The sequence below is a fragment of the Dendrobates tinctorius genome, unplaced genomic scaffold, assembly GCF_039654945.1.
Source record: "Dendrobates tinctorius isolate UK_male_01 unplaced genomic scaffold, ASM3965494v1 ptg000143l, whole genome shotgun sequence".
In the NCBI taxonomy this organism is placed as follows: domain Eukaryota; kingdom Metazoa; phylum Chordata; class Amphibia; order Anura; family Dendrobatidae; genus Dendrobates; species Dendrobates tinctorius.
In genome coordinates this window covers 2,560,616-2,704,794 of record NW_027361810.1, presented here as the reverse complement: position 1 = coordinate 2,704,794, position 144,179 = coordinate 2,560,616, and the positions used below count along the sequence as shown (strand labels likewise).

At 46.0% G+C, this 144,179-nt stretch overlaps 1 long non-coding RNA gene across 1 annotated transcript; it reads left to right on the top strand.

Annotated features, from left to right (window-relative positions):
* Positions 1 to 53,456: 53,456 nt before the first annotated feature.
* LOC141049151 (uncharacterized) lies at positions 53,457 to 131,375 on the top strand. Its single transcript, XR_012220265.1, has 3 exons — positions 53,457 to 53,554; positions 106,163 to 106,509; positions 131,103 to 131,375. It is a non-coding gene; the product is annotated as an uncharacterized lncRNA (long non-coding RNA).
* Positions 131,376 to 144,179: the final 12,804 nt, after the last annotated feature.

Below are 144,179 nucleotides of genomic sequence, written 5' to 3'. Positions count from 1 at the left end.
ATCACTGAGAATGCCTCCTATCCATCACCAGAGATCAGCGGTGACATCACTGAGAATGCCTCCTATCCATCACCAGAGATCAGAGGTGACATCACTGAGAATGCCTCCTATCCATCACTAGAGATCAGAGGTGACATCACTGAGAATGTCTCCTATCCATCACTAGAGAGCAGAGGTGACCTCACTGAGAATGCCTCCTATCCATCACCAGAGATCAGCTGTGACATCACTGAGAATGTCTCCTATCCATCACAAGAGATCAGCGGTGACATCACTGAGAATGTCTCCTATCCATCACTAGAGATCAGCGGTGACATCACTGAGAATGTCTCCTATCCATCACTAGAGATCAGCGGTGACATCACTGAGAATGTCTCCTATCCATCACTAGAGAGCAGAGGTGACATCACTGAGAATGTCTCCTATCCATTACCAGAGATCAGCGGTGACATCACTTAAAATGCCTCCTATCCATCACCAGAGATCAGCTGTGATATCACTGAGAATGCCTCCTATCCATCACCAGAGATCAGCGGTGACATCACTGAGAATGCCTCCTGTCCATCACTAGAGATCAGCGGTGACATCACTGAGAATGCCTCCTATCCATCACCAGAGATCAGAGGTGACATCACTGAGAATGCCTCCTATCCATCACCAGAGATCAGAGGTGACATCACTGAGAATGCCTCCTATCCATCACCAGAGATCAGCGGTGACATCACTGAGAATGCCTCCTATCCATCACCAGAGATCAGCGGTGACATCACTGAGAATGTCTCCTTTCCATCACTAGAGATCTGAGGTGACATCACTGAGAATGCCTCCTATCCATCACTAGAGATCAGCGGTGACATCACTGAGAATGCCTCCTATCCATCACTAGAGATCAGCGGTGACATCTCTGAGAATGCCTCCTATCCATCATTAGAGATCAGAGGTGACATCACTGAGAATGCCTCCTATCCATCACCAGAGATCAGAGGTGACATCACTGAGAATGTCTCCTATCCATCACCAGAGATCAGCGGTGACATCACTGAGAATGTCTCCTATCCATCACCAGAGATCAGAGGTGACATCACTGAGAATGTCTCCTATCCATCACCAGAGATCAGATTTGATATCACTGAGAATGTCTCCTATCCATCACCAGAGATCAGAGGTGACATCACTGAGAATGTCTCCTATCCATCACCAGAGATCAGAGGTGACATCACTGAGAATATCTCCTATCCATCACTAGAGATCAGCGGTGACATCACTGAGAATGCCTCCTATCCATCACCAGAGATCAGCGGTGACATCACTGAGAATGCCTCCTATCCATCACCAGAGATCAGAGGTGACATCACTGAGAATGCCTCCTATCCATCACTAGAGATCAGAGGTGACATCACTGAGAATGTCTCCTATCCATCACTAGAGAGCAGAGGTGACCTCACTGAGAATGCCTCCTATCCATCACCAGAGATCAGCTGTGACATCACTGAGAATGTCTCCTATCCATCACAAGAGATCAGCGGTGACATCACTGAGAATGTCTCCTATCCATCACTAGAGATCAGCGGTGACATCACTGAGAATGTCTCCTATCCATCACTAGAGATCAGCGGTGACATCACTGAGAATGTCTCCTATCCATCACTAGAGAGCAGAGGTGACATCACTGAGAATGTCTCCTATCCATTACCAGAGATCAGCGGTGACATCACTTAAAATGCCTCCTATCCATCACCAGAGATCAGCTGTGATATCACTGAGAATGCCTCCTATCCATCACCAGAGATCAGCGGTGACATCACTGAGAATGCCTCCTGTCCATCACTAGAGATCAGCGGTGACATCACTGAGAATGCCTCCTATCCATCACCAGAGATCAGAGGTGACATCACTGAGAATGCCTCCTATCCATCACCAGAGATCAGAGGTGACATCACTGAGAATGCCTCCTATCCATCACCAGAGATCAGCGGTGACATCACTGAGAATGCCTCCTATCCATCACCAGAGATCAGCGGTGACATCACTGAGAATGTCTCCTTTCCATCACTAGAGATCTGAGGTGACATCACTGAGAATGCCTCCTATCCATCACTAGAGATCAGCGGTGACATCACTGAGAATGCCTCCTATCCATCACTAGAGATCAGCGGTGACATCTCTGAGAATGCCTCCTATCCATCATTAGAGATCAGAGGTGACATCACTGAGAATGCCTCCTATCCATCACCAGAGATCAGCGGTGACATCACTGAGAATGTCTCCTATCCATCACTAGAGATCAGAGGTGACATCACTGAGAATGCCTCCTATCCATCACCAGAGATCAGCGGTGACATCACTGAGAATGCCTCCTATCCATCACTAGAGATCAGCGGTTACATCACTGAGAATGCCTCCTATCCATCACCAGAGATCAGAAGTGACATCACTGAGAATGTCTCCTATCCATCACAAGAGATCAGAGGTGACATCACTGAGAATGCCTCCTATCCATCACCAGAGATCAGCGGTGACATCACTGAGAATGTCTCCTATCCATCACTAGAGATCAGCGGTGACATCAATGAGAATGCCTCCTATCCATCACTAGAGATCAGAGGTGACATCACTGAGAATGTCTCCTATCCATCACTAGAGATCAGCGGTGACATCACTGAGAATGCCTCCTATCCATCACTAGAGATCAGCGGTGACATCACTGAGAATGTCTCCTATCCATCACCAGAGATCAGAGGTGACATCACTGAGAATGTCTCCTATCCATCACTAGAGATCAGAGGTGACATCACTGAGAATGTCTCCTATCCATCACTAGAGATCAGCGGTGACATCACTGAGAATGCCTCCTATCCATCACTAGAGATCAGCGGTGACATCACTGAGAATGTCTCCTATCCATCACCAGAGATCAGAGGTGACATCACTGAGAATGTCTCCTATCCATCACTAGAGATCAGAGGTGACATCACTGAGAATGTCTCCTATCCATCACTAGAGATCATAGGTGACATCACTGAGAATGTCTCCTATCCATCACTAGAGATCAGCGGTGACATCAATGAGAATGCCTCCTATCCATCACTAGAGATCAGAGGTGACATCACTGAGAATGTCTCCTATCCATCACTAGAGATCAGCGGTGACATCACTGAGAATGCCTCCTATCCATCACTAGAGATCAGCGGTGACATCACTGAGAATGTCTCCTATCCATCACCAGAGATCAGAGGTGACATCACTGAGAATGTCTCCTATCCATCACTAGAGATCAGAGGTGACATCACTGAGAATGTCTCCTATCCATCACTAGAGATCATAGGTGACATCACTGAGAATGTCTCCTATCCATCACTAGAGATCAGAGGTGACATCACTGAGAATGTCTCCTATCCATCACTAGAGATCATAGGTGACATCACTGAGAATGCCTCCTATCCATCACCAGAGATCTGTGGTGACATCACTGAGAATGCCTCCTATCCATCACCAGAGATCAGCGGTGACATCACTGAGAATGTCTCCTATCCATCACTAGAGATCATAGGTGACATCACTGAGAATGTCTCCTATCCATCACTAGAGATCAGAGGTGACATCACTGAGAATGTCTCCTATCCATCACTAGAGATCATAGGTGACATCACTGAGAATGCCTCCTATCCATCACCAGAGATCTGTGGTGACATCACTGAGAATGCCTCCTATCCATCACCAGAGATCTGTGGTGACATCACTGAGAATGCCTCCTATCCATCACCAGAGATCAGCGGTGACATCACTGAGAATGCCTCCTATCCATCACCAGAGATCAGCGGTGACATCACTGAGAATGTCTCCTATCCATCACTAGAGATCAGCAGTGACATCAATGAGAATGCCTCCTATCCATCACTAGAGATCAGAGGTGACATCACTGAGAATGTCTCCTATCCATCACTAGAGATCAGCGGTGACATCACTGAGAATGTCTCCTATCCATCACTAGAGATCATAGGTGACATCACTGAGAATGCCTCCTATCCATCACCAGAGATCTGTGGTGACATCACTGAGAATGCCTCCTATCCATCACCAGAGATCAGCGGTGACATCACTGAGAATGCCTCCTATCCATCACCAGAGATCAGCGGTGACATCACTGAGAATGTCTCCTATCCATCACCAGAGATCAGCGGTGACATCAATGAGAATGCCTCCTATCCATCACTAGAGATCAGAGGTGACATCACTGAGAATGTCTCCTATCCATCACTAGAGATCAGAGGTGACATCACTGAGAATGTCTCCTATCCATCACCAGAGATCAGTGGTGACATCACTGAGAATGTCTCCTATCCATCACCAGAGATCAGAGGTGACATCACTGAGAATGCCTCCTATCCATCACCAGAGATCAGAGGTGACATCACTGAGAATGCCTCCTATCCATCACTAGAGATCAGAGGTGACATCACTGAGAATGTCTCCTATCCATCACTAGAGATCAGAGGTGACATCACTGAGAATGCCTCCTAGCCATCACCAGAGATCAGAGGTGACATCACTGAGAATGTCTCCTATCCATCACTAGAGATCAGAGGTGACATCACTGAGAATGCCTCCTATCCATCACTAGAGATCAGCGGTGACATCACTGAGAATGCCTCCTATCCATCACCAGAGATCAGTGGTGACATCACTGAGAATGTCTCCTATCCATCACCAGAGATCAGTGGTGACATCACTGAGAATGCCTCCTATCCATCACTAGAGATCAGAGGTGACATCACTGAGAATGCCTCCTATCCATCACTAGAGATCAGCGGTGACATCACTGAGAATGCCTCCTATCCATCACCAGAGATCAGTGGTGACATCACTGAGAATGTCTCCTATCCATCACCAGAGATCAGCGGTGACATCACTGAGAATACCTCCTATCCATCACCAGAGATCAGCGGTGACATCACTGAGAATGCCTCCTATCCATCACTAGAGATCAGCGGTGACATCACTGAGAATGTCTCCTATCCATCACCAGAGATCAGCGGTGACATCACTGAGAATGTCTCCTATCCATCACCAGAGATCAGCGGTGACATCACTGAGAATGCCTCCTGTCCATCACTGTGTATTCTGCTCTTAGCTGCGGCACACGACTGAGCGCATTAATATATGTGAATATTGATAGATGGCTGCACTCCAGAAATCTCTGACAAAGGAGCTGAAGATTGACAAAGATTCATTATTAATGCCGCCTGCATCAACCTTTGAATTCACATAAGACATTATCGTGGTCTGTCGTCACCGCACCCGCGGATTACTCTCCCCACTAATTGTAGACATAACTTATAACACAATAATTAATATCTAAACACTTTCTCCACAGATAACGACCCCAGAAGATGTTCTGTTTCTGCAGCCCACACAATGCCGGAGGTCCTGCGGCCGATGTTGCGGTCATTCCGCAGGAGTTGCGATAGCAGCAGTGTGTGATTCCCAGTCTGCGGACCGTTCTCGCTCCCCGAGTCCCTTCTATCTGTCCAGTATTAAACCTCTTATCCCCAAATACTAATATCAATATAGCTTGTCCTTTTTACCTTCTTTTTGCTTAAATCCCACATAAAATATTAAAAAGAAAAAGGTTGTTTTATTTTACAAGCTCTTTTCCTACTTCACGGCGTAAAAACACAAAAGTCGCCTTATGCCCTGCATGAACGCAGCATTGAATCGTGCTGCGCATTAGCCGTGCCTCGCAGCCTCCACTCAGTCATAAATCTATACCTAACCTGATCCCGACATCTCACCCGATCCCCGGAGTAGCTGTAGCGGAAGAAGTCTAAGTATAAAAAATCAGCTCTTAGTAATGGTTGATGACCGTATTGACTCGTGCAGGACATTAGCCCTAGACTTAACCCTTGTAGTGCAAATGATTCAATAATGTTTCAATTAAAGGGATTGTGCACTACTAAGACAACCCCTTCTTAAACACCTCTCATGCTGGCGCCATTCCAGAGGTGTCGGCACTCACGGTCCCAGTGCTGTGATGCGGTGGAATTACACGTGATGCCATGGGCGCTGGGGTCACGTGTCACAACAGCTGCACAAGAGCCCCGGGGAGAGCGAGTGCCAACACTGTGGAATGGCGCCGGCCGGGAGGGGAGTATAAGCGTTATTATTTTATCCGGGCTGAATATTTAGTTTAAGAAAGGGTTGTCCCAGTAGTGGATTATCCCTTTTATGAGTCAGCCTGTCATCTTTGCCACTGTCTATGCAGAGCGCAGCAGTCAATACAACTTTATTATTGGACTCTGCATAGGAAGCAACTCAGATGACTAAGCTCTCCATTATACTGAGAGAGCAAAATATTCTTCGTACCGTGTTCACCAGCAGACAGACAATATTACAGACTAGCTGAAGAGCCCGGCGTTGCCCGGGCATAGTAACCAACTGTGCTTAGTTATAACAAATTATAATGATTATATTGCACATGAAAACATTTCACATCATATAGTCAACACTACAGATTTGCAACACAAATTAACTAAACGATTACCCAAGTATTGATAGTATTTTATTTTCAACTCATTCAAGATTTTTGGTTTTTCCTTTCGGTGCAAAGATGAACTGATTTTTGGCAGTTCCAACTCTTGAACAGATCACGTAAAGTTGACCATGAGAAAAGCAAGGAGATTGCAAATTGATCCCTACTACTTTCAAGGACTGTCCCTGAGCATTGTTAATGGACATTGCAAATAGCAGTTGAACTGGAAACTGGAGGCGTTTAAAATCAAAAAACAAATCAGATGGAATGAGTGGAATTCTTGGAATGAAAATGTCCTCTCCTTTGGCACATCCTGTTTCTGAGCTGTGTATCTAACCCTATCCTGTGTGATACTGTCTGCTGAGCCGTGTATCTAATCCTATCCTGTGTGATACTAACTGCTGAGCTGTGTATCTAATCCTATCCTGTGTGATACTGACTGCTGAGCCTGTATCTAATCCTCTCCTGTGTGATACTGTCTGCTGAGCCATGTATCTAATCCTATCCTGTGTGATACTGTCTGCTGAGCCGTGTATCTAATCCCCTCCTGTGTGATACTGACTGCTGAGCCGTGTATCTATTCCTATCCTGTGTGATACTAACTGCTGAGCTGTGTATCTAATCCTCTCCTGTGTGATACTGACTGCTGAGCCGTGTATCTATTCGTATCCTGTGTGATACTAACTGCTGAGCTGTGTATCTAAGCCTATCCTGTGTGATACTGACTGCTGAGCCTGTATCTAATCCTCTCCTGTGTGATACTGTCTGCTGAGCCATGTATGTAATCCTATCCTGTGTGATACTGTCTGCTGAGCCGTGTATCTAATTCCCTCCTGTGTGATACTGACTGCTGAGCCGTGTATCTATTCCTATCCTGTGTGATACTAACTGCTGAGCTGTGTATCTAATCCTCTCCTGTGTGATACTGACTGCTGAGCCGTGTATCTATTCCTATCCTGTGTGATACTAACTGCTGAGCTGTGTATCTAATCCTCTCCTGTGTGATACTGACTGCTGAGCCGTGTATCTATTCCTATCCTGTGTGATACTAACTGCTGAGCTGTGTATCTAATCCTCTCCTGTGTGATACTGACTGCTGAGCCGTGTATCTATTCGTATCCTGTGTGATACTAACTGCTGAGCTGTGTATCTAAGCCTATCCTGTGTGATACTGACTGCTGAGCCTGTATCTAATCCTCTCCTGTGTGATACTGTCTGCTGAGCCATGTATGTAATCCTATCCTGTGTGATACTGTCTGCTGAGCCGTGTATCTAATCCCCTCCTGTGTGATACTGACTGCTGAGCCGTGTATCTATTCCTATCCTGTGTGATACTAACTGCTGAGCTGTGTATCTAATCCTCTCCTGTGTGATACTGACTGCTGAGCCGTGTATCTATTCGTATCCTGTGTGATACTAACTGCTGAGCTGTGTATCTAAGCCTATCCTGTGTGATACTGACTGCTGAACAGTGTATGTAATCCTATCCTGTGTGATACCATCTGCTGAGCCGTGTATCTAACCCATTCCTGTGTGATACTGACTGCTGAGCCGTGTATCTAATCCTATCCTGTGCGATACTGCCTGCTGAGCCGTGTATCTAATCCTATCCTGTGTGATACTGACTGCTGAGCCGTGTATCTAATCCTATCCTGTGTGATACTGACTGCTGAGCCGTGTATCTAATCCTCTCCTGTGTGATACTGACTGCTGAGCAGTGTATGTAATCCTATCCTGTGTGATACTGACTGCTGAGCCGTGTATCTAATCCTATCCTGTGTGATCCTGACTGCTGAGCCGTGTACCTAATCCTATCGTGTGATACTGACTGCTGAGCCGTGTATCTAATCCTATCCTGTGTGATACTGACTGCTGAGCCGTGTATCTAATACTATTCTGTGTGATACTGACTGCTGAGCCGTGTATCTAATTCTCTCCTGTGTGATACTGTCTGCTGAGCTGTGTATCTAATCCTATCCTGTGTGATACTGACTGCAGAGCTATGTGTCTAATCCTCTCCTGTGTGATACTGACTGCTGAGCCATGTATCTAATCCTATCCTGTGTGATACTGACTGCTGAGCCATGTATCTAATCCTATCCTGTGTGATACTGGGCTCCCCCTGCAGTCTGTGTCAGAGGGTGGTCTGTGTTGGCACGGTAATAAATTGTGTTATTTCCAGCTTTACAGAAGGACGATAACACCATAGAAATGATAAGAATAATAGGCCAAATTGTTTGGTGAATTGGAATGCGCGGGGTTAAAATGTCGCCTTACAAAATAGCTTAGGACGCTCTTGGGGGTCCAGACGTGTGACTGTGCCAAATTTTGTGGCTGTAGCTGCGACGGTGCGGATGCCAATCCCGGACATACACACATACATACAGACATACATATACACATACATACACACTTAGAGCTTTATATATTAAACTGAGAGTCCTCAGAGGTTGACACATTCCTTGGTTAACGGAAAAGTTATTACTATACCTTCTCTGCCTCTAATCCCAGCTGCTGCAGAACATCAACAGACATCTCAGCTGCTGCACAACATCTACAGACACCTCAGCTGCTGCAGAACATCAACACACCTCAGCTGCTGCAGAACATCAACAGGCACCTCAGCTGCTGCACAACATCAACAGACACCTCAGCTGCTGCACAACATCAACAGACACCTCAGCTGCTGTAGAACATCATCAGACACCTCAGCTGCTGCAGAACATCAACAGGCACCTCAGCTGCTGCAGAACATCAACACACACCTCAGCTGCTGCACAACATCAACACACACCTCAGCTGCTGCACAACATCAACAGACACCTCAGCTGCTGTAGAACATCATCAGACACCTCAGCTGCTGCAGAACATCAACAGGCACCTCAGCTGCTGCAGAACATCAACACACACCTCAGCTGCTGCAGAACATCAACAGACACCTCAGCTGCTGCAGAGCAACAGACACCTCAGCTGCTGCAGAACATCAACACACACCTTTGCTGCTGCAGAACATCAACAGACCCCTCAGCTGCTGCAGAACATCATCACGCACCTCAGCTGCTGCAGAACATCAACAGACACCTCAGCTGCTGCAGAACATCAACAGACACCTCAGCTGCTGCAGAACATCAACACACCTCAGCTGCTGCTGCAGAACATCAACAGACATCTCAGCTGCTGCAGAACATCAACAGACACCTCAGCTGCTGCAGAACATCAACACACATCTCAGCTGCTGCAGAACATCAACACACTCCTTAGCTGCTGCAGAACATCAACACGCACCTCAGCTGCTGCAGAGCATCAACACGCACCTCAGCTGCTGCAGAACATCAACACACACCTCAGCTGCTACAGAACATCAACACACACCTCAGCTGCTGCAGAACATCAACAGACACCTCAGCTGCTACAGAATATCAACACACACCTCAGCTGCTGCAGAACATCAACACACACCTCAGCTGCTGCAGAACATCAACAGACACCTCAGCTGCTACAGAATATCAACACACACCTCAGCTGCTGCAGATCATCAACACACACCTCAGCTGCTGCAGAACATGAACACGCACCTCAGCTGGTGCAGTATATCATAATAAACAAATCAGCTGCTGCAGAACCTCATAATGCATCTCAGCTGCTGCAGAACTTCATAATACACCTCAGCTGCTGCAGAACCTCATAATAAATCTCAGCTGCTGCAGAACCTCATAATACACCTCAGCTGCTGCAGAACCTCATAATAAATCTCAGCTGCTGCAGAACCTCATAATACATCTCAGCTGCTGCTGAACCTCATAATACACCTCAGCTGCTGCAGAACCTCTTAATTCATATATGTATATAATGTTATTTTTGCCCTCCCTGCGCTTGTTCTGGGGGATCTCGCCTGAGGGATGAGGAGACTTTGTGTCTTATTTAGATAAGGATTAAGGCCTCAGGTAGAACATCCCCTGCTCAGGTCTGATGCCGCGATTCCCTTTGATGTCATTGGCTGCCTCCTTAGATTGTCATTTTTGCAGTCAGCAGGTTGAAGCGTCCATCAGTCGCCGTCAGTGTAGGAGACGAGCATTCTTTGATGTGGACTGCATTCTTTGGCCATTGTTGTTGGGTCGCTGCAGCTGGAATAATGGTGCGGTGCAGCTGCGGAGAGAACGGCTGTGAGCAGGCCGAGCTTCAGCAAAACAAACTTTTCAGAACGTGTTTTGCTTCTTCTTTCATGGAATAATCTGAGTCTAAATAGACGATAATTGCACATTGACTAAAAAGAGCCGCACATTCCCCGGATTTCTTGACCAAATAGATCCTACATTTACCTAGATGATTGACAGATGAGGACTTTGTGGGAAGTGCGACCCCGGCAGGGGCACATAATGTAGGAACAGAAACATCAGGTGCGCTCACCAATACAATGGAGGAATATCAGGCAGGAATGGGAGAGGGAAGCAAAACTGCACCCCATCCCTACCCCAAATCATAAAATGGCAATGCAGGGTCGCAGGCAGATAAGAGGTTAATGGAAAGCAAATGCCCCTTACATTGTGCTCAGTGGGTACTTGGCCTTCAGACTCCTGTCCCATCTCCCCCTAATCAGTGCTGAACTACTAGACCTGAGTGTGCTAAGTATGAGCGGTTACTATGAGGTTCTGAGCTGTGATAAGCATCACCCTAAATGAATATTCATATATGTCTGCCCTTTACATAGTCGAGGTACGACCACTGCTGAAGTAGTACAGACCACAGACCAGACCCACTAATTAAGTATAGCCCTCAGAGACTTACACAGCTGCTTGCACTTTCTTTTTTGCCCACATTTCTGAGAACCTTCACATCTACATTGCTAAATGTGTGCACTTACCTCACCCCAGTGCTGGATCCACAGCTACACTGTTCAGTACAGCTGTATTATGTCCTGTATGACAATGCTTTCTGGTGTTTACTTCACACAAGTGCAGGATTCACAGCTACAGGGAGCTCAGTACTGTTGTCTAATCTCTTCCATGACAATGCTTTTTAGTATTTTTTTATCCACATGTTGGCTTCGCAGATACACTTCTTAGCATTGCTGTTTAATATCCTTAATACTTCTGCTTGCTTTTTGTTTTAGTAAGGGTAAATTTTACCCAAGGGCTCACTATACAACTACAATATGTAATACTTCTTTTTAACCCTATAACTCCCCCCAAGCCTGTTTTCACCTTCATGACCAGGCCAAACTTTACAATTGTGAACAGTGTTACTAACTCTCGAATACATCAACGGATCCCACGGATTCTGAGACTGTTTTTGTGACATATTGTACATCATGATACTGGTAAAATTTCTTCGATATGACTTTTATTTGTGAAAAAAATGGAAATTTTGAAAAAAAATTAAAATTGTGCAATTTTCGCATTTTAATTTTTATGCCCTTAAGTCAGAGAGTTAATAAATAACATTTCCCACATGCCTACTTTACATCAGCACAAGTTTTGAAACTTTTTTTAGTAGGAAGTTACAAGGGTTAAAAGTTGACCAGCGATTTGTCATTTTTCCAACAAAATTTACAAAATTATTACAGTTGAAATTTCTTTAAGGTATCTATATGACAGAAAATACCCAAAAGTGACACCATTCTAAAAACTGCACCCCTCAAGGTGCTCAACACCACATTCAAGAAGTTTATTAATGCTTCACAGGAACATGGAAGAAAAAAATGAACATTTAACTTTTTTTTTTTTGAAAAATTTTGTTTTAGACCCAATTTTTTTATTTTCACAACAGGAAAAAATGAAAAAATGGACCACAAAATTGGTTGTGTAATTTCTCCTGAACATGCCAATACCCCATATGTGGGGAAAAAAACTGTTTTGGCACAGGGCAGGGCTACAAAGTGAAGAAGCGCCAACTGACTTTTTGAATGCAAAATTTGCTGGAATAATTAGCAGACACCATGTCGCATATGGAGAGCCTCCCATGTGTCTAAACAGTGGAAACTTTCCACAAATTAGACTATTTTGGAAACTAGACCCCTCAGAGAACTTATCTAGATGTGTGATGTGCATCTTGAACCACCAGGTGCTTCACAGAAGTCTATAACATTGAGCAGTGAAAATAAAAAAAAATCTAACTTTTACCACAAAAATGTTTCTAGCCCCACATTTTGCATTTTCACAAGGGTAACAGGAGAAATTGCACTTTGCAATTTGTTGTGCAATTTCCCCTGAGTATGTGGGGGAAAACTACAAATTGGGCGCATATCAGGAATAAGGAGAAGAGCGCCATTTGACTTTTTGAATGCAAAATTTGCTGGAATATTTTGTGGATGCCATGTTACATTTGAAAAGTCCCTGATGTGCCTAAGCAATGGAAATCCACCACAACTTACACCATTTTGGAAACTAGACCACTCAGGGAACTTATCTAGATGTGTTGTGAGCACTTTGAACTCTCAGGTGCTTCTTAGAAGTTTATAACATTGAGCTGTGAAAATAAAAAATTAAATTTTTCCCCAAAAAATGTTTTTTAGCCCCAAATTTTGCATTTCCATATTGGTAACTGGAGATATTGCATCATGATGTTTGTTGTGCAATTTCTCCTGAGTACGCCGATACTTAACATGTGGAGTAAAAATACTGTTTGAGTGCACAGCAGGGCTTGGAAGGAAAGCAGCGCCATTTGACTTTTTGAATGCAGAATTTGCTGGAATAATTAGTGGACCCCATGCCGCTACTGGAGAGCTTCTGATGTGCCTAAACAGTGCAATCCCCCCAAAAGTGACACCAGTTTGGATACTTATCTAGGTGTGTGGTGATCATCTTGAACCCCCAGGTGCTTGACAAAGGTTTATAACATAGAAAATAAAAAAAAATAAAAAAATTTTTTCCCACATAAATGTAATTTTAGCCCCATTTTTTTTATTTTCACAGAAGTAACAGGAGAAAATGGAACCCAAAATTTGTTGTACAATTTCTCCTGAGTACGCAGATACCTCATACGCTGCTCCTCATGCGGTATAAATGATTACACGACTTTATGCGATTACAGCGATACCAGATTCAGGTTTTTATGTTTGGCTGCTCTCACAAACTAAAAAATGTTTTTTTTTTGCAAAAACAAGTTTTTGCCAGCCATATTTTGAGAGCTATGATTTTTCCATATTTCTGACGGCAGAGGTATGTAACATCTTGAGTTGACGCTTTTATTGGTACCATTTTCGTGTACATGACTTTTTTTTATCTTTCTATTCTGATTTTTGGGAGGCAGAATTTTTTTTTAATGCCGTTCCATAAAATTGATAAGGCAGCTTTGTTCTTCGGGTCAGTATGATTACAATGATTCCCCATTTATACATTTTTTTAATGTGCTTTTACGCAATAAAAACTATTTTACAGAAAAAATAATAATGTTTGCATCACTTTATTCAGAGCTATACATTTTTTATGTTTCCGCTGAGTGAGCTGTATAGAGGCTTGTTTTTTTGCGGGAGAAGATGAAATTTTCAGGGGTACCATTTTTATTTACATTCTTTCGGATCGCGTTTTATTCCACTTTTTGTTTGGTGGTATGATGAAAAAGCATCATTTTTTGCCTCGTTTTTTTTCTATGGTGTTCAGTGATGGGGTTAGCTGGTGGGATATTTTTCTGCGCATGATCTAACTAACTTTCACTGCCTGGTGACCTGGATGTCGTCGACATCGGGTCACCATGGCAACGATCAAGCCCCCACAATGACGTTACGTGGGAGCCAACCGGAGCGCAGAGGGGGCTCCCGCCTTCTGTATGCCTGCTAAATGATGCGATTGCAGTATTTAGCGGGTTAAAGTGACGGGAGCGGTGCAACCCCTGCTCCTGCCGGGTGTCAACGGTCAGAATCAGCGGACACCCGGCAGTGATCACACGAGCACAGTCTGTGTGTGCGCAAAATTTCCATGACATCCAAGGTTGGCAAGTACCATACATGAAAGGTCATGAAGGGGTTAATGTATGTCACCCATGCTTCTGATTTCTAGGAAGCATTTATCGCATCCCAGAGCTGGATTTACAGCTACACTGCTCAGGGTCAAGGGTCACCTGTTAACCGGTGATTGCCTGGAAAAATGTGAGTGGTGGCCTGTGTAGTCAATGGCGTATCACCTGCTCCCCCGCCACCTGCAGGAGATCCCAACCTCTGGGAAAGTTCTGGAGATGCCACCTGAAAGAGGAGCAGTCGGCACCCACCGGACTGTGGAGGAACCTTTATTAGAAGTAGCCCCTCCACCATCAATAATGGAACTGCTGCTCAGTGTCTCAGGTTCCAGTGTTAGCCCCCTGCCAAATATGCCATGTGTCACCCGCTTAGACCCCATTGCTTGCCGCTCTACTGCCAGGTCCAAGCTGTCAGTTTGGGGGGGGGTCAGACCAGCACCTTGTGCCGCGGTGCAGACACTTTAGCTTTGCCCTTCTTTCGCTCACTCAGTGAAGTTGTCTCCAGTTTCGTGTTGACCTTCTCACAACCTTTGTCACAGGTAGGAGACACAACTCGCCATTGTAGTGGTGGAGATCAGTGGGTGACAGGTACCATCACCCATCCCCCTCTACCTAGAAGACAACACTGGAGCCACAGAGGATTTATTCTACAGATGCACAAAAATTGCACAAGTTCAATCAGGCTGCAGAGGTCGCTATTGTAACAGGGCCCCAACTCCTCAGGGGCCACAGACCTTCCTGCTAAATAGGAGATCAGCCATGACAGTGGTGTAACATGAAGATGCTGACCCCAATGCAAGATGTGCACCGGACGCCCCCCACCCATCGGGTCCTATTTCTACTCTTGTAAAGCAGCTGGGCGTGGTTGTGACTGCCCCTGAGCAGCCCGATAGCTACACCCCCGAGCAGCGCACAAAGCGACAGAGCATGATCCTGGCAGGAGGGGCGGAGGGGAGCGTGCAGGTTAACTCGGGAGCTTCAGTCATCACCTCACACAGAGACCTGTGTCATGGCGCTGCCGATACAGAAGAGTAACCGCCGCTGTACTGGAACACGAGGTTTAGAAGAAGAGCTTCCATATCTCCTACCATCACTGATGATCCATTCTTGCTGGTGGCTTCCAACTCTCCTCCATCATGTCAATCTTTGCTCGGCTATGAGTAGGAAACCACCTGCTTCAGGTCCAAATGCAAATGAAACAAAGTTATTTTGCATGAAATATTCAAATAAAGTAAAGAGGCAGAAAACAGAAATCCACAAGAGTTCTTCTCAGGTCGGCACAGATGTACATAGAGACATCTACATACAGGAGCTTCTCACTAAATTAGAATATCATCAAAAAGTGAATTTATCTCAGTTCCTCAATACAGACAGTGACTCTCCTCTATTCTCTAGAGTCATTACACACAGAGGGATCTATTCCACGTAAATAAATTAACTTGAAATAAATTATCTTTTTGATGCTGTTCTAATTTTCTGAGAAGCATCTGTATATAGAGACAATAGAAGCAGCAGCAGCAGCAGTGTCACAGTACAGGGTGCAAGCCCAATTCACCCCTCAGCCTGGCCCCCAATAGAGGATGTCCAAAAACAAGAAGCCTTTATTCCTGTACATCCAATAACAACGTTTCAGCTCCTCCTGGAACTTTTTCAAGTGAGGAGAACAGAAATGTCACTATGGGATATGCACTACTCGATGCACCTCATTATTTCACTTATAGGAGGAGTGATCATCGTTAAATATATATATATATACACAGTATATACACACTCCTCAACAACGAATAAAGAAAAGTCACAGAACTTCCAGAAGTTACTGGATGGATAGACATAACGACTGACAAATGAAGAAAAACCTCCAGTCCGGAGTCTGAGCGTCGTGCAGAAATCCCGGCCCCTCCGGCCTCGGCTGCTGTGACTGAGGTCATTAATGGTCGTCTGAGGAAGGATCTGCCGATGACTGGACAAATGATCAGGATCCGCTGCCGGCAGCTCCTGTGTAATCACCGATCAATGATGTCCCTGATGTGTTTGATGGAGACAAGTCAGGAGACCCTGCAGCAATGGGAGCAGGTTTAGGTCATGCAGGGCGCTTAGATTAATACAAGGAACCTGTGGCTTGGGGTTGTCATCACAGGACAGACCGGCGCAGGCAGCTCCTGCTCTCATTCTCCTAAGCCGATGATTTGCTGACATGATCGGTGAGAGCAGGGACGGACTGGGGATGAAATTCAGCCCTGGCATTTGGAATCTCACAGGCCCATGTTGTCCCCATCCCCAGCGCCAGATGGGATATATTGCTACTAATATTACCCTGGATGGAGAAAAGCAAGATTTACTACAAGACCAATATTTCTAATGATACCCGTGGCTGCTGGGGTAAGTGACGGAGTCAGCGACTTTCTGCTCCATCACAACTCTTAACAGTATGGGTGTCTTGACAACACTGATTCTGTTGACAATGTAGCAGACAAGGCGGCCCACGACCAGACAGGCCCTTCTGGCATTTGCCAGAATTGCCAGATGGCCAGTCCAGCCCTGGGTGACATACATTCTGCGGTTGGGGTCACTGTATCTTAAGCAGCAGGAACCTCTCTCCTGTCCTGATGATTGGTTACAATGTATCTAGGCAGGCTGATGTATGAGTCTGGAGTGCAGACTGTTTAGCTCAAGAATGGATACAATTGTAACAAAAGCACAGCTGTGGAAACACTTTGTACAAGTTGTCAGTAAACAATTACATTCCCATAGACAGCAAGCTCCTTAAATAAGAATAAAAGGAAATAATGGAGAATTAAGACACGCAGTGGCGGTTTAGTGTGACTGACATCTCATGGTGGTGTTATGCAGTGACAGATACTGCACTGTGGAGGAATGAGTAGCGTATTTATTACCTTCCACCTTGTAACTGAACCCAATGGCTGAGAACCTGAAGCCTCCGAGCGTTGCGTCACCCCCTGGCTGCGGCCCGATGACACCACAATGGTCACACTCTCTTTACACTGCAAAGCAACTGGAAAGAAAAAGTTACAAGACTCAAATCACATTTAAGTGACTCAAGTAGTTTGCAGGCGTCTCTTGGCACATACATTGGTTTCGCCCTGGCCCCGGGGCAGATCTACCCTATGTGATGTCTGAGTCCAAGACACTGCCCCCTGAGCTGTAAAGAGCAATACCCAAAAGTAATGCCTGTGATACATTGTAGCAGCAATCACCTGGGCAGCAGAAGAGGCTCCGTACTGGGCAGAAACGCTGCCCCCTACAGGACGAGTCAGAAAGCAATGAAGGGTGTAAAAAAGCACCCGTGGGACCTGTACCTAAACCTAAGGCCTCACGAAGCCTCGCTCCACTAGGAAAAGCTTACAATAATTTGTGTCTCTCTAATACATAAGCAGAATGCACAGTGCAGTTCCACAGTACAGAGATAAGGCACAGTGATGTCACAGTACAAGGGTAATGCACACAGTGATGTCACAGTACGGTGGTAGTGCACACAGTGATGTCACAGTACAGAGATAATACACACAGTGATGTCACAATACAGGGGTAATGCACACAGTGATGTCACAGTACGGTGGTAGTGCACACAGTGATGTCACAGTACAGAGATAATACACACAGTGATGTCACAATACAGGGGTAATGCACACAGTGATGTCACAGTACAGAGATAATACACACAGTGATGTCACAATACAGGGATAATACACACAGTGATGTCACAGTACAGAGATAAGGCACAGTGATGTCACAGTACAGGGGTAATACAACCTGTGATGTCACAGTACAGGGGTAATGCACACAGTGATGTCACAGTACAGAGATAATACACACAGTGATGTCACAATACAGGGATAATACACACAGTGATGTCACAGTACAGGGGTAATGCACACAGTGATGTCACAGTACAGAGATAATACACAGTGATGTCACAGTACAGGGATAATACACACAGTGATGTCACAGTACAGGGGTAATGCACACAGTGATGTCACAGTACAGAGATAAGGCACAGTGATGTCACAGTACAGGGGTAATACAACCAGTGATGTCACAGTACAGGGGTAGCGCACACAGTGATGTCACAGTACAGAGATAATACACACAGTGATGTCACAGTACAGGGATAATACACACAGTGATGTCACAGTACAGAGATAATACACACAGTGATGTCATAATACAGGGATAATACACACAGTGATGTCACAGTACAGGGGGTAATGCACACAGTGATGTTACAGTACAGAGATAATACACACAGTGATGTCACAGTACAGGGGTAATACAACCAGTGATGTCACAGTACAGGGGTAATGCACACAGTGATGTCACAGTACAGAGATAATACACACAGTGATGTCACAGTACAGGGATAATACACACAGTGATGTCACAGTACAGAGATAAGGCACAGTGATGTCACAGTACAGGGGTAATGCACACAGTGATGTCACAGTACAGAGATAATACACAGTGATGTCACAGCACAGGGATAATACACACAGTGATGTCACAGTACAGAGATAAGGCACAGTGATGTCACAGTACAGGGGTAATACAACCAGTGATGTCACAGTACAGGGGTAATGCACACAGTGATGTCACAGTGCGGAGATAATACACACAGGGATGTCACAGTACAGGGATAATACACACAGTGATGTAACAGTACAGGGATAATACACACAGTGATGTCATAGTACAGTGTTAATACACACAGGGATGTCACAGTACAGGGATAATACACACAGTGATGTCGCAGTACAGGGATAATACACACAGTGATGTCACAGTACAGGGGTAATGCACTCAGTGATGTCACAGTACAGAGATAATACACACAGTGATGTCACAGTACAGGGATAATACACACAGTGATGTCACAGTACAGAGGTAAGGCACAGTGATGTCACAGTACCGGGGTAATACAACCAGTGATGTCACAGTACAGGTGTAATGCACACAGTGATGTCACAGTACAGAGATAATACATACAGTGATGTCACAATACAGGGATAATACACACAGTGATGTCACAGTACAGAGATAAGGCACAGTGATGTCACAGTACAGAGATAAGGCACAGTGATGTCACAGTACAGGGGTAATACAACCAGTGATGTTACAGTACAGGGGTAATGCACACAGTGATGTCACAGTACAGAGATAATACACACAGTGATGTCACAGTACAGGGATAATACACATAGTGATGTCACAGTACAGGGATAATACACAGTAATGTCACAGTACAGGGATAATACAACCAGTGATGTCACAGTACAGGGGTAATGCACACAGTGATGTCACAGTACAGAGATAATACACACAGTGATGTCACAGTACAGGGGTAATACACACAGTGATGTCATAGTACAGGGGTAATACACACAGTGATGTCACAGTACAGAGATAATACACACAGTAATGTCACAGTACAGGGATAATACACATAGTGATGTCACAGTACAGGGATAATACACACAGTGAAGTCACAGTACAGGGATAATACTCACAGTGATGTCAAAGTACTGGGATAATACACACAGTAATGTCACAGTACAGGGATAATACAACCAGTGATGTCACAGTACAGGGGTAATGCACACAGTGATGTCACAGTACAGGGATAATACACACAGTGAAGTCACAGTACAGAGATAAGGCACAGTGATGTCATAGTACAGGGGTAATACACAGTGTATGTTGAATGAGGGCGATCCAAGTTCCAGCACCTCGGGGAGGTTGTGGTGGAGTTGGACCAGCCTTCCTCTGTACCATTTGCACAGCCGTCCTCTCTTTTCGCTCACATACTTACACCTGCTGTGAACTTACTGTGATCGTAAAGTTTTCAATAAATCTAATAGATAAGCAAATGTAACTGAAGATTTGTGTCATTGAAGGAGGTGACTGATGCGTCCGCTCCTCTGGGTATGTGCACGCAGCGTCGCCCTCTTTTCTCCGGAACGATGAGCTGAACATGTTGTGACAGTCACTTCAACAAGAGATATTTATTTGATAATGCAGCCGCACAAAGCGCGATGGCAGAATGGGCCGATATGTGACAATAGCGCCTTTATGATCCAGCAATGTGTTTGTAATGCACTCAGAGTAAATTGAGGGTGCAGCTCTGAACTGCCGCTGTATTGTGCGGGGACAAAGGGCTCGATGAATGATCCTGCCCCATACACATCTGTCCTCCATACTCATGTGATACACTATACACATGTTATACACGCCGACCCACCCACCACATACAACATGCACAAAGAGCAGGGCATTTACTTACTGATCCACCAGATCACCAGGGATACTGTTTAGTAATCCATTAGATTACCAGGGATTATTATTTACTGATCCACATGATCACCAGTGAAATTACTTATTAACTCAAAAGATCACCAGAGTTATTTACTGACACGATAAGATCACCTGGAATATTATTTGCAACATATTAACCAACTAGATTACCAATGATTAGTATTTACTGACCCACAAGATCAGCTGTGATAATATTTACTCAGAGTATCCATTGTTTACATTTTTATTTTATAGATCAATGATTCACATTAAAATAAACACGTGTGTAATGTATCATGTCATAGTAATCTTTCTCCTCCTGTTCTCATATTTCATTCTCAAAAATGTTAATTAATGGGGAAAATCTGTATTCAGTGAATACAGTTAATTACGTTACTGAGGTAGAAGATGACAGCTGGTGCTGATAAGAGTCTATGTAGTGAGGAGGGAGGAGCTAGATACAGAGCTCCTCCCCCTCCTCCTTCACCTTCCCAGCGACATAGAATCTTATCAGCACCAACCGCCGTCTCCTCTCAGTAATGTAATAATCTGTCTTCACTGAATACAGATTTTACCCCAGAACTGAGAATTTGGAAAATGAAATATCAGACCAGGAGGAGAAGAAGACGATTTCCCTTTAGGATTTGTTACAAAGTTTCCTATTTTCATTCGAACTATTGATTTCTGAAATAAAAATGAAAACGACGATGACTTTTTCCCCATGAGAACATCAGGGATGTTATTTACTATTCCACAAGGTCAGTAGGGATATCATTCACTAACCTACATGGTAACTGCTATATAGTTTACTGGCCCTCTGCCTCACAAGGGCTATGATTTATTGAACTCCTAGAATACCAGAAATTAATATTTACTGACCTGAAAAATCACACAGAATGTAATGTAAAAAAATCCATTAGATCACTTGGAATATTATTTACTAATCTACATTATAATTTTTGTTACTGATGCACAAGATCACCAGGAATCTCACGTACTCACCCACTACATCGTCCAGGGATACTTTTTACAGATCTCTTCGATCACCAGAGACATTATATACTGCTCCACAAGATCTCCAAGGATAGTATGTACTAATCCACAAGATCACTTGATGTATAATTATTTTTCTTAGTCACAGATCACCTGGGACACTATATACTGACCCATATGATCTCCAGGGATATTATTTACTAACCAGTAAGATTTCAAACAATAACACTTATTAACCCACCATATCATCTCATATATAACCTACTAGATCACCAGAATTATCATCTATTAACCCACAGCTGACCAGTGCTATCATTCATTAACTTACCATATCTCTGAGGATTTTAGTACTTATTCCAGTGGACCACAAAGTATGCTACTTTTATTAATAACAGCCAGGGATATCATAATGCAGACCACCAGGGATGACATAGTACAGACCACCAGGCACATCATAGTACAGACCACCAGGGACGACATAGTACAGACCACCAGAGACATCATAGCACAAACCACCAGGGACGACATAGTACAGACCACCAGGCACATCATAGTACAGACCACCAGGGACGACATAGTACAGACCACCAGAGACATCATAGCACAAACCACCAGGAACAGCATTGTGACCTCATAGTACAGACCATCAGGGACGTCATAGTACAGACCACCAGGGACGTCATAGCACAAACCACCAGGAACAGCATTGTGGCCTCATAGTACAGACCACCAGGGACGTCATAGTACAGACCACCAGGGACGTCATAGCACAAACCACCAGGAACTGCATTGTGGCCTCATAGTACAGACCACCAGGGACGTCATAGTACAGACCGCCAGAGATATCATAGTACAGACCTGTCATGGTTTGAACAGGGTTCTTGCCCTGCACTCACAGGGTTAAGTGTTCGTGGCCTCTTTCTGGATCTGGGAGGGGTATTTATACTCACTCTTTACCAGGGTTCTCTGTCAGCTATACTGCTCTTCTGGTGTGTCTGACCCCTGGTGTGCGTGGATACTGCATTGCTTGTTTGATTCCCGTGAATGACCTGGTCAGTCCCCTCACTCTGTACTCCGTCTCTCGCTTTGGTACTATCGTCTTCTCTGGTTCTGACCTCCTGGCTTGGCTATCGTTACTCCGCTACTGTTTGCCCCTATTGTACCGTCTATTGCCCGTTCTAGTTTTCTGATCTATTGCTACGTCCTGACTATTCGCTGTGTCTAACCCTTTGGTACTGTCCTGCTATCTCGTGTATTGACCCCGGCTTGATCTGGTTTCTGTCTCTGTCTATGCCCCTTGGTAACTTGTCCTGTAGTTACCTTTCTAGGAGTTTCCCTGCAGCTCCTAGCTCTGTGGAGCTTAGGTCACGCCCCCAGCAGTCACGTGCTTCAGGTCCGGGAGCATGCGTCGTCACCGCTGCTGCCCCGCTCCACAGGTATCTTTGAGCACTGTTTTTGTACTCAGGACACCTGCACTGGCTCAGTGAGCAAGTCCAGTGCGGGGCTCCTGACATTATAGCTGACCATTTCAGTTTTTTTTTTCCTCTGAAGAAAAAAAAAAAGTGTTATCCTCATGGATCCCATACAAGCTTTGGCTGATCAGGTCAAGCACCTGAACCAAATGTTCCACAAACTTAATGTGGAACAGCGCACAATGGCCCAGACCCAGCAACAGTTGGTGGATACTGTGCAGGGGGCTGTCGCTGCAGGGGCTCCTAGTGCTGGGGATAGAGATGTGTCATTGGCATCCCCCGAATCTCCGGTCAAATTGCCAGACCCTTTCTCAGGGGATAAAAGGGAGTTCAGGTCGTTCAGAGAAGGATGCAAGCTTTTTTTTTCACTGAGGCCCCGCTCCTCCGTGGATGAGTTCCAGAGGGTGGGGGTCATCATTTCCCTACTTCGGTGGGCTCCACAGGCATGGGCTTTCTCTCTCTCTTCCTCTGCTCCTGAATGTATGTCTGTGAATTTGTTCTTTGAGGCTCTGGGGAACATTTATGATGAGCCTGATAGAGTGCGTCTGGCAGAGGATATGGTGATGAGTGTGACACAGGGGACGCACTCTGCTGAATGGTTCTGCTTCGAGTCCAGACGCTGGGCAGCGGAGGCCTCCTGGGATGATGCTACCCTCCGGGGTTTGTCCTGTAGAGGCCTGTCCGAACGTTTGAAAGATGCCATAGCCCTTCATCCTCCACCGGATTCTTTGGAGGGCGCTATGATCCAGGCTGTCCGCATGGACCGTAGGCTGCGGGCAAGAAGGGTCATGCTGCAGGAGACCCCTTTATTCTCCAATCTGAGAGACTCTGCATCTAGTCCTGAGCCCATGGAGGATGGTGCCAAGTCATTGAAGCAAAAAGAGTGGAGACACCGTAGAAACAACCAATTGTGCTTTTACTGCAGATCCGCTGGACATTGGAGAAGGAACTGTCCTTCTTGCCCTTCAGTGAGGCCGTCAGGAAAACGGCTGAGTCTGGGTAACAATCGAGGAGGTTGCCCAGACTCCCAGGTACCCTTTTCCTCACTTACTAAAATTCTGCTTCCGGTGGAACTGGAACTTACAGGCGGTCCGGTTGGGACTACCGCCTTTGTTGACTGTGGTTCTTCTATTAATCTGATTGATGCCAAAGTTGTGACTTTTCATAAGATAGGGACAGTCAGGTTAAAAGATCCTGTTAAAATCGTGGCAATTGATTCTTCTCCTATCACCCAGGAGGGAATTTGTTTCATGACTGATACCTTTTCTCTGAAAGTGGGTTCCACTCACGTGGAAAAATTAAGGTGTTTTGTTACAGTATAAATAATCTGCCGGCTGGACTGATACTGGGTATGCCTTGGCTTCAACGTCACAATCCTGCTATTGACTGGGTCACGGGGGAGATTATTCAGTGGGGTTGTATGACTAACGGTCTAGGTTGTAACTTGACAACTCTTGTCACCCCAGTAAAATCTGTGTCAGTGTCGTCTGTCGATCTGGAAGGTATTCTGGAGTACCTGAAAGATTTTGAAGACGTATTTTCTGAAAGTGAGGCTGAGGTGCTACCACCACATAGACCCTTTGATTGTGCCATTAATCTAGTCCCAGGAGCCAAGTTACCCAAGGCTCGCCTGTTCAATTTGTCCGGGCCCGAACGTCTAGCCATGAAGGAGTACATTACCGATAGTCTCCGCAAAGGGCATATTAGGCCTTCTGTTTCACCTGTGGCAGCGGGCTTCTTTTTTATTAAGAAAAAAGATGGTGGTTTGCGGCCGTGCCTCGACTTTCGGGTATTAAACAAAATTACTGTGAAAAATACATACCCTCTCCCCCTAATTCCTGATCTATGTAACAAACTCACCAGGGCCAAGTGGTTCTCTAAACTGGATTTACGTGGGGCATACAACCTTATGAGTCCAGGAAGGGGACGAATGGAAAACAGCATTCCTGACGACTGAAGGGCTGTTCGAAAACTTGGTTATGCCCTTTGGTCTCACCAACACTCCTGCTGTTTTTCAGAATTTTATTAATGCAATTTTCTCTGATTTAATTGGTCGTTTTGTGGTTATCTATTTGGATGACATGCTGGTGTACTCGGTGGACAGTCAATCTCACTTGCACCATTTGCGGATGGTTCTCCTGAGACTGAGGGAGAATCATTTGAATGCCAAGTTGGAAAAATGCTCATTTTTCATGCAAGAAGTATCCTTTCTGGGGCTGATTGTGTCAGGGGAGGGGTTCCGCATGGATCCTAAGAAGGTCCAGGCTGTTACGGAGTGGGTGCAGCCTCATGACTTGAAAGGGTTGCAGCGATTTTTGGGCTTTGCCAACTTTTATAGGAAATTTATTAAGGGCTTCTCGCAGGTGGTAAAGCCTCTAACGGACCTCACTCTCAAGGGAGCTGATGTAAGAAATTGGTCTGTAGCTGCAAAAAATTCTTTCAAGACATTAAAAAGTGCTTTTCTTCTGCCCCTGTATTGGTACAACCCGACCCGTCAAGACCTTTTGTCGTGGAGGTTGACGCCTCGGAAGTAGGGGTGGGGGCTGTATTGTCTCAGGGCCCTCCTACCCTTACTAATCTGAGGCCTTGCTCCTTCTTCTCTAAAAAATTTTCCTCTGCCGAGAGAAATTATGATGTCGGCAATAGAGAGTTGTTGGCGGTAAAGTCGGCTTTTGAAGAATGGAGGCATTTCCTGGAGGGGGCTGTTGATCCCATTACAGTCATCACTGATCACAAAAATTTGGCCTATATCGAGTCTGCCAAGAGATTGACCCCCAGACAGGCTCGGTGGGCGCTTTTTTTTTTCTCGATTTCAGTTTACCATCACATTCCGCCCGGGATCTAAAAACATCAAGGCTGATGCCTTATCCCGAAGCTTTGATTCGGTGTCCCCTCCAGAACCTCCCTCCTCCATTCTTCAGCCAGGAGTAGTGGTGGCCGAAATCTCATCTGAGTTACAGAGAGGGATTTTGGAGGCCCAGGCTTGGGCTCCTGGTGGTAAACCCCCGGGTAAATTGTATGTACCGGAACGTTTCCGTCTCGGACTTATGCAGGAATTTCACGATTCTGTGTTGAGTGCTCATCCTGGGATTGCAGCTACCCAAGGGGCAATTGCGAGGGATTTCTGGTGGCCCTCTATGGTAACAGATATTTAAAAGTTTGTGACTGCATGTGGGGTGTGCGCTCGTTCTAAAAGTTCTCAGGTCCGGCCGGCCGGGGAATTGGTGCCTTTGCCAATTCCGGATAGACCATGGACACATTTGTCCATGGATTTTATCACGAATCTTCCTCCTTCCAGGGGCAACTCGGTGATTTGGGTGGTGGTGGATAGGTTTTCAAAACAAGCTCACTTTGTACCTCTCTCCACGTTACCATCTGCTGAAACCCTGGCCCGCTTATTTATGCAGCATATAATTTGGTTGCATGGAGTGCCTATGAATGTGGTGTCAGACAGAGGGGTACAGTTTGTAGCCAGGTTCTGGAGGGCTTTTTGCAAAAAGCTGGGGATTTCGTTGTCCTACTCCTCTGCCTACCACCCAGAGTCTAATGGACAGACGGAGCGCACGAACCAATCATTGGAGCAGATTCTGAGATGCTTGGCCTCTTCCAGGCAGGAGGACTGATGTGAGGTATTGCCCATGGCAGAGTTTGCATTCAACGGTCGTGTGAGTCAATCTACTGGGAAGTCTCCCTTTCAGGTCAACTATGGGTTTAACCCACATTTTGGAGAGTTTTCCCGCATGGATTCTGGTTGTCCTGGAGCTGAGGATGTGACACAACGTCTTAGTATTCTTTGGAGGGAGGTTCAGAGGAATATTTCCAAGGCCCAGGAAAACTATAAGCGGTTTGCTGACAGGAGGAGGGGCCCAGGTCCAGCATTTGCAGTAGGGGAGAAGGTGTGGCTATCCACCCGCAATATCAAGCTTAAGATACTATCTATAAAGCTGGGCCCCAAGTTTATTGGCCCATACAAAGTTGTGGAGGTTGTTAACCCAGTAGCCTACCGACTGCAGCTGCCCACCTCCTTTAAAATTTCTGATGTCTTCCACAGGTCCCTGTTAAAGCCTGTGGCGACGGTGAGAGAGGATCCCTCATCAAATGCTCCGCCAGTGCTGGTAGAGGGGCAGCTGGAGTATGAAGTAGGGCGCATTGTTGACTCCTGGTGGGTGTGCCGGAGACTCCAGTATCTGATACACTGGAAGGAGTACTCTCTGGAGGATCGGTCATGGGTTCCGGCCAGTTCGGTGCATGCCGATCGTCTGGTGCGGGCTTTCCACGCCAGATACCCAGACAAGCCTGGGGGTCCAGTGGCCCCCCGTTAAGAGGGGGGTACTGTCATGGTTTGAACAGGGTTCTTGCCCTGCACTCACAGGGTTAAGTGTTCGTGGCCTCTTTCTGGTTCTAGGAGGGGTATTTATACTCACTCTTTACCAGGGTTCTCTGTCAGCTATACTGTTGTTCTGGTGTGTCTGACCCCTGGTGTGCGTGTATTCTGCGTTGCTTGTTTGCTTCCCGTGTATGACCCGGCCTGTTCCCTCACTCTGTACTCCGTCTCTTGCTTTGGTACTATTGTCTTCTCCGGTTCTGACCTCCTGGCTTGGCTATCGTTACTCCGTTACAGTTTGTCCCTATTGTACAGTCTATTGCCCATTCTGGTTTTCTGACCTATTGCTACGTCCTGACTATCCATTCTGTCTAACCCTTTGGTACTGTATTGCTATCTCATGCTTTGACCCCGGCTTGATCTGGTTACCGCCCCTGTCTATGCCCCTTGGTAACATTGTCCTGTAGTTACCTTTCTAGGAGTTTCCCTGCAGCTCCTAGATCTGTGGAGCTTAGGTCACGCCCCCAGCAGTCACGTGCTTCAGGTCACCGCTGCTGCCCTGCTCCACAGGTATCTTTGAGCACTGTTTTTGTACTCAGGACATGCGCACTGTCTCAGTGAGCAAGTGCAGTGCGGGGCTCTTGACAAGACCATCAGGGATGTCATAGTACAGACCACCAGGGACATCATAGTACAGACCACCAGGGACGTCATAAACACAAACCACCAGGAACAGCATTGTGACCTCATAGTACAGACCACCAGGGACGTCATAGTACAGACCGCCAGAGATATCGTAGTACAGACCACCAAGAATGTCATAGTATAGACCAACAGGGACGTCATACATTTTGTCTAATGAATCAGGAGAATCTGCCCGAAAACCATCTCCTGGAGATTTACTCATCTCTGGTAAACATCAGGACAGAGGTTTTCTTCTAGGAACATTTAATTTTTCTAATGTCAAGTATTTGGGGCTAAAATTAATTTTGCTATTGGATTTAATCTATTAGACTTTAATAGACGTTTAGCTGCGTTGCACTTTCATCTTTGATGTGATCATAAATAAGCTTAGAAGAGCTCAGAAAAAGAGATCACAGAGATACAAACTCTCCTGTCAGCACAAGACTGAGCCGGAATAACAAAGTCAGACTGCGGAGTGGCGCTCAGACCAAAGGACGGTGCTGATCAGACTATGGAGCGGCGCTCAGACCAAAAGATGGTGCTGATCAGGCTGTGGAGCGGCGCTCAGGCCAGAGGATGGTGCCTATCAGACCGCGGAGCGGTGCTCAGACCGAAGGACGGTGCTGATCAAACTGCGGAGCGGCACTCAGACCGGAGGACGGTGCTGATCAGACTGCGGAGTGGCGCTCAGACAGAAGGACAGGGCTGATCAGATTGCGGATTGGGGCTCAGACCGGAGGACGGTGCTGATCAGATTACGGAGCGGCGCTCAGGCCAGAGGATGGTGCTGATTAGACTGCGGCGCGGTGCTCAGGTTGGAGGACGGTGCTGATCAGACTGTGGAGTGGTGCTCAGACCAGAGGCTAGTGCTGATCAGACTGTGGAGTGGCGCTCAGACCGGAGGATAGTGCTGATCAGACTGCGGAGTGGCGCTCAGGCCGATCCGTAATCCGCGCAGCGCAGGGAACAACGAATGTTTCAGCCATTGACGTCATTTCATGTGTGAAGTTTTCGTCCTGACAAGGAAATAATCAGAGACTGAACTCGGGGAGATCTCAGTTGTTCGGGACCAGTGACCCTTCTCAGCTCTGCGGTTCTCGCGCAATGACGGCGCCATTGTCCCCGCGTGCCCTGGCGATGCGCGGAGTGCCCGGCACTTCTCATTTCTCAGGACCAGGTTAATCCACATTTTTCGCAGCCTGGGTTCTTTCAGAACAAGGGGCTGATTAAAATATCCTTCCTTCATCATGGAGCCCTTGAATGGCGCCCACAGAAAAGGGGCTCAATAAGCTGCTGCGGTGGGATCATGGCCCATTGTCAGCTCAGGACACATACTCTCAGGCCGCGGCTCCATCGTGGCTTTATCCTCCTTCTGCTTCGATTTTCCCAATACAAAGTTCACGGAAGCAACAATGGAGTTCTGCTGAATGGAAATCTCTGCATTGTCTGAAGGGAAAAAACACTAAAACGTTTAGATAAATCCACAGAGGCCTGAATGTGCAGAGCAGCTCTACACCGCATGGGTCCACACACACAGCTCTGCACAGCGCGGGTCCACACACACAGCTCTGCACCGCGTGGGTCCACACACACAGTTCTGCACAGCGCGGGTCCACACACACAGCTCTGCACCGCGCGGGTCCACACACACAGCCCTGCACCGCGCGGGTCCACACACACAGCCCTGCACCGCGTGGGTCCACACACACAGCTCTGCACCGCGTGGGTACATACACACACCTCTGAACCGCGCGGGTTCACACACACAGCTCTGCACCGCATGGATCCACACACACAGCTCTGCACAGTGCGGGTCCACACACACAGCCCTGCACCGCGCGGGTCCACACACACAGCCCTGCACCGCGCGGGTCCACACACACAGCTCTGCTCCGCATGGGTCCATACACACAGCTCTGCACCGCGCGGGTCCACACACACAGCTCTGCACCGCGCGGGTCCACACACACAGCCCTGCACCGCGCGGGTCCACACACACAGCTCTGCTGCGCATGGGTCCACACACAGCTCTGCACCGCGCGGGTCCACACACACAGCTCTGCACCGTGCGGGTCCACACACACAGCCCTGCACCGCGTGGGTCCACACACACAGCTCTGCTCCGCATGGGTCCACACACACAGCTCTACACTGCGTGGGTCCACACACACAGCCCTGCACCGTGTGGGTCCACACACACAGCTCTGCACCACGTGGGTCCACACACACAGCTCTGCACCGCGCGGGTCCACACACATAGCTCTGCACCCCATGGGTCCACACACACAGCTCTGCATCGCGTAGGTCCACACACACAGCTCTGCACCGAGCGGGTCCACACACAGCTCTGCACCGAGCGGGTCCACACACAGCTCTGCACCGAGCGGGTCCACACACAGCTCTGCACCGCATGGGTCCACACACAGCTCTGCACTGCACGGGTCCACAGACACAGCTCTGATACTAACTGCTGAGCTGTGTATCTGATCCTATCCTGTGTGATACTGACTGCTGAGCCGTGTATCTAATCCTATCCTGCGTGATACTGACTGCTGAGCCATGTATCTAATCCTATCGTGCGTGATACTGTCTGCTGCGCCGTGTATCTAATCCTATCCTGTGTGATACTGACTGCTGAACTGTGTATCTAATCCTATCCTGTGTGATACTGTCTGCTGAGCCGTGTATCTAATCCTATCCTGTGTGATACTGTCTGCTGAGCCGTGTATCTAATCCTCTCCTGTGTGATACTGACTGCTGAACTGTGTATCTAATCCTATCCTGTGTGATACTGACTGCTGAGCTGTGTATCTAATCCTCTCATGTGTGATACTGACTGCTGAGCCGTGTATCTGATCCTCTCCTGTGTGATACTGTCTGCTGAGCCGTGTATCTAATCCTATCCTGCATGATACTGTCTGCTGCGCCGTGTACCTAATCCTATCCTATGTGATACTGTGCTGAGCCATTTATCTAATCCTCTCCTGTGTGATACTGACTGCTGAGCCGTGTATCTAATCCTCTCCTGTGTGATACTGAATGCTGAGCCATGTATCTAATCCTATCCTGTGTGATAGTGACTGCTGAGCCGTGTATCTAATCCTATCCTGTGTGATCCTGACTGCTGAGCCGTGTATCTAATCCTCTCCTGTGTGATAGTGACTGCTGAGCCATGTATCTAATCCTATCCTGTGTGATACTGACTGCTGAGCCGTGTATCTGATCCTCTCCTGTGTGATACTGACTGCTGAGCCATGTATCTAATCCTATCCTGTGTGATACTGACTGCTGAGCCGTGTATCTAATCCTCTCCTGCGTGATTCTGTCTACTGAGCCGTGTATCTAATCCTATCCTACGTGATACTGTCTGCTGCGCCATGTACCTAATCATATCCTGTGTGATACTTACTGCTGAGCCGTGTATCTAATCTTATCCTGTGTGATACTGTCTGCTGAGCTGTGTACCTAATCCTATCCTGTATGATACTGACTGCTGAGCCGTGTATCTAATCCTCTCCTGTGTGATACTGACTCCTGAGCCGTGTATCTAATCCTCTCCTGTGTGATACTGACTGCTGAGCCATGTATCTAATCCTATCCTGTGTGATAGTGACTGCTGATCCGTGTATCTAATCCTATCCTGTGTGATACTGACTGCTGAGCCATGTATCTAATCCTCTCCTGTGTGATACTGACTGCTGAGCCGTGTATCTAATCCTCTCCTGTGTGATACTGACTGCTGAGCCATGTATCTAATCCTATCCTGTGTGATAGTGACTGCTGAGCCGTGTATCTAATCCTATCCTGTGTGATACTGACTGCTGAGCCGTGTATCTAATCCTCTCCTGTGTGATACTGACTGCTGAGCCATGTATCTAATCCTATCCTGTGTGATACTGACTGCTGAGCCGTGTATCTAATCCTCTCCTGTGTGATACTGACTGCTGAGCCATGTATCTAATCCTATCCTGTGTGATACTGACTGCTGAGCCGTGTATCTAATCCTCTCCTGCGTGATTCTGTCTGCTGAGCCGTGTATCTAATCCTATCCTGTGTGATACTGACTGCTGAGCCGTGTATCTAATCCTCTCCTGTGTGATACTGACTGCTGAGCCGTGTATCTAATCCTATCCTGTGTGATACTGACTGCTGAGCCGTGTATCTATTCCTATCCTGTGTGATACTGACTGCTGAGCCATGTATCTAATCCTATCCTGTGTGATACTGTCTGCTGAGCCGTGTATCTGATCCTCTCCTGTGTGATACTGTCTGCTGAGTCGTGTATCTAATCCTATCCTGTGTGATACTGACTGCTGAGCCGTGTATCTAATCCTCTCCTGTGTGATACTGACTGCTGAGCCGTGTATCTAATCCTCTCCTGTGTGATACTGACTGCTGAGCCGTGTATCTAATCCTATCAAGTGTGATACTGACTGCTGAGCCATGTATCTAATCCTCTCCTGCGTGATACTGACTGCTGAACCGTGTATCTAAGGCTCTCCTGTGTGGTACTGACTGCTGAGCCATGTATCTAATCCTATCCTGTGTGATACTGACTGCTGAGCCGTGTATCTCTTCCTCTCCTGTGTGGTACTGACTGCTGAGCCATGTATCTAATCCTTTCCTGTGTGATACTGACTGCTGAGCCATGTATCTAATCCTCTCCTGTGTGATACTGACTGCTGAGCCGTGTATCTACTCCTATCCTGTGTGATACTGACTGCTGAGCCGTGTATCTAATCTGCTCCTGTGTGATACTGACTGCTGAGCTGTGTATCTAATCCCATCACGTGTGATACTGACTGCTGAGACGTGTATCTAATCCTCTCCTGTGTGATACTGACTGCTGAGCCGTGTATCTAATCCTCTCCTGTGTGGTACTGACTGCTGAGCCGTGTATCTAATCCTCTCCTGTGTGGTACTGACTGCTGAGCCGTGTATCTAATCCTCTCCTGTGTGATACTGACTGCTGAGCCGTGCATCTAATCCTATCCTGTGTGATACTGACTGCTGAGCCGTGTATCTAATCCTTTCCTGTGTGATACTGACTGCTGAGCTGTGTATCTAATCCCATCCCGTGTGATACTGACTGCTGAGACGTGTATCTAATCCTCTCCTGTGTGATACTGACTGCTGAGCCGTGTATCTAATCCTCTCCTGTGTGGTACTGACTGCTGAGCCGTGTATCTAATCCTCTCCTGTGTGGTACTGACTGCTGAGCCGTGTATCTAATCCTCTCCTGTGTGATACTGACTGCTGAGCTGTGTATCTAATCCTATCCCGTGTGATACTGACTGTTGAGCTGTGTATCTAATCCTATACCGTGTGATACTGACTGTTGAGCCTTGTATCTAATCCTCTCCTGTGTGATACTGACTGCTGAGCCGTGTATCTAATCCTCTCCTGTGTGATACTGACTGCTGAGCCGTGTATCTAATCCTCTCCTGTGTGATACTGACTGCTGAGCCGTGTATCTAATCCTATCCTGTGTGATACTGACTGCTGAGCTGTGTATCTAATCCTATCCTGTGTGATACTGACTGCTGGGATGTGTATCTAATCCTATCCTGTGTGATACTGACTGCTGTGTGATACTGACTGCTGAGCTGGGTATCTAATCCTTTCCTGTGTGATACTGACTGCTGAGATGTGTATCTAATCCTCTCCTGTGTGATACTGACTGGTGAGCCGTGTATCTAATCCTCTCCTGTGTGATACTGACTGCTGAGCCGTGTATCTAATCCTCTCCTGTGTGATACTGACTGCTGAGCCGTGTATCTAATCCTATCCTGTGTGACACTGACTGCTGGACTGTGTATCTAATCCTCTCCTGTGTGATATTGACTGATGAGCCGTGTATCTAATCCACTCCTGTGTGATACTGACTGCTGAGCCGTGTATCTAATCCTATCCTGTGTGATAGTGACTGCTGAGCCGTGTATCTAATCCTATCCTGTGTGATACTGACTTCTGAGCCGTGTATCTAATCCTATCCTGTGTGATACTGACTGCTGAGCCGTGTATCTAATCCTATCCTGTGTGATACTGACTGCTGAGCCATGTATCTAATCCTACCCTGTGTGATACTGTCTGCTGAGCCGTGTATCTAATCCTCTCCTGTGTGATACTGACTGCTGAGCCGTGTATCTAATCCTATCCTGTGTGATACTGACTGCTGAGCCGTGTATCTAATCCTATCCTGTGTGATACTGACTTCTGAGCCGTGTATCTAATCCTATCCTATGTGATACTGACTGCTGAGCCGTGTATCTAATCCTATCCTGTGTGATACTGACTGCTGAGCCGTGTATCTAATCCTATCCTGTGTGATACTGACTGCTGAGCCATGTATCTAATCCTACCCTGTGTGATACTGTCTGCTGAGCCGTGTATCTAATCCTCTCCTGTGTGATACTGACTGCTGAGCCGTGTGTCTAATCCTCTCCTGTGTGATACTGACTGCTGAGCTGGGTATCTAATCCTTTCCTGTGTGATACTGACTGCTGAGATGTGTATCTAATCCTCTCCTGTGTGATACTGACTGCTGAGCCGTGTATCTAATCCTATCCTGTGTGATACTGACTGCTGAGCCGTGTATTTAATCCTATCCTGTGTGATACTGACTGCTGAGCCGTGTATCTAATCCTCTCCTGTGTGATACTGACTGCTGAGCTGGGTATCTAATCCTTTCCTGTGTGATACTGACTGCTGAGCCGTGTATCTAATCCTCTCCTGTGTGATACTGACTGCTGAGCTGGGTATCTAATCCTTTCCTGTGTGATACTGACTGCTGAGATGTGTATCTAATCCTCTACTGTGTGATACTGACTGCTGAGCCGTGTATCTAATCCTCTCCTGTGTGATACTGACTGCTGAGCCGTGTATCTAATCCTCTCCTGTGTGGTACTGACTGCTGAGCCGTGTATCTAATCCTCTCCTGTGTGGTACTGACTGCTGAGCCGTGTATCTAATCCTATCCTGTGTGATACTGACTGCTGAGCCGTGTATCTAATCCTCTCCTGTGTGATACTGACTGCTGAGCTGTGTATCTAATCCTATCCTGTGTGATACTGACTGTTGAGCTGTGTATCTAATCCTATCCCGTGTGATACTGACTGTTGAGCCTTGTATCTAATCCTCTCCTGTGTGATACTGACTGCTGAGCCGTGTATCTAATCCTCTCCTGTGTGATACTGACTGCTGAGCCGTGTATCTAATCCTCTCCTGTGTGATACTGACTGCTGAGCCGTGTATCTAATCCTATCCTGTGTGATACTGACTGCTGAGCTGTGTATCTAATCCTGTCCTGTGTGATACTGACTGCTGGGATGTGTATCTAATCCTATCCTGTGTGATACTGACTGCTGTGTGATACTGACTGCTGAGCTGGGTATCTAATCCTTTCCTGTGTGATACTGACTGCTGAAATGTGTATCTAATCCTCTCCTGTGTGATACTGACTGGTGAGCCGTGTATCTAATCCTCTCCTGTGTGATACCGACTGCTGAGGCGTGTATCTAATCCTCTCCTGTGTGATACTGACTGCTGAGCCGTGTATCTAATCCTATCCTGTGTGACACTGACTGCTGGACTGTGTATCTAATCCTCTCCTGTGTGATATTGACTGATGAGCCGTGTATCTAATCCACTCCTGTGTGATACTGACTGCTGAGCCGTGTATCTAATCCTATCCTGTGTGATACTGACTGCTGAGCCGTGTATCTAATCCTATCCTATGTGATACTGACTTCTGAGCCGTGTATCTAATCCTATCCTATGTGATACTGACTGCTGAGCCGTGTATCTAATCCTATCCTGTGTGATACTGACTGCTGAGCCGTGTATCTAATCCTATCCTGTGTGATACTGACTGCTGAGCCATGTATCTAATCCTACCCTGTGTGATACTGTCTGCTGAGCCGTGTATCTAATCCTCTCCTGTGTGATACTGACTGCTGAGCTGTGTATCTAATCCTCTCCTGTGTGATACTGACTGCTGAGCTGGGTATCTAATCCTTTCCTGTGTGATACTGACTGCTGAGATGTTTATCTAATCCTCTCCTGTGTGATACTGACTGCTGAGCCGTGTATCTAATCCTATCCTGTGTGACACTGACTGCTGGACTGTGTATCTAATCCTCTCCTGTGTGATATTGACTGATGAGCCGTGTATCTAATCCACTCCTGTGTGATACTGACTGCTGAGCCGTGTATCTAATCCTATCCTGTGTGATAGTGACTGCTGAGCCGTGTATCTAATCCTATCCTGTGTGATACTGACTGCTGAGCCGTGTATCTAATCCTCTCCTGTGTGATACTGACTGCTGAGCTGGGTATCTAATCCTTTCCTGTGTGATACTGACTGCTGAGATGTTTATCTAATCCTCTCCTGTGTGATACTGACTGCTGAGCCGTGTATCTAATCCTATCCTGTGTGACACTGACTGCTGGACTGTGTATCTAATCCTCTCCTGTGTGATATTGACTGATGAGCCGTGTATCTAATCCACTCCTGTGTGATACTGACTGCTGAGCCGTGTATCTAATCCTATCCTGTGTGATACTGACTTCTGAGCCGTGTATCTAATCCTATCCTGTGTGATACTGACTGCTGAGCCGTGTATCTAATCCTATCCTGTGTGATACTGACTGCTGAGCCATGTATCTAATCCTACCCTGTGTGATACTGTCTGCTGAGCCGTGTATCTAATCCTCTCCTGTGTGATACTGACTGCTGAGCCGTGTATCTAATCCTATCCTGTGTGATACTGACTGCTGAGCCGTGTATCTAATCCTATCCTGTGTGATACTGACTTCTGAGCCGTGTATCTAATCCTATCCTATGTGATACTGACTGCTGAGCCGTGTATCTAATCCTATCCTGTATGATACTGACTGCTGAGCCGTGTATCTAATCCTATCCTGTGTGATACTGACTGCTGAGCCATGTATCTAATCCTACCCTGTGTGATACTGTCTGCTGAGCCGTGTATCTAATCCTCTCCTGTGTGATACTGACTGCTGAGCCGTGTGTCTAATCCTCTCCTGTGTGATACTGACTGCTGAGCTGGGTATCTAATCCTTTCCTGTGTGATACTGACTGCTGAGATGTGTATCTAATCCTCTCCTGTGTGATACTGACTGCTGAGCCGTGTATCTAATCCTATCCTGTGTGATACTGACTGCTGAGCCGTGTATTTAATCCTATCCTGTGTGATACTGACTGCTGAGCCGTGTATCTAATCCTCTCCTGTGTGATACTGACTGCTGAGCTGGGTATCTAATCCTTTCCTGTGTGATACTGACTGCTGAGCCGTGTATCTAATCCTCTCCTGTGTGATACTCACTGCTGAGCTGGGTATCTAATCCTTTCCTGTGTGATACTGACTGCTGAGATGTGTATCTAATCCTCTACTGTGTGATACTGACTGCTGAGCCGTGTATCTAATCCTCTCCTGTGTGATACTGACTGCTGAGCCGTGTATCTAATCCTCTCCTGTGTGGTACTGACTGCTGAGCCGTGTATCTAATCCTCTCCTGTGTGGTACTGACTGCTGAGCCGTGTATCTAATCCTATCCTGTGTGATACTGACTGCTGAGCCGTGTATCTAATCCTCTCCTGTGTGATACTGACTGCTGAGCTGTGTATCTAATCCTATCCCGTGTGATACTGACTGTTGAGCTGTGTATCTAATCCTATCCCGTGTGATACTGACTGTTGAGCCTTGTATCTAATCCTCTCCTGTGTGATACTGACTGCTGAGCCGTGTATCTAATCCTCTCCTGTGTGATACTGACTGCTGAGCCGTGTATCTAATCCTCTCCTGTGTGATACTGACTGCTGAGCCGTGTATCTAATCCTATCCTGTGTGATACTGACTGCTGAGCTGTGTATCTAATCCTGTCCTGTGTGATACTGACTGCTGGGATGTGTATCTAATCCTATCCTGTGTGATACTGACTGCTGTGTGATACTGACTGCTGAGCTGGGTATCTAATCCTTTCCTGTGTGATACTGACTGCTGAGATGTGTATCTAATCCTCTCCTGTGTGATACTGACTGGTGAGCCGTGTATCTAATCCTCTCCTGTGTGATACTGACTGCTGAGCCGTGTATCTAATACTCTCCTGTGTGATACTGACTGCTGAGCCGTGTATCTAATCCTATCCTGTGTGACACTGACTGCTGGACTGTGTATCTAATCCTCTCCTGTGTGATATTGACTGATGAGCCGTGTATCTAATCCACTCCTGTGTGATACTGACTGCTGAGCCGTGTATCTAATCCTATCCTGTGTGATACTGACTGCTGAGCCGTGTATCTAATCCTATCCTATGTGATACTGACTTCTGAGCCGTGTATCTAATCCTATCCTATGTGATACTGACTGCTGAGCCGTGTATCTAATCCTATCCTGTGTGATACTGACTGCTGAGCCGTGTATCTAATCCTATCCTGTGTGATACTGACTGCTGAGCCATGTATCTAATCCTGCCCTGTGTGATACTGTCTGCTGAGCCGTGTATCTAATCCTCTCCTGTGTGATACTGACTGCTGAGCCGTGTATCTAATCCTCTCCTGTGTGATACTGACTGCTGAGCTGGGTATCTAATCCTTTCCTGTGTGATACTGACTGCTGAGATGTTTATCTAATCCTCTCCTGTGTGATACTGACTGCTGAGCCGTGTATCTAATCCTATCCTGTGTGACACTGACTGCTGGACTGTGTATCTAATCCTCTCCTGTGTGATATTGACTGATGAGCCGTGTATCTAATCCACTCCTGTGTGATACTGACTGCCTAGCCGTGTATCTAATCCTATCCTGTGTGATACTGACTGCTGAGCCGTGTATCTAATCCTATCCTGTGTGATACTGACTTCTGAGCCGTGTATCTAATCCTATCCTATGTGATACTGACTGCTGAGCCGTGTATCTAATCCTATCCTGTGTGATACTGACTGCTGAGCCGTGTATCTAATCCTATCCTGTGTGATACTGACTGCTGAGCCATGTATCTAATCCTACCCTGTGTGATACTGTCTGCTGAGCCGTGTATCTAATCCTCTCCTGTGTGATACTGACTGCTGAGCCGTGTATCTAATCCTCTCCTGTGTGATACTGACTGCTGAGCCATGTATCTAATCCTATCCTGTGTGATAGTGACTGCTGAGCCGTGTATCTAATCCTATCCTGTGTGATACTGACTGCTGAGCCGTGTATCTAATCCTCTCCTGTGTGATACTGACTGCTGATCCATGTATCTAATCCTATCCTGTGTGATACTGACTGCTGAGCCGTGTATCTAATCCTCTCCTGTGTGATACTGACTGCTGAGCCATATATCTAATCCTATCCTGTGTGATACTGTCTGCTGAGCCGTGTATCTGATCCTCTCCTGTGTGATACTGTCTGCTGAGTCGTGTATCTAATCCTATCCTGTGTGATACTGACTGCTGAGCCGTGTATCTAATCCTCTCCTGTGTGATACTGACTGCTGAGCCGTGTATCTAATCCTCTCCTGTGTGATACTGACTGCTGAGCCGTGTATCTAATCCTATCAAGTGTGATACTGACTGCTGAGCCATGTATCTAATCCTCTCCTGCGTGATACTGACTGCTGAACCGTGTATCTAATCCTCTCCTGTGTGGTACTGACTGCTGAGCCATGTATCTAATCCTATCCTGTGTGATACTGACTGCTGAGCCATGTATCTAATCCTCTCCTGTGTGATACTGACTGCTGAGCCGTGTATCTACTCCTATCCTGTGTGATACTGACTGCTGAGCCGTGTATCTAATCTGCTCCTGTGTGATACTGACTGCTGAGCTGTGTATCTAATCCCATCCCGTGTGATACTGACTGCTGAGACTTGTATCTAATCCTCTCCTGTGTGATACTGACTGCTGAGCCGTGTATCTAATCCTCTCCTGTGTGGTACTGACTGCTGAGCCGTGTATCTAATCCTCTCCTGTGTGGTACTGACTGCTGAGCCGTGTATCTAATCCTCTCCTGTGTGATACTGACTGCTGAGCCGTGCATCTAATCCTATCCTGTGTGATACTGACTGCTGAGCCGTGTATCTAATCCTCTCCTGTGTGATACTGACTGCTGAGCTGTGTATCTAATCCCATCCCGTGTGATACTAACTGCTGAGACGTGTATCTAATCCTCTCCTGTGCGATACTGACTGCTGAGCCGTGTATCTAATCCTCTCCTGTGTGGTACTGACTGCTGAGCCGTGTATCTAATCCTCTCCTGTGTGGTACTGACTGCTGAGCCGTGTATCTAATCCTCTCCTGTGTGATACTGACTGCTGAGCTGTGTATGTAATCCTATCCCGTGTGATACTGACTGTTGAGCTGTGTATCTAATCCTATCCCGTGTGATACTGACTGTTGAGCCTTGTATCTAATCCTCTCCTGTGTGATACTGACTGCTGAGCCGTGTATCTAATCCTCTCCTGTGTGATACTGACTGCTGAGCCGTGTATCTAATCCTCTCCTGTGTGATACTGACTGCTGAGCCGTGTATCTAATCCTATCCTGTGTGATACTGACTGCTGAGCTGTGTATCTAATCCTATCCTGTGTGATACTGACTGCTGGGATGTGTATCTAATCCTCTCCTGTGTGATACTGACTGCTGAGCTGGGTATCTAATCCTTTCCTGTGTGATACTGACTGCTGAGATGTGTATCTAATCCTCTCCTGTGTGATACTGACTGGTGAGCCGTGTATCTAATCCTCTCCTGTGTGATACTGACTGCTGAGCCGTGTATCTAATCCTCTCCTGTGTGATACTGACTGCTGAGCCGTGTATCTAATCCTATCCTGTGTGACACTGACTGCTGGACTGTGTATCTAATCCTCTCCTGTGTGATATTGACTGATGAGCCGTGTATCTAATCCACTCCTGTGTGATACTGACTGCTGAGCCGTGTATCTAATCCTATCCTGTGTGATAGTGACTGCTGAGCCGTGTATCTAATCCTATCCTGTGTGATACTGACTTCTGAGCCGTGTATCTAATCCTATCCTGTGTGATACTGACTGCTGAGCCGTGTATCTAATCCTATCCTGTGTGATACTGACTGCTGAGCCATGTATCTAATCCTACCCTGTGTGATACTGTCTGCTGAGCCGTGTATCTAATCCTCTCCTGTGTGATACTGACTGCTGAGCCGTGTATCTAATCCTATCCTGTGTGATACTGACTGCTGAGCCGTGTATCTAATCCTATCCTGTGTGATACTGACTTCTGAGCCGTGTATCTAATCCTATCCTATGTGATACTGACTGCTGAGCCGTGTATCTAATCCTATCCTGTGTGATACTGACTGCTGAGCCGTGTATCTAATCCTATCCTGTGTGATACTGACTGCTGAGCCATGTATCTAATCCTGCCCTGTGTGATACTGTCTGCTGAGCCGTGTATCTAATCCTCTCCTGTGTGATACTGACTGCTGAGCCGTGTATCTAATCCTCTCCTGTGTGATACTGACTGCTGAGCTGGGTATCTAATCCTTTCCTGTGTGATACTGACTGCTGAGATGTTTATCTAATCCTCTCCTGTGTGATACTGACTGCTGAGCCGTGTATATAATCCTATCCTGTGTGACACTGACTGCTGGACTGTGTATCTAATCCTCTCCTGTGTGATATTGACTGATGAGCCGTGTATCTAATCCACTCCTGTGTGATACTGACTGCCTAGCCGTGTATCTAATCCTATCCTGTGTGATACTGACTGCTGAGCCGTGTATCTAATCCTATCCTGTGTGATACTGACTTCTGAGCCGTGTATCTAATCCTATCCTATGTGATACTGACTGCTGAGCCGTGTATCTAATCCTATCCTGTGTGATACTGACTGCTGAGCCGTGTATCTAATCCTATCCTGTGTGATACTGACTGCTGAGCCATGTATCTAATCCTACCCTGTGTGATACTGTCTGCTGAGCCGTGTATCTAATCCTCTCCTGTGTGATACTGACTGCTGAGCCGTGTATCTAATCCTCTCCTGTGTGATACTGACTGCTGAGCCATGTATCTAATCCTATCCTGTGTGATAGTGACTGCTGAGCCGTGTATCTAATCCTATCCTGTGTGATACTGACTGCTGAGCCGTGTATCTAATCCTCTCCTGTGTGATACTGACTGCTGATCCATGTATCTAATCCTATCCTGTGTGATACTGACTGCTGAGCCGTGTATCTAATCCTCTCCTGTGTGATACTGACTGCTGAGCCATGTATCTAATCCTATCCTGTGTGATACTGTCTGCTGAGCCGTGTATCTGATCCTCTCCTGTGTGATACTGTCTGCTGAGTCGTGTATCTAATCCTATCCTGTGTGATACTGACTGCTGAGCCGTGTATCTAATCCTCTCCTGTGTGATACTGACTGCTGAGCCGTGTATCTAATCCTCTCCTGTGTGATACTGACTGCTGAGCCGTGTATCTAATCCTATCAAGTGTGATACTGACTGCTGAGCCATGTATCTAATCCTCTCCTGCGTGATACTGACTGCTGAACCGTGTATCTAATCCTCTCCTGTGTGGTACTGACTGCTGAGCCATGTATCTAATCCTATCCTGTGTGATACTGACTGCTGAGCCGTGTATCTCTTCCTCTCCTGTGTGGTACTGACTGCTGAGCCATGTATCTAATCCTATCCTGTGTGATACTGACTGCTGAGCCATGTATCTAATCCTCTCCTGTGTGATACTGACTGCTGAGCCGTGTATCTACTCCTATCCTGTGTGATACTGACTGCTGAGCCGTGTATCTAATCTGCTCCTGTGTGATACTGACTGCTGAGCTGTGTATCTAATCCCATCCCGTGTGATACTGACTGCTGAGACTTGTATCTAATCCTCTCCTGTGTGATACTGACTGCTGAGCCGTGTATCTAATCCTCTCCTGTGTGGTACTGACTGCTGAGCCGTGTATCTAATCCTCTCCTGTGTGGTACTGACTGCTGAGCCGTGTATCTAATCCTCTCCTGTGTGATACTGACTGCTGAGCCGTGCATCTAATCCTATCCTGTGTGATACTGACTGCTGAGCCGTGTATCTAATCCTCTCCTGTGTGATACTGACTGCTGAGCTGTGTATCTAATCCCATCCCGTGTGATACTAACTGCTGAGACGTGTATCTAATCCTCTCCTGTGTGATACTGACTGCTGAGCCGTGTATCTAATCCTCTCCTGTGTGGTACTGACTGCTGAGCCGTGTATCTAATCCTCTCCTGTGTGGTACTGACTGCTGAGCCGTGTATCTAATCCTCTCCTGTGTGATACTGACTGCTGAGCTGTGTATGTAATCCTATCCCGTGTGATACTGACTGTTGAGCTGTGTATCTAATCCTATCCCGTGTGATACTGACTGTTGAGCCTTGTATCTAATCCTCTCCTGTGTGATACTGACTGCTGAGCCGTGTATCTAATCCTCTCCTGTGTGATACTGACTGCTGAGCCGTGTATCTAATCCTCTCCTGTGTGATACTGACTGCTGAGCCGTGTATCTAATCCTATCCTGTGTGATACTGACTGCTGAGCTGTGTATCTAATCCTATCCTGTGTGATACTGACTGCTGGGATGTGTATCTAATCCTCTCCTGTGTGATACTGACTGCTGAGCTGGGTATCTAATCCTTTCCTGTGTGATACTGACTGCTGAGATGTGTATCTAATCCTCTCCTGTGTGATACTGACTGGTGAGCCGTGTATCTAATCCTCTCCTGTGTGATACTGACTGCTGAGCCGTGTATCTAATCCTCTCCTGTGTGATACTGACTGCTGAGCCGTGTATCTAATCCTATCCTGTGTGACACTGACTGCTGGACTGTGTATCTAATCCTCTCCTGTGTGATATTGACTGATGAGCCGTGTATCTAATCCACTCCTGTGTGATACTGACTGCTGAGCCGTGTATCTAATCCTATCCTGTGTGATAGTGACTGCTGAGCCGTGTATCTAATCCTATCCTGTGTGATACTGACTTCTGAGCCGTGTATCTAATCCTATCCTGTGTGATACTGACTGCTGAGCCGTGTATCTAATCCTATCCTGTGTGATACTGACTGCTGAGCCATGTATCTAATCCTACCCTGTGTGATACTGTCTGCTGAGCCGTGTATCTAATCCTCTCCTGTGTGATACTGACTGCTGAGCCGTGTATCTAATCCTATCCTGTGTGATACTGACTGCTGAGCCGTGTATCTAATCCTATCCTGTGTGATACTGACTTCTGAGCCGTGTATCTAATCCTATCCTATGTGATACTGACTGCTGAGCCGTGTATCTAATCCTATCCTTTGTGATACTGACTGCTGAGCCGTGTATCTAATCCTATCCTGTGTGATACTGACTGCTGAGCCATGTATCTAATCCTACCCTGTGTGATACTGTCTGCTGAGCCGTGTATCTAATCCTCTCCTGTGTGATACTGACTGCTGAGCCGTGTGTCTAATCCTCTCCTGTGTGATACTGACTGCTGAGCTGGGTATCTAATCCTTTCCTGTGTGATACTGACTGCTGAGATGTGTATCTAATCCTCTCCTGTGTGATACTGACTGCTGAGCCGTGTATCTAATCCTATCCTGTGTGATACTGACTGCTGAGCCGTGTATTTAATCCTATCCTGTGTGATACTGACTGCTGAGCCGTGTATCTAATCCTCTCCTGTGTGATACTGACTGCTGAGCTGGGTATCTAATCCTTTCCTGTGTGATACTGACTGCTGAGATGTGTATCTAATCCTCTCCTGTGTGATACTGACTGCTGAGCCGTGTATCTAATCCTATCCTGTGTGATACTGACTGCTGAGCCGTGTATCTAATCCTGTCCTGTGTGATACTGACTGCTGAGCCGTGTAGCTAATCCTCTCCTGTGTGATACTGACTGCTGAGCCGTGTATCTAATCCTATCCTGTGTGATACTGACTGCTGAGCCGTGTATCTATTCTTATCCTGTGTGATACTGACTGCTGAGCCGTGCATCTAATCCTATCCTGTGTGATACTGACTGCTGAGCCGTGAATCTAATCCTATCCTGTGTGATACTGACTGCTGAGCCGTGCATCTAATCCTATCCTGTGTGATACTGACTGCTGAGCCGTGTATCTAATCCTATCCTGTGTGATACTGACTGCTGAGCCGTGCATCTAATCCTATCCTGTGTGATACTGACTGCTGAGCCGTGTATCTAATCCTATCCTGTGTGATACTGACTGCTGAGCCGTGTATCTAATCCTATCCTGTGTGATACTGACTGCTGAGCCGTGAATCTAATCCTATCCTGTGTGATACTGACTGCTGAGCCGTGTATCTAATCCTCTCCTGTGTGATACTGACTGCTGAGCTGTGTATCTAATCCTCTCCTGTGTGATACTGACTGCTGAGCCGTGTATCTAATCCTATCCTGTGTGATACTGACTGCTGAGCTGTGTATCTAATCCTCTCCTGTGTGATACTGACTGCTGAGCCGTGTATCTAATCCTCTCCTGTGTGATACTGACTGCTGAGCTGTGTATCTAATCCTCTCCTGTGTGATACTGACTGCTGAGCCGTGAATCTAATCCTATCCTGTGTGATACTGACTGCTGAGCCGTGTATCTAATCCTCTCCTGTGTGATACTGACTGCTGAGCCGTGTATCTATTCCTCTCATGTGTGATACTGACTGCTGAGCTGGGTATCTAATCCTTTCCTGTGTGATACTGACTGCTGAGATGTGTATCTAATCCTCTCCTGTGTGATACTGACTGCTGAGCCATGTATCTAATCCTATCCTGTGTGATACTGACTGCTGAGCCGTGTATCTAATCCTATCCTGTGTGATACTGACTGCTGAGCCGTGAATCTAATCCTATCCTGTGTGATACTGACTGCTGAGCCGTGTATCTAATCCTCTCCTGTGTGATACTGACTGCTGAGCTGTGTATCTAATCCTCTCCTGTGTGATACTGACTGCTGAGCCGTGTATCTAATCCTATCCTGTGTGATACTGACTGCTGAGCCGTGTATCTATTCCTCTCATGTGTGATACTGACTGCTGAGCTGGGTATCTAATCCTTTCCTGTGTGATACTGACTGCTGAGATGTGTATCTAATCCTCTACTGTGTGATACTGACTGCTGAGCCGTGTATCTAATCCTCTCCTGTGTGATACTGACTGCTGAGCCATGTATCTAATCCTATCCTGTGTGATACTGACTGCTGAGCCGTGTATCTAATCCTCTCCTGTGTGGTGCTGTCTGCGGTCGCCTACTTGCTGACGGTCTCCACACATCAGATTGTTCCGGGTTTTTTCTCCATGTTGTATAAAGAAACATGTGACTTTGCGGATCTTCCTTCTGTGACACTTTGTAGCGGTGTGAGCCGTTATCGGGGCAGAGTCAGGCCATGGGGGAACATCGGACGGTTATCATTGTGAGAAAATGTGCGCTGGCCGCGGCTCAGCCCCGGATCTGTCTATAAGCGGAGGGAAAACTCGGACGCATCAGACTAAACAAACCCCAAGATGACAGGTTGTTGCTTTCCTCCAAGGTTGCAGATAGCGACACCAGCAGCCGTCACCTCCGGAATCTACCGCGGGATCTCACCCACATCGGATCCATGATGGATAGAAACTGTTAGGCTGTGTGCACACGCCGCAGATTAGGTGCGGATTCATCCGCGCGGATTTTGTAAAATCCGCAGGTCAAAATCAAAATACCTGCGGATTGCTCTGCGGTTTTGCCCTGCGGTTTTTCATCTCCTCAATGGAGGAGATGGCAAACCGCAGGGGAATCCGCAGAAAGAATTGACATGTCAATTCTTTCTGCGGATTGAAAACCGCAGATAATCCGCGCGGAAAATTCCGCACCGTCTGCATTATGGTTTTTGATTCCCATAGGGAATCATTGTACTGTACACCGCAGCAAAAACTGCAGCGTGTGCACACAGCCTTAGACCCCCGATAGGACAGCCAATCCGCCTGATGCGTGTGGCGGAAAGTTCTAGATCTTCATAAGGGATTGTCCCAACACCGTGTCCAGATCCCGATTATCCCTCGTCTCAGGCCATGTGCACACTCAGCTGTTCTGGTCCGTGTCAGAAACCACCTGAAAAAAATCGCTCAAAAACAATTAGCGAATTCGTCATTTTAATGGTAAATCGACATTGTTTTTTTTTCTACCTTGTTTTCTGGGAAAAGAAAGAAATGCAGTCACTGTTAGGAAGCAAATCCTGGCGGATAATTCTCCAAAGCCGACCAATCAGAGCGCTGCAAATAATGAAAAAAAAGACCCTTCAGGGAAAAACTATTGAAAAACTTTTCTACAAAGAAAAATCCTCCAAAAATTGAAAGTTTCCTGAAGAAGTTCATCACAACATGATGCCATGCTGCAGCGCCTCGCCTGGCCAATGTGAGCGGCTGCAGCCTCTCGGACCCCCAGCAATCTGGGGAATGAGAGCGAGAGGTCCAGACTGACTGCAGGATCAGGCAGCACGGGGGTTATTTGTGGTACGGTCTCATGAAGGTCCCTACAGAGGAGCTGCGTACAGAAAACGGTAGATTTTGACTCAAGATTGAGATGGATGAAAATGTCCGTTCAGGTGACGGAGCCCCAGATCTCCAGATGCCGGTATCAGTTACATACAGTATTCAGGAATCTGCCTGTTTAACCCCTGTAGTGCCATGGGGGGTTACAATGTATCATTAGCGCAATACAGTGAAATATTCACAAAGTTTATCGCAGTCCATAAAGCTTTATCATAGCCAGCGACTCTCCGCCGCGCGGTTATACGGCTCCTCCTCTGAGTCCCATAACGGAACCTCACTTCTTCCTGCCGTGTCTGTATTCAGCTTTTACTGCCGTTCCTTCATTTACAAGGTGTGAAGTCTCTTTCAAAAGTCACATTTATCGCACCTTTCGGCTTTAATTTGAAGGAGGCGAAAGCTTTTAAAACGCGTTTCTGCTGCTGTGAAATTATTGCCTTTGTGCTGCAGTCATTGCCTGTAGCGTAACATGTGTCCTGGAGATTATACAGAGGAGAGGAGGGGTTGTAGTCTCAGGCCACGTGAAGCCCCTGAGCAGCGATAAGTCATCCTCAGACCTCCTAATAGACAACCCTACAGCCGCGTATCCGAGCCATCAGCCATTCTAACACGTCTGCCCAGGCTGCCACCATGCTTCTTGTGTTATCATTCCAAGTGGACTAGCCGTCGTAGCTTAATGGGATTTATCACCACAATTTCAACAGTTTTTGAGTTCAGCTCCAGAAAGGAAACTATGCTATAAATATAAATCTCTAAATAATCGCTAAAATCTCAACACAGCATATAAAGCAGATAAAGTCTGAAACTACTGAATTAGGGAAAAAGAAAAGATTACAAAACTATAAAACTTTAAAGGGGTTTTCTGCTCTTTTTTTAACGTCAATATCCCGAGTATGTCACACCAACCTGGAAGCGTATTGTGAATCGCAGATCCATTTAGCCTGTGTATTTGGATCCCATATTAAATGAATTTGGTTTCCTTTGGTGCTGAAGAGGTTAATGACCTTTTCTATGCTGGTCAGAAACTTGCAGCTCCATTTCAGCTGCTTCTGATCTGGTTGTTACCTCTTCCTATACAACCTGGTCAGACCCTCTCTGTCCTGCCAGTGAAAGCTTTGTTTACTTGCTCTGTGCTGAATAGAAGTTCATTGTTGCTATCGGAGATTCGTTCTCCTGTGCTGTGTAGTAGTAGTTGAAGTTTGCAGCTGGAGTTGTGGTCTGTAGTTTGCTTTTGTACATTTGTGTTTATCTCCTGCTCCCTTTTCCTATTTAGTTTATTCCTCCCCGTCCCTATCCTCCTCCCTATTGTTGGTTGGTGCTTTTATGTGATAGAGGTTTTCTCTTATGCCTGTTTTGTCTTTGTGTCTGGTTTACCTTTCATTTCTGTCCCATGCCTCATGGGGTGGCAGAGGGGACAGATTAGTTTTTACAGGATCCTAGTAAGGTCAGAGACTTAGGCCTCTCTACCTTTAAGAGTACCACAGGACAGGGATAATTAGGGTCGCAGATCCAGGAACAGTTTGAGGCCCCTCTCACTTACTGAAGATGGTAACAGCATGACATTTTCACTGGCCAAAGCATTTTGTATCTTGGTATGAATCATATTGTAGTCCTTGCCAAGCAATCGCAGGGTCTGTCGCCTGAAGTGTCAGACCTGCAGTCTAGGGTCTCTCTGCAGCAGACTGTTGGTCGGGCAGGCAGTCAGGCTGAACTGGAACCTAAGATGGCCCTCCCAGATAGGCTTTCTGGGGAAGTGATACATTTAATAATAATAATAATAATAATCTTTATTTATATAGCGCCAACATATTCCGCAGCGCTTTACAGTTTAACAGTTTCAAAACACAAGTCATAAGTAACAACGCTAACAATACAATAATTAAAGCAAAATAAGACGAAATAAGACGACCCTGCTCGTGAGAGCGTACAATCTACAATGAGGTGAGGGAGATGCAGAGTACAGGTGTGTATTTACAATGGTGTATTTACAATGAAGGTCCAGCCATCTTGCAGGAGTGAAGGATGGATGGAGATAGTGAATGGGCTACGCACGCACACTTACACAGAGAATGACTTTGATTAGTGAATGTGATAGGCCGCTCTGAACAGGTGTGTTTTGAGGGAGCGCCTAAAACTATGCAAATTGTGGATAGTCCTGATTTCTTGGGGTGGAGCATTCCAGAGGATAGGAGCAGCACGGGAGAAGTCTTGGAGTCGGGAGTGGGAGACATTTATGGTGTTCCGTGAAGCCTGCAGGCAGTGAGGAGCAATGGATTGGGATTGCTATTTCTCTCCTTCGAGGAGAATCCTCAATTCTTGGCCTTCTCATTCCCGTCAAACTTGCTGTCTCTCCGGTCGGTAAACTCCAGCAGGGAGACCGGCCGGCACGTAAGCACCAGCAGGGGGACCGACTGGTTCGTAAGCTCCAGCAGGGAGACCGGCCGGCACGTAAGGTCCAGCAGGGAGACCGGCCGGCACATAAGCTCCAGCAGGGGGACTGGCTGGTTCGTAAGCTCCAGCAGGGAGACCGACCGGCCGGCACGTAAGCTCCAGCAGGGAGACCGGCCGGCATGTAAGCTCCAGCAGGGGGACTGGCTGGTTCGTAAGCTCCAGCAGGGAGACCGGCCGGCACGTAAGCTCCAGCAGGGAGACCAACCGGCATGTAAGCTCCAGCAGGGAGACCGGCCGGCACGTAAGCTCCAGCAGGGGGACTGGCTGGTTCGTAAGCTCCAGCAGGGAGACCGACCGGCACGTAAGCTGCAGTATCTCAGTTTTTCTTTCCCGCAGCAGTGGTTATTGTTATGAAAACCGAGAAAAAAATCCATCCTCTTGGATAGTGGGGCGGGAACCAATATGGTGGATGCTCAGCTCAGACGGGACCTTGGTCTTCCCTGTAGTACTCTGGTGAAGCCCATCCCCATATTTGCAATTGACTCTGCGTCAGGGAAATTTTACGCTAGTGAAAGGCGTGAACCTTTGGGTAGGGACTCTTCACAGGGAGATCTTCTCTTCTTATATCTTGGAAGCCTCCATACTCCTATTGTGCTGGGTCGTCCCTGGTTGACTAAACATAATCTGGACATAGACTGGTTGACCAGAGAGATAATTAGGTGGAGTGACATTTGCAAAAATAATTGCCTCGGTGCTACAATCTCTAGTGTCTCCACTAAAATCATTCTTTCTTTCCTGTCCGATTTTTAGGACGTGTTCTCTGAAAAGCAGTGTCAAGAACTGCGTCCCCATCGTGTGTATGACTGTCCTGGGATTAAGAACGTCAGAGCTGATGCTTTGTCTCGGAGCTTCCCTGTGGGTGGGAGTACTGATGATGATGCTGTCCCTATTTTACAAGAAGGGGTGGTCGTCTCCGCAGTGTGTTCTGAACTTGTGGGTGAGGTATTGAAGGCTCAGGAGGGACGCCCCTGCTGGTCTTTCTGGGAAATTGTACCTGTTCATCTGCGTCTTAAAATTTTGAGGGCACATCATGCCTCGGCTCTCATTGGTCACCCAGGTGGTAAGGCGACCTTGGACTTCCTTTCTCATCGTTTTTGGTGGTCAAGGTTGTGTAAGCATGTAGTTGACTTTGTGACCTCTTGTAGTGTCTGTGCGCGTTCTTAGACCCCCCCCCATACTCGTCCATCTGGGGGTCTTTTGCCATTGACCATTCATAAGAGACCTTGAATTCATTTATCCATAGATGTCAATACGGATCTTCCTTCCTCCTCTGGTAAGACAGTTATCTAAGTTGTGGTTGATAGGTTATTAGTAATAATAAAATGGTGCACTTTATTGCTTTACCTCTTCTCCCTAAAACCAAGACACTGGCTCAGGTGTCACTGACCCAATTTGCATCTAAATTTTGGAGGGCGCTTTGTTCTGGTCTAGGGATGCATCTATCCTCTTCTTCAGCGTTCCAGCCTCAATCTATTGGCCAGAATGGACGCATAAACCAGGTCTGGAGATCAACCTTAGATGATTTGTGTCAGATAACCAGGAGGATTGGTCTTTTCTACCATTAGCTGAGTTGGCATTAAACAATCGTCGTAGTGAGTCCACTAGCAAGTTGCCATTTTTTGGCGGATATGGCTTCCATCCACAATCCCATAAAGATGAGTCTTCAGAGGTTCTTGGGGAGGAACGATTGTCTTCTTCGCTCTCATCGGTATAGGAAGGGGTTCAAAATAATTTAAAGATCTTGGAGGACAAATATAAATGTATGGCTGATAATAAACGATTGTCAGGTCCAGACCTGGGGGGGAATCAGCATGGCTGTCCACCAAAAATATTAAACTGAAGGTTCCTTCTTGGAGATTAGGTCCTAGGTTTATTGGTCTTTACAAGGTGGTCACCGTAATCAACCCTGTAGCTTTTCGTCTCAAGCCTCCTCCAACTTTCAAGATCCATAATGTTTTCCATGTTGCGTCTGTGGAACCGTCACCTTGACCACCACCACCGGTTATTGTTGATGGCAATTTAGACTTTCAGATAGCGAAAATAATCGATTCCCGTAAGGTTCGCCGCTCTGTACAGTACTTGGTACATTAGAAAGGATATGGTCCGGAGGAGAGGATGTGGGTGCTGGCATCTGAGGTTAATGCCGGTAGGTTGGTACGGTCCTTTCATTTGGCCCATCCGGATAAACCCAGCCCTGAGGATCCTGGGGCCCCTTGTAGGATGGGGGAGCATTGTCATGAGTGTGACACACCAACCTGGAAGATCTGGGGGTAGAAGACCACTGCATATTGTGAATCGCAGATCTTCCTGTGTGTTTGAATCCCATATTAAATTAATTTGGTTTCCTTTGGTGCTGAAGAGGTTAACAACCCTTTCTATGCTGGTCAGAAACTGGCAGCTCCATTTCAGCTGCTTCTGATCTGGTCATTAACTCTTCCTATAAAACCTGGCCAGACCCTCTCTGCCCTGACGGTGAAAGCTTTGCTTCCTTGCTCTGCTCTTAGGGCATGCTGTGCTGAATAGGAGACCATAGTTGCTATTGGAGATTCGTCTTTGTAACGGGCTGGGTGGTGGAACCACTATGCCAAAGCGCAAGGAAGACCTGGAGGGGGGTGACTGGGAGCCTCACCCAATCTGACCACAGTCACGCAGCAGCTAATGACTCCACGGTCCGTGGAGAGACAAGGGAAGTGGTCCAGGTGCTACTCCACGACTGACCTTGAGTAGATGGCGGCTGACCCCTAGGAGTGTATAGCTGGAATGGCCCAGGGAAATGTCCAACAGATGCAGGCAGGCAGAGAAGATGACAGGAACCGCAGGTGCAGACAGGACAGTCTAACGGAGACATGAGCACTGGCGGGTGCAGCTGGCTCTGCTGCCGTTGAGGTGAGCACTGGCGGGTGCAGCTGGCTCTGCTGCCGTTGAGGTGAGCACTGGCGGGTGCAGCTGGCTCTGCTGCCGTTGAGGTGAGCACTGGCGGGTGCAGCTGGCTCAACTACCATTGAAAGAAGCACTGGGGGGTGCAGCAAACTGAGATGCTAGAACAGGAACCTGAGAACAGACAAGCCCGTTAGGAACAATCTCACAACATTGCACTGGCACCTCAATGTTGGAGGAGGCGGTTTAAATAGTAAGAGACCTCCAGCTATTGGCTGGGGACACTTTAGAGGAACGCACGCTGCCCCATTAAGAAAGAGGAAGTGTGCACACGCTCTAAGCACAGTGCCTAGAGACCTGCTAGGAGTGCGTGCACCCCGGGCAGCAGCAGACCTGGAAGGAGCAGGAGGGGAGCCTTGGCGGTGAGTACGCTGATGTCTCTGCAGGGAGAGAGGGACTGCAGGCAGAAATGCGGGTGCTACAGTCTTCCTGTGCTGTGTAGTAGTGGTTAAAGTTTGGAGTTGGAGTTGTGGATTGTATTTGCTGTTGTATGTTTGTCCTGAAGTAGAAGGCGAGCACCATCACAATAGTCCACACATCCGAACCATCATATGTGTATAAAAGAGACGCAGCCGGCAATACAACTGTTTTACCCTTAGGTGCACATTCATGGAAAATAAGCTAATCCACAGAGCAAAAAATAGTAGAAAAGAGCGGCACTCACCGGGTAGTGTAGTCAAGGCTTTGTTGTAAAAGCATATCAGCGGGAGAACGGGTGCAAAAAGGAGATAGCAATGACGATCGTTTCGCGCTGCAAAGCCGGAACCTGTGGAAGCGCCTTTGCAGCGCGAAACGATCGTCGTTGCTATCTCCTTTTTGCACCCGTTCTCCCGCTGATATGCTTTTACAATAAAGGCTTGACTACACTACCCAGTGAGTGCCGTTCTTTTCTACTATTTTTTGCTATGTTGTATGTTTGTGTTTATCTCCTGCTCCCTTTTCCCATTTAGTTTATTCCTCCCAGTCCCTATCCTCCTCCCTATTGTTGGTTAATGCTTTTGTATGATAGTGGTTTTCTGTAATCCCTGTTTTTTCTTTGTGCCTGGCTTACCTTTTATTTCTGTCCCCGAGTCCATGGGGTGGGGGAGGGGACAGGGTTTTGACAGGAGCATAGTGAGGTCAGAGACTCAGGCCTCTCCACCTTTAAGAGTACCCCCGGGACAGGGATAGTTAGCATCCCAGCTCCAAGGACAGTTTGAGGCCCTTCTTCCTTACCATCACATCATGACAGTTAAGAATGGGAAGCAATAAAAAAAAAGAAATAACCTGCCATCCTTCCCATTGTAATCCTGTCCCTCTCTGCACTGGAGGTAGATGGCCACAGTCCACAGAGCCAGGACATCACATCGCCTTACACTGTGTAGTGGCCGGTCTCGGTACTGCAGCTCAGCTTCCATCCACTTCCAGACGAGGACAGGGATGAAAGTCGCGCGGTCTCAAACTGTCACTCTTCCGGAGATTAACAGCCCCGACCGCCACTGTTGATGTTGACTCTCAGTTGCCAAGTTACATGTTTGCCACCAAGAAAATAGGAGAGAAAGGAACACAAGGGATCAGGAGATAAGCCGAACGTGCCGAGACTTGATCCACCCATTGTGGTGAACACACAAGCCCAAGTATTGATAACCGTAATTTTACACCTCCATGGCCCTTGAACACAGCAATTAGGAGCTGGCCGGGACTGTCAGTGGCCGGGACTGTCAGCCCGTATTTGTCCATGGCCGCGACGAGCAGCGGATCTGCTGGGGATGTAGTACAGGTGGCGGCTCCATCGTCCTCCGGTCAATGTAGATTCGTCATTGCCAAGCCTCAGGCGACTTTCTTCTAGACTTCATGTTTCAATTCTTCAAAGTTTTCATCTTCTCTGCTTCCTGTCAGTGAATAGAACCACCTTTTACATTCAGAACCTGCTCCGAGGGTTTGTTACAATGTATCAGTGAAGAAAATCAGCTCTATGAGCTAAATGTATACAGTAAGCTCCTCAGCGCCCCCTAGTAGTGATGGCAGGCAGATCGTTTTACATAAATGTATGTCTGCAGGGGATCCGGAGCTCTGTATCAGTCCAAAAGGAAAGAAAAAGCTTGAAGGATATGCACCAAGCTTGAAAGTTACCATCTCTCGATAGGCTAGAGGATAATCTCTTGATCACTGGGGTCTGACCACTAGGACCCTCACTGATCCCGAGAACAGGGCTCTGAAGAATATAGTCTGAATGGAGCGGATATTCTCAGGATCGGTGCAGGTCACAGCAATCAGACCCCAATATTCTATGAAAAGGGGATAATAGCCAAACTTAAGTGGGAAGTCTCTGATAAAGCTCCCCATGTCCTACTGTGATGCGCTGTCATTTTTCAGCCATGTATGACTTTCTGCAGTGACGTCGCGCTACCTGACTGCCGCTTGCTGAGTCCTGCCTGTTTGTAATGTTCACACTGTCAGGATTCCATACTGTTTGCAAAATGCTTATGAGCGATCCGGTGATGACGGCTCTGGAAGAAAACATGCCGGCGGCGCACATTGCGAAATCACTGCAGAGATTCATACCTGGCCTGGAAAACCTTCTGTGAAATTTGCACTAAGGGAAGTTTTTTCCTAATAACTAAAAGCCAAAAACATATAGAAACAATAAAGTTTTCTGTGCTGTCAGTAATGTTCACCAGGAATCCTGCACCCCGGCCAACTTACCCCCTGCCTGCGTGAATGGTTCAATGTTCCCTATCGTTACTAGGGTTCGTCGGAGGAGCCATCAGCGCCGGGAATGTGACCGTGGACAGGACATTGTGGCAATGCTGGATACAATGTCTGCACCGCTGCATTATCTCTGCTACTTTTCCCAGTGAGAAATTCTCTTTCTTTGGGAATATTGTAAATTGTAACATTTTATCCTGTTGCTTTCATCGAGTTTCCTTAATGTATCGATTTAGGAAATAGATAATGGAGGGAACTGGAGAGTATAGGACACAATGCTGCATTCAGCAGATAAAGGGATGTAAGGTCCAATCCATGCATATGTGTAACACATCACACACTACTGATCCGTGAGATTTGTAAGACAGTTCTGTGCAAAAGTTTAATGGAGGTGGAAAAAATGCTGCAAAGTAAGAAGCTTTCATACATAGAAATGTTAATGCTTTATTTTATCAAGTAGCAAAATGCAAAGTAAATGAAGAAAATAGTCTAAATCCCATCAGAATTGGAAGAGGCTTCTGCCACATCGCCAACATCCCGCAGATTACAGAAAAAGCAAGAGAAAAGCAGAAGAAGCTGCACACGGGTCATCGACCACTCCAAAGCTTTGGACAGTACTGAACATGACAAGTTGTGGAAGTGACTGGAAGAAATGGGGACAACACTGCACCTAGTCCATCTTATAAGGTCACTACCAAAATCAAGAAGCCACAGTAACAACGGCACATGGAGACAAGGTTCGATATTGGTAATGGCTCCCGACAAGGCTGTATTCTGTCACCTGCAGCCTTCAACATATATGAAGAAAAGGTCCTGAGGCATCCAGGCCTGGATGAGAGAAACGTCGGAGTGAAGATCGGTGGAAGAAATATCAACAAGCCACAATATGCCGATGACACAACCCTGCTGGCAAAGAACAAGAAGGATTTGGAGAAGCTTATTCTATGGGTTAAGATCATGACAACATCAAAAATGGCTAACACCAATATCAAGGTCGATAACGAGGAGATCAAAGTGGTCGACGATTACATATTCCATGGCTCCAAGATCAACGGCAGTGATGATGACTGCACACCTGAAGTGGACGGGATGTGATGGTCGGCAAAAATAAGGTCTGGAAGAGGAGAGACAGCATCCTCGTACCAAACCCAATTATCTTCCCAATAGCAACATACGGACGCGAGACCTGCGCACTCAAGATGGCGGACTGCGAGAAAATTGATGCATCTGAACTTTGGTGCTAGCAGAGACTTCTATCTACAGATTCCATAGACAGCGAGAATTGCCAACAAAGATTTCTCGGACGAAGTCTCACCAAAACTATCTCTGGAAGCTAAAATAACCAAGCTTATGTCAGCCACATTATGTGGATTTAGTCTTTGGAGAAAGACGTCATGATTGGATCAATCAATGGCAGAAGAAGTGGATGGCCAAGAAATGGCTAGATCAACACCGTCAAGAGTAACATGAACTAAAAGAAGCAACTAGGGGTAGAACTGCGCGGCGAGCAATGATCCATAGAATGACTGAGAGTCGTACGCGACTGAGCGGATATGAGAAGACCCATCAATATTTGTGACCACCGGTCGCCTTCATCACTTCTTGTACATACACTCAAAGTATTAAAATTTCTATTTTTAAAGAATTTATCCACAACTGCCTAAATCTTTTTCACAGTTCTATACATTTACATACAGTAACCAGTGAGACCGGGTGTGTCAGGTGTGACAGACAGTCATCTTGGATCCGTCTGTAGAAGGTCTTTACATTTAGCTCAAGCACCGTCTTGATTTTTGCATCTCTATTATGGAGCAACATCCTTCTCCCTCTAGGACCAAACAGTTACCTCCTCCTTCTGCTGCTAATCACACACCTGTGCTGAAGGTTTAAATACATTCAATTGCTGCAGCATGGTGCAGGTGTTAGCTCATACTTGTATCTGTTTTAGTTGGAAGTTCTAGCAGTCAGTGTCTTTCCTGAGGACCCTTGGAGGATTGCTGGCGTGACATCTCGGTTGTCTTCTTAAGCTAAGTGTTTTCCCCCCAACCCATCTTCCCTCTCTGTTTTTATTTTTTAATGGGGACTGACTAGTGCACACCCCATCCCCTCCATATGTAGGGCCTAGGGTCGCTAGGGTCAGGCAGGGGTTAGGTTCCTGCTTAGCGATAGGTGCAGAACCTATATAAGGACGGTTAGGGCAGACAGGGTGATCTTAGATCTGCCTAGGGGGTCTCCACCCCCTTCTTCCCTAATGTTTGGGCTCCCCCTTCCCTATTCCTGTTGTTGTGCACTTACTTATCCTTCACCCAGCCTGACACCCGGATACAGTTATCTACTGTTCGGAGAAGTCTGTCCAGAAGTCGTCTTCATGGAAGAATAGAAGCCAAAAACAAAATCTTCTACATGGAAATAATGGGAAATGACTGAACTCTACACCAAAACATCGGAGCTGGGGGCAGATGATGTCCGCACGACTCCGGACTGAGGGGTAAAATGTGGAATATTCGGCTGTAACAGAAGCAGATTGTTCCTGAAGGGTCGGAGAGCGGCACAATAATGAGGGTCTGCAGGAGCAGTGACACAAAGTGAAGGGTCCAGTGTTATGAGTTCATTTTCCCCTTCACCATTGAGGTCTGATGAACTCCCTCTTCTGGTGAAGGAAGGTAGTGAGGCTGATTACCAAGCACCTGAGCTGGGAGAGGATGACTGGGCGACGGGGATCTCTGACTGGATATAAGGCAGCCGACTCCCTTCTGCCTCGCTGGTGATTTCTCTGTGGAATTCTAGGAGACCAGTCTGATTCCTGCTCCTCAAAAGCTACGTTTTCTGCTTTGCCTTTTTGCATTTGTGTTTTGGTTTTAGTTTGCCTTGCTTTTCTGGATTCTGCCATTCCCTGCTGGGGTGAGCTGAATTCCTTTTTGTCGGTTTGCTCTGTCTTCAGAAAATACCTGAGTACTGACATAGTCTTTTTGAAGCCTAGCGTCTTCAGGGCCTTTTTCCCTGTCAGTCTGTTGGCTCTTACTTTGATAGTGTTTTTCGCGGATTGCAGACAGCAGCCTTCCTATCCTGTCCTATCTAGTTAGTTTGGGCCCCATCATTTGCTCAGCCTATCTTTCTATCTGCGTGAGTGTTTTGATTCCGTTATGAATGAGTCACCGTAGGAGGCAAAAACAGAAATGCTAGCTAAGTCCAGAAAACCAGAGAAGTTGGCAGCTATCGGATTGCAGACCCCTGAACCCTATCAACAATAGCTAGCAGTAGCCGTGGGGGGTTCCTACGATGCCCTAGACCCCTCGATCACAGCCGGAGAACTGCCTAGCCTAAAGACAGAAAGGGAAATCTAAACTGCCCCAGAGCAGACCCCAAAGCAATAGGCAGCCTCCAAGATATAATGACGGTGAAGCAAGATGAAAAAACACTCACACAGATAGAAAGATAGGCTGAGCAAATGATGGGGCCCAAGCTAACTAGATAGGACAGGATAGGAAGGCTGCTGTCTGCAATCCGCGAAAAACCCTATCAAAATAAGAGCCAACAGACTGACAGGGAAAAAGGCCCTGAAGACGCTAGGCTTCAAAAAGACTATGTCAGTACTCAGGTATTTTCTGAAGACAGAGCAAACCGACAAAAAGGAATTCAGCTCACCCCAGCAGGGAATGGCAGAATCCAGAAAAGCAAGGCAAACTAAAACCAAAACACAAATGCAAAAAGGCAAAGCAGAAAACTTAGCTTTTGAGGAGCAGGAATCAGACTGGTCTCCTAGAATTCCACAGAGAAATCACCAGCGAGGCAGAAGGGAGTCAGCTGCCTTATATCCAGTCAGAGATCCCCGTCGTCCAGTCATCCTCTCCCAGCACAGGTGCTTGGTAATCAGCCTCACTACCTTCCTTCACCAGAAGAGGGAGTTCTTCAGACCTCAATGGTGAAGGGGAAAATGAACTCATAACAGTCCAGCAAGCTGAGGGCTGCATTACAGCAAATGGAGTTGTGGATTTGGACAGGAATAATGGTGTCCTGAATGCCGAAAAAACTCATCATGTGACCACCGTCTAATTACCTTCAAATTTATTCTGCAGCCGGACAACAACCCCAAACATCCAGCCAATGTCATTAAGAGCAGTAGTCCTGGGGGTGATGATCCGACATCGATCTCCCATCATCCCTTCTGTCTGGTGATCACATGAAGGATCCGCACAAGCCTCATACACAGGAGATCTGGGGGCAGTGATACAAGATGTCAGTGTCAGGATCCTGTCAGCGCCGGCGTGCAGCCTCCGCTGAGCAGGGACTCACCCGCACTGTAGGGGGGCCCGGGGTCAGGTACAGCCGGAAAGTACCGATACACAGGACCTGTGGATGCTGAAGTTTAGCAAGCAGTCACAGGACCTACGGTCATGTGACTGCAAGGGGGCAGGGCTTAGCATCCTCCTTTCAGAGATGGCAGGACACTATACAGAAATACTCAAGAGTCAGGCAAAACGGAGGTCATACACAGAGATAGCAGTAAAGTACCAGGGATGAGACAGAGCGGATAGTCAGGGCCAAGCAGAAGTCAAAACCAAACAGACATAGAAGGTACCAAACAGAATCCAAAGCAATATCCAGAGAACAGACCGAGTCATACACAGAGAATCAAGTAACCAGAACACAGCACAAACACACTCAGGGGTCACCACACAATGCCAAGGGCGAAGGTATAACTGACGGGGGATAGGAGCGTCCTGAGGCTATAAGAAGCCTCTCCAGAAACAGGGAGAGGCCACAATCATAGCCCCAGGTGTGCAGGTAAGCCTGCACTGGGATCACAACCTTTAACCCCAGAAACGCCAGTCATCAGCACTGGTCCCAGACATTAACCCCACGTGTGCGAGTCAAACCCGCACTGAGATCATGACAATCAGGAGCAACCGCCTGCCGAGACCCTCCATAACCAGTGTACGACGAGAAGAAGTGATGGAGGCGATGGGCTGTCACCAGATACTGATGATGACAAATTTTTGTGATCAGTGATCACCGTAACCGGGTGACTGGCCCCCTCCAAAAAGTGCCTCCATTCTTCAAACGCCAATTTGACCGCAAGAAGCTCTCTTTTGCCTACGTTGTAATTTCTTTCCGCAGCAGAGAACTTCTTGGAAAAGAAAGCACATGGCCTGAGGTTGGTTAGCGTGGCAGGCCCTTGGGACAACACCGCCCCCACCCCCACCTCAGAGGCGTCCACTTCCACGACGAATGGTTTGGACGGATCTGGCTGTACTAACACGGGAGCAGACATAAAGCTTCTTTTCAGGGTCGCAAAGGCCTCTTTTGCGAGCGAGGACCAGTTTCTCACATCCGCACCTTTACAAGTAAGATCTGTGAGTGGTTTGACCACCTGTGAAAACCCCCGGATAAATTTGCGGTAATTGGCGAACCCCAAGAAGCGCTGAAGACCCTTAAGGTCTCGGGGTTGCACCCAATCCGCAATGGCCTGCACCTTCTTGGGGTCCATGCGAAAACCCTCACAGGACACAATTAACCCCAAAAATGACAATTCTTGAACACAAAAAACACATTTCTCCAATTTGGCATACAGATGATTTTCCCTCAGTCTTTGGAGAACGGTTCGTACATGATTCAGATGAGATTGACTGTCGGGAGAGTATATCAGAATATCGTCTAAGTAAATGACAACAAAACAACCAATGAGATCCGAGAATACCACGTTGATGAAATTCTGAAATATGGCGGGGGCGTTGGTAAGACCAAACGGCATGACTAAATTTTCAAACAGTCCCTCGGTCGTGAGGAACGTGGTTTCAAACTAAAGAGTTTGCACCCCTCCATGAAGACCCTGAACTCCTTTTTGTTCCCAGAAAAGAAGTCAGGCAGTTTAACAGGTGGTTCTGGGGACACCAGAACAACATCACTCGCCCCAGCCCCCAGAGACCCAGCAGCTAAAGCCCCCCGCACTGTCTCAGAAACCTGCTGCTGAGAACGAGCCAGAGCTTGCTGCTCCAGAGATAAAGCCTGAAACATCTGACTCAGATTTTTCATTTGCTCAGCAAGAGATTGTATGGGATCCATATTTCTCAGCAGAGAAAGAAAAAAACCCCCCAAAAAACTTAACGGTCAGTTATAATGTCAGGATCCTTTCAGCGCCAGCGTGCAGCCTCCGCTGAGCAGGGGACTCACCCGCACTGTAGGGGGGCCCGGGGTCAGGTTCAGCCGGAAAGTACAGATACACAGGACCTGTGGACGCTGAAATTTAGCAAGCAGTGAAGGACCTACAGTCATGTGACTGCAAGGGGGCGGGGCTTAGCATCCTGCTTAGTGAGATGGCAGGACACTATACAGAAATACTCAGAGTCAGGCAAAACGGAGGTCATACACAGAGATAGCAGTAAAGCACCAGGGATGAGACAGAGCGGATAGTCAGGGCCAAGTAGAAGTCAAAACCAAACAGACATAGGAGGTACCAAGCAGAATCCAAAGCGATATCCAGAGAACAGACCGAGTCATACACAGAGAATCAAGCAACCAGAACACAGCACAAACACACTCAGGGGTCACCACACAATGCCAAGGGCGAAAGTATAACTGACAGGGATGGGAGCGTCCTGAGGCTATAAGAAGCCTCCCCCAGAACCAGGGAGAGGCCACAATCATAGCCCCAGGTGTGCAGGTAAGAGCCTGCATCAGGATCACAACCTTTAACCCCAGAAATGCCAGTCATCGGCACTGGTTCCAGACATTAACCCCACGAGTGCGAGTCAAACCTGCACTAAGATCATGACAATCAGGAGCAACCGCCTGCCGAGACCCTCCATAAACAGTGTACGACGAGAAGAAGTGATGGAGGTGACGGGCTGTCACTAGATACTGATAGTGGAGGCGACGGGCTGTCACCAGATACTGATGATGGAGGCGACGGGAAGTCACCAGATACTGTTGATGGAGGTGACGGGCGGTCACCAGATACTGATGATGAAGGCAACGGGTGGTCACCAGATACTGATGATGGAGGGGACAGGCGGTCACCAGATACTGATGATGGAGGTGACGGGCGGTCACCAGATACTGATGATGAAGGCAACGGGCGGTCACCAGATACTGATGATGGAGGTGACGGGCGGTCACCAGATACTGATGATGGAGGTGACGGGCGGTCACCAGATACTGATGATGGAGGTAACGGGTGGTCACCAGATAATAATGATGGAGGAGACAGGTGGTCACCAGATACTGATTGTGGAGGTGACGGGCGGTCACCAGATACTGATGATGGAGGTGACATATTTGATGTATCAGCCCCACAGTTTGTCCTAGCAAAGATTACAAAAGGGGTAAAACTAACAAGACCCTGTATAATATGTCCCATGGGAGCAAATACTATTGGTGCATCCAGCTCCACAGCACTAAGTAAAAGGAACAGTTGCAGGATTTGGGAATGTTTAGTTTGCAGAAGAGAAGACTGAGAGGAGACTTAATAGCTGTCTACAAATATCTCAAGGGCTGTCACATTGTAGAAGGATCAACTTTATTCTCATTTGCACAAGGAAAGACTAGAAGTAATGGGATGAAACTGAATGGGAGGAGACACAGATTGGATATTAGAAAAAACTTTTTGACAGTTAGAGTGATCAATGAGTGGAACAGGCTGCCACGAGAAGTGGTGAGATCTCTTCAATAGAAGTCTTCAGAGGCTGGACAGACATCTGTCTGAGAAGCTTTAGTGACTCCTGCATTGAGCAGGGGTTGGACACGAGGACCACGGAGGTCCCTTCAAACTCCAAAATTCTAGGTTTCTATGATAAGTATCTTTCGTCACAGACACAGACGGCTGCATTATAATGAGCGATTAAATAGCAAAAGGTGCAGAGACTGTTCTTGCACAGGAATTTATTCTGGCTGTGTTTACACCTGATATATTCAGATAACAAATTTTCAAGATATTGGAGAGGTTATCCTGTATTATACCCTAGAGCTGCACTCACTATTCTGCTGGTGCAGTCACTGTGTACATGCATTACTGATCCTGAGTTACATCCCGTATTATACTCCAGAGCTGCACTCACTATTCTGCTGGTGCAGTCACTGTGTACATACATTACTGATCCTGAGTTACATCCTGTATTATACTCAAGAGCTGCACTCACTATTCTGCTGGTGCAGTCACTGTGTACATACATGACATTACTGATCCTGAGTTACATCCTGTATTATACTCCAGAGCTGCACTCACTATTCTGCTGGTGCAGTCACTGTGTACATACATGACATTACTGATCCTGAGTTACATCCTGTATTATACTCCAGAGCTGCACTCACTGTTCTGCTGGTGCAGTCACTGTGTACACACATTACATTACTGATCCTGAGTTACATCCTGTATTATACTCAAGAGCTGCACTCACTATTCTGCTGGTGCAGTCACTGTGTACATACATTACATTACTTATCCTGAGTTACATCCTGTAGCTCTTTTTTATTATAAAAGTATCAAAACACAATACATAACAGACTACATAATACAAAACACAATACATAGCAGACAAACAATGCTCCCGACATAAATATTTGTGCAAACCTTGCAATTTTACCTGATCCCCCAGGCTTTCCAGCCTAGAGGGCCCCAGCAGGATCCCTCCACCCCTATACAACTTGAAATAAAGAAACCCCTATGTAACACATTCATCCCCTACGCACACCCTTTCACACTCCATTCGCGCTTTGCACCCATACCTATATACAAGTAATAAAGAAAAAAAACCATATTCCGCCCCTTCTGCCTTAAAAAAACCATAGCCACTTATACTGGCAAAACCCCAGCACCAGCCTAACACCTCTACGAAAATTTTTTTTTTTTTTTTTTTTTTTTTTTAAATTTTAATAATTTTTTTTCCTTTTTTTTTTTTTTTTTAAATTTTAATAATTTTTTTTTCCTTTTTTTTTTTTTTTTTTTTTAATTTATCATCCCCCCACCACACCCAAGGTCCAAAAGTCCATGGCCCATTACACGAAACACACAAGGTCCATCAATGTTCATGGCCTATCACATCTATCTCTTGGCAAAAACAGTTTATGCTCCAAGAGGAAAACCCTCACCCGGCTCCACCCAAAACCTATGCTATTTACCACGTGGTCCATTCTTCTTTTCCTTTCCACGATTTGTCCATCCACTTTCCCTTCAGATAAAGGTCCTCTTTTCCCATTCTCACCCCCCATTCACCCCCCTCCCAACCTCACTACACCCTCCCATGCACTCCTAACTAAAACAAAAGAAAGTATGTATGTATAATACACAAAAATACAAATATACAATATATATCTACATATACACCACATAACATTATTACCATATTTGTTTTGGCTTGCCACCACACACTTTCCTTTGCAGACCCAAGATCAGTGCCTGCAAGCCCAATATCCATTAATGCTCTATGTTTCCAAAACAAAAGTCTAGAGTGGCAAGCTTTAGCCCACCATCAGGAAAAGGAGTTCTCGAGGCCCCGTCCCTCACTAACTCATTCACCCTGTCCCTCAACAACTAAGACTGTCCCTGCTTCTGTCCCTAAAGAAACTGTCCCTATCTGTCCCTTCCTGTCCCTACTCCACCTAACTTAATATAACTAACTTTCTATCTGTCCCTCAGTGCCTGTCCCTCCCTGTCCCTATCTGCCCCTACTTCTGTCCCTAGCACACCCAGTGAAACTTATGCTATCCCTACCCTCATTCACACGGAGCTAGCTCTCCCTTGAGTGCGTTTTTAAAAGGAGAGGCCTCTCCAAAGCCAAGAGGCCTTCCTCACACCCAACCTTTCGAACTCCAAAGAACGGACCTTCACCAGGTCACCCAAGATGTTTCCTACCACCTCATCCCTTGGGAGGGTTTTTTTCCGCGTCGAAACTAGGCACCGTGCATTCCAAGTGTAGAACCTAACCACTACACTGACTAGAAATAAAGTGCACGGGTCCCGGCCACCCAGGGATCTGAACGCTCCATAGGCCCACTCAGCGTAGGAGAGGGACGCCAGCCGCGGCCAACGTATGGAAGCACCCACCCTGTTGTACACCTCTGCATTAAAGGGACACTGAAGCAGGAAGTGCTCCATGCTTTCCAGCACGTCGCCACACTCCTCACGGGGACAACCCCGATCATCGGATTTCCTGCACTTCAGGTTATCCTTTACATACAGCCTCCCGTGGAAGCAACGCCAGGTCAAGTCCCAAAACTTCATGGGGATCCGCTTAGAATTTAAAAGCCCCAGCCCGACCTCCAGATCCCGGCCTGGGCAATCCTTAAGGGCCAGGGGCTTCTGGAAATGGGTCAACAGGACCCTCCTGTCAAGGCATTGCCTCGACATGGTCCTGATTTCCCACATTCCCAGACCCCACCGGCGGATCACCTTCAGAACCGGGGTAGCGTAAGCCGGGAGATGCCCATGAGGTGTGCGTAGGTCCTTCACCTGCCCTCCTGTCTCCCATTCCTGGAAGAAAGGCCAAAGCCAACCCTTGCAGGAGACTACCCACGGAGGAGCCCTCTCTAGCCAGAGGTTGGAGATGTTAGTCTTAAGAAAGGTGTTTACTAGAAACACCACCGGGTTTACCATACCCAACCCGCCTAGTCTCCTCGTACGGTATGTAACCTCCCTCTTGATTAGGTTAAGCCTATTCCCCCATAACAATTGGAAGAACAGGCTATAGACCCGTGTCCAGAGAGGTTCCGGCAAGATGCACACAATGCCCAGGTATATTAATAAAGGTAGCAGAAAGCCTTTAGCCAGGGCAACCCTTTCCCTCAGGGTTAAAGACCAACCCTTCCATTGGTCCACCTTTTGGGCAGCGATCTTAAGTCTGCCCTCCCAATTTTGCTGGGGGTAATCCCCGGGGCCAAATTCGATGCCTAGAATTTTGGCGGTGGCCTGGGGCCCTGGAAGGGTGTCCGGGAGATCAAACCTGGGATCTCCCCCTCCCAGCCAGAGACTTTCACACTTATCCCGGTTGATCATGGACCCGGATGCCTCCGAGTAGCGCACTACCTCCGACATGACCCAATCCGCCTCCCTTCTCGAGGACACGAAAAGGGAAACATCATCGGCATACGCCACCACCCTCAGAGAGGACCCAGAGCCCGCCTGGTCCATCCCGACTCCCGCCAACGGTCCACGATCTACCCTCCTTAGGAAGGGATCGATCGCGAACACGTATAAAAGCGGGCTCAGCGGACAGCCCTGACGGACCCCAGAACCCACCTCAAAAGGGCGACCTGACCAACCGTTCACCAGCGGAAAAGTCTCAGCCCCTTGGTACAAGATCTCTAACCATTTTACAAACCTCCCAGGCAGACCATACCTCAAAAGGACGGACCAGAGGTACTCGTGGTTGACCCGGTCAAAGGCTTTCGCTTGATCTAATGACAGCAAGTACCCCCTCCAGTGACCTGCCCTACCCTGCTCCACTGCCTCTCGGACACCGAGCACAGCACTAAAAGTACTGCGGCCCGGAACAGAGCAATGCTGGGCCCCTGAAAGGAGCCGGGGTGCAAACTTCACCAGCCGATTAAACAGCACCTTGGCCAGAACCTTCCGGTCCGTATCGAGAAGCGCTATGGGACGCCAATTCTCGATACGGGACGGATCCTTACCCTTTGACAGAATAATGAGGGCTGACTTCCTCATTGAGTCGGGAAGAGTGCCCGAGGAGAGACACTCATTAAATACCCCTGTCAAGAGGGGGACCAAGGAGTCCCTAAAAGTCTTATAGAACTCGGATGTTAAGCCATCCGGACCTGGCGATTTCTTGGGCCGAAGCCCATCAATGGCCAGTCTCACTTCCTCTTCCCTGATTTCCTCTGCCAAAACACCAAGAGAGGGATCACCCCCTGGCTTAGGGACGGTTTCAGCCAGGAAAGCCGACATCCTGTCCCGATCCAGATCCTTCTTTTCCAAGAGGTGTGAGTAGAAGGATCTGACCACCTCCAGGATCCCTGATTTGGATCTGTTCAGGGACCCCGTACTGTCGATCAGTCCTGTCACCATCTTACAATTCACTGACATCTTACAGTTTCTGTAAGGGTCGGGTGAGCGGTACTTCCCGAAGTCCCTCTCAAAAACTAAAGATGTGTGTCTATCATACTGACACCTCTTGAGCAAAGATTTCACTCTGGAGATTTCCTCACGGTCACCTCCAGTCGAGACAAGCTGCTCGAGTTTCCTCCCCAGGGCCTGGTACAAGCGGTGCCTGTTCAGACTCCTGAGGCTCGAGAGCTGACGGAAGAACCCCGCCACCCGCTTTTTGAAGATCTCCCACCACTCTGACTTACTACTACAGAGATCCAACAGCGGTACCTGGCTCTGAAGAAAGTCCTCGAAGGATTGTCTCACCTCCGCTTCTTCCAGCAGGGACGAATTGAGCTTCCACAGCCCTCTTCCCATCCGATGAGTCTCTGCAACATTCAGAGAAAAGAAAATTAGACAGTGATCGGAGAACTCCACCTCAACGGCGGACACAGCAGAAAAGATGGCGTCCTCCTTCAAAAAAAACCTGTCTATTCTAGACCTACAGCTACCCCTATGGTAGGTGAAACCTCCGTGACCTGGGGTGTGCCGGATGTGGACATCCACCAGGCGAGCTTCGCTGGCTATGCTATTCAACGCGACGCTATCATAAGCCAGGCGATCTCCGGGACCCCCCCGGTCACGGGACCTCGTAATGGTGTTGAAGTCCCCACCGAAGACCACCTGCCGGCTCGTAAAAAGAAAGGGCTTGATCCTCAGGAAGAGACATTTGCGGTCCCACTTGGACTGCGGGCCGTAGATGTTGATGAGCCGGAGCTCTTGTCCCCTCATGAAGACATCTAGGATCAGGCACCTCCCCATTTCCAACTCAGTAACCCGTCGGCATTCAACAGCTGCAGTCTTAAAAAGGACTGCCACCCCGCTATACGGCTCGGCCGCAAGAGACCAGTATGAGGGCCCGCACCTCCACTACCTCCGTGCTTTATAGATGGCCCCCATGTCTGTTAGTCTGGTCTCTTGCAAGAATAAAATTTCTGCCTCAATCCGGGAGAAAAAATCAAAGGCCGTGAAACGAGCCGCATCTGACTTTATGCTGGCAACATTAATAGATGCCAGCGTCAACGGGGCGAGTTCCGCCATCATGGGTGATCAAGTTGGATGGCCAACTTCTTACCACTGCTATCACCTCCACCTGGGGAGGGGTCGGACACCTTCCTTTTCAGGGAAGCTCCCGTTGTGTCCATCCCACCCCCCCCGGTGTCCTCGCCCCCGGGTTCCAGGTCTGTCCCCCCCCCAGGAGGAACACTGCCCCCTGAGGGACGGACCCCACCATCCCCCGAAGGACCCTCCGGTGGTACCCCCGGCCCAGCATCCTCGTCTTGCGGCCCATCATCCGAGCCTCCGAGGACGCTGAACCGGCTGGAGAGATCAATCAGAGGGGGGTCAGCGGGCCCTTCCGTGCGCACCCTGGTGGTCGGGGGCGGGGGAGATTTTGAAGGCTTGCCAGCCTTCTTCCCCCCCGATTTGTTACGATTGGCACGTTTACTTTTGCCACCCGCTGCTGTAGGCTGCTCCTGGACCTCCTCATCAACACTTTCATACTGTGAGGACCCGTCCGAGTCAGCCGCTTTATCCTCCCTCTCCATCCTCCTGATCTCCTCTCTCACCACACTCTCCCTCAGGACCTCAGAGGCTTTTGCCACGGGCCTGGAGGGAGGAGCAGGTATCGACCCGGTTGCCCGAGACTTCACCTGCCCCCCACCCCCATGGCGTTTTTCTTGCCTCCGCACATACGCGGGGCCCCTCACCTTGGCATTGCCCTTCCTCACCGGTCCCTCAGCCCCTTCCCCTCCGCCACCACCTGCCACAGCTGCAGGAGCGCCGCCAGAGGTTTCTCCCTCACGGACTCCTCCCGCCGGGCCTGCAGCGGCATTAGAAAAGGAGCGAGGGCAGCAGCTGAGAGGGTGACCTAGGTCACCACACAAGTGACACCGAATGTCTTTACACGAGGCGGCCAGATGACCTACCCCACCACACAAGGCACATTTCTGTACCTTGCAGCTAGCGCTGAAGTGATTGGGGTCGCCGCACTTGTGGCAGACCTTCGGTTGCCCCTGGTAGAAGACCAGGATCCTGTCCCTTCCCAGGAACGCCGAGGAAGGGATGTGGGTGACCGTGCCGCCGGAAACCTTCAGTTTAACCATGAAGGTCCAGCCCCCCGACCAGATGCCGAATTCGTCCCTGTTCTTTTTGGGGACCTCGGTGACTTCCCCGTAACGGGAAAGCCACGTCATAATGTCCACGCCGGCAAGTGACTCGTTACAAGTGACCACGGTCACTCGCTTGACGGAATTTTGGCGAGACACCGCTTGCGCAACGAAGTCTCGCCATCCGGGCTCTTCCCGCACCAGCTCATAGTTAGACCAGAAGAGCTCAAGCCCCTCTGGCCGCACAAAGCTGACGTCGAAGAAGCGGGACGCCGAAGGATGTATCAGGGCAAAGATGTCATTCGCCCCGAAGCCCATCTTAAGGAGGAGCTCCACCACTTGGCTCCTAGGTGGACAAGCTTCACTGCCCCCCCACCTAAGACGGACCACATTCCTCCTTTGCGGCCCCTGCCCGGCTGTGGGGAGAGACCAAACAGTCCCTCCCTCCCTTTGGTTTTGGAAGGCAGCAAGGCCGTGTCTCTCTATCCAGAAAGACAAGTCCACTGTCCTCCCCTCTACCACTATCGACCTTTCTCCTTTTTTGAGGGCCTCCAGGAAACGGTGGTGCAAAGCGCCGTCCCTGGAGCCCGGAGGCGAGGAGACCCCCCCAGGACCACCCCGAGGACCACCCCGACCCCCAGCCGCGGCCCCCGCATAACTATGTTGGGGTCTTGCGGCCAGGGGGGCAGACGGGCCAGCCCTCCCACCACTACCACCACTTGTGCCAGCACCCTCATTCGTCCTCCCACTCACTCTCCCATTCACTCTTTTATTATTTACATTCACCCCAGCATTCACTCCAGCACACTCACCCACATTCACAGTAGCACTCACTCCTTCATCCATGTCACTCATATCACCATTCACTTCAGCAAACATCTCCTCAAATATGTCCACTCCACTTTCGTACTCACTCTCACTTGCACAATTGGTGAACATAGCAACATTATTTACATTATTTACATTTCCCGAACCAGTGCAGTTCCTCTCTTTGCCTGCTGGGGGCCCTGAGCTCTCTTGCTGGGAGCTACTCCAGCTCCTGTCCAGGAGCGCTGCTGCCCCTTTAAATGCCTCAGTGCAGATGACATCATGCACCCTGCCCTGGCTGGGCCTAGGAGCAACAGCAGCTCCTGGTTTCAGCTCCATTTTTTTTCCTTTTTCTAAGGTTTCCTTGCTCTGGGCAGGGACGGCCACTGGCACCGCTCCCTGCCCTGCACTTTTCTTCACCCCCGCCGCCGGCTTGCCAGGGAGCGCCAGAGTCCCCGAACCCTCAGATGAAGGTAGGTGGGCCGGGGACCCCGACAACTCCCCGCCAGCTTTTGGGGGCAGCACATCATTACTTGGAAGGGTGGGCGGGACAGAGGGCAGTGGGCCCGCAGCGGCCACGCCCCCCCGCCGGTCGCAGCCACCCCAGGCAGAGCCGCGGCCCCCTGCGAGGCCACGGCCCCCCCGGGTGACGCGAGCACAGCGGGCGGAGCCGCGACCGCTGAGGCCACGCCCCCCCCGCCAGTCACAGCCACCACGGGCAGAGCAGCGACCCCTTGCGAGGCCACGCCCCCCCCGGGCGATGCAGACGCAGCGGGTGGGACGACGGCCGAGGAGGACATGCCCCCCCCGCACGCCACAGCCTTTGCAGGCCGGGCAACACTCGGGGAGGCCACGCCCCCCTCACGGACCACCGCTGCCACCCCATGCCCACCACTTGAGACAGGCAAGGCCGGCCACTCCCCCTCGTCGCCCAGCGGCGGCGGAGCCCCCTGCACGGACCCCTTTTTGGGTCGACGTGCCGGAGACCCCGCTCTCACCACAGGCGCCGACATGGGAGCGACCAGCACTTTGCACCGCCTCAGCTGCTGCTTGATGTTCTGTTCGCCCTTCCTAGGCTTCTGGACCCCCACTAGCGATCCAGACTTAGCGGAGCCGTACGTGGGGGGTCCAGAAGCCCCAGCACTCGCCGCCGGAGGTGCGGCCCTGGCTGTACCAACTTTACCTGGTGCCAGGCCAGCCTCCCCTGCCACCGAGGGCTGAGCCTGGACACCACCACCAACACCACAACCAGCACCGACCTCCATGTCGCTGCCCTGGTCTGAACTGTCACCAGATGCGACAGTCAGGTCACAACAGTCATCTCTCTCCCCGCTCCCTCGCTGCGGACCCACCACAGGGCCCGAGCCGGGGTGGGTAGCGGGTTCCACACAGCGGGACAGAGGGGCCCCGGGAAGAGGAGCAAAAACCAGTTGTTCCTCCACGCCTTCAGAGGCCTTACGCCTGCGCCTCCTGTTTCTCCTCTTCCCGGTTGCCTCATCCTCCGGGCAGACTTCATACCCAAACAACAGCGTGCCAAACCGTGCTGGGGATTCAGTCTGCCGTACTTGTTTAAGGATGAGGCAGCCCCCCTCAGAACTACTCCCGCTCCCTCCATCCTCCCCCTCGCTCCCGCTTTCCTCCGCGTTACTGGAGTCCAGCGGGAGGGCCACCTGCTCGGGGGCTATCCCGCTGCATGTTACCTGACTCACGCTGGTGTCCGCCAGGTCTTCAGGTGGAGGTGGCCCGGATGTGGTGTGGGCGCCATCTTGCTCTTCCTCCTCCTCGCTTTCCTCCACCTGGATGGGGACTCCTGACCCCCCAGGAGACCCACCGGCCATGGCCCTGAACCGGTCCTCGTTTTGAAGCTTTTCCTGGAAGGGGCCGCTGCCGGCCATAATGGTACTTCGCCGGTCCTCCAGGGCCCGAATCTCCCCTTTCAGCCGCTTGACCGTGGCGGTGACCTCCGCTCTCTTTGAGGCAGGGAGCCTGTTTTTACTGATGACCCGGGCTCCCTCCAACTCCCCCCGGAGTCTCCTGAGCTGCTTGCCGGCCTCCTCGTACTCGGAGAGGTGGGCATGAATGCGGGAGGCGTAGGTGGTAGCTGGCTCTCCCGCAACCTTGGAGCCCCAGATGTTAAGGGGGGGCCCTGCCTCACCTCTGCCGGCTGCTGCACCTCCGGGGGAAGGGCCCGCCACAGCCTTCACTTCGGGGGTCCCGGACCCTGGAGCCTTGCGGCCCCCTGGGGTCCGCTTTTTCCCCATCCCTGGGACTGGCTGACTGTGCCTTGGGCCTCCTGGTGGTGGATGAGGCCCCCCACCCCCAGCTGGCTTGCCGGAGGGTGGGAGCCAGGGGCACAGCCCCGGCGCTCAGTCCCAGGTAGAGTCCTCTTTCCTGGGAAGGGGGCAGATGGAAAGTCCTTGCAGGAAAAAAAAACCTCCCTTCCCAGGAGCTTAGCAAAAGCCCAACCTGCAGAGCTCAGCCCAGACGCTCCTCCTCTTCCTGGGCGTGCCCAGAGCTGCACTCAGTATGCTGCTGGTGCAGTCACTGTGTACATACATGACATTACTGATCCTGAGTTACATCCTGTATTATACTCCAGAGCTGCACTCACTATTCTGCTGGTGCAGTCAATGTGTACACACATTACATTACTGATCCTGAGTTACATCCTGTATTATACTCCAGAGCTGCACTCACTATTCTGCTGGTGCAGTCACTGTGTACATACATGACATTACTGATCCTGAGTTACATCCTGTATTATACTCCAGAGCTGCACTCACTGTTCTGCTGGTGCAGTCACTGTGTACACACATTACATTACTGATCCTGAGTTACATTCTGTATTATACTCAAGAGCTGCACTCACTATTCTGCTGGTGCAGTCACTGTGTACATACATTACATTACTTATCCTGAGTTACATCCTGTATTATACTCAAGAGCTGCACTCACTATTCTGCTGGTGCAGTCACTGTGTACATACATTACATTACTTATCCTGAGTTACATCCTAGAATCCTAGAATCGTAGAGTTGGAAGGGACCTCCTGGGCCATCTGGTCCAACCCCCTGCTCAAAGCAGGATTCGCTAAATCATCCCAGACAGATGTCTGTCCAGCCTCTGTTTGAAGACTTCCAATGAAGGAGAACTCACCACTCACTGGCAGCTTGTTCCACTCATTGATCACTCTGTCAAAAAGTTTTTTCTAATATCTAATCTGTGTCTCCTCCCATTCAGTTTCATCCCATTGCTTCTAGTCTTTCCTTGTGCAAATGAGAATAATGATGATCCCTCTACACTGTGACAGCCCTTGAGATATTTGTAGACAGCTATTAAGTCTCCTCTCAGTCTTCTCTTCTGCAAGCTAAACAATCCCAAATCCTGCAACCTTTCCTCATAAGACAGGGTTTGCAGACCGGTCACCATTCTGGACGCTCTTTTCTGAACTTGCTCCAGTTTGTTGATGTCTTTTTTAAAATGTGGCGCCCAAAACTGGACACAGTATTCCAGATGAGGTCCTGTATTATACTCCAGAGCTGCACTCACTATTCTGCTGGTGCAGTCACTGTGTACATACATGACATTACTGATCCTGAGTTACATCCTGTATTATACTCCAGGGCTGCACTCACTATTCTGCTGGTGCAGTCACTGTGTACATACATGACATTACTGATCCTGAGTTACATCCTGTATTATACTCCAGAGCTGCACTCACTATTCTGCTGGTGCAGTCACTGTGTACATACATTACATTACTGATCCTGAGTTACATCCTGTATTATACTCCAGGGCTGCACTCACTATTCTGCTGGTGCAGTCACTGTGTACATACATGACATTACTGATCCTGAGTTACATCCTGTATTATACTCCAGACCTGCACTCACTATTCTGCTGGTGCAGTCACTGTGTACATAATGTACATTACATTACTGATCCTGAGTTACATCCTGTATTATACTCCAGAGCTGCACTCACTATTCTGCTGGTGCAGTCACTGTGTACATAATGTACATTACATTACTGATCCTATATCCAAGAAGTATCATTTGTCCTTGCGGAGAATGACATGCTAAGCATGTCGAGGTAAGGAGACTTAAAGCCGCAATGCTCCTCTGGGAAATATGCTAATTATGCAAATTGTCTCTTCAGAGAGGAAGAAGACTAGAACTCTTGGATATCGGTCAGACGCCTCTCTCACAGCCAAACCAGATCTCCCACTTTGCACTGATGAGGGGCAGTACCCCGAAACACAGTGTCTGCAAATGGAGATTCTGGCTTGGCTTTTATCCTAAGTCATGCAACTAGGCTCGTTAAAGGGTCAACATTGACTTTTAGGATTGCTACCTCCAATAGGTGGCACTAGAGTTCTAGTCCTCTTTCTCTCTGAAGAGACAATTTGCATAATTAGCATTACTGATCCTGAGTTACATCCTGTATTATACTCCAGAGCTGCACTCACTATTCTGCTGGTGCAGTCACTGTGTACATACATTACATTACTGATCCTGAGGTTCATCCTGTATTATACTCCAGAGCTGCACTCACTATTCTGCTGGTGCAGTCACTGTGTACATACATTACATTACTGATCCTGAGGTTCATCCTGTATTATACTCCAGAGCTGCACTCACTATTCTGATGGTGCACTCACTGTGTACATACATTACATTACTGATCCTGAGGTTCATCCTGTATTATACTCCAGAGCTGCACTCACTATTCTGCTGCTGCACTCGCTGTGTACATACATTACATTACTGATCCTGACTTACATCCCTTGTATTATACTCCAGAGCTGCACTCACTATTCTGCTGGTGCAGTCACTGTGTACATACATTACATTACTGATCCTGAGTTACATCCTGTATTATACTCCAGAGCTGCACTCACTATTCTGCTGGTGCAGTCACTGTGTACATACATTACATTACTGATCCTGAGTTACATCCTGTATTATACTCCAGAGCTGCACTCACTATTCTGCTGGTGCAGTCACTGTGTACATACATTACATTACTGATCCTGAGTTACCTCCTGTATTATACTCCAGAGCTGCACTCACTATTCTGCTGGTGCAGTCACTGTATACATACATTACATTACTGATCCTGAGTTACATCCTGTATTATACTCCAGAGCTGCACTCACTATTCTGCTGGTGCAGTCACTGTGTACATACATTACATTACTGATCCTCAGTTACCTCCTGTATTATACTCCAGAGCTGCAATCACTATTCTGCTGGTACAGTCACTGTGTACATACATTACATTAGTGATCCTGAGTTACATCCTGTATTATACTCCAGAGCTGCACTCACTATTCTGCTGGTGCAGTCACTGTGTACATACATTACATTACTGATCCTGAGTTACCTCCTGTATTATACTCCAGAGCTGCACTCACTATTCTGCTGGTGCAGTCACTGTATACATGCATTACATTACTGATCCTCAGTTTCCTCCTGTATTATACTCCAGAGCTGCACTCACTATTCTGCTGGTGCAGTCACTGTGTACATACATTACATTACTGATCCTGAGTTACATCCTGTATTATACTCCAGAGCTGCACTCACTATTCTGCTGGTGCAGTCACTGTGTACATACATTACTGATCCTGAGTTACATCCTGTATTATACTCCAGAGCTGCACTCACTATTCTGCTGGTGAAGTCCTATTGTACTTAGCAGGATCTATCATTGTCATCTCGTTATTAATGGAATATTCTATCATTTATGACTGGTTGGGGTCTGACCACTGACCCTGATCGTTTCGGCCATTCACTGTCCCCCTGCGCAGCGGCAGGGAAGCGCCACTACCTTCAATCAGTTCGCCACCCCTTTATTATATGTGACCAACATTAAAGGGTTCAGTTTCTCTACCTCTTCTGATACCGGTCAGATGACAGTTCTCCGTCTTTGCGCAGACGGTACCCAATGGCCGACAGATCTGGATGGATGGGGATGTAATACTTTTGGGAAATCTCCCGTATTTGATAGAAGCTCTGGATTCTGAGCCACCGGGGACGGGAAAGGGCAAAGCAGGACACGCATTGATATTCTGCCCGCAACGTCTATTTTGTTTGTTTTTTCCTCGCCGGCCTCGCTCTACGTTTACTGTTTCACCAGGGGAGGCCGCGGCCATTTTCTCAATGAATGTAACAAGTTTACTTAATAGAAATGAAACCAGCTGAGGCTTTTGTTCATTAACATAAGAAAAACCTCTAAACGTTCAATAAAGATTTGTTCTGATTTGCGCTGATTGTAAAGGAAAAAAAAAACGCGACATTGGAGCTGTGGCCCCCGGCGGCCCCTCCTGCCCTCGCTGCCATCCAGAGAATGGGGCCTCGCAGCTGACGCGCTCAATGCTTTTATGTTACCGGGGGAAGTCCTGTGTGCACTGTATTCTAATACCGCCTGAAGCGGTGCCCAGTCCTCAGTGCTGAAAGGATTGGGGTTTGGCAAGAACACCGTGTACAGTAGCAACACTTCAATGGAAGGACACGGCTTGTCCTCAGCCTCGCACAAAGCCTCGCCATCTCCAGCGCTCACAGCCCAGGTCGCTCCTCCACCGGCTATTTACAGTAACAACTTATTTTTACTTTTCGGAAACAAAGAAAAAAATAGCTGAGTTCTCATAGACAAGAGCCCTTCTCTCGCTTCGTTCCAATTAAAGCGGGGACGTCTCAATGGCATCAATGTTATGGGTGCATAAGAGGGGGGCACGGCCAAATGAACGTCAATGGTGGAACCTCCAGCCTGGAAACACCCAGCTTGTCCTCCCTTCTCTGGTCCTGACCTTCTCATGACGTCTCCTTAACCAAATTAAGAGAAGCTGTTGGATCTAACAACTGAAAGAACCAAAAAAAAACTAAGATACCATTGACGAGATTTCTGGGGGATAGTACAAGTCTAGAGGGGCTGGCACTGCCAATGTCAACTGAGGCCATTTCCTTGGCTATTCGGGTCTGATGTCTACATTAAGGCCGGGGTCCCGCTAGTGTGTCACATCGGATGATATATGCTAATGACCCTCGGCTCCGCTGCAAGTGTGATCCGAGTGCCGGTGCTCCGCGCTCCGTTATCTCGCACAGAGAGGGTCGCAGCACAGCTGTGGAGGAGACGGAGAAAGCAATTTCTCCATCATCTCTGCTGCTGGCGTCGGCGGGAATCGCACTGCACTTGGGTGCTATCTGAGTACAGGGCGATGTTTCACACGCACCCATAGAATTACAGTCATATGTAAAAGTTTGGGCACCCCTATTAATGTTAACATTTTTTCTTTACAACAATTTTGGTTTTTGCAACAGCTATTTCAGTTTCATATATCTAATAACTGATGGACTCAGTTATATTTCTGGATTCAAATGAGGTTTATTGTACTAACAGAAAATGTGCAATCTGCATTTTAACAAAATTTGACCGGTGCAAAAGTATGGGCACCTCAACATAAAAGTGACATTAATATTTCGTAGATCCTCCTTTTGCAAAAATAACAGCCTCTAGTTATTTATATATGAGTTCCTGGATCCTGGATGAAGGTATTTGTGACCATTCCTGTTTACAAAACAATTCCAGTTCAGTTAAGTTTAATGGTCGCCGAGCATGGACAGCCCGCTTCAAATAATCCCACAGATGTTCAATGATATTCAGGTCTGGGGACTGGGATGGCCATTCCAGAACATTGTAATTGTTCCTCTGCATGAATGCCTGAGTAGATTTGGAACGGTGCTTAGGATCATTGTCTTGCTGAAATATCCATCCCCTGCGTAACTTCAACTTCGTCACTGATTCTTGCACATTATTGTCAAGAATCTGCTGATACTGAGTTGAATCCATGCGACCCTCAACTTTAACAAGATTCCCGGTGCCGGCATTGGCCACACAACCCCAAAGCATGATGGAACCTCCTCCAAATTTTACTGTGGGTAGCAAGTGTTTTTCTTGGAATGCTGTGTTTTTTAGCCTCCATGCATAACGCCTTTTTGTATGACCAAACAACTCAATCTTTGTTTCATCAGTCCATAGGACCTTCTTCCAAAATGTAACTGGCTTGTCCAAATGTGCTTTTGCATACCTCAGGCGACTCGGTTTGTGGCGTGCTTGCAGAAACGGCTTCTTTCGCATCACTCTCCCATACAGCTTCTCCTTGTGCAAAGTGCGCTGTATTGTTGACCGATGCACAGTGACACCATCTGCAGCAAGATGAGGCTGCAGGTCTTTGGAGGTGGTCAGTGGATTGTCCTTGACTGTTCTCACCATTCTTCTTCTCTGCCTTTCTGATAGTTTTCTTGGCCTGCCACTTCTGGGCTTAACAAGAACTGTACCTGTGTTCTTCCATTTCCTTACTATGTTCCTCACAGTGGAAACTGACAGGTTAAATCTCTGAGACAACTTTTTGTATCCTTCCCCTGAAAAGCTATGTTGAATAATCTTTGCTTTCAGATCATTTGAGAGTTGTTTTGAGGAGCCCATGATGCCACTCTTCATAGGAGAATCTAATAGGAGAACTACTTGCAAGTGGCCACCTTAAATACCTTTTCTCATGATTTGATACACCTGGCTATGAAGTTCAAAGCTCAATGAGGATACAAAACCAATTTAGTGCTTCAGGAAGTCAGTAAAAAGTAGTTAGGAGTGTTCAAATCAAGAAAATGCTAAGGGTGCCCATACTTTTGCAGCGGTCAAATTTTGCTTAAATGCAGATTGCACATTTTCTGTTAGTACAATAAACCTCATTTGAATCCAGAAATATAACTGAGTCCATCAGTTATTAGATATATGAAACTGAAATAGCTGTTGCAAAAACCAAAATTGTTATAAAGAAAAAAGGTTAACATTAATAGGGGTGCCCAAACTTTAACATATGACTGTATATGGGTGCGTGTGACCCAAATTCTGCATGCTGCATTTTTTTCCATCCAATTGCAATTTGATTGGAGCAGGGGAAAAAAACACAATTGAGAACAAAAACGTGGGATTAAATTGGTACAAATGCAATCCGATTTTTAATCAGAATGCACAAGTCCGCTTTAACCCCAGCAGGATTGAGCCCTAACTTAGATATTAAGAGTATAAAGACCCAACTACCCTCTTACAACCAAGAAGTTTCCAAAAACAAGACGATGGGCAGCCATCATGGCAGAGCAGATGGTACTGCAGCCAGGGATCCAGGCCAACAAGGCGTTGCATTGAAGAACCCCAGCATTCCACAGAGATACAATGTATCAGCTAGGACAAGAGCAATCAATCCTGCACCTGCTTAGAACTTGCTTCTTTCCATCAGACTTTAAATATTGTGAGTACAAATTTTATCAAGAAGCTATTGGGGGTCCGTCCCATCGGCCACTGCGTTTATAACACTATTGCCATGAGTGTTGATTGCTGGTCCAGCCGGCATCCCTCCCGACTCCTCCATACATAGCTGCAGTCAGCGCGTCCAAGCGCCCATGTTCTGTAAAGAGGACTGCAGCCAGAATCCTCTAATGGCGGCTTATCTCCTTGGGAAGACAGAAATCAGTGGTTCAAAATCTGACATGATGGATCCTTCTCTCCCCTGACATTATGTGTTGGGGGTTAGTCGGGAGGCCCCCATACACATGTCAGCCGATCCCACCAATATTGGCAGGTTTGGATGACATTAATTTACTGTGTATCGGTGCAGTATGAAACAATAATAACCAAAACACATTGTCTGATGGCCCCATGGTCCTGACTATTATTACATATTATTTTAAATCTGATGGAAATTTAGCAGATGCAAGTTTTATGCAAGCTCCGGACTACATTGGACTTAGCCTTTTTAACCTGACTATTCCCTGCAAGCCAGCAATAAAGCAGTTAACAAAGTATAGGGTAAGATTGTTAGTTTCATTTATCATATAGAAACCCAACATTGCAATGAGATACATGGTATCACAGACCCCCCATTCTTCCAGAAATACATTTTGTCATACAGAACTCCCATGAGTCATAGAAATGCAATATAGCATATAAATATGATATTTATACATTATATTCTATAGAACCTTTCAATATTCCACAGAGATATATTATATCACATAGAAATATGCAGTATTCCAGAAATACATTAGGTCATAGAGAATTCTCATAGAACCCTCCAATATTCCAGATAAATACATCATATAGAGACTCCCAATATTCCAGAAAGATACTGCGACGTTGAGTCACTTCTCACAGCCAAGCCATGAGATAGGATAGTCAAGGAGTCCGAGATCAAAAGCCAGGAGGGTACATCATAAATAGAAGGAAGAGACAAAGGCATAGTCAGGTAACATTCCGAGGTCAGAATACCAGGAGGACAGTGGATCAGAGCAGAAGGGGTTAAAAATACGGATGGTCAGAAAGAGGTCCAACGTCAGGCAACAAAAGATTAACATACCTAACGCAAGACACAGAGAGACAAACCATACAGTAGCTGAATATACGTCTGACCGAGTCCTGGGAGTGCTCTAACTGGGAGAGTGAAATCCACGGTTAGTCTCTTGTCCAAATTCTAGGCTAGAGGAGTCTTGTCAAGGGCAAAAATTTCAATGTGTCTTTCTAAACTAACTGTCCCTAACCACAACTTCAAAACCAGTCCCAAATCAATAAAGTTAGCAGCAGACCCACAGTCAATGAACGCCAAAGTTGATAGCACCTAGTTCTCGAAGGATAACACTGTATTTATCAGTACTTTTTCAGAGGAAGAAAAAGGTGCCTGGGAGTCTGAGTGACCTCCTCGGCTGTCACCCAGACTCAGATGTTCTACTAATGGTCTGCTAGCATGAGAGTGAGTTGGGACAGAGTCCAAGATTTTTCTTTAGAATAATGGGAATCTAATTAGAACTAAGTCAAGTGACTTCCCATATAAATGTATCAAGTAGTTAACAAAACTGCAGAAGACTAAATAACTCATATCGAATTCTAAAAAATATGCATGAAAAAATATTCCATCCTCAGATGATCAACGAATAAAGCATAAAATATAGCAATATAAAATGATCCAGCATCTCCCTCACCCTGACGCGCATTGTGCCTCCTGCTTCTTCTGGAGGCGTGATGCAAGAAGCATGAGGCACAATGCGCGTCGGGGTGAGGGGGACGCCACTCTATCCAGGTCATCTGTTCCTGCGCTCCTGCAGTTAAGTTGCACAGTTGCTATACCATTCATAAAGACTTCATCTATTTCTTAGGGATATGTACTGTGGACTATTCAAGCTATAGAGGTTGTTATTATGGCTGTGCTAGTTCCCTTTAGAGTCTAAGGGCTCATATTATCAAACTAATATTAACATCCCCAGTTCCATTTTGATACTTTTGTATATTATACCAGTAGCAGTTTACCTGGATCATTTTATATTGCTATATTTTATGCTTTGTTCATCTGAGAATGAAATGTTTTTTCATGCATATTTTTCTAATTAGCCTCCCATTATTTTGAATGTTGCATCTTCATTAACTTAGCTATTTATTTCTCTTTACCCTGGATACAGTGGTGTCCCCTGGACTAGGTACTCTGCGATTTTTGAATTATATTTTAAAATAATTTCTAATAAAGATTTGTTGCATTTTATGTGATGATTCTCTCCTTTACTCCATATGAGCATTTTTCATTGGAGTATGGGTTTATTCCCCATAACTCTGTAGACTGTAAGACCAGGGCTGTGGAGTCGGTAAGCCAAACCTGCGACTCCGACTCCTCAATTTCCCTTACACCGACTCCACGACTCCGACTCCCACATATATTGCTTATATTTAAGTGAAAAATGTATTGTAGTACAATGTGAACATCAGACATTTAATCATTTCTATGATCCAATAATCAAGATATTTAGATAGAACATAATATCTATTTATTGGAATACAACTTTAGAACACAAAAAACTGTAATAAATTGTAAATATGTAATACACTGTATACATGTATACGGTACAGACCAAAGTTTGGACACACCTTCTCATTCAAAGAGTTTGTTTTTTATTTTCATGACTATGAAAATTGTAGATTCATTCTGAAGGCATCAAAACAATGAATTAACACATGTGGAATTATATAATTAAAGTGTTAAACAACTGAAAATATGTCTTATATTCTAGATTCTTCAAAGTAGCCACCTTTTGCTTTGATTACTGCTTTGCACACTCTTGGCATTCTCTTGATGAGCTTCAAGAGGTAGTCACCGGAAATGGTCTTCCAACAGTCTTGATGGAGTTTCCAGAGATGCTTAGCACTTGTTGGCCCTTTTGCCTTCACTCTGCGGTCCAGCTCACCCCAAACCATCTCGATTGGGTTCAGGTCTGGTGACTGTGGAGGCCAGGTCATATGGCGTAGCACCCCATCACTCTCCTTCTTGGTCAGATAGCCCTTACACAGCCTGGAGGTGTGTTTGGGGCCATTGTCCTGTTGAAAAATAAATGATGGTCCAACTAAACACAAACCGGATGGAATAGCATGCCGCTGCAAGATGCTGTGGTAGCCATGCTGGTTCAGCATGCCTTTAATTTTGAATAAATCCCCAACAGTGTCACCAGCAAAGCACCCGCACACCATCACACCTCCTCCTCCATGCTTCACGGTGGGAACCAGGCATGTAGAGTCCATCCTTTCACCTTTTCTGCGTCGCACAAAGACACGGTGGTTGGAACCAAAGATCTCAAATTTGGATTCATCAGACCAAAGCACAGATTTCCACTGGTCTAATGTCCATTCCTTGTGTTCTTTAGCCCAAACAAGTCTCTTCTGCTTGTGGCCTGTCCTTAGCAGTGGTTTCCTAGCAGCTATTTTACCATGAAGGCCTGCTGCACAAAGTCTCCTCTTCACAGTTGTTGTAGAGATGTGTCTGCTGCTAGAACTCTGTGTGGCATTGACCTGGTCTCTAATCTGAGCTGCTGTTAACCTGCGATTTCTGAGGCTGGTGACTCGGATGAACTTATCCTCCGCAGCAGAGGTGACTCTTGGTCTTCCTTTCCTGGGGCGGTCTCATGTGAGCCAGTTTCTTTGTAGCGCTTGATGGTTTTTGCCAATGCACTTGGGGACACTTTCAAAGTTTTCCCAATTTTTCGGACTGACTAACCTTCATTTCTTAAAGTAATGATGGCCACTTGTTTTTCTTTACTCAGCTGCTTTTTTCTTGCCATAATACAAATTCTAACAGTCTATTCAGTAGGACTATCAGCTGTGTATCCACCAGACTTCTGCACAACACAACTGATGGTCCCAACCCCATTTATAAGGCAAGAAATCCCACTTATTAAACCTGACAGGGCCCACCTGTGAAGTGAAGACCATTTCCGGTGACTACCTCTTGAAGCTCATCAAGAGAATGCCAAGAGTGTGCAAAGCAGAAATCAAAGCAAAAGGTGGCTACTATGAAGAACCTAGAATATAAGACATACAGTATTTTCAGTTGTTTCACACTTTTTTGTTAATTATTTAATTCCACATGTGTTAATTCATAGTTTTGATGCCTTCAGAGTGAATCTACAATTTTCATAGTCATGAAAATAAAGAAAACGCTTTGATTGAGAAGGTGTGTCTAAACTTTTGGACTGTACTGTGATACACACACACACACACACACACACACACACACTATGACTTATCTCGGCTAAGATAAAGCCTAGATCCTCAGGCTACATTCACACTATGGGCGTAGCCAGGATCAAACCTGGGGGAGGGGGGCAGAATCTCATACTGTTCTGCAGAATTTCATACTGCATACCTCAGCTGCTGCAGAACCTCATACTTCACACCCCTACACTTGAAAATAAAGCCTGCACCTTAAGAAGATGTGGTGATGAATGCAGTCTATTTATTCCAACTATCAGTTGATGTTGCTGTTACTGAAGACGGGCAATGCCTGTCCTGGGCGTCCTTTTGGGCAGCTATGAGGTGTCCCTGACTGGTGCTAAAAAAAAGGAGTGTTAGTCTGTGTGCTATCCGGCTTTCATTCTTTTTGGTACAGATATGATATGGATAGACAGATATGGATAAATGGATATATAGAAAGAGCAGATTTCTAATCTGCTTTTGCTAATGAAAACATTATCTATGAGCTCAAAAACCTTTCAGGTGATGCAGTTTTTTAAAAAGATGATCGGCTTTTGCAACTGAAAACGTATCCTCAAAAAACGCAGGAAAAACGCTGTGTGTGTGAATGTAGCCTTAGATCAGGAATAGACCAGCCATTTATAGGGCATTTCATAACTTTCCCAAATTCCTATGAAAAAATATTCAGCACATTCAGCATTGAATTACTGTACCCAATTTATTATATATTTTAGGAGTTGGAGTCGGTCCATTTTATACCGACTCCAACTCCGACTCCACCAAAATGAGCACCGACTCCGACTCCACAGCCCTGTGTAAGACCCCAAGGGCCGGGTCCTCTTCCCTCTGTACCTGTTATTGTTAGTTTGCTTACCATATTTTATATTTGTATTTTGTATGCAACCCCTTCTCATGGAATGAATGGTGCTCTATAAATAAATAAATAATAACAGAACCCCTCATTATTCCAGAGAGATGTATTGTATCCTATAGAAACCCCCCACAATTCAAATTAGATACATTGTATCCTATAAAATCCCCCCCAACATTCCAGTGTTACATTGTATCATCTAGAAACTTGCAATATTGCAGTCAGACACAATGTATCATATATTAGATGTAATATTAATGTAGGAAAAGTGTTAAAACATTTCAAACAGTTTTACTGCAAAATTCTGACGAAAACGGTTTGATGAATCAGGTTCAAAGTTCTGGGGAAAAAAAAAAAAACCTTTAGGTCTGAGCATTTATTATACAAGTTATTGGATGCTGCCTTTGACCTTGATTTGTTTCTTAGCTCAAGGTCAAGTCAACTGAAGAAACCTTGAAGTCAGAATGAAGATTTATCAGTGTAGCTGAGGATGGGAGCACTTGGCCTTATACACAGGCACAAGTAAAGCGTCACCCACCTCCAATCATCAATCATCCTCAGAAAATGTGAAGCAGCAGGTTACATCCCAATACTAGAAAGTGACGGACCCAAGAGCTAATGCTCAGACAAATAGAGATTGATGGTTTCCATGATTAAGCTAAAGGTGCAATAATTGTCTCAAGGGCAACTCAGCGCAGGAAGCTCCATCTATTATGGGGGTTTGTCGACTGAGACTCATTCTTACATGGCTGTTACAGGAGCTACAGACAAGGAGCTATCTCCTGGTCACTTTATCATTTATTTGTAGGTTTCCTCTAATTCCACATGTTCTATGGAGCATTAGAGTTGTCAAATATTTTTTGGCTCATTAGTAAGACATCTCAGAAACAGAGCAACACCACAAGCATCAGCAGAGAAAGCGAACCAGAAAATACTGTCACTATATGGCGTGTTTGGGAGAGCAGTCGTGGAAAGAACCTGCTGATCATAAAGCTTCATGCAGTCCACGTTGCGATCTCTGCTTCAGTCTGTGCACTGAAACATAGATTCTGAGGCTTTACAGAATTGTGGGTTTGATACAAGAGTTTCTGGTCTGGACAATCCTGCGTGTGTTAAATACACACATTTCTCTTGTATAGTGTCGTCGGCCTACAGCAGCGTGTCAGTCCGGAGCCCAGAAGATGATTTTCTGGACTGGATACTATTGGATACAACTGTGTGAAGTCAAGAGGGGTTTTAGGCTGTGTAAGTAATCAATAATGTCTCCACTCACTAGCAGCAGACATAGATCTGGAAATGTTGATGAATCTTTTGGATCCTCTGATAGGTTTGACCTTTGGTGTCATGCAGATTAAAGTTACTTCTATGCCAGGGTGGGTTATAAAACTTGAAGTGCACACAAAATACTTTCACATTGCTAAAATATGAAACCTGCAAAAAACTTGTATTGCGGATTGTAAAAAGAATCCATAATATATATATTTCATGTTTTATTCACATCATAAACTGAGCAAAACTTGTAATCAGAAAGAACCGTATCATTGTTTCTTAATGATGGAATGTGGAGTCCCACGATGGGGTCAGGAGCAAGATCAGGAACAGGAGCAGAGACTAGAGCCGGATCAGGAGCAGTGTCAGGAGCAAGAACAAGTACAAAAGAAAGATAAAAAAGTAAAAGCACAGACACGGGCTGGAGCAGAGCAGTGTCAGGAGGAAGAACAGAATCAAGAGCAGGATCAGGAGCAAGAGCAGGAACAAGAGCAGGATCAGGAACAAAAGCAGGATCAGGAACAAGAGCAGGATCAGGAACAAGAGCAGGATCAGGAACAAAAGCAGGATCAGGAACAAGAGCAGGATCAGGAGCAAGAGCAGTATCAGGAGCAAGAGCAGAACCAAGAGCAGGAGCAGAGCAGTGTCAGGAGGAAGAACAGAACCAAGAGCAGGAGCAGAGCAGTGTCAGGAGGAAGAGCAGAAGCAAGAGCAGGATCAGGAGCAAGAGCAGTATCAGGAGCAAGAAAAGAACCAAGAGCAGGAGCAGAGCAGTGTCAGGAGGAAGAACAGAATCAAGAGCAGGATCAGGAGAAAGAGCAGAAAAAAAAGCAAGAATTGGAGCTTAAAGGAGGAATAGAGCATGAGCAGGGACAAGAGCTGAAGTAAAGAAGTATCAGAATCAAAAGCAGAAACAATAGCAGGATCAGGAAAAAGAGCAGGAAAAAAGCTAGAACAGTAGAAGGAGCAGTGTCAGGTGCAAGAGCAAGAACTTAAGTAAGAATAAGAGCATGAGCAGGGACAAGATCTGGAGTAGAGAAGTTTCAGGACCAATAGCAGAACCAAGAGCAGGAAGAGGAAGGTCAGATCTCCTCAGACACATTCATTTCATGGAAATAATTTACAGGAGACTCAGGCCAAGATTTTGAGGAACCAAAGATCCACAGAAGGAGGACACAACTAGAGGAGGGAATCTGTGACATCATATCTTATTGGAGCTGGGTATCTAATCTTCTTCTGTGTGATACTTTCTGCTGAGCCGTGTATCTAATCCTCTCCTGTGTGATACTGACTGCTGAGCCCTGTATCTAATCCTATCCTGTGTGATACTGACTTCTGAGCCGTGTATCTAATCCTCTCCTGTATGATACTGTCTGCTGAGCCCTGTATCTAATCCTCTCCTGTGTGATACTTTCTGCTGAGCTGTGTATCTAATCCTATCCTGTGTGATACTGTTTGCTGAGCCATGTATCTAATCCTCTCCTGTGTGATACAGATTGCTGAGCCGTGTATCTAATCCTCTCCTGTGTGATACTGACTGCTGAGCCGTGTATCTAATCCTATCCTGTGTGATACTGACTGCTGAGCCGTGTATCTAATCCTCCCCTGTGTGATACTGACTGCTGAGCTGTGTATCTAATCCCATCCTGTGTGATACTGTCTGCTGAGCTGTGTATCTAATCCCATCCTGTGTGATACTGACTGCTGAGCCGTGTATCTAATCCTCTCCTGTGTGATACTGACTGCTGAGCCGTGTATCTAATCCTATCCTGTGTGATTGTGTGATACTGACTGCTGAGCCGTGTATCTAACCCTATCCTGTGTGATACTGTCTGCTGAGCCGTGTATCTAATCCTCTCCTGTGTGATACTGACTGCTGTGCCGTGTATCTAATCCTCTCCTGTATGATACTGACTGCTGAGCCGTGTATCTAATCCTCTCCTGTGTGATACTTTCTGCTGAGCTGTGTATTTAACCCTATCCTGTGTGATACTGTCTGCTGAGCTCTGTATCTAATCCTCTCCTGTGTGATACTGACTGCTGAGCCGTGTATCTAATCCTAGCCCGTGTGATACTGACTGCTGAGCCGTGTATCTAATCCTATCCTGTGTGATACTGACTGCTGAGCCGTGTATCTAATCTCTCCTGTGTGATACTGACTGCTGAGCCGTGTATCTAATCCTCTCCTGTGTGATACTGACTGATGAGCCGTGTATCTAATCCTAGCCTGTGTGATACTGACTGCTGAGCCGTGTATCTAATCCCATCCTGTGTGATACTGTCTGCTGAGCTGTGTATCTAATCCTCTCCTGTGTGATACTGACTGCTGAGCCGTGTATCTAATCCTCTCATGTGTGATACTGACTGCTGAGCCGTGTATCTAATCCTAGCCTGTGTGATACTGACTGCTGAGCCATGTATCTAATCCCATCCTGTGTGATACTGTCTGCTGAGCTGTGTATCTAATCCCATCCTGTGTGATACTGACTGCTGAGCCGTGTATCTAATCCTCTCCTGTGTGATACTGACTGCTGAGCCGTGTATCTAATCCTCTCCTGTGTGATACTGACTGCTGAGCCGTGTATCTAATCCTATCCTGTGTGATACTGACTGCTGAGCCGTGTATCTAATCCTATCCTGTGTGATACTGACTGATGAGCCGTGTATCTAATCCTATCCTGTGTGATACTGACTGCTGAGCCGTGTATCTAATCCTATCCTGTGTGATACTGACTGCTGAGACTGCTGAGCCATGTATCTAATCCTCTCCTGTGTGATACTGACTGCTGAGCCGTGTATCTAATCCTATCCTGTGTGATACTGACTGCTGAGCCGTGTATCTAATCCTATCCTGTGTGATACTGACTGATGAGCCGTGTATCTAATCCTATCCTGTGTGATACTGACTGCTGAGCCGTGTATCTAATCCTCTCCTGTGTGATACTGACTGCTGAGCCTTGTATCTTATCCTATCCTGTGTGATACTGACTGCTGAGCCATGTATCTAATCCTCTCCTGTGTGATACTGACTGCTGAGCCGTGTATCTAATCCTATCCTGTGTGATACTGACTGATGAGCCGTGTATCTAATCCTATCCTGTGTGATACTGACTGCTGAGCCTTGTATCTTATCCTATCCTGTGTGATACTGACTGCTGAGCCATGTATCTAATCCTCTCCTGTGTGATACTGACTGCTGAGCCGTGTATCTAATCCTATCCTGTGTGATACTGACTGCTGAGCCGTGTATCTAATCCTATTCTGTGTGATACTGACTGCTGAGCCATGTATCTAATCCTATCCTGTGTGATACTGACTGCTGAGCCGTGTATCTAATCCTCTCCTGTGTGATACAGATTGCTGAGCCGTGCATCTAATAGTATAATGCGTGAAACTGTTTTCTTAGTTGTGTATCTAGTTCAACCATGTGTGATACTGTTTGTTAAGCCATTTCCCACATGTATAAGGCTATGTGCACACGTATGCAGAACATTTCTGCATGAAAACCTGACTCCTTCCCAGAAGACCCGGATTTTTTTCCTACTATTTTTTCCGGAGCATCCCCAGAGACACAGAAGATAGCCAGAAATGCGGAATTTACCGCAAAATGAATGAGCATGCTGCATTTTTTACCGCTAAGCGGTTTTTTCACGGTACCAAATGCATCAATATGCACAAAAAGTGCCAAATGCAATAAAATGAATGGGACGCTTCTTTTAGGCGTTTTTTGAGCGGATTTCTTGGTAAATCCGAGGGAAAAACATGAAAAAAATGCAACGTGTGAACACAGCCTTACTCCTTGAGAAGCACAGAGCACTAGATCCCACCAAGTCTTTACCCAGAAGGGTATGCGCATATATTAAATATTTGTAGAAGACATTTCTTCACCAAAATCGTGTCTGGTGGCAGGAGAAACGCTGCATGAAATACGATGCAGGAAAGATGTATATCTTTGTACCGTGTTCGCCAGTAGATAGAAACATATTTAGATTTGAGAGTCATCAGTGGTTGATGCATTTTAATGGGGAACTGAAAAGATGGTGACAAACCGCAGCTCCGGAGACTCCTCCGGTCTCGTCATCAGGCAGAGAATTACACAAACTCTGAAGAGTCACATATTATACAGAGCAGGACACAGGAATAATGCAATGGATAAGACAAGTGACGTGAAGCAGAACGATCATTATTGGAGAGGGAGAAATAACTTGCAGTAGTGGCTGTAAATATTGGAACAGGAAAAGAATGGATCTACCTGTGGCCAAACATTTTTGCATGCATGATCACAGCACCATGGACATGAAATTACTGGTAATGAAAGGTAACTTCACATCCCACAGAAACAGAAGGGTCTGGGAATATAAACTTATGATGACTGGTGACACACTCAGCGCAGGAATGAATGTGTCATGGATTTATGTCTTTCTACATCAATTAAGGAATGTGCTTCTCAGACCTTGTGGGGGCATCACAACATAGAACCAGACCCCAATCACAGGACAACAAAACTTTCACCCTCATCTATGAACTGTTCCAATATTTATGGCCACAACTGTTTCTCCCTCTCCCGTAATGACAGTTCTGCTTCACGTCACTTGTCTTATTCATTGCATTATTCCTGTGTCCTGCTCTGTATAATATGTGACTCTTCAGATTTTGTGTAATTCTCTCCTGATGAAGAGACCGGAGGAGTCTCCAGAGCTGCGGTTTGTCACTGAGGACTCTCAAATCTAAATATTTTGTATACATTCTTACTTGTGTTTTTGATGCATTTTTGTGTAGGATTTTTTTTTTTACATTCATTTGAATAGATGAAAAACACAGAGATTTCACACGCTGCCGATATGAAACTGCTTCACATCTGCAATGAAAAAATAACATTTCAGAAATCTCATTCACTTTGCTTGGAGAAGTGAAACGCTGCGCACTTTCATGGCAAGAATGCAATGTGTAAACTAAGCCCTACGTCTGTCATTTCCTTTCACATGTACATAAGTTTTTCGTTTTCTGTAGAAATATATTTTTCTGCCTGTTATAAAACTTCAGAGTAAAAGCAATTTCTGTGGTTTCGACATCAGAGAAAGAAAAGAGTCAAACTAACAATGGGCAGTGGTAAAGCAGCAGCAGCCCTGACAGATAAAGCGCGTGAGCGGGGGGATCCGACGTGCGTCTCCGTGCTGTTCTCACAGCTTGGTGATTTGGGCCCAGGCAACCAAGAAGTATGCATAGCTAAAGCCCCCGGCTGTTTGAGGCCCTTTGTATCTGCCATGGGCTCTGCGAGAGATCTCGATTACTGAAGCTTCCAGGGCACCTAACACAGCCGCACTGTTGTCCTCGGTCAGCGGACACGTCTTGGCGCAGCGGCGCTCAGTGATACTAAATCAGTGGCGACCACAACTTCTGTCCTATAAAAGGCGCATTTATTTTTAATGGAATTCTTTCCTCATGCAACAGATAAACTATATCCTACAAAAGCCCAACATTCCAGAGATAGTCAATACATCAGATCCCAACATTCCAGAGAGATACATTGTATCATGTGGGACCCCAATATTCCTAAGATATATTATATTATATAGACCCCCCAACATTCCAGAGATAGTCAATACATCAGATCCCAACATTCCAGAGAGATACATTGTATCATGTGGGACCCCAATATTCCTAAGATATATTATATTATATAGACCCCCCAACATTCCAGAGATAGTCAATACATCAGATCCCAACATTCCAGAGAGATACATTGTATCATGTGGGACCCCAATATTCCTAAGATATATTATATTATATAGACCCCCCAACATTCCAGAGATAGTCAATACATCAGATCCCAACATTCCAGAGATAGTCAATACATCAGATCCCAACATTCCAGAGAGATACATTGTATCATGTGGGACCCCAATATTCCTAAGATATATTATATTATATAGACCCCCCAACATTCCAGAGATAGTCAATACATCAGATCCCAACATTCCAGAGAGATACATTGTATCATGTGGGACCCCAATATTCCTAAGATATATTATATTTTATTATATAGACCCCCAACATTCCAGAGATATTCAATACATCAGATCCCAACATTCCAGAGAGATACATTGTATCATGTGGAACCCCAATATTCCTAAGATATATATTATATTATATAGACCCCCCAACATTCCAGAGATAGTCAATACATCAGATCCCAACATTCCAGAGAGATACATTGTATCATGTGGGACCCCAATATTCCTAAGATATATTATATTATATAGACCCCCCAACATTCCAGAGATAGTCAATACATCAGATTCCAACATTCCAGAGAGATACATTGTATCATGTGGGACCCCAATATTCCTAAGATATATTATATTTTATTATATAGACCCCCAACATTCCAGAGATATTCAATACATCAGATCCCAACATTCCAGAGAGATACATTGTATCATGTGGAACCCCAATATTCCTAAGATATATATTATATTATATAGACCCCCCAACATTCCAGAGATAGTCAATACATCAGATCCCAACATTCCAGAGAGATACATTGTATCATGTGGAACCCCAATATTCCTAAGATATATATTATATTACAGTGCCTACAAGTAGTATTCAACCCCCTGCAGATTTAGCAGGTTTGATAAGATGCAAATAAGTTAGAGCCTTCAAACTTCACACAAGAGCAGGATTTATTAACAGATGCATAAATCTTACAAACCAAAAAGTTATGTTGCTCAGTTAAATTTTAATAAATTTTAAACATACAAGTGTGGGTCAATTATTATTCAACCCCTGGGTTTAATATTTTGTGGAATAACCCTTGTTTGCAATAACAGCTAATAATCGTCTTTTATAAGACCTGATCAGGCCGGCACAGGTCTCTGGAGTTATCTTGGCCCACTCCTCCATGCAGATCTTCTCCAAGTTATCTAGGTTCTTTGGGTGTCTCATATGGACTTTAATCTTGAGCTCCTTCCACAAGTTTTCAATTGGGTTAAGGTCAGGAGACTGACTAGGCCACTCCAACACCTTGATTTTTTGCCTCTTGAACCAGGCCTTGGTTTTCTTGGCTGTGTGCTTTGGGTCGTTGTCTTGTTGGAAGATGAAATGACGACCCATCTTAAGATCCTTGATGGAGGAGCGGAGGTCCTTGGCCAAAATCTCCAGGTAGGCCGTGCTATCCATCTTCCCATGGATGCGGACCAGATGGCCAGGCCCCTTGGCTGAGAAACAGCCCCACAGCATGATGCTGCCACCACCATGCTTGACTGTAGGGATGGTATTCTTGGGGTCGTATGCAGTGCCATCCAGTCTCCAAACGTCACGTGTGTGGTTGGCACCAAAGATCTCGATCTTGGTCTCATCAGACCAGAGAACCTTGAACCAGTCTGTCTCAGAGTCCTCCAAGTGATCATGAGCAAACTGTAGACGAGCCTTGACATGACGCTTTGAAAGTAAAAGGTACCTTACGGGCTCGTCTGGAACGGAGACCATTGCGGTGGAGTACGTTACTTATGGTATTGACTGAAACCAATGTCCCCACTGCCATGAGATCTTCCCGGAGCTCCTTCCTTGTTGTCCTTGGGTTAGCCTTGACTCTTCGGACAAGCCTGGCCTCGGCACGGGAGGAAACTTTCAAAGGCTGTCCAGGCCGTGGAAGGCTAACAGTAGTTCCATAAGCCTTCCACTTCCGGATGATGCTCCCAACAGTGGAGACAGGTAGGCCCAACTCCTTGGAAAGGGTTTTGTACCCCTTGCCAGCCTTGTGACCCTCCACGATCTTGTCTCTGATGGCCTTGGAATGCTCCTTTGTCTTTCCCATGTTGACCATGTATGAGTGCTGTTCACAAGTTTGGGGAGGGTCTTAAATAGTCAGAAAAGGCTGGAAAAAGAGATAATTAATCCAAACATGTGAAGCTCATTGTTCTTTGTGCCTGAAATACTTCTTAATACTTTAGGGGAACCAAACAGAATTCTGGTGGTTTGAGGGGTTGAATAATAAATGACCCTCTGAATAAACTTTTCACAATTTTAAAAAAAATTAAACAAAGAAATAACATTCTCTTTTGCTGCAGTGCATTTCACACTTCCAGGCTGATCTACAGTCCAAATGTCACAATGCCAAGTTAATTCCAAATGTGTAAACCTGCTAAATCTGCAGGGGGTTGAATACTACTTGTAGGCACTGTATATAGACCCCCCAACATTCCAGAGTTATTCATTGAATCATATAAAACCTTACATTTTCAGTGAGATACATAATATCATATAGTGCTCAAACATTCCTATGAAATGTATGACACCATGTAGAATCCCAACATTCTAACTCATTGTATCATATAGAACTTTGCAGAAGGATACCTTGTGTCATGTGGAGCCCCAATATTCCAGAGATATTCTATGTATCATATATCACAAACATTCTAATAGATTGCATAATATAGGACCTCAAAATTCCAGAGAGATGTATTGTATCATATGGAACCCCAACATTTCTAAGAAATATATTGTATCATATAGAACCCCAATATTCCAGAGAGATACGTCGCTCACTGTATGGGGTCTCCTACTACTTCAGTGTTTTGTAAATGAAGTTTAAGCAAGGTATACGGAAAACTTCAGCAACTTTTAAATGTTCTTTGATCTTCATTTTCTCACATTCTTCTTCCTGTCAGTGCATTGGAACATTTATTTTACATCCAGTGGCTGAAACCCTGTCCTGACTTAATAATACTTGCCCTAGCTAAGAGCTACTTAAAATTTCATCCCCCCCTAGACAGTGGCAGTCTCTAGTCTGATACATTTCACATACACAATAATATAACTAGCAATTAAGACTGGAGGGAGATTATGGATATGTTAAAATGTTCATGCCGATAAATTTCCTAAAAAAATCATTTTAACACAGATCTAATCACCTGCAAAAACAGCTTGATAATTTTCAGTTTGCCTTTAGCCACCACTAGAGGGAGCCCACTGAAGAAAAATGTATTATTGTTCTAAATGGGAGCTGTAAACACGTGTATACAGACGGCGCCCTCCAGTGGTGGCCGCAGGTAGACAGAATCCTATAATGGCACTCTGACTATGAAGGGTATTAACAATTTGGCAGCAAAGAGAACAAGTGAACTCTTATTACAATTAGAGAAATTTATATCTAAAAAATATGAGGAAAAAGTTATGAGGAGCAAGAAAAAGGAATTATAAGGAAAAAAAACTGGGCAAATTGATAAAATGAGAAAATAAAATCTCACAATGAGACTCGAATAAAGTTACAATTTGCAAGAAGAAAATAACACTTAAAATGTTGAAAAAAAGTAAAAAATGTAAGATTTTTTTATTTTAAAATCATTCAAACATATTTTTATCTAAAAACGTTACGAAAACAAGTCAATTTTTATATAAATTCCTAAAAATAACTTTTATCACATAGTTTTGACTTTTTTTAGGTATAAAGTGAATGTAATAGTCCTTAATTTTGGAGCGAGCGACCTCTCGGTCCGGCGTGTTTTCTGCAGATGCAATAGACAGAACTCCTGGCAGTGACTCATCGCTCGTTCCCTATACATTTCCATATGTAGAATATTCCTCCTATAGGAATCACCAATAGAAAAGTTGGAACAAGGAGAAGCTTTCACAATACATTCTCTGGAGGGGATGTGGGCGGAACTAAGACGAGCTCCAGATAGAAGTGTCAGCGCGGATACAATGTAACCGTATGGGCTCCGGCCGGGAGAGATAACAGCCATTGTCTGCAACTTGTCACTTTCCTTTAATTTATGGCTGCAGATGATTGAGAGTGGAGATTTGTGGCATCTATTCTAAAGCGTATTCCTCTCCTGCGGCCGCCGGACGTCAATATCGCCCCTTGTCTTTTGCGCCTCATTCATCGGAATTCAGAAGGAAAACTCCCAGCAGAATCTCATGAATCAATGATCAACACAGGAGAAGGAGATGATAACGTCATCCCAGAAAGTAATGCAGAAGCTATTGTCAGGAAGGCTGGATTTGCAGAAAAAGAAGAAAAATCTAAATTGCTGGACAAATCATCAACAATCTTAAATACGCAGACGATATAACATTGATAGCAACAAGTGTAAATGTAATAAAGGAATTTTTACTGAGTGTCAAGATGGAAAGCTCGAGCATGGGACTGCTACTCAACACAAAGAAGACAAAGATGCTGTCAGGACTCGAACCCAGCAGCTCTTCTGCACCAGGCGGCAGCTATTCCCAGCTATTCAGTGTTCTGGACAGTTCCTTGCTAACCCAGATACTAGGACCTGTGTGTTTCTGATTGGCTCCACCCTGAGTTCCTGGTTGGCTCATCCCTGATTGAACACCCTTCTTAAGGCCCCGTTACATTCAGCGATGCACCAGCGATCCCGACAATGATACGACCCGGTCAGGATCGCTGGTGCATAGCTAAATGGTCGCTAGTGAGCTGCTAAACAGGCAGATCTCACAGCGATGCAGCAGCGGTCGGCGGTCGATACCTGTCAGACGCGGCGATGATGACTTCTTCCGCCCGCGTCCATGGCTCACTCGTCGGCGCCAGCAGGAAGCCGACAACGAGAAAACAGCCCAGGACGTTCTCGCGCGATCACCGATAACCAGCGGGGGAGCCGGTCAGAGGCGAGTGTCACATGTAGCGATATCGCTATGTGTAAAAGGCCCTTTAAACCTGGCATTGCACTTCCTTCCTTGCAAGATTATTGAGCTCCCAGCCTTTAGTCTAGCTTCCTTTCACCTGCTCCTTCATTCCAAGATTATACTGCTGCTTCCATGTACCGACTCCTAGCTATTCCTGACTGCGCTACCTGCTGGTGCAATACCACTACTCCAACCCAGGTCAGTCCATCGCAGATACCGACTACTGCTAGGTATGGCCTGGACACATCTGAGATGGACGGCAACAAACTGGAAGTGGTAAAGGGCTTCAACCTACTCCGATCAATGATCACTCAAGACGCAGCGATGACATTGGAAATCAATAGAGGAATAGCGATGGGCAAACCAGCAATGACGTCACTGGACAAGGTTTTCTAGTCGAGGAACATTTCAATGACGACGAAGACACAGCTCATAGATAATAAACATAAAAAAGGTGCGCTCTGTAGGGCTAAAGCATGTCAGTGTGAAATATATGAAATATGAGCGGCTTCTGGATACTAGGAAAGAACTGACGCTTAGCACATAATGTAGGCAATCCATGCAGCCCAGCAACCAACAACAAGGTGGCGTCAGAACTCCTGGGTCCTGCGGGTCTCGACTCTTGTGTGAATCCCTCTCTAAGACTGAAGTCTGAATTTCTGGGCAGATGTGAATCCCTCTCACAGCTCATAGATAGTCCGGTCTTCTCTATAGTAACATACGGATGCGCAACTTGGATGATAATGATAGAAGACAGAAGAAGAATCAATACCTGTGAAATACGGAGCTGGAGAAAGACGTTATCAATACCATGGATGGCCAGAAGAAGACGTCACTGGAAGCGAGGACCACCGAGCCACGACCTGTAGACACATCACACGGAGAGCGCGATCACTGGAGAAGGACACCATGGCCGGAAGAGCAGAAGGAACAAGGCGAAGAGGAAGAGCAGCAACCGATGGCTGGATACTAGCAGGACCTCGGCGGAGAAGACCCTGGTGACTGCACAGGATCGATCTCCCCAGAGCGTTCATCATCACGTCACCATGGCTCCAGATCCAACTGAAGGCCGTTATACAATGTCATAAGTAATGCAGCTCTGGAGGTGACTGGAGGATAAGACATGATGTAACAGCAGACTAGTGAGTGCAGCTCTGGAGGTGACTGGAGGATAAGACACGATGCAACAGCAGACTAGTGAGTGCAGCTCTGGAGGCGACTGGAGGATAAGACACAATGTAACAGCAGAATAGTGAGTGCAGCTCTGGAGGTGACTGCACAGGATCGATCTGCCCACGGAGCGTTCATCATCACGTCACCATGGCTCCAGATCCAGCTGAAGACCGTTATATAATAATAAATGAAATCCCGGATACAACAGGCGGGTGTCCGATCATTTTTGATATAAAGCTTTATTACTGCATCATGAAAAGTTCTGCAACTTTCTACAATACAACGGCCATGATTCAATATTTGACCTGCATCCATTTTTTTTTTACTTTATGGTGATTTTTGCCTGTTTTTTATTTGCGCCAAATTCTTCTTTTAGGGAAGGTTTCACTCTAGAGTATAAAATGCCGTTAGAGCTTCATCCAGCAGACATGGATGATTTGCTTTCTCACGTTATCAGATTCCGTTTCTTATGTTATAGAACTGTAATGTATCCGCAATCTGTACCTGAAATGATGCCATACGGATGTTCGGTGTTTTTTCTGCACTCATAGATTTGAATGGGCGAGTCTGACCCGCCATACAGAAGTAACTCATGCATGCTGCCATTTTGTCCTTGCAGGTTGTGTCAGTGAAGACACGCTTAGGCTATGTGCACACGTAGTTTTTTGGTTGTGCGGATTTTGATGAAAAATCTGCAGGTAAATCCGCAGGACTAAAGACCTGCAGTTTATCTGCAGTTTATCTGCGGTTTTGCCCTGCGGTTTCACACCTCATAATGGATGAGGTGTGAAACCGCAGCGGAAACCGCACAAAGAATTGACATGCTGCGGATTGTAACCTGCGGAAAAATCCGCAGCGTGTGCACAGCGTTTTTTTTCCATAGGAAATAAAGGTACTGTACAACTCAGCAGAATCCGCAGCGTGCGCACATACCCTTATCTGACCGGCCCAGTTGAATATCACTGGTCTTCGTGATGACGTGCAGTGTTCCAGTGTTCCGGTTTTTCACGGACAGCATGTGTGAACTTACCTTAATTTCACCTTTTTTTTTAAGTCTGTTTTACAAGTATTTGCTTTCTTTCCTCTTTTCATTATTATGGATGGGGTTTTTGTTATTTGGTAGTTTTCATTAGTTTTATTAAAAGTTGCAAAACTTTTATGCAAATTAGATCAAATAAATATCTCCGGAGTGATTTTTTTTGCATGTCACAAATTTTTGCATAAATGTTACAGTTAGGCTGGTTTCACATTTGCGTTAAAACAACGCTGCACCCTGCGTCGTTAAGCCCCGCCCCGAGCCGGCTCCCTGCCCGCCCCATCCGGGATCACCGCCTACTTTCGCATTTGCACGCATGCGATCGGCGCACCCTATCTTTAGCATAGGGTGCGCAGATCATGCGCTGCCAGTGTGAAAGTAGCGTGCTGCGCACTTTTGACGGTGCGCCGTGCGCGCTGAAATGCAGCATGTTGAATTTCGGCGCGCACGGCGCACCGTCAAAATTGCGCAGCACGCTACTTTCACACTGGCAGCGCATGATCTGCGCACCCTATGCTAAAGATAGGGTGCGCCGATCGCATGCGTGCAAATGCGAAAGTAGGCGGTGATCCCGGATGGGGCGGGCAGGGAGCCGGCTCGGGGCGGGGCTTAACGACGCAGGGCGCAGCGTTGTTTTAACGCAAATGTGAAACCAGCCTTAATGGGTCAAGTAACTTGCTCTAAAAAGGTGCAAAAAAGGTTAAAGACAGAAGTAAAGAGCTTCTTTGATTTTGTATAAAATTCATGCGCGAAGAACTTGGCGCAACGAAGAGCAATGAATAGTACAAGAAAGAAAAAAGTGACTTAAGAAAAATGCAAATGCTGACACTACTGAAGGGCCCCTTACAGCCTAATAACTGCTTTGGACATGGTAGTGGCCCCCTGACCTCTGGGGCCCCTCTGTGATTACACAGGTTGCACCAATGCTATATCGCCACCATTGGACCCACGCTCAGGCCTTATTGCAGCTGCATTCACTGCCATCATGGTATATCCCCCTTTTTTAAAGGACTGAGTACCCCTCTAAAGTGGTCCTGTAGCACTAAACCCTATGAGGCACTTATCCTTTGGACTCTGACCAGAAGATAACAAATTCTGCAGAGGTTGAAATTTGACAGATTGCTCAAATTTGGCAGGGAAATCCGATTCTCATCAAGTGCTTCGCAGCTTCTCCCGACCTAAGAGCGTAATAAACATAGGGTGAAAATAAATAACTACTCATCTCGCTGCTCCCCTGCCGCTCCGATGCCCATCATCCGCTCCGGTGCCCATCATCCGCTCCTCCAGCCTCATCTTTGCTCTTTCATTCGGAGATCATCGTGACGTCCTGCTTGGCTTCCTCGCACCGTGTCGGGGCTTCAGACTCCGAGTCACTGACTGCTGCTTACACCTTGGGTGACGCACAACATGACGCAGTGTCTTCAGAAGCGGAAGCCCCGGTGTAAGAGGACGGGGAAAATAGAACGTCATGTGCAGAAGGAAGGAGAAAAGAGGAGGCCGGATTGAGCGGGGGACCGGACATAGGCGGCAGTGGACAGCTGAGTGCCAAAGTATTTTCTTTTAATCCATTTGCCGTCCCGCTACAATTCAGCAAATCCATCAGCAAAAAATCCAAGTCCAGGAGAATCTGAAATTTTTGTAGCATTCGGGGCAAATCCAATTTGCTGTTAGAATCTGCTCAGTTTGTGACTTTCTGCCATTTTCTTGTGGTGTTCTGGCTGCTGGTCTTTTTCCTCTGGTGCTGGGTTTGCCTTTGGTCAGGTGATTGTATCACCCTTTATTAGCCTGCACCTGTCTCCCACTCCTTGCTGGACAACAGTGTTAATCTGCTTGAGTTCTGGCTTGGAGCTTTGCTTTGCCTTCTGTGTGTTTATTTAGTGCAGTTCTGGGACCTCTGGTTCTGCTGGTCTTAGTTTCTGTTTTCAGTTTGTTTCTGCAGCCTTCTCTTAGTTTTCTGTTAGGGGGTGACCCATTTTTGTACCCAGTCCTTAGATCTTTCAGGGACGCCCTTCCCCCTATCTATAGGTCTTCGCTTGAGATTAGCATAGGATCATCGGTGGGTCTATTCGCAAGGAATGGGTCGCCCACTCCATCGTAGGGCATCAGCCTAGTCGCAGTGCAGTTTTCCCCCCTCCTACCCTAGTCCTGTGCTGCCGAACCATAACATTTGCCTTTTGCAAATTCACATCCTTAGTAACCGGCAATGTGCATTTTCCTTACCTGATAAAATTCATGTATTACTAGTAAAAGCCAAGAAAACATCAGAAAAATCGCACTGTTTATAAATACCCGTTGGACGTGAGTGAATCCCCCCAAAATATGATCGGGATAAATCTGCTAAATTTGGGAGTGAAGGTGGGAACTTGTAAGGAATTGGGTTATGACAAGTCACTCGCTCATCCCTGATGCCCTTTATTGACTTTTGTGCTTTTCTCGCCGGTAAGAACGTGTCTTGGTAACGGCGCTGCAGTATTATAACCGGTGGCCTGTGTGGACAGAGCCGGACCCCGGGCCGGGAGAGCAGAGCCGTGATCTCACAGCGTGAAGCATCGACTCTCACTGCTTAACGTGTAAAGTCAGGCAAGGACACGCCAGGTATAACAGGATTCCCGTTACTAATTAGCGCTTAGCAGGAGTGAGTTTAACCTGACGGCAAATTATGGGTATTTTAAGTAATGCTCGGAGCCATCTTCAAACTTTCCGCCCATGTGAATCACGTCCCTCATTAAAATCAAACTGAAGCGGTTTGTCTAAAGTTCAAGCAAACAGACGCCAAATGCAGATGACAGACGAGAAGGGCAGATTATTGTGTGATAGGTTGTAAAGAGCGAGCAGGAGACTAGAGGCTCCAGAATATAGGAGGTGATACATTGTATCCTAGAAAGTACACAATATACATTACAACTAGAAAATGATTGTTGACCAGGGGTCTCACACTCAGCCAGATAAAAGGGCTGCACAGAGTAAAAGTCTGTATATGGCAGCCACCGTCTTTGCGGGACAAGGTGGTATTCTCAGTGATGCCATTTGTGTTCTGCTGTAGACGACTTTTCGATCATTTTGTACCATTTTCACATACTTTTTAATAGTGTTTATCACGTATGTTATGGTACAAGGTTTCTTTTTTTACTTCAGTTTTCACATAAAACGTAATTTTTAGTGACAAAATATTTTTTATTTTGAATTCCTTTTTAATTTATAATAAAGAAATCGGCCCCATACGGTAATATTGTTTAACAATTCGTCGCACATAGTAATTCTGGCCCCAAATCTGTAATGATGTCCTCCGTCCTGTAATAATCTACCACATTCTGGTCTCCATTTTGTGGTAATGTCCCTCAACTTGTAATAAAGGTCCTCATCTTGTAGTAATGCCCCTCATCCAAGTCCCATCTTCTAGTAATGTCCCCGATCCTAGTCTCATCTTCTAGTAATATTCCCCATCCTAGTCCCATCTTGTAGTAATGCCCTCATCCTGTTTCCTGTCTTGTAGTAATGTGCCGCATCCTGGTCCTATCTTGTAGTCATGTCCCCCTTCCTAGTCTCATCTTGTAGTAATGTCCCCCATCCTTGTCCCATCTTGTAGTAATGTCCCTCATCCTTGTCCCATCTTGTAGTAATGTCCCTCATCCAAGTCCCATCTTCTAATAATGTCCCCATCCTAGTCCCATCTTGTAGTAATGTCCCCCATCCTTGTCTCATCTTGTAGTAATGTCCCCCATCTCATAGTCCCATCTTGTAGTAATGCCCTCATCCTGTTTCCTGTCTTGTAGTAATGTGCCGCATCCTGGTCCTATCTTGTAGTCATGTCCCCCATCCTAGTCTCATCTTGTAGTAATGTCCCCCATCCTTGTCCCATCTTGTAATAATGTCCCTCATCCTAGTCCCATTTTGTAGTAATGTCCCTCATCCAAGTCCCATCTTCTAATAATGTCCCCATCCTAGTCCCATCTTGTAGTAATGTCCCCCATCCTAGTCTCATCTTGTAGTAATGTCCCCCATCTCATAGTCCCATCTTGTAGTAATGTCCCCCATCCTAGTCTCATCTTGTAGTAATGTCCCTCATCCTAGTCCCATTTTGTAGTAATGCCCTCATCCTGTTTCCCGTCTTGTATTAATGTGCCGCATCCTGGTCCTATCTTGTAGTCATGTCCCCCATCCTAGTCTCATCTTGTAGTAATGTCCCCCATCCTTGTCCCATCTTGTAGTAATGTCCCTCATCCTAGACCCATCTTGTAGTAATGTCCCTCATCCAAGTCCCATCTTCTAATAATGTCCCCATCCTAGTCCCATCTTGTAGTTATGTCCCCCATCCTAGTCTCATCTTGTAGTAATGTCCCCCATCTCATAGTCCCATCTTGTAGTAATGTCCCTCATCCTAGTCCCATCTTGTAGTAATGTCCCCCGTCCTTGTCCCATCTTGTAGTAATGTCCCCCATCTCCTTGTCCCATCTTGTAGTAATGTCCCCCATCCTAGTCCCATCTTGTAGTAATGTCCCCCATCCTGGTCCTATCTTGTAGTAATGTCCCCATCCAAGTCTCATCTTGTAGTATTGTCCCCCATCTCATAGTCCCATCTTGTAGTAATGTCCCTCATCCTAGTCCCATCTTGTAGTAATGTCCCTCATCCAAGTCTCATCTTGTAGTAATGTCCCCTATCCTAGTCCCATCTTGTAGTAATGTCCCTCATCCTGTTTCCCATCTTGTAGTAATGTCCTTATCCTAGTCCCATCTTGTAGTAATGTCCCTCATCCTAGTCCCATCTTGTAGTAATGTCCCCCATCCTAGTCCCATCTTGTAGTAATGTCCCCCATCCTGGTCCTATCTTGTAGTAATATCCCCATCCAAGTCTCATCTTGTAGTATTGTCCCCCATCTCATAGTCCCATCTTGTAGTAATGTCCCTCATCCTAGTCCCATCTTGTAGTAATGCCCCTCATCCTAGTCCCATCTTGTAGTAATGTCCCCCATCTCCTAGTCCCATCTTGTGGTAATGTCCCCCATCCTAGTCCCATCTTCTAGTAATGTCCCCCATCCTAGTCCCATCTTGTAGTAATGTCCCCTATCCTAGTCCCATCTTGTAGTAAGTCCCTCATCCTAGTCCCATCTTGTAGTAATGTCCTCATCCTGGTTAGCACTTTGTAGTAATGTCACCCATTTTGGTTCCCATTCTTCCCTACCTAGGCCCCCTTCTTGTCGTAATGTCCCCACGTTAATTCATGTTAATTGAGATTAATTCACAATGGCTTCTACCTCTTGACTGGTCAGACGATGTCCTGGAAGTGTCAGTGACTTGAGGCTGCACTGTGATGTGCAAGGTTATTTCTATTCTTTATTAAACACCACTTCTTATAACTAAGGTTATTTCAAGTGGGTGCAACTGCGAACAGGCCCATGGAGTCTTGGCGTCTGCAGAAACCAGCACCATTTTCAGCTGAATGTGTCCTCGGACGTACATTCAGGTAAAATGTATTGTGGTGCAGAGAGCCACTGGCTCCCTGCACCGCAATAGCTATATACAGTGCCAGTCAATCAGGGGCGGCCAGCGCGTGCTGTCACAGGGGTGCATGACATCACGGTCGTGTGCTGACCATCACTCTGTGGAGCAGAAAGAGGACATATGGGAGAAGGGATGGGAGAGAACTGATCATTTATTTTTTAAAAAATGTGTTGGAGAAGAGCGACAGAAAGGAAGACATTACATGGCGGGGGACATTACTGTATTACAGCATGGGGTGCCGGATAAGGGACATTATTATAGAACAGGGTTCATGATAGGGGACATTATTACAGGAAGGGGCTCAGGATGTGGACATTATTATAGGAAGGGGCTCAGGATGGAGGATATTAGAATAGAGCAGGGCTCAGGACAAAGGACATTATAACAGAAATTGAATACGCAAGCCTTGTTTTTCTGTGCTGGCCTTTTAACCTCACCTTTGAATGGATTAAGTGAATAAAAGGATTTATATGTTTTCACTACATCATGGAGCTGGACATTCCTTTCTACATTATAATAGAGTAGGGCTCAGGACAAGGGACAAGGGACATTATAATAGAGTAGGGCTTATGATAGGGGACATTATTATACAACAGGGCTCAGGATGGGGACATTATTATAGAAAGGGACTCATGATGGGGGACATTATTACAGGAAGGGGCTCAGGACAAGGGACATTATAATAGAGTAGGGCTCATGATAGAGGACATTATTATACAACAGGGCTCAGGATGGGGACATTATTATAGACAGGGACTCATGATGGGGGACATTATTACAGGAAGGGGCTCAGGATGTGGATATTATTATAGGAAGGGGCTCAGGACGGAGGACATTATATTAGAACAGGGCTCAGGACGGAGACATTATTTTGGGAAGGGGCTCAGGACAAGGGACATTATTACTGAAAGGGCCAAGGACAGAGTGATATTATTATAGGTCAGTGAAGGTTATTACAGAATGGAGGACATTGTTACAGGGACTCGTACATCTGATGACTATGCTGGTGGAGGGAGGCCCAAGTCCAAGTTTTCACCGGAGCCCATTGGACTCTAGTTACGCCATTGCTCATAACATTATATTGTGCCGATTATTCCTCCTGCTCAATATGTGCAGCTACTTCCTTTACTAAACACGGGACTGATGGGACAGGTCTGATTGTGCAGAGACAAACCGCCCTAATCAATAACATTCAATTGTCATTTTTCATAGAAATGTTCAGGAGGAATAACAGAGGAACAAGAGGACACGGAGTCCCAAGAAAAGAAGCTTCAGAACTGTTATTTCACAGGGAATACAATAAGAAAAACAGATTGGTGACAGGTCGTCTTTAATTAAAAAGCAGCAGAATTATTATTGATGGTTTATTAGACGGGTGACGGTCCAACGGTCGGGAGCAGAAAACAGAGCGGTGTTATCACGACACACAATGGACACTATTGTGGTTACCGACAAAGGCAGAGTCACAAAGGGATCTTAATGGAGACAAATTCTGTGCGACACACCTGAAATAACAGCAGCCTGGAACGAAACATGACCGAAAACCTGGAATAATTACGGTTATTATTTTTTTATGTTTATTTTCACTGTTTTATAAGATGAAAATCAAAACAGAAAAAAAAACACAATGTCAAGGGAATGACAAAATCACAAGCGCCATTGTCCTTCTCATTAGTGAAAAGAATGTACAAAGGCTCAATGGGTGCTGCGTAACCGGGTAGAATCACCAGAGGGGGAACTCAACAAAAATATACTTTCTGATGCTCTGACACCCACAGGCCTCTAGGGGCACTGTTCAAAGATGTAACATGGATTTCAGTAAGGAAAAAAAATATCATGAATGGTATACAAAAAAATTGGAAAATTACATTACCAAAAGTTATGAAATATGTTTATATTCTTTATGCTTTAAGATTTCATTTTCACATTAAAAACCCGATTGCTTTCTCAAGGAACTGTAATACAATCTCTATGTACAAGAATATAACTACTATAATACTGCCCCTATATACAAGAATATAACTACTATAATACTGCCCCTATATACGAGAATATAACTACTATAATACTGCTCCTATGTACAAGAATATAACTACTATAATACTGCCCCCTATATACAAGAATATAACTACTATAATACTGCCCCTATATACGAGAATATAACTACTATAATACTGCTCCTATGTACAAGAATATAACTACTATAATACTGCTCCTATGTACAAGAATATAACTACTATAATACTGCTCCTATGTACAAGAATATAACTACTATAATACTGCACCTATGTACAAGAATATAACTACTATAATACTGCTCCTATGTACAAGAATATAACTACTATAATACTGCTCCTATGTACAAGAATATAACTACTATAATACTGCTCCTATGTACAAGAATATAACTACTATAATACTGCACCTATGTACAAGAATATAACTACTATAATACTGCTCCTATGTACAAGAATATAACTACTATAATACTGCTCCTATGTACAAGAATATAACTACTATAATACTGCTCCTATGTACAAGAATATAACTACTATAATACTGCCCCTATGTACAAGAATATAACTACTATAATACTGCTCCTATGTACAAGAATATAACTACTATAATACTGCCCCTATATACAAGAATATAACTACTATAATACTGCCCCTATATACAAGAATATAACTACTATAATACTGCTCCTATGTACAAGAATATAACTACTATAATACTGCTCCTATGTACAAGAATATAGCTACTATAATACTGCTCCTATGTACAAGAATATAGCTACTATAATACTGCTCCTATGTACAAGAATATTACTATACTACTGCTCCTATGTACAAGAATATAACTACTATAATACTGCCCCCTATGTACAAGAATATAACTACTATAATACTGCTCCTATGTACAAGAATATAACTACTATAATACTGCCCCTATGTACAAGAATATAACTACTATAATACTGCCCCTATGTACTAGAATATAACTACTATAATACTGCCCCTATGTACTAGAATATAACTACTATAATACTGCCCCTATGTACAAGAATATAGCTACTATAATACTGCTCCTATGTACAAGAATATAGCTACTATAATACTGCTCCTATGTACAAGAATAAAACTACTATAATACTGCCCCCTATGTACAAGAATATAACTACTATAATACTGCTCCTATATACAAGAATATAACTACTATAATACTGCTCCTATGTACAAGAATATAACTACTATAATACTGCCCCCTATGTACAAGAATATAACTACTATAATACTGCCCCTATGTACAAGAATATAACTACTATAATACTGCCCCCTATGTACAAGAATATAACTACTATAATACAGCCCCCTATGTGCAAGAATATAACTACTATAATACTGCCCCCTGTGTACAAGAATATAACTACTATACTACTGCCCCTATGTACAAGAATATAACTACTATAATACTGCCCCTATGTACAAGAATATAACTACTATAATACTGCCCCCTATGTACAACAATATAACTACTATTATACTGACCCATATATACAAGAATATAACTGCTATAATACTGCCCCTATGTACAGGTATATAACTACTATAATACTTCCCCTATGTACAAGAATACAACTACTATAATACTGCCCCATGTACAAGAATATAACTACTATAATACTGCCCCATGTACAAGAATATAACTACTATAATACTGCCTCATACAGTGGGGCAAAAAAGTATTTAGTCAGTCAGCAATAGTGCAAGTTCCACCACTTAAAAAGATGAGAGGCGTCTGTAATTTACATCATAGGTAGACCTCAACTATGGGAGACAAACTGAGAAAAAAAAATCCAGAAAATCACATTGTCTGTTTTTTTTTCATTTTATTTGCATATTATGGTGGAAAATAAGTATTTGGTCAGAAACAAGCAATCAAGATTTCTGGCTCTCACAGACCTGTAACTTCTTCTTTAAGAGTCTCCTCTTTCCTCCACTCATTACCTGTAGTAATGGCACTTGTTTAAACTTGTTATCAGTATAAAAAGACACCTGTGCACACCCTCAAACAGTCTGACTCCAAACTCCACTATGGTGAAGACCAAAGAGCTGTCAAAGGACACCAGAAACAAAATTGTAGCCCTGCACCAGGCTGGGAAGACTGAATCTTCAATAGCCAACCAGCTTGGAGTGAAGAAATCAACTGTGGGAGCAATAATTAGAAAATGGAAGACATACAAGACCACTGATAATCTCCCTCGATCTGGTGCTCCACGCAAAATCCCACCCCGTGGGGTCAGAATGATCACAAGAACGGTGAGCAAAAATCCCAGAACCACGCGGGGGGACCTAGTGAATGAACTGCAGAGAGCTGGGACCAATGTAACAAGGCCTACCATAAGTAACACACTACGCCACCATGGACTCAGATCCTGCAGTGCCAGACGTGTCCCACTGCTTAAGCCTGTACATGTCCGGGCCCGTCTGAAGTTTGCTAGAGAGCATTTGGATGATCCAGAGGAGTTTTGGGAGAATGTCCTATGGTCTGATGAAACCAAACTGGAACTGTTTGGTAGAAACACAACATGTCGTGTTTGGAGGAAAAAGAATACTGAGTTGCATCCATCAAACACCATACCTACTGTAAAGCATGGTGGTGGAAACATCATGCTTTGGGGCTGTTTCTCTGCAAAGGGGCCAGGACGACTGATCCGGGTACATGAAAGAATGAATGGGGCCATGTATCGTGAGATACATCAGCAAGGGCATTGAAGATGAAACGTGGCTGGGTCTTTCAACATGACAATGATCCAAAGCACACCGCCAGGGCAACGAAGGAGTGGCTTCGTAAGAAGCATTTCAAGGTCCTGGAGTGGCCTAGCCAGTCTCCAGATCTCAACCCTATAGAAAACCTTTGGAGGGAGTTGAAAGTCTGTGTTGCCAAGCGAAAAGCCAAAAACATCACTGCTCTAGAGGAGATCTGCATGGAGGAATGGGCCAACATACCAACAACAGTGTGTGGCAACCTTGTGAAGACTTACAGAAAACGTTTGACCTCTGTCATTGCCAACAAAGGATATATCACAAAGTATTGAGATGAAATTTTGTTTCTGACCAAATACTTACTTTCCACCATAATATGCAAATAAAATGAAAAAAAACAGACAATGTGATTTTCTGGATTTTTTTTCTCAGTTTGTCTCCCATAGTTGAGGTCTACCTATGATGTAAATTACAGACGCCTCTCATCTTTTTAAGTGGTGGAACTTGCACTATTGCTGACTGACTAAATACTTTTTTGCCCCACTGTATATACAAGAATATAACTACTATAATACTGCCCCTATGTACAAGAATATAACTACTATAATACTGCCCCTATGTACAAGAATATAACTACTATAATACTGCCCCCTATGTGCAAGAATATAACTACTATAATACTGCCCCCTGTGTACAAGAATATAACTACTATACTACTGCCCCTATGTACAAGAATATAACTACTATAATACTGCCCCCTATGTACAACAATATAACTACTATTATACTGACCCATATATACAAGAATACACTCACTGGCCACTTTATTAGGTACACCATGCTAGTAAGGGGTTGGACCCCCTTTTGCCTTCAGAACTGCCTCAATTCTTCGTGGCAGAGATTCAACAAGGTGCTGGAAGCATTCCTCAGAGATTTTGGACCATATTGACATGATGGCATCACACAGTTGGCGCAGATTTGTCGGCTGCACATCCCTGATGCGAATCTCCCGTTCCACCACATCCCAAAGATGCTCTATTGGATTGAGATCTGGTGACTGAGGAGGCCATTTGAGTACAGTGAACTCATTGTCATGTTCAAGAAACCAATCTGAGATGATTCGAGCTTTATGACATGGCGCATTATCCTGCTGAAAGTAGCCATCAGATGTTGGGTACATTGTGGTCATAAAGGGATGGACATGGTCAGCAACAATACTCAGGTAGGCTGTGGCGTTGCAACGATGCTCAATTGGTACCAAGGGGCCCAAAGAGTGCCCAGAAAAAATTCCCCACACCATGACACCACCACCACCAGCCTGAACCGTTGATACAAGGCAGGATGGATCCATGCTTTCATGTTGTTTACGCCAAATTCTGACCCTACCATCCGAATGTCGCAGCAGAAATCGAGACTCATCAGACCAGGCAACGTTTTTCCAATCTTCTACTGTCCAATTTCGATGAGCTTGTGCAAATTGTAGCCTCAGTTTCCTGTTCTTAGCTGAGAGGAGTGGTACCCAGTGTGGTCTTCTGCTGCTGTAGCCCATCTGCCTCAAAGTTCGACGCACTGTGCGTTCAGAGATGCTCTTCTGCCTACCTTGGTTGTAACGGGTGGCAATTTGAGTCACTGTTGCCTTTCTATCAGCTCGAACCAGTCTGCCCATTCTCCTCTGACCTCTGGCATCAACATGGCATTTCCGGCCACAGAACTGCCGCTCACTGGATTTTTTTTCTTTTTCGGACCATTCTCTGTAAACCCTAGAGATGGTTGTGCGTGAAAATCCCAGTAGATCAGCAGTTTCTGAAATTCTCAGACCAGCCCTTCTGGCACCAACAATCATGCCACGTTCAAAGGCACTCAAATCACCTTTCTTCTCCATACTGATGCTCGGTTTGAACTGCAGGAGATTGTCTTGACCATGTCTACATGCCTAAATGCACTGAGTTGCCGCCATGTGATTGGCTGATTAGAAATTAAGTCTTAACACACAGTTGGACAGGTGTACCTAATAAAGTGGCCAGTGAGTGTATAACTGCTATAATACTGCCCCTATGTACAGGAATATAACTACTATAATACTGCCCCTATGTACAAGAATATAACTACTATAATACTGCCCCTATGCACAAGAATATAACTACTGTAATACTGCCTCATACAGTATATACAAGAATATAACTGCTATTATACTGCCCCTATGTTCAAGAATATAACTACTATAATACTGACCCATATATACAAAAATATAACTGCTATAATACTGCCCCTATGTACAGGAATATAACCACTATAATACTGCCCCTATGTACAAGAATATAACTACTTTAATACTACCCCCTATGTACAAGAATATAGCTACTATAATACTGCCCCGTGTACAAGAATATAACTACTATAATACTGCCTCATATATACAAGAATATAACTACTATAATACTGCCCCTATGTACAAGAATATTACTACTATAATACTGCCCCTATGTACAAGAATATAACTACTATAATACTGCCCCCTATGTACAAGAATATAACTACTATAATACTGCCACTATATACAAGAATATAACTACTATAATACTGACCCATATATACAAGAATATAACTGCTATAATACTGCCTGTTGTGAGTTCATTCTCCCCTTCACCTTTGATGTCTGATTAACTCCCTCTGCTGGTGAAGAGAGGTAGTGAAATTGATTGGGATGGGAAGAACCTGTCATCTGAACAGGCGGAGTGTGATTGGACATCTGGAATTTCTGAGTGGATATAAGGCAGCCGACGCCCTGCAGGGCTGCTGGTGATCCTTTCTGCTCTGAGCTCTTGCATCCAGCTTAGTTCCTGTCTACTAAAAGCTAAGTTTTTTGCCCTGCCATTATTCCATGAGATTTTGTCTGGTTTTCTTGGTGTTTGTGTTCAGCCAGTCCTGGTTGGGACTGGCTGAATTCCATTTTTGTCTCTGATCAGTTGATCTCTTTGCTCTGTTTTCAGAATATACCTGAGTGCTGATATAGTGATTTTGAAGTCTAGCAACTTCAGGGCCTTTTTCCCTATCAGACGGTTGGGACATTTTTGGTAGGGTTTTTTGCGGATTGCAGCCAGCATCTTTTCTGTCCTGTCCTATCTAGTTAGTTGGGCCCCATCGTTTCCTCAGCCTGTCTTTCTGTCTGTGTTTGTGTTTTCATCTGTTTTTCACCGTCAATACATGTTGAGGGCTGTCTTTTGCTTTGGGGTCTGCTCTGGGGCAGTTTAGATTTCCCCTTTCCTTCTTTAGGCTTATGTAGTTCTCCGGCTGTGACGAGGGGTCTAGGGCACCGTAGGAACCCCCCACGGCTACTGTTAGTTGTGGTGTATAGGATCAGGGGTCTGCAATCCGATAGCTACCAACCTCTCCGATTTTCTGGACTTAGCTTGTATTTTTGTTTTCTCCTCCTCCGGTGACTCATTCATAACAGAATCACCAGCCATACCGCAGATTCTAGGGTGCTCAATAGTAGGAGAGAATTGTAAAAAAAAAAAAAGTGTGAGAATTTTTTTTTTTGGTGTATATTTTTTTCTCTATTTCTCTGAGGCCGTAGGGGGCATTTTTTTCTCAATGGAGATTAAGCAATTGTCTGATCGTGTGGGGCAGCTTACTGCTGAAGTGCGGGGAATTTCCGCCTATCTCGCTCATTCACATGCTGCTGAACCAAGGATCCCTGCTCCTGATGTGTTTTCTGGGGATCGGTCTAAATTTTTGAATTTTAAGAATAATTGTAAATTATTTTTTGCCTTGAAGCCTAACTCATCGGGGAGCTCCGCGCCGCAGTTTAAAATTGTCATGTCTTTGCTGCGCGGCGATTCTCAGGATTGGGCGTTTTCTTTGAAACCTGATGATCCTATTCTGACTGATGTGAACGCATTTTTTCAGGCCTTGGGGTTGTTGTATGATGAACCTAATGCGATTGATCAGGCTGAAAAGGCCCTGTTGGCATTGAGCCAGGGTCAGGATTCTGCAGAGTTGTACTGTCAAAAATTCCGAAAGTGGGCGGTCCTTACTACCTGGAATGATGGTCCCTTGGCAGCTCTCTTTCGGAAGGGTTTGTCAGAAACCGTAAAAGATACTATGGTGGGATTTCCTGTTCCCTCTGGTCTTGACGATTCTATGTCATTAGCCATTCAGGTTGATTGGCATTTGCGTGAACGCAAAACTGCACGAGAGGTGTTGCCATCTGTTGAACAAATGTCTGAACCTATGCAATGTGATAGAGTTTTGTCTAGGTCACAACGTCAGGAGTTCAGAAGGCGTAATAAGCTGTGTTTTTTCTGTGGAGATGCCTCTCATATTATTTCTGTCTGCCCTAAACGAGAGAAACGTATTGCACACACATTTGCTGTGGGTGGTGTTCAACCTAAGTTTTTTCTGGCAATTTCTCTGATCTGCTCCCTGTCCACATTTTCCGCTAAGGCTTTTGTGGATTCGGGAGCAGCCCTGAACCTGATGGACTTGGATTTTGCTAAACATTGTGGGTTTCCTTTGACACCTCTGCGGATGCCTATCCCTTTGAGGGGTATTGATGCTACTCCTTTGGCGAAGAATAAACCTCAGTTTTGGACCCAGGTGGTAATGCGGGTCGCCCCAGACCATCAAGAAAATTGCAGATTTTTGGTGTTGCATAATTTGCATGATACCATTGTTCTGGGGTTTCCCTGGTTGCAAATCCATAATCCAGTTTTTGATTGGAAATCTGTGTATGTGGTGAGTTGGGGTTGTCGGTGTGCCCTTAGTGACACTCCTATTTTTTCCACCTCTCCCCAGTCGCATGATGTTCCTGACTATTTGGCTGATTTTTATAATGTATTTAGTGAGAATGAGTCTGCGTCTCTGCCTCCTCATAGGAGTTATGACTGTGCAATTGAGCTGAGCCCTGGGTGTAAATTTCCCAAGGGTCGACTTTTCAATTTATCTGTACCCGAGCACGAGGCTATGCGATCCTATATTAAGGAGGCGTTGGAGAAGGGTCATATTAGACCATCCTCTTCACCCTTAGGTGCTGGGTTTTTTTTTGTGGCCAAGAAAGATGGTTCATTAAAGCCTTGTATTGACTATCGTTCCCTCAACAAAATTACTGTTAAATATCAGTATCCGTTACCCCTGATTTCTGATCTATTCTCCAGAGTTAAAGGTGCTTGCTGGTTTACCAAGCTTGACCTCAGGGGGGCGTATAATCTTATTCGCATTAAGCATGGGGATGAATGGAAGACGGCGTTTAATACTCCGGAGGGACATTTTGAGTACCTGGTGATGCCTTTTGGGCTCACTAATGCTCCTTCTGTGTTCCAGTGCTTCATGAACGATATTTTCCGAGACTTTGTGGATAAGTTTTTGATCATCTATCTGGATGATATTTTGATCTTCTCCAAGGATTGGGATTCTCATGTGGAACATGTTCAGACTGTGTTCCGGATTTTGAGGGAGAATTCCCTGTATGTCAAGGGATTGAAATGCCTTTTTGGTGTACAGAGGATATCATTTTTGGGATTTATTTTGTCTCCGTCAACTATTGAAATGGACCCGGCCAAGGTACAGGCCATTTATGATTGGGTTCAGCCCACTTCTTTGAAGGCCCTCCACAAGATTTGGGTTTTGCTAATTTTTATCGTAAATTTATAGCTAATTTTTCTGGTATTGCCAAACCATTGACTGATTTGACTAAGAAGGGTGCTGATGTGCTGAATTGGTCTCCGGAGGCTGTTTCTTCCTTTCAGGAGCTGAAGCGAAGGTTCCCTTCTGCTCCGGTTTTGCGGCAACCTGATGTCTCACTCCTCTTTCAGGTAGAGGTGGACGCTTCAGAGATTGGTGCAGGAGCTGTTTTGTCCCAAAAAGATCCTGTAACATCTAAAATGAATCCCTGTGCTTTCTTTTCCCGAAAGTTCTCCCCATCCGAACGTAACTATGATGTGGGGAATAGGGAACTGTTAGCCATGAAATGGGCATTTGAGGAGTGGCGACATTGGTTGGAGGGAGCTAAACATCAAGTCGTGGTCCTTACTGACCACAAGAATTTGATTTACCTGGAGTCGGCCAAACGCTTGAATCCTAGACAGGCTAGGTGGGCCTTGTTTTTCACACGTTTTGATTTTGTGGTCTCTTTTCTTCCGGGCACTAAGAATGTCAAGGCAGACGCCCTCTCTAGGAGTTTCTTTGCTGATTCTCCTATTGTGACCAAGCCTGCTACCATCTTAGGTGAGTGGGTAGTTCTTTCTGCCATCTCGCCCGATTTGAGACGTGTTCTAGAAGAGTTTCAGGAGGACAAACCTGAGCGTTGTCCCATTGGAAAATTGTATGTTCCTGACCAGTGGAGGAAGAGAGTGATGTCTGAGGTTCAATGCTCCGCATTGGCTGGTCATCCAGGTATTTTTGGTACTAGAGATCTGGCGAGTCGGTCTTTTTGGTGGCCCGTCTTGTCTCGTGATGTCAGGAATTTTGTGCAGTCCTGTGGGACTTGCTCCCGGTCTAAACCTTGTTCTCGCGGGTTGTTGATGCCTTTGCCGGTGCCCAGGAGGCCATGGACCCATATTTCAATGGATTTTATCTCTGATATGCCTGTCTCTCAGAGAATGACTGTTATTTGGGTGATTTGTGATAGATTCTCTAAGATGGTCCATCTTGTACCACTCCCTAAGTTGCCATCTTCCTCAGAGTTGGTGCCCTTGTTTTTGCAACAGGTGATTCGCTTGCACGGGATTCCTGAGAACATTGTATCTGACAGAGGAGTTCAATTTGTTTCTAGATTTTGGAGGACTTTCTGTTCCAAGCTGGGAATTCAGTTGTCCTTCTCCTCTGCGTTTCACCCTCAGACCAATGGGCAGACGGAGAGAACAAACCAGACTTTGGAGTCGTATTTGAGATGTTTTATTTCTGCTGGTCAGGATGATTGGGTTTCATTTTTGCCCTTGGCCAAATTTGCTTTAAATAATAGAGCTAGTTCTGCCACTTTGATGTCACCTTTTTTTGTAACTTTGGGTTTCATCCTCGATTCTCTTCAGGGCAGGTGGAGTCTTCTTCCTGCCCAGGTGTTGACACTGTGGTGGAGAGAATGCACCAGATTTGGGATCAAGTTGTGGATAAGTTGTCTCTCTCCCAGGAAAAGGCCCAGCGGTTTTCCAACCGGCATAGCACCATTGGTCCCCAGTTTAAGGTGGGTGATATGGTTTGGTTGTCATCAAAGAATATCTCTATGAAGGTGGCTTCTCCAAAGTTTAAACCTAGATTTATTGGACCTTACAAGATTTTGGAGATTCTTAATCCGGTCTCTTTTCTATTGGCTCTTCCTGTTACATTCAAGATCCATAACGTGTTTCATAAGTCTCTGTTAAAGAGGTTTGTTGAGCCAGTAGTTCCTGTGGTGGCACCTCCTGACCCTGTATTGGTTGAAGGTAATGTGGAATATGAGGTTGAGAAGATACTGGATTCTCGTCTGGCTAGACAGAGACTCCAGTATTTGGTTAAATGGAAGGGTTATGGCCAGGAGGATAATTCTTGGGTCCCTGCATCCTATATTCATGCCGATAGATTGGTTCGTGCTTTTCATCGGGCACATCCTGATCGCCCTGGTGGCGTGGATGAGGGTTCGGTGACCCCTCCTCAAGGGGGAGGTACTGTTGTGAGTTCATTCTCCCCTTCACCTTTGATGTCTGATTAACTCCCTCTGCTGGTGAAGAGAGGTAGTGAAATTGATTGGGATGGGAAGAACCTGTCATCTGAACAGGCGGAGTGTGATTGGACATCTGGAATTTCTGAGTGGATATAAGGCAGCCGACGCCCTGCAGGGCTGCTGGTGATCCTTTCTGCTCTGAGCTCTTGCATCCAGCTTAGTTCCTGTCTACTAAAAGCTAAGTTTTTGCCCTGCTATTATTCCATGAGATTTTGTCTGGTTTTCTTGGTGTTTGTGTTCAGCCAGTCCTGGTTGGGACTGGCTGAATTCCATTTTTGTCTCTGATCAGTTGATCTCTTTGCTCTGTTTTCAGAATATACCTGAGTGCTGATATAGTGATTTTGAAGTCTAGCAACTTCAGGGCCTTTTTCCCTATCAGACGGTTGGGATATTTTTGGTAGGGTTTTTTGCGGATTGTAGCCAGCATCTTTTCTGTCCTGTCCTATCTAGTTAGTTGGGCCCCATCGTTTCCTCAGCCTGTCTTTCTGTCTGTGTTTGTGTTTTCATCTGTTTTTCACCGACAATACATGTTGAGGGCTGTCTTTTGCTTTGGGGTCTGCTCTGGCGCAGTTTAGATTTCCCCTTTCCTTCTTTAGGCTTATGTAGTTCTCCGGCTGTGACGAGGGGTCTAGGGCACCGCAGGAACCCCCCACAGCTACTGTTAGTTGTGGTGTATAGGATCAGGGGTCTGCAATCCGATAGCTACCAACCTCTCCGGTTTTCTGGACTTAGCTTGTATTTTTGTTTTCTCCTCCTCCGGTGACTCATTCATAACAACTGCCCCTATGAAAAGGAATATAACCACTATAATACTGCCCCTATGTACAAGAATATAACTACTTTAATACTACCCCCTATGTACAAGAATATAACTACTATAATACTGCCCCTATGTACAAGAATATAACTACTATAATACTGCTCCCTGTTTACAAGAATGTAACTACTATAATACTGCCCCTATGTACAAGACTATAAATACTATAATACTGCTCCTATGTACAAGAATATAACTACTATAATCCTGCCTCTATGTACAGGAATATAACTACTTTAATACTGCCCCCTATGTACAGGAATGTTACTACTATAATACTGCCCCTATGTACAAGACTATAAATACTATAATACTGCCTCTATGTACAAGAATATAACTACTATAATACTGCCCCTATGTACAAGACTATAAATACTATAATACTGCCTCTATGTACAAGAATATAACTACTATAATACTGCCTCTATGTACAAGAATATAACTACTTTAATACTGCCCCCTATGTACAGGAATGTTACTACTATAATACTGCCCCTATGTACAAGACTATAAATACTATAATACTGCCTCTATGTACAAGAATATAACTACTATAATACTGCCCCTATGTACATGAATATAACTAAGACAAATAGGGAGAAATCAAACAAGTAAGGCAGCACTTTGTAGTGCTATAGCATGCAAATATGAAATATGAAAATTGAATTGCATTACTGCACTAGATATATGAAAAATTGAGACTGCTTAGAGCATAAATTGGCCAATTCATGTGTACCTGGAAGCCACATTAAGGTGATTCTCGTTTCCAGGACCTAACTTAATGCCAATCCACTCTTAGACTAAAGTCATCTCTATGGGAACCTAATGTGAATCGTCTCTTGGACTGAAATCTATATCTCTGTGGAGGGGTAGGGTCCTGCTGTGATTAAAAACATCTGAGGCTAAGAAGCGGAGTGCTCAGTCAGAAGGCTAAGGAATACAAATTTAAAAAAAACTGACCGCTACATGGTGTGGCTCCAGAGACATAGTGACCTTGTCTGTGGTCTCACAAAGAATCGAGACGATGATGGCATCTGGATGGGAGGGTGGAAAGTCCTGGTAAAGCTGCGGCAGCTTAACAACATCACTGCCCACTTACCCAACTCCTACTTCATTGCTTCTACTGTGGGCAGCATCATAAGTGCTTTAAATGTGGCAAACAGGTCATCTGGCAAATGCCTGTACTGTGGTCAAGTGCATCTGTGCAGGGAAGTAGGCCATGCAGAGGCAGACTGGCAAAATATAAGGTGCAACCTGTGTGTTAAGATTGGCCACCCTCACAAGGACTGTCCAGATGCCTGGCATAACATCTGCAGGGACTTTCCTTATGAGGATTTGGTTGTAGAGGCAGAGGCTCGGGAAGAGGAGCCATTAATGTCAGGGGAGATACTCACTAGATCAGAAATCCACCAGGAGTCCGACCATGTAACACCAGAGCAACAGGGGGCACATGATGCACAGGGGAGCATGGAGGTCATCCCCCAAAGCCAGCATCTGATTCTCCATTACTACTTGATAATGGTAACATCAAGCAGACCAAAAGGAGGAAAAAAAAACACGTCCTCCCGTAAACCCAAGGATTAAAATGACAGTGACAAAAATGCCAGGAAAAAACTCAGCAGCGGTGTTGGTGTGATGGTCGTGTCTAACAGATATAGAGTTCTGTCTAATACAGATGGAAGTTTTGAACAGGAACTTAAAAGAATAGAAATAGAATGTGACAGGGATATAGAGGACCATCTGCCTACAAAGCGGAAGCCCTTACCCATAGACACTAACGTAGCATCAGACATGGATTCTATGTCTCTGCTCCTCTTATATATTCTTATGGTGGGGTTTTCTTCAAAAATTACATCAACTAATGTGAACAGCAATAAGGTGAGAAGAACGAGACATGTGGTAAATGACCATCTTAGATACCTGGACACAGGTGTCATCTTCCTACAGGAAACGTGAATGACATCTCTGGGGCTTGTGAGAGAGGCTGAGAGCGAATGGCGGTCCGGTCCATCTTTCTGGTCACAGGCTGTAGAGCCTTACGCCGGGGTCGCTGTCCTATTTAACACAAACAATGTGACTGTACATAGGATGACAGAGGTGGTTAGGGGAAGGTGTCTGGTCCTAGATGTCACAGTTCATGGTAGATGGCTCCGGCTTATTAATATCTATGGGCCACAGACAGTGACTGACAGGATCCAGCTGTTCAATAATGTCAAGCCGTATCTCTCCACCTCTCTCCGGTGGTAATGGCGGGAGACTTTAATGTCATAATGACATCTGGTGATAGTTCCTCAGTCAGAACAGTGACCAGGGATGGCAAAGTCTTAAGTAGCGTCATTTTGCAGGCCGGACTGACTGACTCTTTCACACAGGGAGGTCAGAAGCCAAAATTCTCTTATTCATGTTCCAACAGAAGCTGTTGTAAGTCTTACTGAAGCTGACAGTGCCATGAGTAAGAAGATCTTCCATTAGTCTGACCACCTTGCTTTGAGTTTTTGCCTGGGGACCACTAACCGTCCTGACACTGGTAGAGGGTTGTGGAAGCTAAATTCCAGCCTCCTGGATGACATGCATGTTCGGAGTTGTGTCCACTTCCTTTTCAGGGTCATCTACAGAGTGTGGAATTCTATGACAACACAGCTGACTGGTGGGAGGACGTCAAGGATGATATCAGATCCCTCCTGAAGAGACTGTCAGTTAATAAGGTGAGGCGTAAGTATGGACAGTACCTAAAGCGGGAGTCACACATAGCAATCTCGCTAGCGAGATCGCTGCTGAGTCACAACTTTTGTGACACAACAGCGATCTCACCAGCGAGATCGCTGTGTGTGACAGCGATCAGCGAGCGGCCCCCCTGCCAGTATCGCTGATCGCTGCGAGAAACCTCTGGACATATTTTTCGTCTCTGGTCTCCCGCTGGCCAGCACGCATCGCTGTGTGTGACAGGCGGGAGACCAGCGATCAGCTGTAAAAAATAAAAAAAAAATAAAAAATATTGTTATTCTCACCTTCCGACGTCCAGCGCAGCATTCCAGCCTCTCTCCACGCTCCCGGTCCCAGTGATCCTTTGCACGAATGACCGCGAAACGTCACGCTGCCGCGAGACCGTGACATTCTCGCGGTCATTCTCGCAAAGGATTACTGGGACCGGAGTGTGGAGAGAGGCGGGAAGGCTGCACGGGACGTTGGGAGGTGAGAATAACAATATATTTTATTTTAATTCTATTTTTTTACAGGGATATGGCGTCAGCGCTAACGAACACAGCGATGCCGGGCGCTTGGCATCGCTGTGCTGATCGCTGGTGAAACCGTCTGTTTGGCAGCTCACCAGCGATCACATAGCGACTCACCAGCGATCCTGACAAGGTGATATCGTTGTCGGGATCGCTGGTAAGTCGCTATGTGTGACTGCAGCTTAAGACTTCGTCAGGAATTGGAGTCACTGTATTCAGGCGGGGATAACAGAGAGGATTGACCGGCTGAAATCTGAGATAAGGCAGTATCAGTATCGCAGGTATACCTCCCTGGTTTTTGAATGGGAATATGGAACCTTATGGTACCGTTACACTTAGCGCTGCACCAGCGATCCCGACAACGATATGGATCGCTGGTGCATCGCTAAGTGGTCGCTAGTGAGCTGCCACACAGGCAGATCTCACCAGCGACATAGCAGCGGTCAGGGGTCGCTACTTACCTGTCAGACGCGGCGATCCTGACATCCTCCCGCCCGCGTCCACGCGTTGCTCGTCGGCGCCACAGGAAGCCAACGACGAGAAATGGTCCAGGACGTTCTCGCGCGATCAGCGATAACCAGCGGGGGAGCGGTCGGAGGTAAGTATCACATGTAGCGATATCGCTAGCAATATCGCTATAACATCACACAATCAGTGATGTTACAGCGATATTGCTAGCGATATCGCTTAGTGTGACAGGCCCTTTAGGGGCTCCTGATCCCTTTGAGAATTGCAGGGAGAGGGTGGCCAATAAATTGGTCACGGGTCTCACCGACTCCCAGGGTGTATTGCAGGATTCACGGGAGGGTATCCTGGAGGTGGTGAGATCTTACTATGCTGACTTGTTTCAGAGGAAAGTTTTGGATAAAGATAAGATGACTCAATTCTTGGAGGCAACTCCAGTGCCTGATACTAATGATCTGGACTTCTCTCCTTTGACAGCAGAAATAACGGTGGAGGAAGTTAAGGAGGCCATTGATAAGTTATATCTGAAGAAGTCACCAGGTCCGGATGGTATAACAGCAGAATTCTAGAAGAAATACAGAGACCTCCTGGCTCCAATCCGCGTGGATGTTTACAGAAATTGTCTAGAAAATCACCTGATGCCTCCATCCATGAGGGTGTCCTCGCTAATTCTGCTGTCTAAAAGTAAAGAGCCGAGTGACATCAAGAACTGGAGGCCGATTGCCCTCTTGAATGTGGACAGGAAGATTCTAGCAAAGATCCTATTTTCTAGATTAGTCTGTTTGTCCCCGACACCATTGGCAGGCTCTCAGTTTGGCACAGTAAAAGGGCGGAACATCTCTGGAGCAGTCATCTCGATACGAGAGATGTTTGAGAGATGTAAAGCTCTGCGGTGTGGGAGATATGTTGTTAGTCTGGACCAGGCTAAAGCCTTTGACAGGGTTGATCATGACTATCTGAGGGCCACTTTGTCAAAGTATGGTATTCCAGGACAATTTGTGGATTGGCTGAAGACGTTGTACAGAGAGGCGGTGAGCTTTCCTCTGATTAATGGTTGACAGGGTGACACTTTTGGAGTTGGGGCGGGGGTGAGACAGGGCTGCCCAATGAGTCCGCTCCTGTATGTTTTTCCCCTAGACCCGTTTCTGAGGTCACTGCAGGAGTGCGATTTTCAGGGGGTGCCGGTCCCCCACTGCCCGCCTCTGAATGTTGTTGCCTATGCGGACGATGTGACATTGGTGATCTCCAATCCTCGAGAGGTGCAGATGTTATCTGCGTCCATCAGAAGCTACTCAGAGGCCTCCGGGTCTCTGGTCAACCTTGAGAAGAGTCAGTCTCTGTGGACATTAGATACTGAGCCCAGCTTTGATCTGCCGCAGTTTGCCAAAGCCTCCACCCATATTAAGATCCTAGGGGTTAAATTTGGGAGGGATGATAATGCCATGCTAAATTGGGAGGAGAAATTGGAAACGCAAAGGTTCAGCGATGGAAGAACTGGAGGCTGACCTACAGAGAAAGGGTCACAATGTTGAAGACGTACCTGGTCCCCGTTTTCTTGTATGTCTCTGTCGCTTTCCCTTTGCCAGAATCTTTCTCAGCGAGGTTCCTCAGCCTGTTCTTCCAGCTCTTGTGGGGGAATAGGTTGAACCTAATAAAGAGGGGAATAACATACCTACGGCGGAGAGAGGGTGGGCTGGATATGTTGAATCCGAGGGTTTTCTTTGACTCCATGTTTCTAAAGGTGAATTTTGGCAACCTTGACTCTAGTTAACTGTGGGTAATTAGTATCAGGTACTGGATATTGCCTTTTGCAGAGTCTTGGGTGCGAGGCGGCAGTCTCAAGAGGAGGAGATGGACAGGTGACCACCTCCCCCAGTATCTGGAGTACGGTCTCTGGTGTCTGAAGAAATAAGTGCAGAGAAGTGTATTATTGAGAATAAGACCAGGAAGGACCTGTATGTCAGGATATGTCAGACTTTCTGTTGTGTACAGCCTGTGCTGAAAGACTACAAAACTACCACCTTGCAGGAAAGTCTGAGGTTTCTCAATGCAGCGAGGCTCCCAGCTAATTTTTTTACCATCACCTGGCTGTCGTTACATGGGAAGCTATATGTTCGGGTAACCTGAAGTATCTTCGTGTTCGCCATGGGACCGGGGCATGTTTTTACTGTGGTCTTAGGGATCATTTCATCATGTGTGCCCAGCTCGCGCCAAAGTACATTCTCCATCACAAAAGCCGCGATCCCCAGGTCATGTGGAGGGAGGCGACCAAGGTGTGTACATTTCCTCCACTACCGGTTCTTGTGCATAGTGGAGCTGTAGTCAAGTTGATGGATTCTTGCTTTCTTCAGACCCATGGTCTGATCGGTAGGATGTTGTCGAGACTCATTTCCATTAATGCAATTGATAGTATGTCACGAAAAACATTCTCAGAATCAGTGGGATCCATTGAAACGTTCCAGGGTTATTACCAAATAAAGTGACAGAAGTAATAGATAAGAGATAGATAAGAGATAGATGCGTTATATATAATTATCTTTAGATCTGTGCATTGTAGGAGGAATGCCGCACAGCTCCGTGTAGGATTTTCTGCACTTTTGCTGAGACGATTGTTCTCTTTCCTTCATTATCTCCAGGTTACTCCTCATCTTCCGGACACAATCCCCTCTCCTGCCTGATACAATGTATCATTCCCATTGTGCTGGCGACTCTTCCAGCGTGCGAGCAGGCTGATCGCTTAATGCCGATCTGATGCTTGGTAAAGCCAAACCCGCAGGGAGCCTCTTAAGGTCTGTATAATCCCACATGGCCCTTGTGTTTCAGAAGGGATAATGAGCTGTAATCTTAAATTATCTTCTTAGTAGAAGTGGAGCTCTAGGTCTTTGCTGTATTCCCAACACATTCTAACAGGTGCGTAATCTGTTCGGTGACAAGATCTGCTCATGATCTGCCGCAGAGCCGCATCGGAGCGAATTATGGCAGCACTCAGCCCAAAGGTCCCGGGTGAAGCCTCCGCCACTCGCTAGGAGCTTGGGTGTGTTACACTATAATTGCATTGGGGCCATATACAATATATGGTCTATACAAAGTCACAGAGCAGACGGCTAAGGGACAAGTGTCAAGTCTCTTCCCATTCACTTATATGATGTTTGATTGGATTTATGTTTGATATCAGTGTCAGGTTTGATCATATGAAGTCATTATTGCCCTCTACTCCTCTTTGGTCAGGCCTCATCTGGAATACTGGGTCCAGTACATTGTAAAAAAGACATTGAAAAACTGGAGCAAGTTCAGAGAAGAGAGATCAGGATAGTGAGCGGACTGCAAATTATGCCCTACGAGGAACGGCTAAAGGATCTGGGAATGTTTAGCTGCAAAAAAGAAGACTAAGAGGAGACTTAGTACTGTCTACAAATATCTGAAGGGCTGTCACAGTGCAGCGGGATCATCATTATTCTCACTTGCACATGGAGACACAAGAGGCAATGGGGTGAAACTGAAAGGGAGAAGATACAGATTAGATATTAAAAATAACTTTTGACAGTGAGGGAGATCAATGAGTGGAACAGGCTGCCAAGAGAGGTGGTGAGTTCTCCTTCAATGGAAGTCTTCATAGGCTGGACAGACATCTGTCTGAGATGGTTTAGTGACTCCTGCATAGAGCAAGGAGTTGGACACGATGACCCCGGAGATCCCTTCCAACTCTACCATTCTAGGATTCTATTGACAGCCCCGGTGTGCCATCTAAAGAGTGGCAATCTCAGAGCGACTTTACACAGGGCCCCGTATTCAGCATACAGTGGTAGCCCTAGTGTACCCCTATATAGTGCCAGTCTCAGTGCTTATATATAGGGACAATTTTATTGTATCCTCATGTAGTACCAGCAAAAGTCTGCCCCTATATAGCACCTATATTAGTATGCCCTCACAAAGAACTAGTCATAGTTTGCCCCTATATAGTGCTAGCTATAGGACCCCCTACATAATGCTAATCTTACCCTATGTCCCACTGCTTTATGCTGCAACACCCTGTAACCCCACCCCATCTGAAAAACCCCTATGCTGACTATACCTAGGCTAATACTCCTATTTCCTATCTCTAGTATGCCCCCTCTGTTCTAATCCATCTATTGTCATATACTATTACCCTTCACTATTCTTAATCTTATAAACAGTACATATCAAATACATACACAATACACTAACATTACAGGAACACATTAGCATTGATAAATGACAAGGTTCCACACGTAATCTATGTGAACAGTGTTCAAAGAGGAAGAAGCATGTGACGATCTTGGTCACCTCCTTACACTCCTCCCTTCTAAAATATGGTCGTCCCCGACCATGGCGGCACCTGTAACTTAAAACTGTTAGCATTTTTAAAACATTTATAAAGTTAATACAGTCTTAGTCCAACGCTTCTTGTGGGTCATTCGTGACTTCGGTTCCACTCGGTTGGAACCTTGGAAAATAGAGTTCAAGTTCTTTTAACACGGGTCCGACTGACCCCGGCTCCCCCGGTTCACATAACGTGCTCACTAACAACAGTCCAGGTTTGTGAGCCAGTCTTTTCCTGCTGCGGGTGTCCAAACACAGGAAATCAATGACAACGACCACACTGGCCCACTGGCCAACTCAGCAACAGCACATATAATCCTGCTCGCTCCTCGGGTCCTCCTATTCAAATTTTCCTCCTCCCTCCGTTAGTAGAGTACAGTCCCTTTAAAACTAGTGTGCTGCTTGTACGTTCGCAGGGGCAGTTCAGGGTTAAAACAACAATAGTTCAAGGGTAAACGGCACAGTCCATTCTTGTGTGATTAACCCCTTCAGAGTTTTAGTACCATAACCCATCAGGGGATGCGCAACCGTGTGCAAAGAAACTTGGAGGAGGGGGAAACAATACAAAAATCCTTCAACTGTGACCGTACTGGTCACTACTGACACCTAGTCCTGGTGCCGTTCAGGGCTCCTTGCCCCTTCAGGAGACGTGTTACGGTGTCTTGCCTGTCTTCATCTGGTGCAACTGGCACAACTCACTTAAAGGAGTCGCCTCTACTCAATACAAAGCCGATGCCCGACGTGGTGGGCCGCATTCTGGCAGTGATCTATAATAAAGGTGTGACTCGAAGACTTGCTGGAGGAAGACTCTCCACTGTGGCTCTGACTTCTTTCCTCCACCAGCGGCCGGCTCAGAGCACTTGGAGCCTTCTGCTCCCGTGGCCCAACTGTGGCCAACGGTTCTTTCAAGGGCGCCTCTGCCCTCTGGCATTCTGTAGGGGCTGCGACCGTTGCAGGCGGCTGCACACAATACTGCGCCTCCCGCACCTGTCTCTCCTAAATGCTGGAGACCACTTACACCGCCACCACATATGGTCCCCGGGGCCCTTCTTCCCTGATAAATGTTACCCGGTCCCATTCGAGTAGGGGACCCTCAAACATGATGGACCCGCATTGACATAAATCTTGTCCCCAGTCTCAGCCTCTTGAATGAATTAATCTCATAAACAGTACATATCAAATCCATACACAATACAGTAACATTACAGGAACACATTAGCATTGATAAATGACAAAGTGCTGCACGTTATCCATGTGAACAGTGTCCGAAGAGGAAGAGGCATGTGACGATCTCGGTCACCTCCTTACACTACTTACAGTGCCCCATATTAAATGCTGACCGCATCAGCACAAGCACTGGGCGATCCCTGGGTGTCTGCGATGACCCATCATGGCTTGACGAGGGGTCGCTGTTATGAGTGGCCCCTATACACCCGGAGCCGACCCAGCTCAGTGACTCCAGGTGTTGACAGCCTTACATTGCTCCTGGGTGCCGGACGCTGGGAATGGCCTGAGGATTGTGGCTTAGTGGTTAGCACGGTACTATATGTAGGCCAGCACTGTGGCTCAGTGGTTAGCACTGCAATCTATATATGCAGCACTGTGGCACAGTGCTTAGCACTGTACTATATATAGGGCAGCATGGTGACTCAGTAGTTAGCACCACTGTGCTATATAGAAGGCAGCATGGTGGTTCAGTGGTTAGCACTGTGCCATGTATAGGGAAGCACTCTGGCTCAGTGATTATCACTGTGACCTTGCAGCGCTGGGGTCTTGGGTTCAAATCCCAACAACGACAACATCTGCAAGGAGTTTGTATGTTCTCCCCGTTTTTGGGTGGGTCTCTTCCGGCTTCTCCAATTTCTTCCAATACTCCAAAGACTGATCAGGAATCTAGATTGTGAACCCCAATGGAGACAGCAATGACAATTCCTGTAAAGTGCTGCAGAATATGACAGAGCTAAATAAATAATAAATGCATGAAACACAAAAAAAATTAGATTTAAATAATTGATCATTTTTTGATTAAAGCTTCCCTTTAAGGGTACGTTTCCACATTCAGGATTACATCCGGATTAGCTGCGGGTTGAACGCTGCATACAGCCGCAGCGTCCACGTTACAGCATAGTGGACGGGATTTTATGAAATCCCAGCTCCACTGTGCATCCTAATACGCGGGTGACACACCCACGAAACCAGACATGCAGCGCATCTTTTTAGACCGCAGCATGTCTCCGCAAGGTAAATAGCCTACTCTATGTACATGCTGCGGTGATTCCGGATGTGTTCAATGAGCACATCCGGAAGCACTGCGCGTACATAAGGGGGCGGCACTTTGGGCAGAGCGGGGTTTCCGCTCCGTCCAAAGCGCACGCAATGCACTAAGTGGAAACTCACCCTAAGACGCCTACATTTTACCTGCACTGCTACATTGTATCAAACTACACTGCTCAAAAAATAAAGGGAACACTAAAACACCACATCCTAGATATCTCTGAATGAAATATTCCAGTTGAAAATTTTCATTCATTGCATAGTGGAATGTGTTCAGAACAATAAAAAAAATAACAATTATCAATGTAAATCGAAATGAATATCCCATACAGGTCTGGATTTGGAATGATACTCAAAATCAAAGTGGAAAATCAAATTACAGGCTGATCCAACTTCAGAGGAAATTCCTCATGACAAGGAAAAGATGCTCAGTAGTGTGTGTGGCCTCCACATGCCTGTATGACCTCCCTACAATGCCTGGGCATGCTCCTGTTGAGGCGGCGGATGGTCTCCTGAGGGATCTCCTCAGACCTGGGCTAAAACATCTGCCAACTCCTGGATAGTCTGTGGTGCAACGTGACGTTGGTGGATGGAGCGAGACATGATGTCCCAGATGTGCTCAATCTGACTCAGGTCTGGGGAACGGGCAGGCCAGTCCATAGCGTCAATGCGTTCATCCTGCAGGAACTGCTGACACACTCCAGCCACATGAGGTCTGGCATTGTCCTGCATTAGGACGAACCCAGGGCCAACCGCACCAGCATATGGTCTCACAAGGGGTCTGAGGATCTCATCTCGGTACCTAATGGCAGTCGGGCTACCTCTGGCGAGCACATGGAGGGCTGTGCAGCACTCCAAAGAAATGCCACCCCTCACACCATTACTGACCAACTGTCAAACCGGTCATGCTGAAGGATGTTGCAGGCAGCAGATCGCTTTCCACGGCGTCTCCAGACTCTGTCATGTCTGTCACATGTGCTCAGTGTGAACCTGCTTTCATCTGTGAAGAGCACAGGGCGCCAGTGGCAAATTTGCCAATCCTGGTGTTCTGTGGCAAATGCCAAGCATCCTGCACGGTATTGGTCTGTGAGCACCACCCCCATCTATGGACGTCGGGCACTCAGACCATCCTCATGGAGTCGGTTTCTAGCAGTTTGTACAGACACATGCACATTTGTGGCCTGCTGGAGGTCATTTTGCAGGGCACTGGCAGTGCTCCTCCTGTTCCTCCTTGCACAAAGGCGGTGGTAGCAGTCCTGCTGCTGGGTTGTTGCCCTCCTACAGCCCCCTCCACGCCTCCTGGTGTACTGGCCTGTCTCCTGGTAGCTCCTCCAGCCTCTGGACACTATGCTGACAGACACAGCAAACCTTCTTGCCACAGCTTGCATTGATGTGCCATCCTGGATGAGTTGCACTACCTGAGCCACTTGTGTGGGTTGTAGAATCCGTCTCTTGCTACCACGAGTGTGAAAGCACAACCAACTTTCCAAAGTGACCAAAACATGAGCCAGATAGCATTGATACTGAGATGTGGTCTGTGGTCCCCACCTGCAGAACCACTCCTTTATAGAGGGTGTCTTGATAATAGCCAATAATTTCTGTCTGTTGTCTATTCCAGTTCCACAACAGCATGTGAAATTGATTGTCAATCAGTGTTGCTTCCTAAGTGGACAGTTTGATTTCACAGAAGTTTGATTCACTTGGAGTTAGATTCTGGTGTTTAAGTGTTCCCTTTATTTTTTTGAGCAGTGTATAAGGAAAGGAGAAAGATCTGTGCTGATGTGTTTACCCAATAGAGAATTGTCTAAACTCGATGTGATACAATTGTAGCAGACTGCACGATGTATTGTAGAATATTATCTATTTCTCTCTGCTCCTGTGCCTGTGACCTGCTGCACTGAGCGCAGTCATTCGTCTCTCCTGGGCCTCAGACCCGCATCACTATTGTAATGATCTATATAACTGTAGCTTCTGAAAGATGTGATCGCCTGCTTGGTTGAGTCACCCTTGAACAGTTATTGATTTGATGCCTAAAGACAGTGATTGATATATTCAAGGTGGAATATTTTCTTCAAAAATTAAAAGAAAAATTACATTTAAAATTTGATAAAAAAGTATCCACCAATATGGCTGCACTCCTTGATGCCATATTGTATGAAAACGTTCCAAAATAATAGCAAAGACCACCATTCTTCTAGATCGCAGGATAACCAGGGGTCTATAGCATTCATCAGTGATATCATCAAAGAGGGGGCGCCAAGATTTCTGCATTTTACATATACACAGATGACAATCTGAGACTAATGCAATGCAGGGAAGGAGCGGCCCCTGTAACCTCTGCACAGTGATGGGGCTCCTTCACGCAGGGGAACTATTAAAGTGTCAAGCCTAATTTCATAGAGCCAGGAGCGCGTTGCCTCCTTTTGAGGTTGGGGGTCTTGTTTACCTCGCTGCAGAATAGAGTGTTTTGCTGCAAATAGTATTCATGCTATATTCCTGACAGAGGCCTTATGATGGATTAACATAAATTCTATTCTGCTTTTTTTGGGTTCCATTGAAGACTTTCACCCGGCTGCTTCAAGGGCATTTTCCCAGCAAGATATAAAGGCCTCAGATTTCATAAGAAGCCCATGAAGCCCTAGAACAATGGTCAATCACCTTACAGACGTCCTGATACTTATATTCCAGATAAAACTGAACATTAATCCTCCTGATCACTGCCCAAGCCTTCATCTCCAGGAACTAGCAACGTATTGGAAAACGCCGGTTACATCGTATGTCCTATATTTAATATTGAAGTATTCTAAACAATATTTACATGTGTAGAATACAAAAAAAGTAGTAAACAAAAAAGGAAATACAAAATGTAATAACTACTAAAATAAATACATTGAATTGCCAACAATCATATGAACATGACGTCTTGATATATCTTTATATTATGGGAAAATTACACTTTAGTTCTTTATTTATAATTAAATATTTGTATTAAATATCAAATATTTTTAGAAATATTTAAAGTAAATTAGATAATGTAACAAAACCAAACTGATACATATTCTAACCTGATACAATATTGCCTATGAAATTAGAGACTTTTTACCCTTTTTTTCTCTCTCCAGCGGTTAAATATTCTTTACATTGTTACAAGTGAATGACGTTTAATTAAAAGAAGGCCAGCAGTATATGGGAGGGGTGTGAATATTTATGAGAGATTTTTTTTAATTTCCTGCCTGCTGTTTTTGTATGGGCCTTCTATGGCTGCCTGCGTTCTCTGCCGCCTTTGCTGCAGCATTAGGACTTTACATTTTTCCATAATATTTTTTTTTTTATCTATGAAAAGCAGCAGCACATCACAGAGGTTATGACACAAGGGACAATAGCATTGTCTGCCATGTATATAAACCCAGTGCAGGCACAAAGGAGAGACCACCACAATGGCCCCTTTATCATCATATAATCCCATTTGTGATAAGAGGAATTCCTTGGGATTAATTTAAATTCTTTACATTAGCAGCGGTTCCGTGGACTAAATGAGATAAAAACACTTTTATCAGATTAATTGCCACATTATGCCATTACATTCTTATCTCTGGAATGATTCCCCTCATCCTGCAGCTTATTTTCCCATCTCCACCTCCTCCTCCTCCTCTCCAGAGTGGGGTAATTCCTGATTAAGATCTTGTCCTCTCCGTACAATAAGCCTTTTTTATTGGATCTGCCACATAAATTCATAAAGACCTGACTCTGGGGGTCGGCAGCTGCCACTCCGGGCAATGACCTCAATATCTACTTGTCATTGGACCATGCCCGGCTAATAATAATAATCAAGAGGATAGTCATGTAAGAGTGCTGCAGCAGCTGAGGCTGGGGATTGACCTTGTTTCTGATGAAGATCCAGTGCATTTGCAAGTTTGTTGCTCCTTGACCTGCAAACTGTCAAGGGAGCACTTACTTTATCAAGCTACATTGGTTTTGTGTATGACAAATCTGCTAATGTTCAGTCATTGTCACACAGCAGAGGAATGGACCTTTAACAATAATATAAAACCGGAGGACTAAAGGAGTTTGAAAAATTACAAAAGTTTTTATTAATCAATCACAATATAAAAAAGACACACGGATAAAAGAGATGTGTTCGATCAGACACCAGAAAAAGGAACTATATCTCATTATTCTATATGTCCTGTATTGGCATGCATCTTTAGGGAAAAAAAAAACAAACTTCATTGTGCAGCAATAAGCCACAATCTCCCACATCTATAACAGGGCCCACATAGGCAATACCAACAGGGGATCATGTATCCATATGCAGCTTTCCTTTATATCCTGCAATATTATATGCCATATTTCCAATCCATTTTAGCAGGACATGTAAAGAAAACAAAGGGGGAAAAACACATGGTGAGTCTTACCCATTGTTTAGAACCCAGTCTCAAAGCACCCCGACGCGCGTTTCGCTACCATTGCCATCGCTTTCTCAACCCTAACCTTTAACAATAAGTACAAGTTAAACCAGAACTTTTCTTGATACTTTTGTAATTGTTTTCTTTTTGTTTCATTGCAAATTAACAATATGAAACAACTTTGCAGATACTGAAGATTAAAAATCTTCCTCCGTTTAGTATATACAGCTCCTAGGTTAATTCATACGTCTCCTTATAAAATGCAAATCATATATTGGATCAGACTACACAATGGAATTCTTCGTAGTCTGTAACCATGGCGACATATCGCTCAGCATAAGAGATGTTTCAGATAACTTGCTTTATTTATGCTTTACATAAAATAATTAATACAACAACATTAATAAATAATTGAAAAGGTCTCTGAAAAATTTCCAAACAAAAACCTAATTGAAATAAGTGTTCAGCGCTTCTTTCTGACACCTTTGTAATAATGCAGGAAACATAACAGGCTCCAGCAGCTACACTGTAGAAATCAGAGTGCAGGGAACATGGAGACGTTACCCAGCGCTGGTGGAGGGCACAGAGCTCATGACATCAGGGGCAGTTTACACTTCAGGCTTGAGTGTCCTTTAAACAAAGATTATGGGAACTGCTGAGACTTGTAGTACCACATAAACTGTAGAAACACTTATTTCCCAGTGTAGCCACCTGTTGTGCTTCTGCCATTACATAACACTGGAGCTTGTTTTCTATTTAGACAAACACTAATTTGTCTTTAGCCATCAGGGTGTGCCGCTATGTGACTGCAGGCGACCGCACAATTATCTATGGGGAAGTGTACCCTAGAAATGAAGATACTCAGATGTGCGGCTGTGGGGACGTTGTAGGGTTCTGGGCTGATGTCATTGTTTGTGAGGTTGGTGATACAGGTGTCATAGATTTATCTTTAAGACCGGACCCGGTGCCAGAGATACCGCAGATTAGACAACTTCACACAATGTCCCTGAGCTATGCCAGCAATGACAAAGGCGCGATTCAGGGAAAAGTAGTCATAATACTGCTAATAATTATGAGTACAGACATCTAACAATCAACACCAATTGAGGTATGAGATAATATACCCTGTATTATACTCCAGAGCTGCACTCACTATTCTGCTGGTGCAGTCACTGTGTACATACATTACATAACTGATCCTGTGTTATATCCTGTATTATACTCCAGAGCTGCACTCACTATTCTGCTGGTGTAGTCACTGTGTACATACATTACATTACTGATCCTGAGTTACATCCTGTATTATACCCCAGAGCTGCACTCACTATTCTGCTGGTGCAGTCACTGTGTACATACATTACTGATCCTGAGTTACATCCTGTATTATACTCCAGAGCTGCACTCACTATTCTGCTGGTGCAGTCACTGTGTACATACATTACTGATCCTGAGATTCATCCTGTATTATCCTCCAGAGCTGCACTCACTATTCTGCTGGTGCAGTCACTGTGTACATACATTACTGATCCTGAGTTTCATCCTGTATTATCCTCCAGAGCTGCACTCACTATTCTGCTGGTGATGTCACGGAGGACTATTCTACTGATGGCGTGTCTGATATATTGATGATATTTTCCAGCATGTGAAGCACCCTACAAGCTCTGAAAAAATAATTGTTGCAATGCGATTTCAGCTCTGAAAGCAGCAAAAATTATAAATGCTGCTGAGTGTTATGACATGCAGTTAGTCAGAGGTTTGCGGCTCCTCTGTAGGGTCTTCTTGCAGTCTCCGGGAGAGCAGAGATCTCAGCTGTGCCGCATGGAGCACCCTGTCAGGCTGCTTTCACACTTGCGTCTGTTTGCGCAGCATTCTGTATGCGTCATGTTTCCCTATCTTTAACACGGTGTACGCAGGGACATGCGTTTGCATGAAGACGCGTATGCATGCGTCGTTTCACGGTGTGCGGCGGTGTCCGACGGACGTATCATGTTGCATTTTTTGAGGCGTCAAAAATCTGTCAAATGCCTTTATCACCTTTGCTCTTTGCCCGAGCCATGGAGCCATTGGCTGCAAAGGTTAGATTGAAAAATTTGATCCCGGGCTTCAATGCTCCACACCGCCAACATAAAATGACCTTATTCGCTGATGATATTTTCTTGTTAATCAAAGACCCTGTAAAATCAGTTGCTGCCCTAAAAATAGATTTGTCTCTTTCTCAAAAATTTCTTAATTTTAAAATTAAGCCCCAGAAATCTAAAATCCTGCATTTTTGCTTAAACCAAGACTTAGCCCAAGAAATGAAACAGCAAACTGACCATCTATGGGAAGACAAAGAGATAACGTATTTGGGAATCACACTAGCAAATAAATTCCACTTATTCATTCCTAGGAATATGGACAATCTGATTAAAACTACATCCAAAGATTTTGCCCGCTTTAAACTTGTCCCTGCTCGGTAAGATCCTGGTGGTGAAATCCATTATTTTGCCTAAAGTTCTACACTTATTTCGAACTCTGCCACTGGTGATTCATTCTTCCAAAATGTAGTAAAATCCTTTACCTGGAATAACAGGAAGGCGAGGGTAGCTAATGATGAGAAGCCAGGGAGGCACAGCCTTGTCATCTGTCCTGGCCTATTACCAGGCTTCTATGATCAGGCAGAGCCAAAACTGGTTTTGTGATTTTTCCCAAGTAGCCTGGCTCGACCTGGAAATGGCCCAAAACAACAACACGCCTTTACAAGACTCCTGTTTAAGATATTTTTTAGGACCAATGAAAAGGGAGCATCATCAACCCATTTTTCAAGTGGTTCTGTCAGCATGAAAGTCGCTGACTAGGCCGGGGAGGGGAAGTTCGAGACTAAAGGGGGCTTTACACATAGCAATCCGACCGGCTCCCCCGCTGGCTATCGCTGATCGCGCGATATCGTCCCGGGCCGTTTCTCGTCGGCAGCTTCCTGCTGGCGCCGACGAGCGACGCGGGAGGACGTCAGGATCGCCGCGTCTGACAGATAAGTAACGACCGCCGACCGCTGCTGCATCACTGTGAGATCTGCCTGTGCGGCAGCTCACTAGCGATCATTTAGCGATGCACCAGCGATCCTGACCGGGTCGTATCGTGGTCGGTATCGCTGGTGCATCGCTAAATGTAAAGGGGCCTTAAGCCAGATGAAGAATTGTCCCATCTCCTTAATAGCTATAATTTACAAAATTTCAATTCCATCTATTTGGTCGGAAGTTGGAATAAACACTGTAGGCAGCATTTACAATGGTGAATCATTCTATTCATACAGTGAAAGCAAACATACTTAGAATTTGCCTTCCTCCCAATTTTAATTTTATTTCATCTTAAAAGAAAACATCTAAAAATTATCATCAAGTATCACCCCTAAACTTAGACATAGTCTCTTCCTTATTAAAAAATAGCAAGCATAAAAACAGATAGAGCCTTAAAAACATCTACAGCCACTTCAATAAAGACACTAATGGAATTAAAAATATCTACCTACAAAGATGGGAATCTGATTTAAATAGATCTTCTTCAATTGAAACATGTGAAAATCCCATCAAACGCGTCAAATATTTCCATTCTCCTCCATGAGTCCTTTTATAAACTGATTGCGAGGTGGTATCTCACACCGATACGACTTTCACACATAAGGCTGTGTGCACACGCTGCGGATTCTGCTGTGGTGTACAGTACCATTATAACCTATGTAAAATGAAAAGTGGTTTCAAATCCGCAGCATGTCAATTCTTTGTGCGGATTCCGCTGCGGTTTGGCACCTGCTCCATGGCAGGTGTCAAACCGCAGGGGAAAACCGCAGGCTAAACCGCAGAAAAACTGCAGATAAACCGCAGGTTTTACCTGCGGTTTTCATCAAATCCGTGCGGAAAATTCCGCAGAGCAATCTGCTGCGTGTGCAGTGCACACACCCTAAATGGAGATACCTCCCCTCTTTGTTGGAGAGGATCCGGATCACCCGCTAACTTATATCTTCTGGACATGTCCAAAAATAAAGAAACTCTGGAAAGACGCTATGTTACATATCAATTCTCTTACACATTTCAAACTCATAGTTACGCCACAAATTGCGCTCTTCTCGATAGGATTTGAGGGTGTTGATCCTTCAATTAAATATATAATTATTCATATCTTCCTGGTGATTAAAAATTCTATTGCACTGTGGTGGAATAAAACCCCAAACACCAGAATTCTTAGATATTATTAACACAATTCAACTCCACAGTTTCATTGAAAAAAGGTTTGCTATGAACAATAATTTCCTGCAAAAATACCATATAAAATGGGATTTGTGGAACGCAAAACGTCTTGCATTGTAGAGAGAACTTGGCTCCTGGCTCTTTACTTGTTTTAGATTTATAATAGATCTTGAGTTTTCTTTACTCATCCTGTAACATCACATACACCAATGGGCATAATTGGTTATTCTTTGGTTTAAATAGGTTTGTAAATAGTTTGAATTCTCTATTTTTACTATTAAGGTACCCTGCCCTTGTTTTACCTCTTGTTTCCCCATTCTTCTCTTCCTTCTATAAAATTGTTTGAAAATTAATAAAAATATTTGAAAAGAAAAAAAAATCCGTCAAACATGCGCAGGCATGCGCATGAGTGCGTAAAAAAATCCGCATGACTGTCTATGGAAACGCATGCGTACGCAAGGACATGCATAAGCATGCGTCCGAAATGCATGCATTTTTTCACATAATCATGTCCGGGAAATGAGACGCGCCCATTGGGTGTGGTTTGTGCCAAGGAAATTCTCCAAATGCATGCGCTGAAAAAACAGCAAACACATGCAAAAAGCGCATGCAATTACATGCAAACGCAGCATTTTTTTGCCGTCATGCGCAAGCTGATGCAGATAATAAACTCTCTGTAAACATGCGTTTGTATGCGATTTGACATGCGTTTGTGCATGCAGACGGTACGCTGCGCACACAAACGCTAATGTGAACCAAGCCTTACTCTGTACGGGGGCTGAGACCCTCATACTATGGTGTCCCCTGCAGTGTGGACCCCTCTCCCCTGCTCTGAGGCTGTGCCTGACGGGACTCTGTTTTTCAGAGCTTCTGATTATTACCTTGTAAAATAAAGTGCAGAGCCAGTGACTGAGCTTTTATTAGGTCTCAGCACATAAAACTTTAAAGGCGCGCCTCTGAGCGCAGGGTACACCGGCCGTAAAATGAACTGTCTCCCCCATTGGCTCCACAGTGAAGTTTGCCATGAGCAGTCCCTGGGACCGTGCGTTCAGCGCCTTCTCCCGGCCGGCCGCGCTCCACCTCCGGCCATCTACACGTTGTGGCCAAAGTCAAGTGGCTTCCAGTAATCCTGTAATGAGGACACGACACGATCCCGTCACAAAAACATGAAGGTCAGTGCCCCGGGGTCCTGGAGAGGATGAATACCCCAGAAGGGGCATGGAGGGTCACAGGGGACAGCAGACACATTGCAAGGTTCTCGGAAATTGCCAAATGCTCTGCATGGCCGTCCTTACCCCAAAATAGGTCGTCACTGTGGTGGATCCCGCTGGCGGATGTCCCCGCGTGTTCCCATTGGAGATCTCATCAGATTTCCACCATTTTATGTTCCCAACCCCGTATTTGCCACTGACTAAATAATACCCATATATCACACTGCAGACGTCCTCCTCATGCGGCCCCAGTGTTCACAGCGCAGGGACCCATCATAGGAAGACGCTACCCGCTGAGACGTCATAGACATCATATATTAGGTGAAATATGAGGAGATATAGGAGGAAAGGAAGGAACGGGAGAGCACCTATATGCTAACCAGATATACGTCATATATCAAATAATACCGCAGTACAAGTGCTACAGATATACGGGCCAGGTGACTAATTGTGCCATACAGAACCCACATAACGCTGTCATACTGAACCCACATAACGCTGCCATACTGAACCCACATAACACTGCCATACTGAACCCACATAACGCTGCCATACTGAACCCACATAACGCTGCCATACAAAACACACATAATGCTGCCATACTGAACCCACATAATGCTGCCATACTGAACCCACATAACGCTGCCATACAGAACCCACATAACGCTGCCATACTGAACCCACATAACGCTGCCATACAAAACACACATAATGCTGCCATACTGAACCCACATAATGCTGCCATACAGAACCCACATAACGCTGCCATACTGAACCCACATAACGCTGCCATACTGAACCCACATAACGCTGCCATACTGAATCCACATAACGCTGCCATATTGAACCCACATAACGCTGCCATACTGAACCCACATAGCGCTGCCATACTGAACCCACATAACGCTGCCATACTGAACCCACATAACACTGCCATACTGAACCCACATAACACTGCCATACTGAACCCACATAACGCTGCCATACTGAACAGTGAACACACATAATGTTGCCATACAGAACCCACATAATGCTGCCATACAGAACCCTCATAACGCTGCCATACTGAACCCACATAACGCTGCCATACTGAACCCACATAACGCTGCCATACAGAACCCACATAACGCTGCCATACAGAACCCACATAACGCTGCCATACTGAACCCACATAACGCTGCCATACAGAACCCACGTAACGCTGCCATACAGAACCCACGTAACGCTGCCATACAGAACCCACGTAACGCTGCCATACTGAACCCACGTAACGCTGCCATACAGAACCAACGTAACGCTGCCATACTGAACCCACGTAACGCTGCCATACAGAACCCACGTAACGCTGCCATACAGAACCCACGTAACGCTGCCATACTGAACCCACGTAACGCTGCCATACTGAACCCCTGTAACGCTGCCATACAGAACCCACGTAACGCTGCCATACTGAACCCACATAACGCTGCCATACAGAACCCACATAATGCTGCCATACTGAACCCACATAATGCTGCCATACTGAACCCACATAATGCTGCCATACTGATCCCACATAATGCTGCCATACTGAACCCACATAACGCTGCCATACAGAACCCACATAACGCTGCCATACAAAACACACATAATGCTGCCATACTGAACCCACATAATGCTGCCATACAGAACCCACATAACGCTGCCATACTGAACCCACATAACGCTGCCATACTGAACCCACATAACGCTGCCATACTGAATCCACATAACGCTGCCATACTGAACCCACATAACGCTGCCATACTGAACCCACATAGCGCTGCCATACTGAACCCACATAACGCTGCCATACTGAACCCACATAACGCTGCCATACTGAACAGTGAACACACATAATGTTGCCATACAGAACCCACATAATGCTGCCATACAGAACCCTCATAACGCTGCCATACTGAACCCACATAACGCTGCCTTACTGAACCCACATAGCGCTGTCATACAGAACCCACATAACGCTGCCATACTGAACAGTGAACACACATAATGTTGCCATACAGAACCCACATAACGCTGCCATACAGAACCCTCATAACGCTGCCATACTGAACCCACATAACGCTGCCATACAGAACCCACATAACGCTGCCATACTGAACCCACATAACGCTGCCATACAGAACCCACATAACGCTGCCATACAGAACCCACATAAAGCTGCCATACTGAACCCACATAACGCTGCCATACAGAACCCACATAACGCTGCCATACAGAACCCACATAATGCTGCCATACAGAACCCACATAACGCTGCCATACTGAACCCACATAACGCTGCCATACAGAACCCACATAAAGCTGCCATACTGAACCCACATAACGCTGCCATACAGAACCCACATAACGCTGCCATACAGAACCCACATAACGCTGCCATACAGAACCCACATAACGCTGCCATACTGAACAGTGAACACACATAATGTTGCCATACAGAACCCACATAATGCTGCCATACTGAACCCACATAATACTGCCATACTGAACCCACATAACGCTGCCATACTGAACCCACATAACGCTGCCATACAGAACCCACATAACGCTGCCATACTGAACCCACATAACGCTGCCGTACTGAACCCACATATCACTGCCGTACTGAACCCACATAACGCTGCCATACAGAACCCACATAACGCTGCCATACAGAACCCACATAACACTGCCATACTGAACCCACATAACGCTGCCATACTGAACCCACATAACGCTGCCATACAGAACCCACATAACGCTGCCATACTGAACCCACATAACGCTGCCATACAGAACCCACGTAACGATGCCATACAGAACCCACGTAACGCTGCCATATAGAACCCACGTAACGCTGCCATACTGAACCCACGTAGCGCTGCCATACTGAACCCACGTAGCGCTGCCATACAGAACCCACATAACGCTGCCATACTGAACCCACATAACGCTGCCATACTGAACCCACATAACGCTGCCATACAGAACCCACATAACGCTGCCATACAGAACCCACATAACGCTGCCATACTGAACCCACATAACGCTGCCATACAGAACCCACGTAACGCTGCCATACAGAACCCACGTAACGCTGCCATACAGAACCCACGTAACGCTGCCATACTGAACCCACGTAACGCTGCCATACAGAACCCACGTAACGCTGCCATACAGAACCCACGTAACGCTGCCATACTGAACCCACGTAACGCTGCCATACTGAACCCCTGTAACGCTGCCATACAGAACCCACGTAACGCTGCCATACTGAACCCACATAACGCTGCCATACAGAACCCACATAATGCTGCCATACTGAACCCACATAATGCTGCCATACTGAACCCACATAATGCTGCCATACTGAACCCACATAATGCTGCCATACTGAACCCACATAACGCTGCCATACAGAACCCACATAACGCTGCCATACTGAACCCACATAACGCTGCCATACAGAACCCACATAACGATGCCATACTGAACCCACATAATGCTGCCATACAGAACCCACATAACGATGCCATACTGAACCCACATAACGCTGCCATACAGAACCCACATAACGATGCCATACTGAACCCACATATTGCTGCCATACAGAACCCACATAACGCTGCCATACAAAACCCACATAATGCTGCCATACAGAACCCACATAATGCTGCCATACTGAACCCACATAATGCTGCCATACAGAACCCACATAATGCCATACTGAACCCACATAATGCTGCCATACAGAACCCACATAACGCTGCCATACTGAACCCACATAACGCTGCCATACAGAACCCACATAACGCTGCCATACTGAACCCACATAACGCTGCCATACTGAACCCACATAACGCTGCCATACTGAACCCACATAACGCTGCCATACAGAACCCACGTAACGCTGCCATACTGAACCCACGTAACGCTGCCATACAGAACCCACGTAACGCTGCCATACTGAACCCACGTAACGCTGCCATACAGAACCCACGTAACGCTGCCATACAGAACCCACGTAACGCTGCCATACTGAACCCACGTAACGCTGCCATACTGAACCCCTGTAACGCTGCCATACAGAACCCACGTAACGCTGCCATACTGAACCCACGTAACGCTGCCATACTGAACCCACATAACGCTGCCATACAGAACCCACATAATGCTGCCATACTGAACCCACATAATGCTGCCATACTGAACCCACATAATGCTGCCATACTGAACCCACATAATGCTGCCATACTGAACCCACATAACGCTGCCATACAGAACCCACATAACGCTGCCATACTGAACCCACATAACGCTGCCATACAGAACCCACATAACGATGCCATACTGAACCCACATAATGCTGCCATACAGAACCCACATAACGATGCCATACTGAACCCACATAACGCTGCCATACAGAACCCACATAACGATGCCATACTGAACCCACATATTGCTGCCATACAGAACCCACATAACGCTGCCATACAAAACCCACATAATGCTGCCATACAGAACCCACATAATGCTGCCATACTGAACCCACATAATGCTGCCATACAGAACCCACATAATGCCATACTGAACCCACATAATGCTGCCATACAGAACCCACATAACGCTGCCATACTGAACCCACATAACGCTGCCATACAGAACCCACATAACGCTGCCATACAGAACCCACATAACGCTGCCATACTGAACCCACATAACGCTGCCATACTGAACCCACATAACGCTGCCATACTGAACCCACATAACGCTGCCATACAGAACCCACATAACGCTGCCATACTGAACCCACATAACGCTGCCATACTGAACCCACATAACACTGCCATACTGAACCCACATAATGCTGCCATACTGAACACACATAATGCTGTCATACTGAACCCACATAACACTGTCATACTGAACCCACATAACGCTGTCATACAGAACCCACATAACGCTGTCATACAAAACACACATAACGCTGCCATACTGAACCCACATAATGCTGCCATACTGAACCCACATAATGCTGCCATACTGAACCCACATAACACTGTCATACTGAACCCACATAATTCTGCCATACTGAACTCACATAACGCTGTCATACAGAACACACAAAACGCGGCCATACAGAACCCACATAACGCTGCCATACTGAGCACACATAACACTGCCATACTGAGCACACATAACACTGCCATATTGAACCCGCATATTGCTGCCATACTGAACACACATAACGCTGCCATACTGAACACACATAACGCTGCCATACTGAACCCACATAATGCTGCCATACAAAACACACATAACGCTGTCATACAAAACACACATAATACTACCATACTGAACCCACATAACGCTGCCATACTGAACCCACATAACGCTGCCATACTGAACCCACATAGCGCTGCCATACAGAACCCACATAATGCTGCCATACAAAAAACACATAACGCTGTCATACAAAACACACATGATACTGCCATACTGAACCCACATAATGCTGCCATACTGAACCCACATAATACTGCCATACTGAACCCACATAGCGCTGTCATACAAAACACACATAATACTGCCATAGTGAACACACATTATGCTGCCATACTGAACCCACATAATGCTGCCATACTGAACCCACATAACGCTGTCATACAAAACACACATAATACTGCCATACTGAACCCACATAATGCTGCCATACTGAACCCACATAATGCTGCCATACTGAACCCACATAATGCTGCCATACTAAACCCACATA